The sequence below is a fragment of the Thamnophis sirtalis genome, unplaced genomic scaffold, assembly GCF_051295495.1.
Source record: "Thamnophis sirtalis isolate CommonGarterSnake01/CBP01778 unplaced genomic scaffold, rThaSir2_p1.2 scaffold_9, whole genome shotgun sequence".
In the NCBI taxonomy this organism is placed as follows: domain Eukaryota; kingdom Metazoa; phylum Chordata; class Lepidosauria; order Squamata; family Natricidae; genus Thamnophis; species Thamnophis sirtalis.
Genome location: NW_028261389.1, coordinates 22,934,643 through 23,052,810, shown reverse-complemented (window position 1 = coordinate 23,052,810; position 118,168 = coordinate 22,934,643). Strand labels below are relative to the sequence as shown.

General features: G+C 38.3%; 1 protein-coding gene across 2 annotated transcripts; it reads right to left on the bottom strand.

Moving 5' to 3' along the window:
• Nucleotides 1–3,712: 3,712 nt before the first annotated feature.
• On the bottom strand, nucleotides 3,713–108,887 carry MYBPC1 (myosin binding protein C1). Of its 2 annotated transcripts, XM_087723031.1 has the most exons (32): nucleotides 108,745–108,887; nucleotides 82,183–82,215; nucleotides 80,665–80,697; nucleotides 79,998–80,030; nucleotides 78,985–79,026; nucleotides 70,749–70,838; nucleotides 67,505–67,653; nucleotides 66,342–66,459; nucleotides 60,828–60,876; nucleotides 54,969–55,025; nucleotides 48,960–49,126; nucleotides 47,345–47,477; nucleotides 45,461–45,585; nucleotides 44,516–44,621; nucleotides 42,770–42,936; nucleotides 41,354–41,516; nucleotides 39,516–39,622; nucleotides 37,758–37,891; nucleotides 35,342–35,501; nucleotides 33,208–33,312; nucleotides 32,334–32,522; nucleotides 29,919–30,053; nucleotides 26,443–26,529; nucleotides 23,843–24,010; nucleotides 22,813–22,901; nucleotides 21,178–21,373; nucleotides 19,512–19,651; nucleotides 16,251–16,410; nucleotides 14,188–14,324; nucleotides 11,263–11,449; nucleotides 6,845–6,884; nucleotides 3,713–4,363 (listed from the first exon to the last, which is right to left on the bottom strand). In XM_087723031.1, the coding sequence occupies exons 1-31, from the start codon at nucleotides 108,767–108,769 to the stop codon at nucleotides 6,874–6,876; spliced, it is 3,495 nt and encodes a 1,164-aa protein (XP_087579157.1). In that variant the 5' UTR covers nucleotides 108,770–108,887; the 3' UTR covers nucleotides 3,713–4,363; nucleotides 6,845–6,873. The 2 variants fall into 2 exon arrangements, with proteins under 2 accessions (XP_087579157.1, XP_087579158.1); XM_087723032.1 differs by lacking the exon at nucleotides 82,183–82,215 and having other exon boundaries at nucleotides 108,745–108,869.
• Between the last annotated feature and the right edge of the window lie 9,281 nt (nucleotides 108,888–118,168).

The following is a 118,168-nucleotide window of genomic DNA, read 5'->3' as shown; positions in this document are numbered from 1 at the left end:
CACCAGCTCTAATCCATCTGTCACCATTTTTTCCTTCCCAAAAATCTTTACTTTAGTTTCCTTTGCTTGTTTTCATGACTGATTTTTAAATACTGTACAGAATATAGAAGCTACCTGTATTACTTGTGAAATGCTACTGTACTGGGGGATGGTGCACAGCATCACTGATGCATAAAAAATTGAAGCTAGTGAGGTGTAACCAATGAATTATCTGTCCAGACAAAACAATATGTAAACATTGAACAGATGTTTACAACTGAGAGTTTTGGCTGGGGGATAAAAAGACCAGAAGGCCATTGATTCAAAGACACCTAGAATTTAAACACTGGAACATACAGTATATATTAGGAAACTTGATTTCTGTGCTCTGGGCAGCGCATAATTTTTATGCATGTGGCCTTTTTCTTATATTCAATAAAGCCACTTTTCATCTGTCACTTTTCATTCATGTTTATGTCTATGAAGCTCCTGCAGTAAACAAGTCACTGAACAAAAAGTTGGGTGTTCTGTATGTTATTGCTGTCGCATGTAAAGTATAACAATCTAGTGCCATGATGGTGAACCTAGGGCACCTGTGCCCGAAGTGGCATGTGAAGCCATGCTGCCTGCGCGGTGTTGCCCATTACTTTTCTGGGTTTCTGGCGTGAGCATGCATGCTGGCCATCTGATCAGTGCATGCGCATGTGAGCCAGAAACCAGAAGAGCTGTTGGCTGCGCGCATGCCCCCTGTGCAGCTCCTCTTCCTGCTCGCGGCCCAGATGAGTGTGTGCAAAGTGCTCCCTTTTCGGCACTTGGTGCCAAAAAGGTTCACCATCACTGATCTAGTGTGTCTTTGGATGTATTTTTGCAGAAAATATCAGCTTTTCCTGAAGAAGAGGGACTTTTATAACTTTGAACAATGCATATAAATTGTGGGGCATTCAGTCTTTGAGATACAAAATGTATTTCAGACAATACTTGTAGAGCATTATCTGAAGTCTAAATCAGCTACACAAACTAAGGTTATCCAATCCAGGCAGCAAAAATTCACACAACCATTACATGGTAGTCATAATACCAAAAAACTCGAATACATTTTGAGCTGCTTGGGTTTAGTAGCCTTGCATGTGCCCATCCTCTGCCTCAGCCTGTTTGACAGAAATAAGGATAGATCAGCATAACTTACTTCAAAATATGGCATTCGAGTCTGTACTGTATGAGCTATATTTCAATTGCAGTAGCTGTTCATAAATTGAAGAATTAAAGTTGAGTTTGTATCCATTGACCTAGAGGGTTGTAATGGGTCTTTCCTATATTATTTTCAATTCCAGATGAAGTTATTAATACATTAAAACAAGTACTGTGCATACAACCTTAAACTTTGAAATCAAGTAATTCCACTGAGTTTAATTCCACTGGCATTTTTGTATAAAACATGCTTGGAATTATGTGAATAGGTGATCGCTCTACATGAAATGCTTCAGAAGAAGTCATTGTTAGTAACACTATTAATATGTCTATGTTGCTGTCCTAGAAATTTGTCAATATATGTTCAACATATACTGTATCTGTCGAAGATTCTCAATCATCCAGGTAGAGTTGTCTAGAAATTGAGTCATGGCAAATGGACTTATCTGTTTAGTTTGAAATGTTTTACTGCTTACCCAAATGGCTGCTTCAGTCTGAGCAAGTTGGTTAGGGGAAACCCCATATTTGGGGTTTAATTTACTGGTTTAATTTTGCATCTAATCTGAATAGGCTTGTTAGGTGAGTAAGCAGAGTCTTGTTAAGAATATTGCTCCTAAATTCTTTCTCCTATGTGGGTCATTTAAGTGTGGTCTTGTTCTAACCTAGGCTTCACAAAATCACGAAGCAGACTCCCTGTCTCGACAAAACCTCTTTTTATTTAAGCTAATGTGAATTCCTCTCATTCATATCCAGCAAAGTCCCAGAAACACAGTCTTTCAAGGGTGAATTTACAACCACAGACCTTATCAGGCTTGGAGAACTGCCAGTCCGATATCTTCCAAATGCAATGCTGTACAAGAAAATACTTAGCAAGGAGTTTCTGATAGTCACAAACAAATCTTCTCATTAATTAAGAGAACTAATTGCCTCCTGCAAACTCCACTCCCCTTTCGCTCCTTTTAATTTTCTATGGGAGGGGCCATTCACTGTCCACCTGTGCCTTTACTCCCGAGTCGGCCCTTGTTCCTTAACTGTTCCCTTCTCCTGACAGCTCTGTGCATGTGCACATCGGGAACAGGCTCCAGCTGTTCTTCTGCCTCACTGATCTCCGACTCTGAAGGCAGCTGGTAACTGTCAGATGGCCCTGGCTCTTTCTCTGCCTCCGACTCAGAGCACTCGTCAGAGCCTTCCCCAGATTCCAGGACTGGCCCATGTTCCTCCCTAACCTCCTCACTGTCTGAGTCTGTCACCAGCTCCACTGGCTGCTGGAGGGCCACAATAGGCCTCCCTGATGAACCTGTAGTCTTGATCTTCCTGAGGATTGATGCAAGAGAAGTATAACAAAGGGGGGACAGGTTGTGTCTGAGGCCTCCACCAAGCCTCAGACTCCAGATAGCTATGTGTTCCAATACATTCTGAAATACATTGCGATGTAGACACTGCATATACCTACTAGTTGGCGGGATAGAGGAAACAATCCTAGCTTGGAAAGTTGTCCCCATATTAGAGACTCTGCCTTGCATAGAATAATGTGAATATGCTTGGGATAAAACTGGGTTATGACCAAAATATGCCTAAACTGACCAGTACTGTCAGTTATTATTAGCAAGTTGGTGTAAAGAATTGGAATTGCCCATAGTGAACTTCGCTACACTTCATTATATAAAAATGAGAGTTTGCCATGATATAAAAACACAAAAGTTTAATGCAGGGGGTACTTAAGAAGTGTGTGTAGTAAACAAGAAAAGATAGGGTCAAGAAAGAATAAGTGCTGAATAAATGATACAAACATTTGTGGCCAGGGAGATGAGGAAGTGTGTTCATAGAGAGAGTGAGAACTGACTCACCAAACAAGTGTATGAGGAAAGGCTGAGAGGAGAAGATTGAGAAAGTTGTGTTTGGATAAAGTTTGCAAGATGTACGAAGTGATAAATGGTCATGATGAAAGCCCAGAAGATTTGCAGGACAAAAAAGTATGGAGAAGCATAATGAATGGAGTTGGTGCAAACTAGGCTCACTTATATGATACTTCTTTTTGTAATACGATGCCTTTAATTTTCCTTTCTTATGTGCTTTATACAATAGTGCTTACCCCTAAATGGATAGGAATAGACAGGGGTGAAATTCAATTTTTTTACTACTGGTTCTGTAGGTGTGGCTTGATGGGCGTGGTGTGGCTTGGTGGGTATGGCAGGGAAAGATACTGCAAAATCTCCATTCCCACCCCACTCTGGGGCCAGCCACAGGTGGCATTTGCCGGTTCTCCAAACTACTCAAAATTTCCACCACTGGTTCTCCGAACTACTCAAAATTTCTGCTACTGGTTCTCCAGAACCTGTCAGAACCTGCTGGATTTTACCCCTGGGAATAGATATATGAGCGTATCTGTATCCCAGCCCACAATTCAGTGTTTGTAATTGCAAACCGAAAGCCAAGACATTATGAAAACAAAATAACACAAAATAACATAAAATAAGCATAAGAATTCCAAATACGTGGCTAGGTCATAAACACTTCAGCTTTATTGTACATCACCCCCAAAAAAAATCCCCTATAGTAGCTCAAAGAAATGGATTTCACAAATTAACAACAGGGAAAAACCTTTTTAACTTGAGATTCATTCAGCTTAATTAATGGTTAAATGCTGTAAATCATGTGTACACAGGAGACATGTCAACCTATAATTTGTTATTTGGTTTTCAAAAGAGGTATGTTCTGATTCCATCGTTATTGGGTGTCGCAGCATCTGCTTTTCCCAAAAATTAAAACATAAATTAGAAACTAAAAATGAGCTTTCATGCATATATGTTTAGCTTTGTCTTCTTTTCTGCATTAAAAAAGAGAGGGGAAAGAGAAGGAAACAGAAATACACAACGGTACAAAATGCAGGTAAGCATCGGCTTATTTCGTTAAACTTCAAAAAGAAAAAAAAATAAGCAATCCATGCGTGAGTTTTTTTTCCCCACCAGCAACAGGGTGGGGGAAGACGGAAGGTGCGATATATATATGATTTAGGAGGATCACGGTAGAAATGAGAGGCTGCAGAGTGGCTAGCAGTTTCTGGTGCAGAAGCAGAGAAGCACTGGGGCCAGAATTTATTTTTTTCCATACTTGCTTGCTTCCATTTCTTTCATATACGACTGGGCAATATGTGGAGGTACCCCTTGCAGTAGTAGCCGGAAAAACGAAAGACCACCTGAGGACAAAACAATTATGAAAACAACCGAAAGGGTAGCTTTGATCTTTATACTTGCACACACTTGTGCAATTACAAAAGGAGAAATATACATTTTAGCAGGGCTTCCTTTAATGTAAATAGGTTTAGGGTTTTTAGACGGGGTTGCTCTCATTGCTATTTTTTTTTCTTTGAGTGTGAATGAAATAGATTCTTCCAAGAATGATAGGTCAGGAATTTTATGTTCCGTTGACCATTTTCCCTATCCATTGGATGGGAACATGATGAATCCAGCATGAAGTTGCTGCCAATAATGTCAAGTTATTCTTCTTGTGGCTGTCAAATTGTCAGGTACTCATCAAAGACTCATAGTGTGAGTCTTCATAAATTCTCCAAGCCAAACATGGTGAAGAAGCTTTGAAGTGAAGTTGTTTAGCTGTATTCTAATTATTGGAATAAGGGAATGGGAGAAGGAGAAGGAGAAAGGAGACTCAATAGGATGCTGGTGGATCCAGCATAGTGAAAGTCATCCAAAGTAAAACCTGTTATAGTATCAAGAATATTCAAAAGGCGAATACCAAGGGCAACCCAACACCTTTCTTCTGTAAACAGTAATGATATCCAGTCTATATTACATTTTAACCGTGTGACTGTTTTTGCTTCCGTGTTTCTTCTTTACAATTCCCAGTAAATCTGTTACACTAAGCCAGTGGTTCCCAAACTTGGCAACTTTAAGACTTGTGGACTTCAACTCCCAGAATTCACTAAGCTATAACTAGGGGAGGGTCAACACCCCCAAAATGGCGGGTGCAACTGGGCAGTCAAAGCCTCAGTCCTTTTTAACATGCATCACATGCACCCTATACACATAAAAAGGGGGATGGGATTTGGGTTGCCCATCTGTGCCAGCCATTTTGAAGCTGATGATCACCACCTCAATGTATGCTATTACTGCATTCGGTGACCTCCCTATCAATACTTTCACCACACTTGTCAGCTATCGAAACCAGGGGTGGGCTTCAAAAATTTCAGCAATGAGTTCTTCACACCCAGTTGCTGGGTGTGTGTTGCCAGGGTGGGCGTGGCCTAGTCGGCCTCATGCACCATGGCAGGTAGGGGAGGTTTTTTTGGCCTTCCCCAGGCTCTGGAGCTTTCCTTGAGCTTCTGGGAGGACGAAAACTGTCTCCTCCAGGCTCTAGAAGCCTTCCAGGAGGCCGCCCCCTGAGCCTCCATGTGGGGTCTGCACTTACCTCACATCCAAAATGGGCTGCGTGGAGACTCCTGGGAGGGAAGGGGTGGGCAGGGCAGGGTGGACGGGATTGGGCAAGGGTGAGACTTGGAGGTTCTATGAATCAACCATAATGTTAGCTACAGGTTCTCCCAAACCTGGGTGAACCCATAGCAGCCCACCCCTGATTGAAACCATCCTATCTAGTGCGAATGGTTGATATTATAAAGTTGCAGTGGGACTTAATAAAATCTACCAGACCAGTAATGTAAGAATATGCATAAGCTGCCAACCCATGAAATATAGTAACTTCATGCTCATTTTCTTGAATTGTTTAGCAACGTTGGTATCATGAGAATTCTGTTCTAGGCCAGATTAATAGTCTAAATTCCAAGAAGAGTTACCTTAGCTTGTTGACATTCAGTGAAGTAACAATAGTTAAAAAACAAACAAACATTGAAATGCTTTGTTTTAAGACAGCTTTGGCTAGAGAGATAGAGAGAGAAAAAAACCATGCCCTTTTATAAAGAACTTACCTTTGAATGTTTGCACCATTAATCTCAAATGCAAGACTCTTTCAAAGCTCTATGGATTATATTTTACGATTTACTGTCACAGAGATACATATATTGCACATTCAAGCAAATAAAAATGCAAATGACAATTGTGCGCACAACCCAGCTAAAATGAAACTACTTGAGTTAACTTAGAGCAATTAAATGTTGTCAAAGATCTTTTTCTTTCTTTCTTTCTTTCTTTCTTTCTTTCTTTCTTTCTTTCTTTCTTTCTTTCTTTCTTTCACCTTTTATATCTGTGACACACAAAATCTGGCATGCTTTTAAACTAGTTCCTTAAAGTTGCTGTGATGTACAGTTTCAAGAAAAGGAGGTAAGAATTGGGTATAATTAAACAGTATTACTTCCTAGCTGCCTGAACCTTGGAGCAAATAACTGGCATTAGACGGTTCAAGTGCTGTGATGTATGCTTATTTATGTATAGTAAGCTGTTATCTTGGTTCATGCTTTATCACTCCCTCTATAGCTTGTTAGTATGTGTTGGCATTACAGCGGGAACTGCTATCACAAGCATTTATTCAGCAGATTCAGCGAGAGTTGTTAATTAACACAGTACAAATAATCAGTCCATTGCTACATTGGTTTTACTACCCCATTTTCATTAAATGACATAATGAAAATTATGCCATACTTTGGTAGGTTTTGTATGACATGACAACAGAAATAAGCTTCATATGCAGAGACCATATGAAAGCTTACCTTAGATGACACTATACATTCAAAAATCCTTACTGTGTAACTACAGGAGAGAGAGAGAGAAAGAAGTTGTAAGCACTTTACTTCCTAAACATAAACATACAGACTTTATTGAGTGAAAGTATGTCCACAGGGATGAAAAGATGATGATTTAATTCCTTAGTCATGTAAAACATGAAAGAGAGAGAGAGGAGAGAGAGGAGGGAGAGAGAGAGAGAGAGAGAGAAAGAGAATGAGAATGAGAATGAGAATGGAAAGACAATGGAAAGTCAAAAGATGAAGGGGTCTAGCACACTTTCAGCATTATCATTAATGTAGGAAGCTTAATTAATTATGCACAACACAAATGATTGGCTGCCACACTAATGTAAGAGATATAAAGGAGCCAATCTAATTGTGTCACTAATCTAAGACTAAAACAAAAATTAGGTTAAACTAAATTAAAATATTTTAATTAAAATTGGAGATATAGATATATGTACACGCACACACACACAAGTGTATCCAGAGTGTTTCTCAGTATAGGAAAAAGCCATATGCATAGCATTGAACCATCTATATCTGTATCTATTTTATTTGAATAACTACTAGGCAAACTTATCAAGCATTGCTACATAAAGATAACATTCCAGTATATACTTTTGCACAACAAAGCTGTATGTACTCTAAATTAGCCTTTTAAACTATGCCTTTTTGTAGGGGGAAATATTTTCTTAAAAATACAGTATAGTTAGCTACTAAATCATTATGTTACAGGTTATAATTCACTTTATACAATTTACTGCACATTCCTGTATTTCCTCAATAGTAAATTTCATGGTGTCTGTCAGAGCTTATTCTCAAGCGTGTAGACCTTCTTAATATACCACTAAATCATATGTTATCATTTCTATTCTTGACAATTTAAACACTGATGATGTGATTCTGCTGAGAGATTGTTTATTACTTATTCAGCTCCATTCTTCATAATTCTGTCCTTCTGAATATAAACTATTTAGAAATTATTTGTCAAACATGTTACATTTGTCATTGAAAAAACTATTTGATGTTGATTAAGATTTTTTTTAAAAAAACGAACTAAGATTATATTGATTTATAAATGAAAATTTAAACTTAGTTACTATTATCTAGACATTAATTACTATAGTCTGGATTAATTTGATCTTCTTTGTCCATGCCATAGAAGTATGCCATGGGGCAAAGATGAAGAACATGTATGAAATACACACTTATCATGCAAACACGTTTTATGTAAAAGGCAAGGGATAAAAGTTGAATATGATTTTAAACACCAGTTTCTGCTCCTCCAAGAAGATTGTTTTTTTTCTGGCAAAATTTCTTCATAATATATCATTGCAGATTTATTGAGCAATATTTAATTTCCTTTTACATTCAGTTGCACCACTGTTTTAACAATATTAAGCTTCTTCTTCTTTTCTTTCAGCACTACAACACCAGCTGTAATTCTTTTAAGCTTCCTTGCAACACATAGAAAGAAAAAAACATTCTGACCAATATTAAGCTGCAATGAGTGATATTAAAGCATCTATATATCTTAGGGCACCATAATTAGAATACGCAATCTAGGGTAGTTCTATTGACACGGGTAGAATTTCTTGGAAATAATTAATTGTAACTTTGAGAGTGATCTAAAATGACTTGCTCAGTTGAAAATACTTGAGTCAGCCTGATTTAATTGCAGTGAGCCTTATCTTTTCTTTCATCTGCCAGGCCTTTGAAAAAGAAAAAAAAAGAAACTACCGTAGTCATCTCACTCTTTTTTTAATTATAAAGAATCAATACGTTTAGAACCACTCATCTTCTTTATTGGATGAATACCATGGAGAACTAGTTTCTTGGAGCTTATTCTGTTCGGCATCTAAGATGATGAATATCTCAGTGTCAGTTTAGGCAGAGGCAAGGACAGAGACTAAACAATGGGCAAAATTTAACAGTAAACCAATATCATTTCTCCCACAACTCCAAACAGTTATTGTAAGTTGACTTTGACTTTTCCAAGCGTTGCCATTCTGGCTAAAAACCTGGAAGGTGTTATCCAGGGGTGAAATCAACTTACCTTCGCTACTGGTTCGCAAATATGAGCCCGTGCGCGCTCACTTCACATGCACATGCCATCTCCGCGCATGTGAGGACCTTCTGCACATGCCCAGAGCATCAAAAATGGGACATGATGATGTCCGGGCAGGTGGGTGGAGCCTCCCACCGCCACCACTACCGGTTTACCCGAACCGGATAGAACCGGCTCAATAGCACCACTGGTGTTGTCCCTACACATCCAGAAGGTGCCTGGATGGAAAAAAGATATTCCTTGTTTTTCAGCAGGAGAGGAGAAGAAATATTGATTGCCTCAGAAGCAGTCTTCACCCAGGAAAAATGCAGGGGAAGGAGTTAAACCTTTCCTTGTAGTATCTACAGGAATTTGTCTAAGGGGCTTAGACAAATTCAAAGCCCTTATACATCAGATTTCTTGGATTCCATTTAAAGATGACTAGAGTGGATGCCTGAGAACTTCTAACTTTCAGAGGGCCCCATGTACAAGTAATTATGAATCAAAGTGCAAATAGAAAAACAAAATTGGGGCCTAGTTATGATTATCACAAAAGCACCATACATGATTGTTCTTCTGCATTAAAGTCCTTGACTGATTTTCCTTACTCCTACAGTGTTTGACATATTTACCCCATCCCCTCTTAAAATGAATTAAACAAAAGAAGGTACTTAGTTTGTGTGAAGCCATATGATTTTGAATATCTGGAAATGTGTCTTCATATGAAAGCCTTATAGGTAAATTCATAGGTTTACCGAGGATCGCTGAGTACACTAACTCTTGCTAGGTGTATATTTGTTCAGAAATAAATAGCAATCGTAATAGCAGTTAGACTTATATACCGCTTCATAGGGCTTTCAGCCCTCTCTAAGCGGTTTACAGAGTCAGCATATTGCCCCCAACAACAATCCGGTTTATGGAAATAAATCCCACTGACATCAACGGGGCTAACTCTGAAGTCATTGAAAATGTAACTGATGACCTGGAAGGCTATTTAATTAAATGTCCAACCACTTCAGCAGACTGAACTGCCCTAATGATAGATGATCATTCAGGCAATGAATAAAATGTATTGGATTTCAGATAATAAATATTAAGCAGAAAAGGAAGAATGAAGAAAGAGATCAAAACTAAAACAAAAAACCCAGCACAACTGCAGTGAAATGTTTAGTAGACATCTCTTTATGACTGCAAGAAATTGGCAACCGTGCTTTCAGTATGGAGCCTTTTTAGTCTTTCCTTCTCTAGGTAATGAGGAGGAAAAATAAATAAAGAAAACTGGAATGTGAAGAAGAAATTTGGTTATATTTGACTAGGACTGATCAGCCTTCAGTAGCTTCTTTCCAAGGAAACTGGATCAACTCTTGCACTTCTAAAATGTCTCAATGCTCATAAATGGAGTAAGTCATGGTTACTAGTGCCATAGACACTAGACACTATGAATGTCCCACGGTGGCATTCTTTGCTAGATTGAAATGAAACAACCACATATAGAATTTGCGGAAAGCATACATTTAGATGTTTATGAATGAGTTGTCGTTCTACTATCATGTGACGTGGAAGAGTGAACTCCTTGAAATGATGGCATGCCTTCTGTGCAGAAAAGTAAATAATAGAGAAACTGGGACAATCAGGAAATGTAAATACTACATTGCCAAAGACAGCTCACTTCTATCTTGCTTGAGTCATTGGGCAAGATAAAGAAAGTACACAAATTCCAAAGCAAGTAAAATAATAAGCTAATAATACATTAACTAAATCAGTTAATGCTTCATTGGATTTTCAATGTCATAACAGTATAATTATGGAACTAATTAAGATTGAAAAGTAAGAAACAAAAGCTAGACAGTCCCAAAAGGCAGAAACTAGTGAGTCTAGAACCTATATAGATTCTACAGAGAATGTGCATTATAGAGTATTTGTACGAGCTCAGTGAAAGAAAGTAATACTTAAACTGTTCCTTAGATTAGATCAGTTTGTAACTAGATTATTTTACAGTTAAAAATGGAACATCCTAATCCAGTTTCTAATCTTCTTTATGTATTACCTTACTATGGAAACATCCCCAAGAGGTATTTATGATGGAGGTGCAGATATATTTACGATATTCAAAAAGCCATGTTGCATAGTCTCCGTATGGCATAAATATTTGATCCAAATATTGCTATTACTTTCCATGGAATTAATCTGCCAATTGCTCTTTTCATATTCTTCTCTTAACATTTTATTTATGTAAATGTGTTTTCCCGCAAAGCAAAAGAGGCAAAAATTGTCATCATAAGGAAGGCATCTTCCTCCAAGCTATTTTTTTTATACCAAAGAAAATTACCCCACCCAACAGAGACCCTCTTACCTCTGACTTCCAATTTGCATTCAACTTCAGCCTCACCAAGACTGTTGACTGCCCTGCAAGTATATGTGCCACCATCATAGGGGCTGGGTTTCCGAATCTCCAGTGTACAAACACCCTGGTTACTAAACATTCTGTAACGTGGGTCATTCATAATGACCATTTTATTTTTCATCCATGTTATCTTGGGCTGCAGTTAGAATATATGGACAAAGAAGATAGGAAATTAAACATCAAATTCCTTTTTTGTAGCATAATGCTAATATCCAGTGGTGGGATTCAAATAACTTAACAACCAGTTCTCTGCCCTAATGACCAGCTGGGTAGGCGTGGCTCGGTGGTCATGTGACCGTGTGGGCGTGGCCAACTCAACATCACTCAGGTCGATGGGCCTTAGCTGTTACAATGTAATAAGGGTTAACCGGAGATGCAGTTTCTGTAAGCAGGGCAATAAAGATTAGGCTAGAAACAACACCAGAATGTTTCCTTCCTGCCTTCCTTACAGGATTAGCCCTGTAAACTGGGGAAAAAACAAAATAAGATTTCTTTCAACAGTTAGTTCTCCGAACTGCTTAGAAAGTTAACAACTGGTTCTCCTGAATAGGTGCAAATTGTTTGAATCCCACCATTGCTAATATCTGATGTTAATAAAGTGGATGGTCTATTTTCTGTTTAAGGACATCTTAAAATAGGGGCAGCTATCTTGAATGGTACAACAGCACTGCAATATATTTCAATTTCTACAGCTAGATTGTGGGACACCCTTCTCAAGCATGATTTTTTAAATACAACATTTTACATGCATTTTTACTAAACATATGGTTTTCATATTGCACCAGGGGGGAAATGTTATGGGTTCAGGCCGGTTCGCCCAAACCAGTAGTAAAAAAATGCTTTAAAAAGTTTTTTTTTAAAATTCCAACCATCAGCTGTGCGACAATCAGCTGTGCTGCACGATCGTTGGAACTTTTGTTAAAAAAAACTTTTAAAGGCATTTTTAACTATCAGTTTGGGAGAACCGGTAGTAAAAAAAATGGTTTAAAAAGTTTAAAAACTGTTCTGACAATCGCACGGCACTGCGGATTGTCACAGATGATTGTCGGAACTTTTTTTCTTACTTTGTTAAAGCATTTTTAAACTACCAGTTCTCCCAAACCGGTAGTAAAAAATGCTAAAAAAAGTTTTTAAAAAAGTTTGGTGCACATGCACATGGGTAGCAGACTTCAGAGCATTTCACCCCTGCATTGCACCATTAAAAGTATTAAACAAAGGTGGTTATTTTAATATTTCCAATAAAAGCAAAATCCCAAAACTGCAGAACCGGAAGAATAGCTAATATAAATTCTTTCATCACAGCAAGATTTTCAAAAATCTATCTGTCTTCCCAATATAAATATATTTTCTTTGGGAATAATATACAGGAAATATTACTAAACAGTTTTTTCCTCATTTTAATTAGCAGGAAATAGGTTTCATTGCCAAATGTCAGGTTCCTTGCACAGAAATAGAAACAAGTCTGAGCAAAATCATAAATCTGACATGTGGTTTAAATAAAGATATCACATGCAATTTATGAAGTTTCGTGGTAGGTATTATAAATTTTCCCCCTGATAAATTGCATTCATGCTAGCTTCCAATTCTAAGAAAAACCAAGATAAGTACCAGGTTAAGGAAAAGAGGTGAAACACAATGGGTAGAAATGGGGAAATAAAGGTTTGTATTGGGGCAAATTTTATATTTTGATGAAATTATCTATTTTGACGAAATTATCTATTTTGTGGAGAGTGATGTAGCAGAAGAATAAACAGTTTACCTGGTAACCAGTATATTTGAGTGGTCAGTTTTGCATTTACAGCTATGGATTTTCTAGGTGCCATTACAATTCGGAACAGGGGAGATTACATGAGTTACAACATCATTTGTTATCTCACAGGAACACCTTTCTCTCTTTTTCCCCAAAATTCAAATTTCAAAATATTTCAAAATATTTATTACAGTCAACAACCAGTACATTTCCCTATATTAAGTACAAAAAAAACCAAGTAGTGCACAGAAAGTTCTAGATGATGCAGAACCCTAACAGTTGAAAAATAATTAAGGAGAAAAATGGAAGGTATGTCCTCAACATGCACCAGGTAGGTAACCTTTCCCCTAAAAACCTCCTCAGCTGCAGAAACTGAACATCACTTATAAATGTTCCGCACCTATGCAGAGCCCCATTAGAACCTATATGTATAATGTTCAAGAAGTGAGATGAAGAAATAACAGTCTTATACATCAGTGTTTCTCAATCTTGGCAATTTGAACACGTGGCCGCCAACTCCCAGAATTCTGGGAGTTGAAGTCCACACATATATGTACCACAGCAGCCCACTACTGAGCGGTGGCCTATTTGGAATTGGGCTGCAGGAGCGGGTGGCCGGAGTGCTCATGTGCAGCTCAACTCGTGTTCACGACATGCTGGTAGGCACTTGCATGGGCATGTGCCAGCCCACAACTTGCACAAGGCCTGCGTGAATGCACAGGGCTGTATGCTCATGCTGGCCCACCATTCGCGCAAGGCTACATAAATGCGCACTTATGCGGTCCAGTTCCTCTCTTCTCCCTACAGCCGGGCCGCCAAGCAACAAAGGTTGAGGACCGCTATTCTACATTACACATATAGGTTCTCCAATGGGGTTCTGTACATTTGTGGAACTTTTATATGTGGTGTTCAGTTTCTGCAGCTGAGGTGGCTTTTAGGAGGAAAGGTTACTTTGCCCGGTGCATGTTGAGGATCTAGTTGGCTGGGAAATTCTGCGAGTTGAAGTTCCATACTTCTTCACACTGCGAAGGTTGAGAAATACTGTTGTACGCAATTTGCCTTATCCACATCTTTTTAAATTCTCTTGTGTATTCGTTGTGATTCTTAATAGATGTGTATCTTACCTTTGGATTTCCTCGGACACTGCAGTTCAAAGTTGCATTATAACCAGATATGGCATATGTATTAACTAAAGGCTGAGTAAACATTGGTGGTTCAGTGAAATTGAAGTCCTCATAAACTGGATTTTTGTATACTTTACCTGCAAAAGAAAGTTCAAGAATTGCTAAAAGAATGTTGTAAAATGTTCACTTCCTCAGTTGCTACCTACCTAAGAACAAAGTTTATCAGTAAATCGTGCAACTGTGTAATACTTCAGATCTGGCTTGTGAAAGCACTGACATGCAAATGTAGTGTGTGCTTCTAATTCTTAAAAGCAGCAACTTTATTTCCTGGGTCATGAAGCTAACCTCTGTAGCTGTCCTATAATCCTGGGAAGAGATACTGCACAGTACATCCTGTTCATTTGTCTGCAGCCTACTTTATAACCGATCCACAATAAAAGATACATCATCAAAGATTTCTTCCTTCAAGAGTTCTAAAATGCGAGTTCAACCTTTTTTCCATCACATTTATAGATGGCACTAAATATAAAGAAATTGAACAAGGAACTTTGAAAATTCTGTGTTTTGTGGACTCATAATCTAACTATCTATAATTTATACAGATTTTCTTCGTTTCTTTTTTTTAAAAAAAACTTCTTCATCTTTCTTGCCCATTGATTTTGTGGGGAGGGATTAAAAAGGAAGAAGTTTGTCATCTAGAACCTCAAAGAATATAAATGAGATTAGAGGAAGGAAATGTTTTTGATTAGTTGGACATTCTGATTGGCTAGTAGCTGTTTTCCACCATTGCATCCCTTCCCTGATGGATTGCAGATTATCTTTCAAGAAAATGATGAAAATGCACTATCGTTGCCTAAAACATGAACTAACCACCACCCCTTCTCCCTCCAAGGTAGCAAAACACCGTGATCAGTGAATACTGGTGTTCTGAGTGGATGCAAGGCTGAAATTTTCTCTTGTACAGGCAGTCTGAATTAAATGTCCATAAGATCCTTAAATCTTCCTTAAAGTACAGTGGTAGTGCACTTAAATAGTTTTGGATAAAGTGCTGTTATTGGAAAAATTTAAGTCACTTTCCTGACCATGTTTCTCTATGCAAAAGAGGTCAGTGGTCACAAATGATTTTTGTTTGATATTGATAATTATGGTACATTCAGAATTAAGGAAGTGAACACAGATTAACACTTAACGCAAGGTAGAGTGACGAAGGAAAAACCTGGAGTGCTGGTAATTTTCAACTTACAACCATTTGTGTAAGTTGACAAGTTGACCATTCAAAGATACAATGGCACCGGAGAAAGTGGTTTCTAGTTAGCCCTTGCACTTATGACAGTTGCAGTATGTCCATAGTTCCCAAGATCAAAATTCAGACACTATGCAACAACAGTTGCATCATCCTGGGATCATATGGTGACATTCCCAGCTTGTGTTCCAACAAGCAAAGCTAATGGGGGCAAGCCAGATTCACCCAATGACAGTCAGAGTCACTTAACAACGACAATGGTTCATTTAGCGACTATGGCCCCAAAAGGGCAGAAAATCAGGCACTTACCAACTGTTACTGTGAGTAGGTGGTTAGATAAATATTTCAAAATAAATAAATAAACCACCAATTCTATTTTACTAAGAACCTACAGGACAATGTTATGCAAAATCCACATGAGATACCTTGCTTCCAATCAGTATTTTTGAAAATTAGATATACCGTAATACCTATACTTTTTAGCAGATGGTATGCATGAAAACAAATCCAAATAATGTTAACATTTTTTTTCTCTTCCAAATGTAGATGTGTTTATGTTACAGGTCAAACAAGAACAGAGTCTCCATTATTTTATCCTTTCCCTCCAAACTGTAGCATATTTTTTTTCTTAAAAAAAGAATAAGGTATTTTCAATGTTTACTATTAATATGATTGGCTATCCTACATAATGGTGTGGTTGCTAAAACTATGCAGCTTAATATAATTAATAGATTAATATAAGCCTCCCATATCCCTTTTAACTGATTTCCATTGCCATATTTGTGTCTGATAGTTCAGGAATTTCAGAGTTTTAGCTAACCATCCTTAGCAATCACAGCACTTTCTGTTGTTCTTGTGGCATCCTCACTGAGGCCACACATATTTTCAGAGAAAATGCGGAAGAAATACTCATTTCCGATTACAAGTTCAGTAATAGTAGCTGCAGTCCGGTGATAATGTTCAATGACGGTGTACCATTCCTGAAAGATAGAACAAATTAAGCTGAGCTTGTAACGCCATAAAAGTTAGCCACTCAGGGGTAGCCTGGCTAAGACATCATCCTAGGAGTATCTATCTGTATCTGTGTGTGTGTATATATATATATGTATGTATGTGTATGTGTATGTGTATGTGTATGTGTATGTGTATGTGTATGTGTATGTGTATGTGTATGTGTATGTGTATGTATGTATGTATGTATGTATGTATGTATGTATGTGTATATATATATATATATATATATATATATATATATATATATATATATATATATATATATATATATATATATATACACACACACACACATACATATACACACACACACACACACACACACACACACACACACACACGACTTTGTGCATGTATGTTCCAGCATAATTCTGGGACACCTCAAGCAATTTCAATCAAACTTGGCACACAGACGACTTATTCTCTGGAGAAAAAATAATGTGGAGATAGCCCTAACACCTTTTGGGGTGTGTGTTCTGTTAAGATGCAGCTTGTTGTGCCCTTAAATGGCTTTTACTGTACTGCAGTAAAAGAGATTCTACTGTACAGTGCAGTGGAGTTGCCATGGTAACGGCTTCACAGTACTTCACAAGGGGGCTCCCTCTGATAAGGGAGAAAATCCAACATTAAAAATTAAATTTGGTCCGGACATTTTCCTCCTATAAATAAATACCTGGACACACCAAAATAGAGGGGAAATGAAAATAAACAAGCTATTTTTTAAAACACATATCAAATTGAACAGAGAATGCCAGTGAGCTATATGGATTAAAGCACTACGCTAGACACCAAGAAGCTGTGAGTTCTAGTACTTCATCTAAACATAAACCCTATTGGGAAATTGGGCCAGTAGTTCTCTCTCAGCTGTTTGAGGGAGATCAGATCAAACCACTTCTGAAATCTTGCCAAAAATACTGCCAAGACTTGTGCAGGAAGTGGCCAGGAATCAAGACTGATTTGAAGGCACCAAAGTCAACAAATTGAGGAGACTATAAAAGACTGGCATTCTCTCTTCAATTTGATATGTGTTTAAAAAAAATAGCTTGTTTATTTTCAATTCCCCTCTATTTTGGTGTGTCTATGATTCTGTTTCTCAAGATTTCATGGTGTGAAAGGAAATCTTTTGACCTGCTAGCTATTCAGTTGGACAAGTTATGAATTCCCACAGTGCCTAAAGTATACAGAAAAGGGATATCTCTCAGCGGCCCTTTTTTGCCAATTTTTTTTTCATCTAAACATACATATTTTGTGTATAGTGCATTGACTGGGTCAAGTCTTTTTTAAACAACACTAACAATAATAATACAAATCAGTATGTAGTCCTAATCTTCCAATAACATTCTCTTTTCATAATCCTTTATCATTTTCCAATTCATTTAAACATAAATAACATTTCTTTACACCATATATTTATTATCCTCTACTAAATACTATTATATAATATTTTAAGAATTACTCATTATTCCACCATAACTTCAATATTCCAAATGTGTAGGATTACTAATAACGCCAAATATTAACAATATTTAATCAATCCCAGGAGTATATCTCAAGATCCGCACAATTTCCAATCCTTAATATTTTGAATTCACAATCTACTTTAACACACTGTAAATGTTAAAAATACAATTAAATTTCCTAATCCTAAATTTCCATCTACTAGTCTTAAATTATTTTATATATATACTACTATTTCCCTGTTGGTATTTCCCCATTTTATTAATATATTTTCTCATTATCTCTTAACCTTTTAAAAATCCCATAATTTATTGACCTATTAGACAGCCTTTTATATATCTCTCTTGGAATCTTATAGCTCTTTTTGATATTTTTGTGCCTACTCAGCTGGCCTTTCTGATGTGTGTTATGGAATCCCCTCTGGTCTGCATTGGAATGGTCCATTTTGGAGGATTCTTAATCAGGGGTGGATTGCTGCTGGCATTGCTGCTTATTCGGTGCCTCAAAATATTTTGCTACGCATGCGTGCGCATTTGCAAATAAAAAGGTCAACACAGGCGCAAAACCTTAAAAAATGAAAACAAATTCATCTGAAAATTGTTCTGCGCATGCGCGCCAAACAAGATAGTGGCCCCATAGGAGAACCGGTTCAGGGGCGTGGCAGACATGGGTCGCTGCCAGTTTCAGCAACCCAGGTTGCCAAGTTGCTACTGGTTCATTTGAACTGGTCCGAACTGGTAGGAACCCACCTCTGTTCTCAATGCCACCAGACATGCTTCGGGCTGATTACGACCCCCCCCCCTCAGTGCCACTCAGTCTGTTTCATGCTCTTTTATGAGGCAGGAATGAGGTCTCTGCAGCCTGCTCCAGGGCTACCCCCCAAAAAAAAATTCTCTTGGCTTTTTGGGTTGGCAAAAAGACAGGTTTTTCTCAGCCTTCTCCAATCATGTGAGCTCTGAGGGGAAAATGTTAAGAGGGGCTCTGAACTACTACAAAGCATAGAAATCTCACTCCTGCCTTACAAGCATAGGAATAATTGTGAAGCACATTTAAGTGATGCTTTGTTGACAGCTTCATCAAAGCAAAACACCCCTTCAAAGATCCCTAATAAATAATTTTATTTTCCCCCTTTATTTTCAGCTATTTTCAATTAGCCACTAACTAACTTAGAAGTCTTATATGACCTCCTTTAACACTGTGTGTCTCTGGGCAGCTAACAAGAATTTATAAGAATAGCAACAACACCTATGAGTAAATTATATACCCGCAGCCAATATAATGCAATAGCTTAAAGTCTGACTCAACCCCCATCCCCCAGAACATGCAAATTATTATATATAAAGAAGATACACAGAAACAAATATGTGAGGCTGTAGTGAATCATTTGAAGGTAACAATACTAGGAACAAAGACAACCTGCCAAAAATACTTGTCATGTTTGCACAAGGTATTTTATAACAGTGCCAGTTTAAGAGGCATTTAAATGGCAGATATTCCAGTTTTCAAAAGTAATTTAGATTCACAAATAATAGCAGTGTTTTGAGGCAGCCTTCTATGTGAAGACCAGGTGACTTATCCTGAGATTCACCATGTTAGAAAGTCTACCTACCATACTCTTTTTGTCTGCTTTTTGAATTGTGTAGCCAATAATGTTGGCATTGCCATCATCTTTTGGTGGTGTCCATTCCAAAGCAACATTTTCTCCCCAGACATCTGCAATTTTTACTACTTGGGGTGGACCTGGACGATCTGCAGCAGTAAAGAGGAAATATTAACAGTATAGGTAAAAGTCATTTTTCCAGCTTGTCTCCATTTGGCAGGTTTTAATGTTCTTTTAAAGTGTGTATCAAGTTTATAATTTTTAGGTGGCCAAAAGTTTTGTAAGGTGGCATTTCCTGCTCCTGATTCCTTCATGTGACTTCTCCCTCTACTTCTGAGTGACAGCTCAACTTTTCACACTGCTCTAAGTGCATCTGAAGCAGGGATGGGTTTCAAAATTTTTTGGACCCTACTCTGTGGGTGTGACCTCCTTTGTGGGAGTGGCTTGCCAGCCATGTGACCTGGTGGGAGTAGCTTGCCGGCCATGTGTTCTCTCTCTCTCTCTCTCTCTCTCTCCTTCCTTTTGTCTCTCTGTCTCTTTTTTCTTTCATCTCTCACTCTTTTTCTTTCTTTTTTCTTTTTTTCTTCCTTTCTTTCTCTTTCTCTCTCTCTCTCTGAGTCTGTCTGTCTATCTGTCTGTCTGTGTGTGTGTGTATGTGTGTGTGTGGCAGTGGTGGGTTTCAAAAATTTTTGGAACCTCTTCTGTAGCTGTGGCCTGCTTTCCGGGTCCACTGGTGGAACCTCTTCTAACCGGTTCGGTAGATTTGACGAACCGGTTCTACCAAATAGGTGCGAACTGGTAGGAACCCACCTCTGATCTGAAGATAATTAATGTTTTCCAGCTCAAAAAAATTCACTCATATTTCACTACTTTTAACTCCTTCAGTCACATCCTAGGCGACATGGCTTTCCTTTTTAAAATTTACTTTACTTTATCAAACGATTTTCAGCCCACCTTGTGTAAATAGCAGCAAGATACAAACAAATTATTTACTAATCTTTTGATGCTGGGATGGCCAAGAATTGAAGATTAGGGTAGTCAAGGTATTGCTACTATGATATTGTCAGCTTCGCACTGAAATATCATAACCTGGTATATGATTATGGTGTCCTGCCTGAGCAGGGGGTTGGACTAGAAGACCTCCAAGGTCCTTTCCATATTCTGATATTCTGTTAACCCTTTTCCAGTGACATCTGTAACAACTCATGATGATGTCAAAAGAACATCCTGTGTCATCGCATTATCACGTAAATGATACCAAGACATCTTGATTTAGGGATGTTTGTATGTAAATTGCACCATTTGTGTGATACCTCATGTGTCAAAATTTGTTCTTCTGTGAAGAAGACATCTTTGGCTTCTCTTCTCAGAAACTATATTTGTTACAGGCAACAGTTTTAACTGTTAGATTGTAGGCTTCTCCTATCCAGACGAAAGGTAGCTTTGGTCTTAGCTCTGGTTTGTAGGGGCCATAGATAAGAAAGATATAGTACTAAGGATCATAATATAGCTTATTTCAAAGACTCCAGACTATGGACTTAATCCAGCCCTCCACAATTTTTATCTTGCTCCCTATATAAAATACCCTCCATTTTTGTTATGTTAAGTCAAAAGTGTTGTCAAAGTATTATAGCTAACAGGTCATATTCTACTCAGGTAGAATTTCAATACATACCAACTATTTGAATATCTATTGTGGCTTTGTCCACGAGGTTATCTACTTTGACCTTCATGTCATATTTCCCAGAATGGCTCCTCTCTGCTTTTCGGATGAAGATGATGGAATCATTTTCACTGTTGCGGATATTAATTTGGTTCTTGTCTACGTGGGTACCATTTTTCTTCCAAGATACTTTTGGTCTTGGCCTTCCCTGTGTAAGGAAAAAAACAACCTGACATGTATCCGTTGAGATATTTGATTATTATTTCCTTTTAAAGATATTCTTTAAATATGTTTGAATAGCAGAGAGCTGCAAATTAAAGCCAGTGAGCTGCTGATTGAATTAAGCAGATGGAATATAGCAATAGCAATAGCATATTAGACTTATATGTCATGTAACAGTGCTTTTACAGCCCTCTCTAAGTGGTTTACAGAGTCAGCATATTGCCCCCAACAATCTGGCTTCTCATTTTACTGACTTCGGAAGGATGGAAGGCTGATTCAACCTTGAGCCGGTGAGATTTGAACTGCTGAACTGAAGCTAGCAGTCAGCTGAAGAAGTCTGCAGTTAACCACTGCGCCACCTTGGCTCTTGTATGTTTATAATGTTTAGCTAGCAGTCTTTTCTAAACTGGCTCCCTTCAGTTTGTGCCACTGTTATAGCATTTCTCAACCTTGCAAGCTGTGTGGACTTCAATACCCAGAATTTTCGAGCCAGCACAGCTGGAGGGTCCAGGAAGAAGACCTCCCCTGCTATTTCTTCTGCCCTGTGGAATATCCTCTCCCAGGAGGAGAGGTGAGTCCCCACTCTTTTAGCCTGCCCACAAGAGTTTGTCCCAAATCTTGCATGGGGGTCTCAGAGCAGCACACAACCCTGGGAGTGATTGAAGCCTTAAAGCTTCCTCCTGCCTTTTAACTTTTAACTTATTTCAATTTTGTTTCTACTTATTTTTAACTTTTATTTAACTTTTAACTTATTTATAATTTTGTTTCTACCTGGCTCCTTCTTCTAATATACTGCATTTTTATATGATTGTTATCAGAGGTGGGTTAGTCCCGGTTCGGCGAACTGGTAGTAGTGGCGGTGGGAGGCTCTGCCCACCTGCCTGGATGCTTTTGTGCATGCGCAGAAGCATCACATGCGCATGTGAGCATGGCCGAACTGCTAGTAAAAAAAATGGCAACACACCACTGATTGTTAAGCTTTTAACTGTACACCACCCACTCTGAGAGTGAGATGGGCACCTAATTCCTAATTTTGGTAAATAAACTAAAAATAAATCAATGATCTTGTCAAATGTACCCTTTGGGAGACTATTAGAATTAATGTATACTTTAAAAATGGGCCCTTCATGTATAGAGTTGAAGTATTCTATGACATCAAGTGAGAATTAAAGGCATTTGAAGTTACTCTGATTACAGTTGAATATCTTTGTAAATGTATTGCAATATTGCACCCATATTTTGAACACGGATTCTTTTAAAGATTTTTAAAACACATTTGCTGCCATTTAGCAAATAGTGAAACTTCTTACAACTTCTTCAAATGTAGATGTTATCAGTGTGATTGTATTAGTTACACACACGGCACTTAGTATTAGATGTAGACCCATATGCATATAGACACACAAACACTCGTGCATTCCTTACGTGGAAAGGAATAACAAGATTCACAGCTTCTCCAACCCTTCGAATATAAGTTTGCTTTAAGTGTCTTGGCAGACGAATCTTCGGAGGTTCTTAATTTAAAGAAAGGAATTTGTGTCTTAATTCATAAGATCAGAATGTGGCAATTGAAGGCCGAATATGGCTTTTTCAGGCTCATGCCTCGGCATGCATAATTTCCAGTGAGACAAATCGAGAGAGTAAGATTATTTTATTACAATTAATCAGAATTTTCAGACAAAAGGGATTCCTCATTCAAAGAGGAGACCCAGATCTTTAACTTACATCCCCTTTTATAGTTAACATAACAAAGAAATCTGAAAGAGAAAAGTTGATTGGACAGGATTTATTAAAATGAGGTCTGACGTCTGAAGCAGAGGTGGTATTCAGCAGTTCTGGAGAACCGGTAGCAGAAATTTTGAGAGAGAACTGGCAAATACCACCTCTGACTGGCCCTGCCCCCATCTATTCTCTGCCTCCTGAGTCCCAGCTGATTGGGAAGAAATGGGGATTTTGCAGTAAACTTCACCTGGAGTGGGGAGGGAATGGAGATTTTACAAGTATCCTTTCCCTGCCACACCCACCAAACCATGCCTACCAAGCCATGCCACGCCCATAGAAACAGTAGTAAAAAAAAATTGAATCCCACAACTGGTCTGAAGGGGCATAAATTGTAAGAAGAAAGGTTGTTTAGAGCTCACAAAAGACATAAGCCAGACCCCAATTTGTACCAACAAACTTTTTTTTTACCTGGAGCTAGTCTTTACCTAGTTTATCAGTTTAGGAATGTTAAAAGCTAATAAACCTGAACATCATTGTAAAAAAAGAGAATCAGATTAAAATATAGATTAACTATGCTAGTTAACAAATTACAAAACCCATGTCATTGGTCCCTCACTAGGCATAGAATTTTTTTTTCCATTGGAAATCAAAACAATGGGCAAAGAAAGATTAGGCAAGGAAAAATAACTTTTAACAATGCTTATATAAGTTACAAATAAATGATGAGCCTCACCTATAACTTCTTTAACTAAAATAGGTTGTGGATGCATCCGGGGGTCACTGGGGCCTGCAGCATTTATTGCTTTTACTCGGACAAATATTTTTGATCCAGTTGGAAGATCAGGGATGGTGAATTTTGTTTTATCTGTTGGATCTTTATTGGCCACAATCCATTCTTCCGCTAAAGTGGAATAAAAACACAAAGAAAAAGAGAAAGAACTTTCAGAATTACATAGAAAGACAGATGAAATATGGTTCATTTTTTTAAAAAAAATTGCTTTTTACGTATATACTAGATATAGCATGGAATTTTGCACTTTTGTGGTCAGGTATATTAACTCCTATTATGGGGCAACTAGAAGAAACGAACGTTACTAGCCTCTAAAGAAGAATCAATAGACAGAGACAGACAAGCACACAGACAGACAGATGGTCAAGAAATAAGAATTATAATCCTGATGGCCAGGGCATCAATATTATTGTACTGTCTTTTTAAGAGAAATGTTAATAGGCAAGCAACATAATAATTGTCAATTGGAAAAATGCATTTCCACATGGAATCTATCCAAATTCTGGATCTTAATGATTTCCTGATTTTTTTTTAAAAAGAAGAGGTTTCCATATCAATAATTTTGCACTCTGCATCATATTTTGTTATAGTTGCAAAGAAAGCTTTGTTGATTGGTCAGCAATCCTCCCACCTCCCCTGTTTTGACAGCATTTTCTTTCAACGAAATGCCAAAATATCCTGCAAATCTTTGAGTACTCTGAGAAAGCAGAATGATCTAATTTAATCCTAGTATAAATAAGTTGTGTGATAATGTAACCCCTGCAGAAAATGCTCCTGTATATCTGAGGAATTTCCAGCAAGCAAATATTCCTCAATTTTCAAATGTTCTTTTGCTATTATCAGCAGTTTTAAGTTTAGAAAACTGCCTGAAAACTGAATTAATTCATCAGGACTTTGCATAAATAGCTTATTTTTACGTGATGCAAACTGATTTTATTATAACTTTATTAAAAATTTAAATGAAATATAAAAGCTAATAGAAACTAACATTTAGAACAAAGAAAGAAAAAGAAAGAAAATCTAAAGAAGAAACTTGCTATTTTCTTTTTAGCAAATATAAGTGTAAATCTCTTATTCTATCATTACAACATAATTTTTATTTGTCTCTGTAATCATTTTTTTTATTATCATCTAAACCATGGCTTTTATCTAAATACAGACAATTTTACTGACAACAGTAAACTGACACAGACACCAGAAATATAAAGGCAACATAAATCTCTTATACAGACAAAAACGCTTTTGAAGGTCTCAACAAGCAATGTTATTTAAAAAGTTATTTTGATACCAAAAGTACATTTTATGGTAAATAAAAAAGAAGTAGCATTCAATGCTGTTTAAATAATACCTTCTTGCAGAAAAAAGACTCATGCTATAAAAGACCTTTTGTGCTTTAGTACATGAGCCATTGATAAGAAGGTAAAGATAAAGGTTCCCCTTGCACATATGTGCTAGTCATTCCCGACTTTGGGGTGTGTGTGTGCTCATCTCCGTTTCAAAGCCAAAGAGACAGCGCTGTCCGAAGATGTCTCCATGGTCATGTGGCCGGCATGACTAAACGCCAAAGGTGCACAGAACACTGTTACCTTCCCACCAAAGGTGGTCCCTATTCTACTTGCATTTTACATGCTTTTGAACTGCTAGGTTAGCTGGGACAAGTAATGGGAGCTCACTCCGTTACGTGGCGCTAGAGATTCGAACCGCCAAACTTTCTGATAGATAAGCTCAGCGTCTTAGCCACTGAGCCAACGTGTACCTGGATCCGAACCTCTAAATCAGGGTTTCTCAACCTTAGATGTGTGGAACTCAATTTTTTAGTATTTGCCAGCCAATTTCTGGATAGGTTCTGTCCACGTTCAAATTTTATCCAATCTTTCTTACTTTTCATTTTCCACTTTCAAAATAATAACAGCAGCCTTGCGGAGGACGCAATAGGGATGTCAGATCCAGTCTAACTATCTGGCTGACTGTGTGACCAACCATAAGAATAGAGATACTATAAAGGTATGAGCTGAAAACCAGTTAGATGTATTAAAGTAGAAATTCAGCTCCTTGATCATTTCCCAGGTTTTCCAAATTACGTTGATTTTATTGGAATCTACTTGCCTATCCATCTATCTCTGTTGCTCTTTTCAATAAGAATATTTAAATATCTTACATACATTACCCTCCGGATAGTGGCTTGCCTCCAGAAAGTCAGCCTTACATACTTCCGTGTTGGTAAACCTTATTTGGATCCATTTTTATTATTAATTCAGAGACATCAATTTTCAGACAAGCATAACATAGTTAGTTAGTACTCTATATTAGTAAGTACCCAGACACAGTACTGCACCTTAAAGAGGAGCTTGTGATGATCATTGAGTTGATAAGACAGTAAAACCAAGTATGCATTTATGTGGAGCACCCGCAACTCCTTTAGGATAAAACATTGGTTGCATTTCCCCCCCAGTGTTTCAGCTCCAACCACTGAGCAAAGGAAAATGGTACAATGAAAAGAGGCGAGAAAGAAGGAAAGAAAAAACTTGATGCTGAACACTCACAGGGTTTGGATGTCTTCTCTTCCGTCTGCCCCGGGCCCCCGGCTGTGTCCTCACTAATATTTTGCTCTGAACCAGAGTCAGAGGAACCTAAATGATTTGGAAAGCACAGATGGGGATTTACAGTCATAGGCAGAAGTGCCATTGGGACTGGTACAGCCGAGCATCCACAGAATCAGAATCAGAAACCAAGACAGTTGTGAAATGTGAAAAAAGGAGAGATAGGCAAGAGGCATCCATTCAGAAAAAGAGAATTTAAGAAGAAGAGAAAATTAAAGCATACTCCAGGATAAGCAAGAAAAAACTGAAAGAAGAAGAAGAAAGATATACATGGAGGGATATATAGGTTTAAGATGGTTGGGAAGACTACTGGCATGGCTATCGTTGAAATCCATTGGTTATTACAAACTCAGCATCTGCCAATACTTCTTGCTGGACAACTGGCTTCTGTAGCTCCCTGCCTTTTGTATCCTGTATCTTGCACTGAATGTATGGAGGACAGGTGTGCCTTGAACCTTCATATGCAGGATCTGGATAATTAGCTCTGAAACATGTAATGAATCTGTCAGCCACAGAATTGGTATAGTGATCTCAACAGAATCCACGTTTCTGTTAGTGATTCCTTGTAGCAGATAAAAAACAATACTTTACCATATAATAATGTTTGGATCGAATCAGACGATTGTGTGCCAGTTTTTCCACCGAGTGATAGGTTTAGAGGAAGTATGAGAGCCTATGCCATTTCTGACAAATGGCAGTCCAATCACTTCTTGAAAACCTCCCATGATGAAGCTCCCACAATTTCCGAAGGCAAGCTGTTCCATTGGTTGATTGTTTTCACTGTCAGAAAATTTCTCCTTATTTCTAGATTGAATCTCTCCTTGATCAGTTTCCATCTATTATTCATTGTCTGGCCTTCAGATGCCTTGGAAAATAGCTTGACCCCCTCCTCTCTAGGGCAGCCCCTAAATATTGGAAGACTGTCATCATGTCTCCCCTAGTCCTTCTCTTCACTAGACTAGCCATGCCCAGTTCCTGCAACCGTTCATCGTATGTTTTAGCCTCCAGTCCCCTAATCATCCTGGTTGCTCTTCTCTGCACTTTTCTAGAGTCTCAACATCAACTTTATCTTGCACTGAATGTATGGAGGACAGGTGTGTCTTGAACCTTCATATGCAGGATCTGGATAATTAGCTCTGAAGCATGTAATGAATCTGTCAGCCACACAATTGGTACAGTGATCTCAACAGAATCCATGTTTCTGTTAGTGATTCCTTGTAGTAGATAAGAAAGCAATACTTTACCATATAATAATGTTTGGATCGAATCAGATGATTGTGTGCCAGTTTTTCCACCGAGTGATAGGTTTAGAGGAAGTATCATATAGATAAATTTGAAAAATAAATGCAAGACAAATATGGGGATCTCTTCATGATAATGTTTTTCACTAGCTGAAGAACACTTCTGAGTAATGTCTATCTCTAAATTTAGAAAAATTATTTTTACTTCATCTATTTTCCATTGTTGATAATCTGTGTCAAAACATGAGAAAGTGGTAAGTCTGCTCTTTTATTTTCAGTTCTTAAAAACTTTTCACTCCATTCTTGTGATGTAAATACTGTTGTTTGATCCTTTGAAGCTATTTACATAGGTCTATTTAGAATATAGTACTGTTTCCAATGAAAGAGTATATTCTATTAATTTTTAAACAATCATTTCTAAGGTTGGTTTTGTATATTTGAAAAGTTTTTTTTAAAATAAAATTTGCCTTTGATTAAAGTGATTCTACTAATACCCCATTCGAGGGGAACAGGCAAGCAAGAGAGAAAAGCAGAGAAAAGAGAGATTGGTTGATAGAATAAATAAGTATAAGCAAGAAAAGATAGAACTGAAGAAATGGAGTTGAAAGATTGACAGTTAAAGAAAAAGATTGCTGAAGATCCAAGTAAGAGATTAAGTTTTACAGAGACATTAGTGGAAAGAAAAGTTCTGCAGGAAAGAAGATGAAGAATACAGAAATCCAGATACTAAAAAAGACAAACAAAAGAAACAATGCATAACAAGAGATATAACAAAGTAAACAAAAAGTTTAACCCTTTAGATTGTTCTGTTCTAAAACATTACAATACATACATGAGTAACATAATTTTTGGGTCTGTGTATTTGCATGCATAGATATACACAGATAGTATATATGTAACATGTATAATTTATAACTAGATATGCAAAGGTAAATAGAATTTATAGGCTGTATACCACATTTGTTTGTAAAAATATATCATTATTATATTTTATACAAGGTAGGTCATGTCAAAATGGCAGATACAATTTACATTTGAGATATGTTCAAGCTCTTTTGTTTCTTGATGCACCTTGCAGCTTATTAAAATGTTACTTACTCACTTTTTAAAGATGTAATTTCTATTTTTGAAAATCAGTTCCATATAAGTATGGCTAGCAATATGGGAAGAAATTTAAAATCCAGTAAGAGAGAAATCTTTTGCCTAGCCAATGAACCTAAATTATACTTTCTCTTTTTCAAGGCCAGGTCTGGAAAAACCATTTCTGCTTAGCTATAATAATTAGCAAAACAAGATTTCTTACTTTTATAGCATAAAATATTTTACATCTCTGCTCTAAAGCAGACACATTCCAAATAAGTGGCTTAAAATTGCCTAAAATACTTTGTTCAGCAGATCCATGTTGACAGGAAAAAACAAAAGATAGAGATCAAAGCTGCTTACTTTTAAATACTTGCTAGGAAGAAATGATAAATCATTTGTTAAGGAGAGTAAAATATAAATTGGAAGCTATTAGCTATGTTCCAGCTGTGTTTTCCATTTTTCTGCAGTTTGCTGAATATTCTACTTTGGGAAAATTTCCCAAACCATCTGCTAGATTTTTATGAATCAGGAATTGTACATGCTAACAATCCTCATAAAGTTAACAGATTTATGGAGCCTGAGATTTATGAATTATTATTGAGCTGTTCCATAAAAGTAGAAGCAACAGAAGCAGCAGCAGCAGTAATAATAATAATCAAATACAACATGTTTGTATTCCATTCCATTTTTGCCCTATTCTTTAAAATTTCTAGCTGATTGTTGATTTTTACTTCAGATCAATATCTTTTCTACTTAGACTAAAAGTTTGGGAGACATTTGAGAACAATTTGGAAGTACAGTCTAGTTAACATTCATAAAAATCCAACATAGTTGTCTTTAGTATAATCAGTGGCACAAATCATCCACAGAAAGATGTTTTCACTGATTCAACAGTTGAGAAGATGTATAGAACAATACATAGCTTACTAGTTACTTAAGAACTTCTTTTATGGTGAATTCAACACAAATTTTGAAAGGGTCTTTTTAGTTTATTTTGGAGAATCTTTATATTTTACATGCATTGACCAAAGCTGTTGTTGAATAGAAAAAAATGGGTATATTTTATCTTTTGCATGAAATATGATTGGGACTTACTTCCTTCAAAGCAATACTCTATAATATAACCATCTAAACCTGCTGCTCCAATCTGATCTGGTGGTCGCCACTTCATGGTAACTGTAGTATCAGTGACAGAGTCAACTGCCAGACAGGTAGGAGGACTTGTGACAGCTAAAAGCAACAAAAGAGAGTATTGACATTAGTTTAACAGATTTAACAGATTAACAGAGTTGGAAGGGACCTTGTAGATCATCTAGTCCAACCCTCCACCCAAGCAGGAGAGCCTACATCATTTCTGTCAAATGGCAGTCCAATCTCTTCTTGAAAACCTCCTGTGATGAAGCTCCCACAACTTCCAAAGGCAAGCTGTTCCATTGGTTGATCGTTTTCACTGTCAGAAAATTATTTCTAGGTTGAATCTCTCCTTATTTCTAGGTTGAATCTCTCCTTGATCAGTTTCCATCCATTATTTCTTGTCTGGCCTTCAAATGCCTTGGAAAATAGCTTGACCCCCCTCCTCACTAGGGCAGCCCCTTAAATATTGGAAGACTGTCATCATGTCTCCCCTAGTCCTTCTCTTCACTAGGCTAGCCATTCCCAGTTCCTGCAACCGTTCATCGTATGTTTTAGCCTCCAGTCCCCTAATCATTGTGGTTGCTCTTCTCTGCACTTTTTCTAGAGTCTCAACATCAACTTTTATGACCAAAACTGGATGCAGTATTCTAAATGTGGTTTTACTAAGGCTTTATAGAGTGGTATTAGTACTTAGTTAACTTTATCTTGATTGCATCCCTCTGTTAATGCAATTTAGGATCGCATTGGCTTTTTTGGCTGCCACCACATGTTTCTGGCTCATATTGAACTGGTTGTCCACTAAGACTTCAAGATCTCTTTCACAGTTACTGCTATTAAGCCCGGTTTCACCCAGTTTATATGTGTACTTTTGGTTTTTCTTGCCTAAGTGTAAGACTTTGCTTTTCTTAACAAAATTTTTATTTAACAAAATATAGATAAACTCTTGTAGGTTACTAAACAATTTTCATGCTCGTTATATTAGTTAACAAAGAATCTTACAGCACCTTAAAAATTAGCAAGCACATGAAAGATTTGCAGTGTCTCATTACTAATGTAAATAATTTTTGCATTAGGAAAATACAAAGGATAATACCAGCTTGTTATCTGTACACTTCTCTTGTTTTCATTAGAATAGGTGATATTTAAACCACTGAGCTCATCTTCTGCAGTCCCTAACATAAACAATTGAAAAATCTGATTTTTCAAAAGAAATATCATCTTAAAATTATCAAAACATAGATAAGGGGAATGAAACGGCAGTGTGAATGGAATAAGGCTTAGAATGGGGATGACTATTAAAATAAAGATGAGGGATTTAGACAAAAGTTAGCACAGGAACAACAATTAACCTTAGACATGGTAAATTGGGTGCTATTGAGAAGGATCCAGGAGTCTAGATCACTGTTTTTAAACCATGGTGACTTTAAGATGTGTGGACTTCAAGCAGTGGCTGGTTGCAGGCGGTACACCCTGGTATTGGCGTACCGGAGCCTGCCTGGAGCACTGGGTACCATTCCCGTACGGTGCTCCGGATGGTCCACCTGTCCGCCCAAGTTCCTTACCTGTCCTTTAAGCCTTTGGCGCTTCTGCGCACGCTCATGGCACGTACGGCGCCTGCGTAACTCTCCACTGAGCAGTTGGAGCCTCACGGAGACTTGCGGAGGCGTCGCAGGCAGGTATGACACATGCGCGTGCCATGCACATCCCTGTGGGCGACGCCGGGCCCATTCCAACCGTACCAGTTGGAACGGGATCTGGAACCCACCACTGATTTCAAGTCCCCAAATTGGCTCTCAGCCAGCAATTCCGGGAAATGAAGTCCATGCACCTTAAAGGTTCTGAGGTTGAGTAAGAGCGAACATATGCAGATTAGTCAGATTAACAGAGTTGGAAGGGACCTTGTAGGTCATCTAGTCCAGTCCCTTGCCCAAGGAGAACACCTATACCATTTTGATCCTACACAGGTCTGTAATATCTTCTGATGAAAAATATGTGTTAATTTAAAGAATAATAATGAAGCGGCAGCCAATATTGAATCGTCAATAATAATTATGTATAACATTGATCAACTTTATTGGTAATGGGATTTCTTTCTGATGGTATTCCAGTAGGTCAGACCAGACCAAAACAAAACAAAGCTTCATGACTGCAACTTCAAGTGAGAAAGATTAATTTGTTTTCCTGCTTCTTATTTCTACAGAATTCTGAAGTCTTCTCTGAAACTGAATTAAATCAACTATCTTTCTTCCTGGATTTTATGTGAATGAATATCTACTGTATTTTTAATTAATTTTCAGGGCGCTACAGTACCGTATTGCAATAAACCCATTTAATAAAAGTAATGCATAATTAAATACATGGTTATGATTTACTTACCTAGAGGCACAAAAGGTTTTGACGGCATGCTTGGCTTGGAAGTCCCGATGGCATTGACTGCGAACACACGCACCTCATAAGCAACTCCCTCAATCATCTTTTTGGGCTCAAAAGTTGTTTCTTTAATAAGATCAAAATTTAATCTCATCCATCTGGAGCTTTGCTTCTTTTTCCTTTCAATATAGTATCCTAAATAAAATATATGCATACATTTAAAACCTATTAGTTGAGGTTAGGGTTAGGGTTAGAATTTCCAAAAATGCAATTGTTATGGTAAAGGTAAAGGTTCCCCTTACACATATGTGCTAGTCATTCCTGACTCTAGGGGGCGGTGTTCATCTCCATTTCAAAGCCAAAGAGCCAGCACTGTCCAAAGAAGTCTCTGTGGTCATGTGACCAGTATGACTAAACAGCGAAGAGGCAAAGAACGCTGTTACTTTCCCACCAAAGGTGGCTCCTATTTTTCTACTTGCATTTTTACATGCTTTCGAACTGCTAGGTTGGCAGAAGCTGGACAAGTAAAGGGAGCTCACTTCATTACATGGTGCTAGGGATTCGAACCGTTGAACTGCTGGCCTTACTAATCGACAAGCTCAGTGTCTTAGCCACTGAGCCAACATGTGTTATGGACAGGACTTATTTCAGGATCTAATCAGGGTCCATTACCAGGACAAGAGGTTTAGTCTTCTCAGTTTTCAGAAGACCTATTTCACTTGGTCACCTCCAACATCTAAATAATAATAATATAGCTTACACATTTCCTTGAGCAAAAACTCTCAATTGAAACCCTTCTGCTTATGAATAGTGTATACTTCCATTTCAAAGAGCCACCCAATAATTCTACAAAATCATTAAAATACCAGTTTCTACATACCTAACAGAGGAGATCCGCCATCATAGGCTGGAGGTTCCCAGGTCATAATACACCAGTCTTCTCCTATCTCAATCACATTGGGTGCCTCTGGGGGATCAGGAATATCTGTTGCAATTAGAAATTTTAAGTTGTTAAAAGTTTTACTGGAAAATAAAAGAGTTTTACTTTTCTTCATCTCAGACCAAATTATTTATAGCTATATTGGAGCAAATATCCAGGCTCACTTTAAAAAAATCCAAAGTCACTTACATTATGGAATTTAAATTAACCACAAATAAGCTAAATCCCATTGATTTCAATAGATTGGATCGAAGACATATTTACTTGGGATTTCACATTAGGTTTTCATTAAATAGATAACATTTAACAAAATGTTTCAAATGTTATAATCTAAATCAGTGTTTCTCAACTCAGCAACTTAAAAATGTATGGATCCTCAGCCAGAAATTATGGGTGTTGAAGTCCACACAATTTACGGTAAATTTGCTGAGGGTTTCCAAGATGAAATCTTTACTGAATTAGTAAGAAATTCATTTGGGGGGAAAAATCATTTTGAATCCTATTTTTAACTCAGAGCTATTGAAAAGCAACACTCTTTAAAATGACTGAAAACATACTCAGAATTCTAAGTCATTAGGCCAATTTTCATGCTGGTTGGGAATTATAGGAGTTTAACAGATTAACAGAGTTGGAAGAGACCTTGTCCAACCCCCTGCCCAAGCAGGAGACCCTACACCATTTCTGACAAATGGCAGTCCAATCTCTTCTTGAATCATCATCACCAATCATCACCAATCTCCAGTGATGAAGTTCCCACAATTTCCGAAGGCAAGCTGTTCTATTGGTTGATTGTTCTCAGAAAATTTCTCCTTATTTCTTGGTTGAATCTCTCCTTGATCAATTTCCTTCCCTTATTCCTTGTCTGGCCTTCGGATGCCTTGGAAAATAACTTGACCCCTTCCTCTCTGTGGCTGCTGCTCAAATATTGGAATACTGCTATCATGTGTCCCCTGGTCCTTCTCTTCACTAGACTAGCCATACCCAGTTCCTGTAACTGTGCTTCATATGTTTTAGTCAGTGGTGGGATTCAAATAATTTAGCAACCGATTCTCAGCCCTAATGACCAACTGTGTGGATGTGACTCGGTGGTCATGTTACTGGGTGGGCATGGGCAACTCAACATCACTCACTTTGTGGGCGCTTCGCCTTAGCTGTTACAATGCAATGAGGGCTTCTGTAAACAGGGCAATAAAGATTAGGCTAAAAACAACACCAGAATGTTTCCTTCATGCCTTCCTTACAGGATTAGTCCTGTAAAGTGGGGAAAAAACAAAAGGAGATTTCTTCCAACAACAGGTTCTCTGAACTGCTTAGAAAGTTAACAACTGGTTCTCCCGGATAGGTGCAGACTGGCTGAATCCCACCACTGGTTTTAGCCTCCAGTCCCCTAATCATCCTGGTTGCTCTTCTCTGCACTTTTTCTAGAGTCTCAACATCAACTTTTATGACCAAAACTGGATGCAGTATTCTAAATGTGGTTTTACTAAGAGCCAAGGTGGCGCAGTGGTTAAATGCAGCACTGCAGGCTACTGCTAGATCAGCAGTTCAGCGGTTCAAATCTCACCGGCTCAGGGTTGACTCAGCCTTCCATCCTTCCGAGGTGGGTAAAATGAGGACCCAGATTGTTGGGGGCAATATGCTGACTCTCTGTAAACCGCTTAGAGAGGGCTGAAAGCCCTATGAAGCGGTATATAAGTCTACTATTGCTATTGCTATTGCTTTATAGAGTGGTATTAGTACTTAGTTAACTTGACCTTGATTGCATCCCTCTGTTAATGCAATTTAGGATTGCATTGGCTTTTTTGGCTGCCACCGCACACTGCTGACTCATATTTAACTGGTTGTCCACTAAGACTCTAAGATCCCTCTCACAGTTACTGCTGTCCTGGTTTCACCTGATCTGTATGTGTACTTTTGGTTTTCCTTGCCTAAGTGTAAGACTTTACTTTTCTCTACATTGAATTTCATTTTGTTAGATAGTTTGCAGACACAACCCTCATGGAGGGCATCAGTTTGGAAAAGGCTGAAATAGGAAGAGCATTGGTGCTACTTTAGTATAAAAGCATTGACTTACCAACTACTTTTATATTGATGTGTGCGGAGTCTTCTCCAGCTTCATTTTTCAGCATTATTCTGTAAGAACCCGAGTCATCTTTTTCAGCTGAATCAATCACCAAACAACTGCTGTCTGGATAATTCTCTGCCCGTATTCTGGATGCAGAATCCATAATCCACTGCCAATCATTTTGCAAAAGGGAATAGGGTAGGGGGAGAAAAATAGTTTAAAAAGGGGGGGAAATTAGAAATCACCAGAGGATCGACAATCAGAATTGAATTAGGATATGTTATATGGAAATTGCACAAATGTAGCAAGGAATTTGTCAAATACTCCATGGACACATTCTTGATACTTCAGCCTTTGTGCTTACTTTAACAATGCTTTCCGTTTTTAAAATTGCTTAAATCAAAATGATGCGTTGGCGTGCCATAAAGCAAAGCACCATGCCACCAAAACATCTTTATGTTTAAAGAGTAGCTGTGACTTAACATGTGCCTTCAGGGCTTTCTTAGAACAATTAAAAATACATGATTGCCACTTAGTCTGTATTTGGAAGCATATCTATTTATTGAGAAAGTGAAGAAAAAAAATCACTTGAGCTAATAAAGGGAAAAGGGGGGGGGTGGAGCAGCAATCTTCCCAGTTGATCTTTTGATAAATGGTTATTTTACAAGACATATTCCACTGTGCCCAATAAACCAGATATTATTGAATTCCCTCTGGAAAAATACTTAAAATTTATCTCCCTACGCTTGCATTAAGGTGGCACAGTGGTTAGAGTGCAGTACTGCAAGGTACTTCTGCTGACTGCCAGCTGCATGCAATTTGGCAGGTCAAATCTCATCAGGCTCAAGGTTGACTCAGCCTTCCATCCTTCCGAGGTGAGTAAAATGAGGAGCCAGATTGTTGGGGGCAATAGGCAGACTCTGTAAAGCACTGTAAAGTGGTATATAAGTCTAAGTGCTATTGCTATTGCTAAGCTCTAATACTGCATGCTAATGTTTAGCAATATTTCTCAGTTGTATATTCAGCCCTTATCCAGTGACCACAACTGAACTGGCAATTCAGTCATTAAATGAAGTGGTCACTAATTGAAACCGCACTGTGCTTGGGATCCGGCTTCAGCATTATTTGGCTTTACAGGCCTGTGAACATTATAAATGCCAGTCTTGGTTGCAAGATTACTTTTGCGCCACAGTTATAACTGTGAAGATTTGCTAAATGAGGCAGTTCCTAACCGAGGACTACCTGCATTTTCTCATGACTGTTTTCAAAGCATTCAGACAATGGTCTAACAACTAAGAGGGATAGCAGGAAGTTTTATCCACTGGGTATGGTTAAAAAAAACCAGCACGCTAGTGAGGATGGTGCGGCTGAAGCTTTTTCTATTTTTTAAGGCATCACACATAAAAAAAGAGATGCGAAGCGTGAATTTTTGATCACCCTATCACAGTGTCCCTCTTGGCTTTTTGGACTATTGCCTGTGGACATTCTTGGTAGTTGACTTAAATTCACAGAGAGAATTTAAAGAATGTTGATCTATTCTTAACGCTTTCCTAATTTTACTGGTTGTCCTTGACTTAATGATCCTAGTGCAGCTGCCCATCATGGTTGTAAAGTGATTCGCTGTGGGACTGACCTGATTTTATGATCTTTCTGCAATGATCGTTAAGCGGATCAATTGTTTGCTATGGGGCAGTTTTGCTGAAGTAAAAATGTTGTGACATGTGATCATGTGTCCACGCACTGGAAACGGCTGTAAATGCAGGCTGCTTGGCAAGTACCCATCATGTACTCACATGATTACGGAGGTGTGTGTGTCCATTGGAAGTTCAGGACCAGATCATAAGTGCCCATTGGGAGGTCCATTTTAATTTCAAGTAACTAACCAATTGGTTGTAACTTGAGGAGTACCTATTTATCATCTCCCAAAGATACCAATTATGCCTTTCAATCTGTATCTTTTCTGGATACCTGCGATATTTTATGAAGGATTGCTAATATACCTAATTATCTGACAGTAGATTGTTAAAGGTGATTGCAACTCCAGCAGCTTACAACCCCTCCTGAGTTTAGTTCAGATATATGGTACTTATTGGTTAAAGAGATTCTGAGTACTTTAGCAATAGCACTTAGACTTGTATATCACTTCACAGTGCTTTACAATCCTTTCTAAGCAGTTTACCGAGTCAACATATTGCCCCCAACAATCTGGGTCCTCATTTTACCCACCTTGGAAGGATGGAAGGCTGAATCAACCTTGAGCCTGGTGAGGTTCAAACTGCCAAATTTGGCAGCCGGCAGTCAGCAGAATTAGCCTGCAGTACTGCATTCTAGCCACTTTGCCATGCCTTTCATGCCACTGCACATTTTATTACAACTTATTTAACAGATTGGGTTTAAGATGTATTTGTTTAAATTGAAATTTTACCTTATCTCCCCTGCTCCACAAAACCTTTGGTGGAGGCTCCCCAGAAACAGGGATCTCAAGACGTAATTTTGTTCCTGCGACAACTGTTACTGTGTTATCATCACCAAGGCCATCAAGGTGAAGCTTAGGAGGATCTGCAAAACCAAGGCGTTTAGGAAAACATCTCAAAATTTGAATGTGTGATAGAAGAGACCTTTCCATCTCAGACTGGAAAAACATCTTCATGCATACAAGGCCAAAGTTAATGTAATATGCTGAAGAAGAGTTTTCGGAGTCAAACTAAATGTCCCTAAACTTGCTAGAAAAGCGTAGCACTAGCTCAACTATATAGCATGAAATTTAGCAGTCACCCTCTGTCCAAAACCACTTTCCCAGGGAACCTGAATTGTCAACTCAGCCAAAAAACATTTAGAAGGTAAGCAGTGATGACAGTCTCTGGGATATGTTACCAGAGAGCAAACATAGATGCTGAGAAGTAGGAACCCTGTAACATTAACCCCTCAAAAAAGAAACTATGTACATGAATTACGGCTTTTTTGGTCTTTCAATCCCCATTGTCTTTTAAAGTTCTTCTCTCTTATCTCATAGTTACACCCTAATCCTAACATTGATTTACAGATTAACAGAGTTGAAAGGGACCTTGCAGGTCATCTAGTCCAATCCCCTGCTCAAACAGGAGACCCTACATCTGCCTCTACTTAGGATCGAACTCACAACCTCCTGATTGTGAGGCTAGAGCTCCACCTCTAGGCCACTTAACCCCTTCATTAGATCATGTATCATTAGATACATGATGTGCTACAGCCACATCACGCTGCTATTTCTAGTCATGTGTACACCCTGATTTGCATATAATCCTACACCTTTTTGTGTTTATCTCCAGCACTGCCAATAAGCTAATTTATGCTTCGACATACAATAATTGTGTCCTAGTCTCCGGTTCAAACATACCTCTGGAAAAACATACCTCATACAATATAGAGGATAGCAGAGAAATAATTTCTACATTTTAAAACATTTAACATATTTCTTATTATTTTTAAATAATACTTATTAGCAAACTGATTTGTTCAGAAGCAATAATAAAAAAGCATCAATATTTTTAGTTCTTTAGTGTGCTATAATCAGGACTCCCATTCTATTCCATTCCATTCATTTTCTACTCCATTCCACTTCACTCCACTCCATTCCATTCATTTTCTATTCCATTCCACTCCACTCTCCTCTCCTCTACCCTACCCCACCCCACCCCACCCCATCCCATCCCATCCCATCCTATTCATTTTCTATCCATTCCACTCCATTTCACTCTACTCCACTGCACCCTCATCTCCACTCTCCATTCTTCACTCCACTCTACCCCACCATGTTCCATTCCAGCTGGCCAGTGCACATGCTCATGACGGAACCTGAAAGAGCAGCTGACGATGGCATGTGTGCCCACAGAGAAGGCTCTGCCATCATGGTAATAGGCCATTTCTTACAATATTTAAAACACTATATTACTGGCCAACACAATCACTGAAAATTATGTAGAATTCTATATTTCCATAAGATTGAAATGCAGGAAACAGGCTTGAAACTCTGGCTATTGCCTGGAAATTTTGTAGTTGCAGTCCTAACACGGCAAGAGAGTTCCATGGTCAGTTGGCTTTAAGAACATTCGACAATCAGTCCATTTTAGGAACATGACATCACTTCTGTCCACTTATTATATAAATACATGACAATCAAAAAAGAGAGAAACATAGGAGTTACCTATAATATGAACTTTACAAGGGATGTTGACATTGTAGGCATCTGGAACAAACATGTATTCACCGTCATCCTCCACAAGTGAGTTAGCAATAATTAACCGATGGATTCTATTAAAAAAGTCAAGATAGGAAACCAAAATAAATATTCTTATTCCTGCATGGCCAGATAACTACATGGGGCAGAGGGCCCCACCCTGGAGAAACTCGGTGAAGGTAAGTGCAAAAGCACAGCTAAACTGGAAAGATCATCTGAGCTTGGTTGTTAATCCAGAACATAATAATGGAGGCGACTGTGTTGCACTAGCATTTACACAATTGTCTTTCTTCTATTACACCTTCACACAAGCCTATTATTATTTTGTGTAGAACCTGCAATAGGATTTATTGTTGTGAAAAGGTAAGGCAATTGAAAAGGTCAGCTTTTCAAAAGCATTTTTTTAACTTTGGTAAATTCAGCATATCAGGCATTTATTTTCTGTGCACATTGGGGGGAAAAAGAGCTTGAAATGTATACTGCTAGTTCTCGACTTACAACAGTTCATTTAGTGACTGTTCAAAGTTACAAGGGAACTGAAAGATGTGACCTATGAACCAAATGTGCTTTTTCAAGAAGCAACTGGATTTTCTGTTTTTTCTTTGAAGACTTCTTGGATGAGAAGCTAAATTTTCAAGAGTTGCCTCTTGAAAAAGCACTTTTGTAACAACCATGACCTGGATAACTGAGAATCTCCATAGACATTTAGCTGTGACTTAGGAATGTTTTCACAGTTATAATCTGCCAGAGTTTGTTGCATAAATTCAAGTCCAGAAAGCACACACACAAATAACTGATTCAGCTGGATTCATTAACTTCTTTATATACATAAGAATAGATGAATAAATGTACAATACCAACAGGTGGTTCTTCCAAGTAAACACAAGGCAGGAGAGTTACAGGCACTTTTGTATGTTGTTTTATGAATATATGCACTTTTATACAGTACTTTCTTACCTTAGGATTGTTTTTAATGAAGAAGATGGTGATTAAAATAGTTTTAAATTATGGTTGAGCTAATCTCAAAATCTGGATAACTGTAAGGAAGTTAATTCATGTATTGGTCCAACACTCAATTAAAATATGAACTAAATGAATTTCTTTCCCATCTTTAGCTCCAGTGCATTTATTTTATGAAAGCTGCAGTAATAATGATAAATAGATAAAAGGGCCAATTTACATGGGAATTTGTACTATTAAACTCACTGAACTTTATTTCTAATTAAATATATCTAGGACAATGTTATTAAACTCTTCACCACCATCCTTTTACTGAAAAATATTATATAGTTCCTTCTTGAACACAAGATTCAATTTTCAAATAAAGTTTCTATGCAGATTTTTGTAATACCTCCTTTAAAAAAAAAATGTATACAGGTAGTCCTGTATACAGAATAGAATCTTCTGATTTTCTCTCAGCTGTTTTGGAGATTGTTCAACATGTTCTGGTACTGATTATTCTGAAATGGTTCCAGGTATACTTCAGCCCAACACAGTTCCCCAGATGTGAAGAACATCCATCCAGAAAACAAGGGACTCTTCCGAGAATGACCAGGTTGGCACATAGCAGGTGAAAGCCAGAATATCATGGTCATTCAAGAACATTTTGTTACCGGAACACAGATTTTTGCACACAAGTAGATTATTGCCAACTTTATCTGAAGTATAAATTGAATGATTTGGAAGAATAATCGTTAGACCAAAATGAGTTTTTTCTGAAACCCTGGTTCAATTTCACAAATATCTTTGAGAAAGTCCATTGCTCTTACTATCATTATTTTTCCTGGTCTAAATTACAAGCTTACCTTCCTTTGTGATATAATTTGATGCGATCACTGGGCGGAAGCAGCGTGCCATTTTTGTACCACTTTCCTTCTACATTCTCAGAAATCTCACACTTCAAAGAGATCTCTTTGCCGAGCCTGACGGTCTGATCTTCCAGTGGATGCAATATCTTCAGTGGCCTCACTTAAGAAATAAGGAATGAAAGACCACTAGTTTTGTTTTATTACGGGATATTTATTCAGTGACACTAGACTAGATCATGTACTCACATGCCTAGACTATGGACTTGGTGTGTCTGTGTGGTGCCCTGCAGGCCACCTCATTTTAAACCTTGTAAATGTGCACAAAAAGGAGTGCATGGGCAATGGACTCTTGCATAGATTTGGAAATTCTAATATTTATAGATCAAATTTTGAAATCATCCATCTTTCTCACAGAGGAGTAGTGTACAAATAAAACTTTAGAACACACACACACACACACACACACACACACACACACACACACACACACACACACACACAACCTCTCTGTGTGTATATATGTTCCAGCATAACTCTGGCACGCCTTGAGCAATTTCAACCAAACTTGGTACACAGATGATTTACTGTCTGGAAACAAATAATGTGGGAGTAAGACACCCCTAACACCTCTCAGTGTGTGTCTGTCCATGTGTTTGTGTGTTCTAACATAACTCCAGAACGCTTGGGCCACTGAAATGAAAAGGAATGAATTATCTCTATAGTGTCAAGTCACAGTACTTTTGACAGTGATACTGTGCATTTTGGATTCAAGTTCTGTTAAGATACAGCCAGTTGTGCCTTAAGATGGCTTCTACTGTACAGCACAATGGAGTTGCCATGGTAACAGCTTCGCAGTATTCTGCAAGGGGGCTTCCTCTAATACAAGATTGGGCTAAATACATACGGGGTACGCTGGGTTATCAGCTAGTGGTATATAAACTTTAAAAACAGGCAATCATAATTAAAAGTTAATTAAAAGGCAGAGGAAGGACTTTCAGGGTGCTTTCACCTGCCTCATGGCTGCGTTCCTTAGACAGGGCTGCAACACTTTTCCAAATGGCCAGGAGGTTTGGGGCCCATCTCACTTAGGGGAGGGAGAATGAGGAAGAGAGCAATGGCAGAGAAAGCTCTCTTCCCGGACCTTGCCAGCCAGAATTCTTTAGCTAATATGCATCTACAACTTACCAACTTTTTAATAGGTTGATATCAGGGATGGGTTCCTGCTGGCATTACTACCGGTTTGGCGCCCGGAAAAATTTGTAGACAGGCCATCACATTTTGGATCACCGAAAGGCACCAACTTAACTTCAAAGCAGTCAAAGCCTATCCATGAGGTGATAAGGACATGCTAATAGTGTGTGTGTGTGTGTAAAGGATTCCTGCTAATAAATTAGAAATACAGTGTTCACTCACAACCAACGCTGAGCTTGGCAGCTGATTGTCCTCCAGTTGTCATGACTGAGTAAGTTGCCTTGTCTGCTTTCGTTGCTTCTTCAATAATCAAAGTGTGCTTTTTACCTTCAATTTTAACCTTATATCTTGATTTACTATCAAGGGGCAACTCCACACCATTCTTAAACCTGAGGAACAATAACAACAGCCCAAAATGGTATAATTAATTTGAAAGTACTTTTACTTTAAAAAAGCATCCAAATCTTCATTTGATTGGAAAAAAGCCATCTTTTAAATGAAACGAAACAAAAAGAAAAAGAAAAGAAAGAAAAGAAAAGCATGGTATATGAGATAAATGAAGGAGGGATAGGGGAAAATCTTGATCAGGTAGGATCAAGTTGCAGAGTTTAGCTTAGTTTGGTTTTTTAACAACTAGCACACCAGCATCTGTGACGGTGATAGCAATAACTTATATACTGCTTCACAGTACTTTTACAGCCCTCTCTAAACAGTTTACAGAGTCAGCATATTGCCCCCAACAATCTGGGTCCTCATTTTACCGACCTTGGAAGGATAGAAGGCTGAGTCAACCTTGACCCTGGTGAGATTCGATCTGTCAAACTGCTGTCACCTGGTGATTAGCAGAAGTAGCCTGTAGTACTGCACTCTAACCACTGCGCCACTGCGGCTCAAAGAAAATGATCAAAGTGATCAAAGAAAAACAAGCTTGTAACTGGATGCATATACAAAGATTCATGGTTTTTACCTATCTTGCACCATCTTGCTTTTTATTTATTTATCAGAAACCAGAGAATAAGTGCGACATTTATCTTTGGTTTTCACTTTCAGAAAAATCATAGTTCTATTTAGTTAGATGGGTTATTTCGGTCATAAGACCCAATCTCCTATCTAGTGCAAGGGTTCTACCATCATTTCCACACCGTTATTACATTTCACCATAACCAAGTTTTATGCTGTAGCTGAATAAAACAAATTGGCAATCAGAAGGGATCTCATATATTCCAGGAGAGTCCTGGTGGTTCAGTGGTTAGAATGTAGTATTTAGACAAACTCTGCCCACACCCTGGAGTTTGATCCTGACAGAGTTTAAGGTTGACTCATCCTTCCATCCTTCCAAGGTTGGCAAAATAAAGATCCAGATCGTTGAGGGCAATATGCAAATAACGCTTGCATTGTAAGCCACTTAGAGTGTGCTATAAAGTGTTACAGGGTGATATTTAAACCTAAATGCCATTGTTATTGCTATCCATCTATTTGTAATCCAGCTGCCTAGATTACTAATAATATATGTGCAAATTGAAGCCTTCATTTGGTATGAACTATGGAAGTTCCGTCATCATAATTCCTGGGAAATATTCTACATAGAAACATACAAAAGCCTTATTGTTGCATAATTCCATGTGCATTTTGGCTCTCTTTTGTTTTAGTTTAGAAAAAAGTGATGAAAAAGGGAGTTTCAGGAGAGTTTCCATTTGTCTTCATTCTGTACTGTATGCTTTTGTAAAAGGTTATCAAGGCTTGTATTGTTTGTCATCTTTAGTGACTTCCGTTTAGCAAGTCTTAAAAAAACCTTTCTATTTTTAAATAAATGTGTTTGGTTCATAAGGATCAATTCAGCTAAAGAGTCATAATCAAAGTCAGGTAAAAATGGGAGTGAAATTAGGTGTGACTGTCTTGATGAGTTACTACTGGCCTTAGTGAATTCAGGTTTAAAATATTTATGAAAAAAAGTGGTAAATGACCTACCATTTCACGTTTGCATCCTCTTCAGACACTTCAACTGATAATTCTATTCTGTCGCCAATATAACCACTGGTATCTTCCAGGTTTTTTGTCACTATTACTGGAGGCTCTGAAAGAAGAAAAAGAAAACATATCATAAACAAAAGATCACAAAGAAAGGTATGTGTGTGAAGTTCCCTGAAGATGGGCTCCAGCATGAGTCTGAAACTTGGAAAGCAAAACCTCTAGTCCGGTAACCAAACCAGATGGGATTCTGCAACATTATCCTCAGATAAGCCATCTCTGATGCTAGGTGATTTCTCATGCTATAGCTTCCTTTGAATTAGAGACCAAGTTTCTACATACCAGAGTTGGGTTGTTCCTGGTTTGTCCTAATTTGACTGAACTGGTAGTGGTGATTTGGCCTGGGTTGCAGAACAGGCAGTGACCCAGACTGGCCATGCCCCAGAACTGGTTCCCCAGTCTCTTCTCCCATTGCCGGCATGTTGCTGCGCATGCGCAGAACAATTTACAGTCAACCGTGCATGTGCGAGCAATGCACAGCGCATGTGTGTGTGAAGTGAACTGGTACCAACCGGTACAGGAACTCACCCCTGCTACATACCATTTGGAAAAATGAAGTTCTCAGGGATTTCAGAGGCTGGTCAGGTATTAAATTTTAGCAAAATTTGGATCCATTTTGCATTGGATTCCAAGATCTCTCCCCCACCCACCCATTCAACCAACAATAACCAACAAGAACTCTGCAGAGATATATTGATATTATTGAAATTTCCCCATTTGTCTGCAAAATGAAGACGACTGTCTGTTAAATGGGGATAAACTTCAGTTTAAATTGTCTATGTTTAATCTGAAATCTAATGTATTGTCATTTATTGAATTGAGGTTTGACTCTATTACAGAAATGGACCGAAGCTTTAAACTAACAATTATGATTCATTACTGTACCTCTAACGAACAATTCAGTAGAACATTTCTCATCTCCAGCTGTGACATGATAACGGGCATCATCTGTCATCTGGCAGTTGTTGATAAATAGGATTCGCTCATTACCTTTGTGTTCAAATATGTATCTATGGGGAAATGGCAGATTAAGAAAGTTCGAATTATTAGAAGATGTAATTATTCTTCAACCTTCAGATCCTAAGTGGGTACTTCACTGTAAAGTGATTGATGCAACAGGAGGTATTCAAAAACACTTATCTAATTAGGTCACTGTGTCTGGCATGCAGGTTCCTTTTTTAAACTGTAGATAGATAGGCTGTGTGAAGTTAGGGATCATAGTAGCAATTTGGAGGTGGATATATTTAGCCCTTTCCTTCTTGCTGTAGTCTTGATAACAATGAGAGATTTTCCTCCAAAGAAAAATGATTCCCTTGTCTCTTCTCCGGCGGATATTTTTTGTACCCAATTCCTCCACTTCCACTTGTCCAGTGCTTTTGGGTCCAAGACTGATGCAAGGACAGATCTAACATTTGGCCTTAAAATTTCATGGGGAAACATGCAGTGCAAACTTCAAGAGTTCTGAACACAACAGTGGTTGAAACCTTAGCTCGGGGAAGATGGAAATAACCGTAACAGGAGCCTAGTTCCATTGCTGCACTCTTGACATATTTCCAAAAGTACAATAATAGCTGGGGCAAAGCAGCCAACATTTCTGGTAGGCCATATGGCTCAAGGGGTATGTAATGGGATATGGTGCCTTTCACCTTAAGGTCATTGGTTCACATTTGTTTCAGGTCAATAATGACCAAAGCTTATTGCCATCCTGCAGCTGTTCAATAGTCTGGACTTGATGTATTCAGGCCAGTTAGTTCTTAAGAGAAGTCCTTGGAGAAGAAAGCATTGAAAGAGACACAGACTGTATTTTGGAAGTCGAAATTATTTCACACTTGGCTCAGAAAGTTAACTTAAAAGACCCAGTGGAAGGCTATATTGCACCTTATGCCACGTTTAATCCAATATTAAACACTGAACTAAAGGGGTTCTAGTCACTCAAACTAATTTCTCAGAGGTCCTGTTAACTAACTCATCTTACTTCCTTGCTCCTTCTAGATTTCTTTGCTAATGAACCGTGATGGAGAAAGCTTCCACAAAAACAAGGAACTACTGCAGTAATCTTCACTGAATTTTTAAAGGCAGAGCTAAACATATTGGTTTAGCAGAATTCACCCCGCCTCAATACTTATGCTGAAAACTACCAACATACCACAGAATATGGTGCAAATGTTACAGTTCTCTAAAAACATTTGTCATGGAGAGGGAAGAATACAACATGTAGATTTAATCTCAAGATGAATGAGGCTTCACATGTTTGTGGGGCCCAGTTTCTGGCATATCAGAAACCGTGCCATATCGTGGACTGGTGCCAGTCCACAGACTGGGGGTTGGGGACCTCTGGTATATTGGAAAAGGTGAAAACTATGAGTAAGGAGACACAAGGTGACTAGGAGTAAAGGGGACCCTTAAGAATGGAAGTCAGCTGAGTAACTTTGGACCAGTCACTCTCTCCAATTCTTAGTCTGGGAAGTTGACAAAACATGCCAAAAGCAGACAACAGCAAACCACCTCCATGATATTGCAAAACAAAAAACCAACACAGTGGACCTGTCCAGACAATCACCAAGAGTCAAAACTGATTCTAAACCAAACCAAACAGATGAATAAAACTTAAAACTGCATAGCAAATAAATAAAGCCATGGTGGCTTGTCCCTAGGCCCATATACTCCTGAATATCTTTTCACTAATGCCTAACATGCAACCATGATTACATCACCAATAGAATAGGAATAAGAAATATTCTTTATACTTAAGTCAATGCAAATACTTACTTTCCACTTGGCCGTATTTCTTGGCCATTTTTATACCACTTCAGTTCAACTGTTGGATCAGCCAGCTCCACCGCAAACCTTACTTTACCTCCTTTGTCCACTTGATAAGCAGGGTCCAGAATCTTAGAAAAGGCTGTTGAGTGAAAAAAGAGAATGGCCACTGGCAGTAAAAAACAATGCCAATCGAAGTGAAATATTCTAGCTGACTTAAAATTTTTTTTTATTATTATAGTAGGGTTTCCCGATCTGAACTGCAAATCTGAAGGTGAATATTACATGATAGCAAAGAGAAGCAAACAACCTCACTAATATCTTGTTCTCATCTGTATTTTTGCAGCCAGTACATGCAGAGTAGAAATACAGATGAGATAAAAATGAACTTTATCTATACTCTAGATAAATATGAACTTCTTCATGAATTAACATTTTCTCCCCAAAACTCACTTTGGACAGGGACAGGAAAGGAAGAATCCTGATTTCCCCAAGTTATTGTAATTGTGTATTTTGGCATTTCAGTGCCTCTTTCTACATAATCAGAACCATTTCAAACATGTGGAGCTCTGGAGATCCAGTCTTAACTGCATTGTGTGTAGTGTGAAATGGTTTGAAAATAAAGAGAAAGAGCCAGAAGGCAGATTTGGGAAGCATACTAAGATAATGGTATAGACCTGGCCTGTACTTCCCTTTTATTCTTTCATATTCAGAGAAATATGTGAAGGAGAAACTGTTGAGTTGTCATTGATAATGGAGCTGGATACTTAAACTGATAATGTACATCAGGGATGTCAAACTCAATTTCATTGAGGGCCGCATCAGGGTTGTGTTTGACCTCGGGAGGGTGGCAGTGCGATCAGGGGGGCATGGCCAGCTCAACATCACTCGCGTCAGGTGCACCTGTGGAGGCCCAAGTGCTCTGCCAGCAAAAATGGAGCTCGGGAGGACCACAGAGGCACCACGGGCCAGTCCTTCAGTCAAGATTCTAAATAGCATCCAAAATTAAATCAGAGTCTGAGGCAAAGGATTCCTCAAAGTTCCAATTTATTAAGAGAGCCATGTTGGCACATCTGAAAAATCCCGAATCTGAAAGCTTCCTGGTTTTCCCCACCCAGTTGAAAGTTCAACCCCACACCCACAAGCCCATCACATGATCCAATCTTCCACTGCCATGCTGGCAGTTCAACCCATCCAGTTCCGATCAGATGCAGAGACAAAGGATGACCTTGGCTTTATAGAAGGAATTTTGTTTTGGCTACATAGCATCTAACTCCGTACAATCCCCCCTCCCATTTTCCCACACTAGAAAAGGCATAATAGGATAATAGAATACCCCTCAGGTCAAAGATCCAAGAGGAATATGGCTGCAGGCCTGACACCTTCTCTATTTCCAGGGCAGCCCCACGGGTCAGATCTAAGCACCTCATGGGCTGGATCCGGCCCTCAAGCCTTGAGTTTATCTTGATGTACATGACGACCAATTTTGTTTTATTCAGTAAAAAGAAATTGAGTTGCTTAATTAAAACCAATTCTTTTCTGAACTTTTTAAAAGAAGATTTTTTTGTGGGGAGAAGAGAATTCCTGGGGGAAGAAAGGTACAACTTTCCCAAGCAATTAATACCTGCACTCTTCTTCTCTTCCCTCCGAGTGCGCTTCAGACGTTTCAGCATACCCCTCAGGTCAGTAATTCCATACTGAAATGCAATCTTCTCATAGTCATTGGGATTTGCATTCTTCAAGAGTTCCCACACATCTATATCTGGCTCTTCTGGTTCCTGTTTAAATTCCCTAATCAGGAACAAAGATTTAAACAAAAACAAAAGAAAGAAGAAAAGGGATGTGGCCCAGATTAATGAGATCTCATACATTATGAACGTGGCAACTGGAAATCAAATCCAAGGAAGACTAAAGACTGAAATGCTTTAGCTAGGCTTAGTTAGGCTTAGGAATGGGTTTGAGCTAAAATGTTCGGTTATATAGTTAAAGATCTTAATAGCAGAAAGGAAGAGAATAGCAGGATACACACTTACCCCATGTCTTCAGTGGGCAGTATATTACAGATCTTGGATTAGCCCTTTGAATGGAAACTATGCATTTTCAGAAGAATGAAACTAGAAGTCTGTGTTGTGCATTGTCTCAAAACTGTGAGATATACTAGAAATAGGAAATGTCAAAGGGTCTGGGATGAACCACAAATGGATTAGTTGGGTCAGGAATTAAGTTTTTAAAACATCTATTAATATTTTAGTCTGAAACTTAATGAGATGTCATTTACTGACATACAAAAAGCATGTTAGTTAATGATGCCCTTCATTCTAAGGATATCACTATCATGATTAGATTGCTATACCCTGCCATATTAAGATTTTTGCAAGGATGGACTGGTGAACTCAACATGGAAGGCAGACACGTTCAGAAGAATTTGGTCTACTAGCTGTAGTTTTTGAGTATCATCACAAGTGTAATACTGAAGTTCAAGATTATTTTTACCACGGACCTTTACTGAAATTAAAATGGAGTAAAAAATAAAAAGTGGCCAGTCAAATTTGCTTTGAAATTAGTCTTCTATAACCTGATTTTTTTCCCCCAGAAGTTTTTCTGGGTGTTCCAGAATTCCCTATTGTCATGGAGATCAAAGTCCAACACATCTGGATTACACCAGGTTAACAAAAGATGGATTTTATACTCTTCTTAATTTTTAGTGTGGTGTGATCCTGATGTAATTGAAGAAAACTGTTTCTTAAATAAACTATTCTCAGGTACAATACTTAGAAAAATTAACTTTCACAACTTTCATGATAAGAAAGTGTTATCCAGCCTCTTCATTTAATTAAAGATGGTGATTTTATCAGGATTTGTTCATTAGTTCAACAAAGAACATCTTGGTGAGACCACAATTTTATTTCATAGATGAAAAGACTGGTTGGGTATATAATAGAGCAGATCTTTCATTTGTTTTAGACAAATTTCTAACAAGTGATGCAGTTTTTTTCTGTCTTCCGGAAAATACTTTGTTAATCATAGTCTGATTTTTTTTAAAAAAACAACAACAAATCATTAAAATATGTGTAAAACTATTTTAGTCGTTTAGATTAAAAACAAACAAACCTCAAATCAGTAAAGTCCTGTCATTAACTACTACTGATACATTCCTTACAACTAAATTTCTAAACCTACTTAGCTTCTAATATCTATTTTTTTCTCCAGAGAGTGATATACAGTATTTTTCACACTATAAGACACACCTGACCATAAGACACACCTACGTTTAGAGGAGGAAAACAAGAAAAAATATGAATGTGGAGCGCCATCTCACTGTGAATATGGAGCAGCAGTGTGGTGAGGGCAGGAGGCGGAGCCTGAGAGGGCCACAGATAGGTGTCCTCTCATGTGCCAGCTCTGCCTATTGACTCCTGCACTGTGGAAAAAAGACTGACGAGGCGGGCAATGACAAAGATAGAAGTGGTGGGGTTCAGCACTGTAAAAGGACCCCACTGCCGCGACCCATATTTTTTGCTCCATAAGATGAACAGAAATTTCCACCCACTTTTTGTGTGGGGAATGTGTCTTATGGTATATACTTAGATACATAACTGGCTGCCCTTGAAATTTAGTTGATTACATCACCACTGATAGTTTAATCTAGAATTTAACCGCTATCTGATGCAAGGCAAGGCTCAGATTTCATAAATGCAATTATGCATTTGTCTAATGAACAAGTTATGGATTGTTGATTACATACAATGTAATCTGACATCATGACAGGTCCGAAAGATCAGGTCCACATGTTAAGATCTAGTTAAGCCAGGGTTGTCAAACTCATGGCCCGCAGGTCACATGGTGGCCATGTCCATGTCTGGTTTAGCAAAGGGGGAAAAGGTCATGATACATCATGTGATGATGCCATGACGACATTAGTTTGACACCCCTGAGTTAAGCTGATTGGTTGTTACTCATGCCTATGCACAGGAATGTTCTCAACTAATGGTTAGCACCCGCTAGGCGTTAGATATGGAACAACTGAATTCAACGGAGATTGGACTTAGTTCGCTTGTGGCTATGTAGGGATTCTACTCCCAGTTTCTGCCACTCCTTCTCCTACATAATCCATAAATAGATAGTCCTCAAGTTATGTTTAGCATAAATTTGAAAAAAGCGACTTATGACGAGGTTTACTTACAACTATTATAGCATTTCCATTATCACATGATCCAAATTCAGGTGTTAGGAAAACAGCAGCACTGGAGTCATGCAATCAATAGTCAATAGTGGAACCTGGATTCAATTAAAAACCATGTGATTTGTGAATAATTGAGTGATTTGCTTAAGAACCATGACAAAAAAGGTTGTAAAATTGGATGCAATTCACTTAACAACGAACCTGCTTAACAATGGCAATTCTGGTTCCAATTTTGGTTACAAGTTGAGAACTACCTGTAACCTGGTTTCTGTTCTATTGAAATCAGCAGCACTGAATTTTAAAATTTAAATTGACCCTGATATTCCACCTCTACTGGCTTAAAATACGCAGAATGTATTGAGTGAACATTCAGAATTTTTAAACCTCTAAAAATACCGTTTTAGAAGCCCGGTAAAATAAGTTAGGAAAATTATGCGTATCTTTGGCATAAAACACTGAAGGCATAAATTGAAAAGAAGGTTGCAAGTAGGGTATTGACTGATAAATCAATAAAAAAAATCAGGCCATGTTTAACAAAAATATTTTAGGAAGTGAGAATAACTGCATCATTTGTTGGAGATCTGTTTTAAAAAAATAATTAGGTTAATTAAGCAAAATTCAGTTATGCTTACACAGGAAGTAGATGCCTATTTCAATGCTCTTCTTGATTGTCAGTATCCTATCCTTGGTGATGGAAGTTTCATTTTGAAGTCCTCAGACTCACTTCAAAGAATGACTACTCTAACAACATCACAATACATTTCTCTACATCAATACAGAGACATTTATATTCATATGCAACAAAATTAATATTATCCAAAGTCATCATTTCACACTATCACAAACTCTAATGTTCTCCATGCATCTTAGTAGAAAACTACAAAAGTAAAGCCAAGCATGTGAAATATATAAATGGGAAGAGAAAGAAAGAATGAAGACCTGGCAGGAATAAATGAAAAAAAGGTTGGTTTAACTTTTTAAGTAATTTATTGGAGAACAGTATCTGCTGTAATTTGGAATCATATGCTGCCTATTCCACATGTGTGTTTTTATTTAATTTTATTTAACAGGCAGTGTTGGGACCAGTTTAGGTATTCAGGAATTTGTTGATTTACAGTAGTTTGTTTAGTGACCATTCAAAGTTACAACGGCACTGAAAAAAGTGACTTATGACCATTTTTCACACTTACGACCATTGCATCATCCATGTGGTCATGTGATCACAATTCAGACGTTTGGCAACTGGCTCATATTTATGATGGTTGCAGTATCCCTGGGTCATGTGATCACCTTTTGCGACTTTCTGACAAGGAAAGTCAATGGGGAAGCCAGACTCACTTAACAACTGTGTTACTAACTTAACAACTTCAGTGATTCCCTTGACAACTGTGGCAAGGGAGATCGTAAAATGGAGGAAAGCTCACTTAACAATTGCCTCATTTAGCAGTAAAAATGTCAGGCTCAATTGTAGTCATAACTCAAGACTACCTGTAAAGTTAAGGCACTAGAATAGAAACCAGTAGGCTGTGAATTCTAGTTTTGCTTTAGGTGCAAAGCCGGCTGGGTAACCTTGGGCCTGTCACTTTCTCTCAGCCCTAGGAAGGAGGCAATGGGGCAAGCGATTCCTGAAATCTTGTCAAGAAAACTTCAGGGACTTATCCAGCCAGTCAACATGAACGTAAAGCACAAAAGAAAAGAATTCGATTTATCCACCATCCTTCTCCGAGTAACCCCCAATGGCTCACAATACAATAAAAACCATGGTGGCGCAGTGGTTAGGATGTGGTATTGCAGGCTAACTCTGCTCATTGCTAGGAGTTTGATTCCTTCGATCCTGACTGGCTCAAGGTTGACTCAGCCTTACATCCTTCCGAGCTCAGTAAAATGAGGATCCAGATTGTTGGGGGCAATAGGCTGACTCTGTAAACTAAAGAGTCCTATAAAGCACTATGAAGCAGTATAAACATCAGAGTGCTCCTTCTATTACTAATCCCATTAGAAAGAAAATAAAAGAAATGAAAGATCGTTGGGGCCTCTAAGCTTGGTGGTTTCCTTGAAGACTTTCATTATCCAAATTAGGTAACATCATCAATGCTAGTAAGGAGTAGAGTTTGTTCTCAGTTTGTTTTCTAATGGTTTGCCCTGTCAATGTTGGTAAAAATTGTCTTGGAGGTTCTTTGTTTCGTCTGTTAACTTGATTTTTGGTATGATCTTAATGTCACAAGTGTTCTCTTTTATTAATAAGATAAATGTTGTAGGAAACTATATGTGCCTCCTTCACTACGCCGATGGGTAAATTTGAAATGGGAAATAGTTAAGTTTCAGTCTTGAACCTTAACTATTATTGTTCTTGTAGCCTATTGAGCAGAACAGGGTGTGAAAAACCAAAACCATCTAGAACTATAAAAATACAAACAAGTGTCTTCTTCATATTGTTATTCATATCTCAGAGTTTTAAGTACAGCTGACAGCTTCTATTTTTTTTTACAAATGTATCCTGCCTTATAATACCTTCCCAAATTCCAGAGAGATGCTTATGTTTATAGTCATACCATAAAAACATGTACAGTTGGAATATAGTAAATCATTTGGTAGTAGAAAGCAGGATAAGAAAAGGTTTCATCTGTATGTTTAGAAAATGAATTCTGAAGATCAGTTTAACACACACACACATACACACACACACACACACACGTGTGTGTGTGTGTGTGTGTGTGTGTTCCAACATAACTCTGGAATGCTTCAAACAGTTTCAACCAAACTTGGTACACAGATGACTTACTTTCTGGAAACAACTAGTGTGGGGGTAACTAACACCCCTCAGGGTGTGTGTTTTGTTAAGATACAGCCTGTTGTGCCTTAAAATGGCTTCTACTATACTGCCGTAAATTGGCTTCTACTGTGGAGTTGCCATGGTAACGGCTTCACAGTATTCCACAAGGGGGATCCTTCTGATAAGGGAAAAAAAATCTAACATTAGAAATTATGTTTGGTTCGGATATTTCCCCCCTACAAATAAATACCAATTCTGGGTTCTGCTTATACTAGTTTTCTTTAAAATAAAAATTCCATACCAGGATCATTTGTTTGAATTTCTCATCCCCATACGGTGTGTGTGTGTGCGCGTGTGTGTGTAAGCATGCAAACAAAACACAAAAAACCCTCATCCAATGTTATACTTTAACTTATCTGAGATACTTCAATGTTATTATTAAAGCATAATATGGTATCAACTGTAAGAAATAGCATTATATACTAGGATTTAACTCATTTCTTGTCAATGTGGTGACTTAAATTTAAGCATGCGTTGTTCTTTTGAGAACTCAGCTTTTGTAAAATAAGCAAAAAAGCTATAACATTTTTCTGAATGTATTAACTCTACCCCTGACATTTTCTGTGCACGAACTTAAACCATTTTGAATAAACATTGCTCCATTGTTTGGTTCTCACCTACGTTTCAGGAGACCACTAAAGTCAAGTTCTCCTGCATCCTCTTGTCCTTCACCACTGTTATTAATAAACAAACAAACAAACAAAAACAAACAAACAAAAAAAGATCAAGTCTTCATTTAATAGGCAGAGAGTCAAACAACACATATTGCATATATCCTAGCTGCCCTACCAATGCAATATATATGCAGACACACAAGGAAAAGCTATTATGTCAACACAAACTTGTATTCTTTTTCACAGGATTTACAATTTCTGTAACAAGCACTTGTGAAACATGAACACAAAGATTTGCATTGCTCCAGGTTATACCTGTTCAGGCAAATTCTTGCAAATAGAATCATACATTTGCCCCAATTTGTGTTATGTATTTGTGTAACACAAACGTGTTTTTAAGGTGGGTTAGCACACAGGGCTTTGTTTTAAACAGCTTCCAGTGTGCGTACCTAAAAATGCATCAATAAATTAAAGTAAAGGGCTTATGCTGAACTCAGCTTTAAGTGTAAATCAGATACTTGCATTGTTATTTGTGCTGTACAAAACAATGCAAAACTGTATGAAAGAAGTTAAGTTTCTTTTTAGACTAGTTAGCAAGGAGAATCTGAAAATCTCAGATCCTACCCTGCATGCATAACGTGTTGCATGATTGTAAAGATGGGAAGCCATAGGGAAATATAGTTAAAAATAGACAAATGCATGTTTAGAACATATTGAGCATTAACACTATCACTGAAATATTTATAAATAGAGTTTAATGTGTTTTGCTTCTCTAAGGATTGCCTTGGCACTGAATTCAACAGCTTGAAAACAGGATTTCCTGCTTAGGCAATGACTGGGAAAATATGTAAACCAGTGTATACTGGTAATTTAAAAAAAAGGTGGGGGAGAGCTAAGTTGCTTTTTTTGTCTGTGTGTGAATAGGGAATTATCTCTTCCTATTGCATGGCTACAGGAGGAGAAATACCTTATGCTCTCCTCCCTTAAATGACCGTGCCACCTGAGGCCAGACCTAAGCATAGTACACAAAATTGTCTGCTGCAACGTCCTACCTGTCAATGACTACTTCAGCTTCAACCGCAATAATACATGGGCAAACAATAGATACAAACTTAAACTGCTCCAAACTCGATTGCAGAAAATAAGATTTCAGCAACAGAGGGGTCAATGCCTGGAATGCACTACCTGACTCCGTTGTTACATCCTCAAACCCCCCACAGCTTCAACCTTAAACTGTCTACCATGGACCTCACCCCATTCCTAAGAGGTCAGTAAAGGGGGCGTGCATAAGCGCACCAGCATGCCCACCATCCCTATCCTACTGTCCCCATTTATTTGTATTCATTTTCTTTATTCATGTCCATGTCCATACTTATACCTGCCATCCTGTACATGTTTGACAAAGTACCAATAAAAATAAATAAAAATAAAAATATTTTTTTCAACCTATACATTGAATGAATATATATATATATTTTCAATGTATAGGTTGAAAAAAATATTTTTATCAAGCTGGATTGGAAAAAGTTGAGTGTGGTTTTAAAACTGGAGGAAGAAACATCAATAATCTGCATTTTACTAATGACACGAGTCAGATAGCTGAAAATGCAAAGGATTGGCAAACTCTAGCAATAAAAATCACTGTGAAAACATACTAATTACATTTAAAGAAAATCCAACTAATGACACCATGTACAACAGCCATTCTTAGAATTGACAGAGAAGATGTTGAAGTGGGAGATAGCTTCAACTTTTTGGATCAAACATCAACAGGGAAAGAATAAGTAGTCAAGAAATAAACACAGGCTGGTACTGGAATAATGCAGGCAGTGGTATTCGCAGTGACCTTCTATGGAAATTGAAGTTGAACTTTGAAGAAGGGGCATAGAAAAAGTGTTGACACTTTTGAATACCATGGACAATCCAAAAACAAACAAACAAATAGATCAACCCAAAGTTCTCACTTCAGACACAAATGATCAGGCTATTCTACTTCATATGAAGACTTAGCTCTCTGGACACAGCTGTAATGTTGGGAATGTGAAAGGAAAAGGAAAACCAATGATAAAGTGGGTGGGCTCAATAGCAGCAGCAATGGGGACATCATTGGAAGATCTGAAAGACCAGGTTAGTGACAAATTGTCAAGGAGAAAATGTATTTATGTGGTTGCTAAAAGTAAACACTGATTTGATGGCATATAATCAATCAGTCAATCAATCAATCACACAGCTAAAACTTTCTATTCCTTTGCACTAATGTACATGCAACCTGCATTTATCTGTTTATTTCTTTTCCACCCCATCAATTCCAACATCAAACCTCAAAGTCACCAGAAATAATACTAGATGGAGAACAAATGAAATTGAATAGGCATGTCTTTTTTTAAAAAAAAATTGACATCACAATTTGTACTTTCCTGAAACAGAATTTTATATTTCTGCTTAATTAAAAAAATATTAGGAAAAGTTAATATGGTGTTGAGGATGCCATTAATCATTTTTTTTTGGCTGGGTATAAAAGCTCTTTTTAATTCTTTTGCAATTGTATTGCCCTGTTAAAAATTTAATTCTATAAAAGCTCTTTTTAATTCTTTTGCAATTGTATTGCCCTGTTAAAAATGAATGCCAATCAGTCCTTTGAGATTGTCTAGATCAGAAAACAGTTCCCACAAGAGAACTAGAACTATGCTTTCTTGAGACAGGCTGTGTTCAAAGAATGTATACAAGTCTGATTGTGTTTTCACTTCCCTCCCTCTTATATCACAAGGGGTCAGGGGGGAGCTAGGCTGAGTCTCTTCTTGATACATAACTTTCTCTTTCTAGGCCTGCATCTAAACTTTTTGTTTTTGAAATGGCTTCAGAATATTTTCCCCAAAGTCATCTTATCAGATCTTTACGATTCTTGTCTTAGAATCTGAATATTGGCCAGAAGAGCAGCTTCAAGTTCATGCAGAATCAAATGCTTGAATATCTGAAGATGTATGAGTCAAGAGGTGGAATTCTGCCAGTTCGCGACAGTTTGGGTGAACTGGCAGCGGCAGCGGGAGGCTCCGCCCACCCACTCAGACGTCATGCTCATGTGCAGAAGGTCCACGTGTGAGCGAAGCAAGAGTGCGCACACTCCCAATTCTGAACCGGTAGCGAAGGTAAGGGAAAACCATTACTGGTTTCCTTCTGGTTGAGTGGAGAAGCTGGGAGTTGGACAGAATGTAGTTGTAGTCAACAAAGGATTCAGCTGCTCAGATGTATTTAATAACAAGAGACTCATAGTCGAATACCTGAGAGCCAGTATGGAATAGTGGTAAAGTCATGAGGCTAGAAACCAGAAGGTTGTGAGTTCTAGCCTGCCTTAGGCACAAAGCCAACTGGATGACCTTGGGCCAGCAACTTTCTCTCAGCCCCAAGAAAGAGGCAAGGGCAAATAACTTGTGAAAAACCTGCCTATGAAAAGTGCAGGGATTCAGTTTCCAAGAATCAGACATGACTGAACGGAAGGGGGAAAAGGGTCCAAAAGTAACAATATTTTGAAAAATTGTAAAATAGTATATAAAAAATGTAATCAGGAGTTTTAAAGAAAGATTAATTTGTTCAAATATTCCTAGTATTTAGTTCTCCCTTTCTCCCCATTTCTGCTCTATTCCTCCTCATCTGTAGTTATATGTTGTGTTTAATGTGAGTTTATATATAAAAATAATAAATAAAAATGTCTTCTTTATGACAACTGATTTTTAAAAAGCTATTAAGTCTGAATAATTCTGAGACATGTGGTGCCCTATATGTGGTGCATCTAAGTGGTCTTAAACCATAAAAGGTCATTTCACAAATCACAGCTTTAATTGGTTTTTTTTTTTACTTTACATTTAGTTAAGCTGTCTGTAAGGTTAAATCTCCCAGTCTGTTCTAACTGGTAACAGCTGGTCGGGATCTGAAGCAAAATCACTTCTCACAACTGCTTCTTAAGTGAAGGTGTAAGGAAATGTAAGCCCCACAACTGATTTACACTTTTGTTGCCAGTTCCTTTTCATTTAATATGTCAAAGTGATCAGTCCATGTAGGTAAGACTGGTCAAAGGAGACCATATCAAATTAGTTGGCAGAAAGAATTAGTTCTCCTTGCCTTCTTGACTTAGTAGCAATCTGTGTAAATATCTGGCCTCATGGGAGGCCACTGAATGAAGTGAAATACATCAAAGGAAAGGGGATTACAGGGCTTTTCTATATCTGGAGCAGATCCCCTAAATTTCTCACCCTAAATTGATAAATGTTGTGGAACTCACAATCAGATAATTACAGAAGGTACTAGTAACATTTGAACCTTTGACATATTACCACACATGCTGTTTGATCTGATCTTACAAAAGTAAAGATTCCCCTCACACGTAGGTGCTAGTTGTTCCTGACTCTAGAGGGTGGTGCCCATATCCGCTTCAAAGCTGAAGAGCCAGCGCTCTGTCAGAAGACATCTCCGTGATCATATGCTGGCATGACTCAACGCCGATGGCGCATGGAACGCTGTTACCATCCCACCAAATGTGATTCCTATTTTCCTACTTGCATTTTACATACTTTCGAACTGCTAGATTGGCAGAAGTTGAGATAAGTAACAGGAGCTCCCTCCGTTACACGGCGCTAGGGATTCGAACCGCTGAACTGCCAAACTTTCTGATTGACAAGTGTCTGATCTTATAGTTTATGTTTTTTCAATTGCTTCGTGAAGACCTGGAAGTTGCTTAGGATGTTGGAGCCTTTCCCATTTCTCAGACAAAAAGCAAATCTCCAGACAAACACACATGCCCATAGTTACAAACTTCTTCCTCATCTTCCTTCCTCACAGCAGCATTCCTGCTGCAAAATTGCAACAGAGGATTTGTGCAGAGTTCCTGGAGGTTGTAGAGAAGGGGACTTTAATTCTTCTTTCCACTTTTCCTGCTCCAGATGGTGTCTGGAGGAGAGCCTTCTCGGTGGTAGCCCCGACCCAATGGAACGATCTCCCCGTGGAGCTTCGTACCCTCACCACCCTCCAGACCTTCCGCACAGCCCTTAGAATCTGGCTATCCTGTCAGGCCTGGGGCTAAAGATTGTAACCCGCCCGAATGGTATGAATGTTGCGTTTTAATCATGTACTGTCTTATATGTAAAAGTCTGTTTTCCACCCCTTCCTTTGGATTGTGAGCCGCCCTGAGTCCCCTCAGGGAAAAGGGCGGCATACAAATAAACAATCTAATCTAATCTAATCTCTGCTAGCATTAGCAACAGAGAAGGAGTGTTTTCTACCTACAGCTAAGGTGACCAATTTTGGAACAAAAAGGTCAGGTAAAGGCAGGGGTGGGATTCAGGCAGTTTGGATTGGTTCAGGCGAACCATATGCTAATTTTGCATCTGGTTTGCCGAACCGGTAGTTGGAAGGACTGGCTGACCCGCCCACCCTGCCCCTCCCAGGAGTCTCTATGCAGCCTGTTCATCATGCCAGGTAAGTGCAGGAAGTTCCGGAAGTCCGGAAGGGGCCTGTTTTGAGCCTCCGGAGGGCCTCTGGAGCCCAGGGGAGGCTGTTTTTGCCCTCCCGGAGGCTTGAGGAAAGCCTCCAGAGCCTGGGGAATGTGAAAGCCACCCCCCACTGTGGTGCAGGAGGCTAAGTAGGCTATGCCCCCATGGCCACACCCACCCAGCAACCGGGCAGAGAACCAGTTGCTAATTTTTTTCAATCCCACCCCTGGAAAGGGTTTGTAGGGGACAATCAGAGTAGCCCCTCATTTTAGCCTTGTTTTGAATCTACTTCCAGCAAAGGGTGTTCAAAAATAATGTAACTTGTGCGATGTTTCCAATACCTATTACTAAAGAAGTTTCCAAGATCACTTAAAATTACCTTCTTTTGAATGCCGACCGGATATCTATTGATTGCGTAGTTTCTGTTTCTAAAAAATAAAAATAAAAATTAAAGTTTTAACTTTTGAAGTTTCTCAAGGGTTAAACCTGGGCAGAGAGTGTCTGTGTGATAGATGACATTTATTTGATTTAGAATAGGATTCGTTCAATCCTGTGTACAGCTCAAGTAATCCGTTTATACACAGGTGAACAGAATCCTATTGGCAAGTGACAAAAGGATCCAACTCTCTGCAGTATTATAAACTTCTTTGCAGCGTAATTCATTATCCATTAACCATTGATAAATGATAAACACTAAAAATAATAAAAGAGATCCTTTATAAAATGAAAGCAATTTTGCGAGCCTGAATCCGCAATATATATGATCAAATATAATAATCAAGGAAATTATGTATGGAAGGGTGGGGAAGGGAGAGCAAGTCAGAGAAAGAGAGGATAAATAAGAATGAGTATCAGTGTGGTCCACTGATTAAAGTGGGAGACTAAGAGTAGATATTTATCTATGCTTATATATCTAATCTATATCTAATCTATATCTATATCTAATCTATATCTATATCTATATCTATATCTATATCTATATCTATATCTATATCTATATCTATATCTATATCTATATCTATATCTATATCTATATCTATATCTATATCTATATCTATATCTATATCTATATCTATATCTATATCTATATCTATATCTATATCTATATCTATATCTATATCTATAATTTATATCTATAATTTATATCTGTAATTTATGTATGCATGCATGCATGCATGTATGTATGTATGTATGTATGTATGTATGTATGTGGTCCTTGACTTATGACCACAATTGAGCCCAAAATATCTGTTGTTAAGTGAGAAATTTGTTAAGTGAGTCTTGCTTCATCTTACGGTTTTTCTTGCCACAGTTGTTAAGTGAATTACTGCAGTTGATAAGTAAGCAACCCAGTTGTTAGTTGAATCTGGCTTCCCCATTGACTTTGCTTGTCAGAAGGTCGCAAAAGGGGATCACATGACCTTGGGACACAGCAACGGTCATAAATATGAACCAGTTGTCAAGTATCTGAGTTTGATCACATCACAGGGAGGGCCACAAAGGCTGTACCTGTGAAAAATGATCGTAAGTTCCCTTTTTCAGTGGTGTTGTAACTTTGAATGGTCACTAAATGAACTGTTGTAAGTTGAGGACTATTTATACATGCAATCTTCAACTTACAATAGTCCATTTAGTAACTATTCATAGTTACAACAGCATTGAAAAAAGGGACTTACGACAGTTTTTGACATGTACAACCATTGCAGAATCCCCATGGTCAGATGGCTGGCAACTGACTCATATTTATGACCATTGCAGTGTTCCAGGGTTATGTGCTCACCTTTTGCAACCTTCTGACAAGCAAAGTCATTGAGGAAGCCAGATTCAACCATGTTACTGACTTAACTGCAGTGATTCACTTAACAACACTGGCAAGAATGGTTGTAAAATGGAGCAAAATTTGCTCAACAATTGTTTCACTTAGCAACAGAAATTTTGGGCCCAATTGTGGTCATAGGTCAAGGACTACCTGTATATTTTACGAACAATTGCAGTTGTTTTCTAAAAGATGATGATTTTTTAGATAACCAGAAACAAAGTAAAATGATAAAAAAGTAGAAGGGATAAGGTAAGGTAAAAGTTCCCAGTCGTTCCTGACTCTAGAGGGCAGTGCTCATCTCCGTTTCAAAGTTGAAGAGCCAAGGCTGTTCGAAGATGTCTCCATGGTGATGTGGCCGGCATGACTAAATGCCGAAGGCGCACGGAACGCTGTTACCTTCCCACCAAAGTGATCCCTGTTTTTCTACTTGCACTTTTACATGCTTTCGAACTGCTAGGTTGGCAGAAGCTGGGACAAGTAACAGGAGCTCACTCCATTATGCAGCACTAGGGATTCGAACCACTGAACTGCCGGCCTTCTGATTGTTAAGCTCAGTGTCTCAGCCACTGAGCCAGTGTGTCCCTGGTAGAAGGGACAGAATTGTACAAACAGACTTTCATGAACATTTTCTCTCTTCATCTCCCCTCATCTGGAGGCCCTTTTAAATATGCTCTGGAGGACAGGAATATCCCTTGGAAAACATTCCAAAAAGTGCCCAGAGAATTATGGGAGAAATGGATATTTATTTCCCATTCTACTCTCCAACGAAAATGGGTTCTGCAAATAAAAGCATATCATGGATTCCATCTCCGTTATAATGATCTTATTTAATTAATGAAATATATTACAGCTAAAAAAACCAACAGTGGGCTATAAAATAGAGGATGAGCTTATGCAATCAGAAAATCTAAAATAAATCATAAGTGTTCCTATAAACTGGGCATCCCTTAAATTCTTCATACTCACTGAAAAAATGACTTTAGAAGTCAGGAACGTATCTGACTAAATTGGTAAACACAGAGGTCAGTTTAACCTTGGGTTTGATTAGACACATAATTAGACAAAGCAATTTACCTCCGCAGAAAGCTTACATCTGCCAAGAGGTTGGCTACTTGCCAGTCTCCTTCTGAATTGAACCAGAGGTTGTGATTTGTCCAGTTAGCTGTCTGTCAGCTGCTGGACATTCTATTAATGTGCCCTGATGCCTTGGCAGATTAATGAAGATGCTGACCTTGGTAATTTGGTAGACTTGTGTTGCTAGAGTGAATATCTCTGTGGCTTTGCTGCTAAACTACTGGAAGTCTTGCCTAGATGTTATTGACAGCCATATGCTCAGCAAAAATCCAGGAGGTGTGGTATTATGAGGATCTAAATCCTTTGATCTTGGATGGACTCAATTTAATCCATAAATAAATTATATGCTGCAAATTTCCATAGGACATTTTTTTTTGCCCCTTCAAATCAGTGTTGGCTCCTGGTAACTGCCTGGAAAAGTCCCTGCAGTTTTCTTGGCAAGATTTCAGAAGAGGTTTGCCTTCTTCTGAGAGCTGAGAGAGAGAATGTAATTGGCCCAAAGTCACCCAGTTGGCTTCATATCAAAAGTGTCCCGATTTCTAACCTTATGCCTTAACTACTACACCAGGAGTCACCAGGAGAATTCTAGGAGTTGAAGTCCACAAGTCTTAAAAGTTGCCACGTTTGGAGACTTCTATACTACACCAAATTGGCTCTCTTACAGGGCCACTAAGACAGATTTAAACATGCTAGACAAGTATTAGGCTCTGATCTTCATTCTAGGCTTAATCTTAAAGCTGGGAGTTGAGGCTTAAAAGTATACCCTAAAGAGGTTTTCATCATTGTTTGTAAACTTCATTGAACTGGGATGCCAAACTGATGGTGAGGCTGCTGCTCTGCTCCTTGACTGCCATCAAATAATTCTGAGCGACAGAGACCACGTAAGATAGTTTACTGCCTGAGGGAATTCAAAGGTGTCTCTTTCTCCAACTCTCATTTCATTTCTAAAAGATAGAACTGACACTCTCTTTGGACAGGGAGTTTCACCAAATGTTTTCGACCAAGACAGTTCTATCATCCAACACCTGTTATCCCACTTTAAAACATCTGCTGCAGGGGTGGGTTTCAGCCAGTATTATTGCTGGTTCGCATGCCCGCACGCTTTGGGCACGTTCTGGATGCGTGCTGTGCATGCATGCGCACTTCAGTGGAAATTGTTCTGCGCATGCACAGAACTAACAAAAAAAGATGGTGACAGCAACGGCAGCAACTGGGGAACAGGTTCGGGGACATGGCCAGCCTGGATCGCTGCTGGTTCTGTGACCCAGGGTGGCATACCACTACCGGTTCCGCTGAACCAGGCTGAACTGGTAGGAACCCGCCTCTGATCTGCTATTTGGGAAAAACAGTTCACCCTCCTAGAAAAATGTAGAATAGGATGTGTTAATATAGACACCTCTGAGGGGTTCTGATGGTTTCTAATTCACCATAATTTCATCCTGCAATAATGAGGAGAATTCTGCTTACATGCCTGTGTAAGCTCTTCCTTTTTGCAAACAAATCTGTACCTATGCTAAAATAATTAAAAATCTGATAGCCTTTTATTTCATCCTTTTGCCTACAAACATAGGAAAAGTTTGGTTGCGACAGAGTTTAAGACTTAATGTCCTTTCTTTTGGGGTTTCATGATGATCTACTAATGGGAAAAGCTTTTGCTCAAGTCGAGATGAAAGCTGTTTTTGACATTCCCAAAGGATAAATTTATAGTCTTGAGCTGTCATCCCTGGTATCCGCCATGCACTTTGTCCAAATATAAACTGAATACTTCAGCAAGCTTCAGAAATAATTGCTTCAAGGATATAGCATGAGCTCACCAGCTCAAAGATATTCTGAATCCTTTCTCCCGCCAACTGTGAATTAAAGTGAGTGTTTTAAAAGATGAGGGAGATAGATAGATCTTTCCATGGCTATTAGCCAAAATATTACATGAAACTTTCACATTCAGGAGCAGTTAGCTACTCAGTCCCAGTTGTTGGGGTGTAGTAGTAGTAGTAGTAGAGGAGGGCAATGGATTCTGTCCAAGTCTGTCCTGTAGACTTTCAGAAGTTCCTCCTTGTGAGTTTCCTGGATGTTTCAGTTAGACCCATGGACAAATTAATGGGTCTTGTTTACTGACAATTCTTTGTCAGAAATATTCTATATCCTAGGTCTAGGTTATGAGCTAAATGCCAAATTGTCATAATACACTGATACCATTCTTATTTCCAGATATGACTGACATTTCTTTGAAATGGGATGTAGTACTCTGGGTCTAACAAATGACATTCTGTCTCATTCTTGATGCTTTTAACTCTTACCGTGTTTCCCCGAAAATAAGACAGTGTCTTATTTTCTTCTGACCCCCCAAATAAGCACTTGGCCTTATTTTTGGGGAGGTCTTATTATTTTTGAGTTGCAGGAGGTGGCAAGCATGGTCACCTCTAGGCTGCTGCTGTATTGCAATATTTTCAGGGAGAGCTTATTTTGGGAGAGGGCTTATTTTAGCGTTTGCACTCAAAAGCCCGATTGGGCTTATTATCTGGGGAGGTCTTATTTTCAGGGAAACAGGGTATTAGTTTTTTATCTCTTCTTTTTCTTTCTTTCTGAGTTTAGTTTCCACAACCCCACTTCATAGTGCCAAATCAAAAAACCCTTTTAAAGTAGATTTCAATTCCAGCTCTAAAAAGTTGTTCAGGATGGCACACTCCTGTTCATTATCTCTGAATAATGCTAAAAATAGAGAAGGATAATTTTCAAATATGGAAGAAAATGCTTAGCCTGGAGGCCATTTAAATTTTAAGAAAATATAAAGTGGCCTTTCCAAACCTGGGATAGATTTCATTTTCTATAACCCCACTTGCCCACAGAGTTAATTTATTTTGTCTGTGGAATTACAGGAGCTGAAATCTAACATGGCATAGAGAAATAAATTCAGGGTTAGTTTTGGGGACAGAAGTTTTTATCTTAATATATGACACATATTTACCATTTAAAAAAAAATATATAACAAAAGATTCTTACCGTGAACTTCCAAATCAAAAGAACAGCTATCAACTTTATCCTTATATGTTACTTCACATCTATAATTTCCTGCATAATTGTCCTTAGCTTTGATTATTTGCATCTCAAATGTATACATCTGAAACCCAAAGGTATAATGCAATCATTCATATAAAATCGCAAGAATAATTGGAAACTAAACACATCTACTTATGAGCATCTTGTACTTCGACACAATGAAACAGATTGGTTTTTTGCTTGTTTTTCACATTTTTTAGTTGTCTTAATTTGCCATACTAATCTGTTAATAATTGATTCCCAAAACCACATCTTGACCTTCTCACCACCCAGAAGATGACAATTTTGAGTCTTCCAAACTGGATTGCAATTATTCTGACTCCAGGTCTGTTATAACGTCTCCTTTTGATCACAGCAATTTCCAATTTCCCAGCTTTATGAGCTCACAATTTGCCTGGGACCTGTGTCCTATGGATTGAGTCTAAAACAAGAGTATCAAACTCGATTTCATTGAGGGCCGCATCAGGGTTGTTTGACCTTAAGAGAGCATGGCCAGTATAGGCATGGCCAGAATGACATCACTCATGTTAGGGGGTGTGTGCCTATAGTAGTCCAAGCACTCTGCCAGTGAAAATGGGCTCCCAAGCTCAATTTTCGGCTCTGACACCCTCCTGCCACCCTCCACAAGTGAAAATGGAGCTCGGGGGTGCTGAACAAGGTCCTCCTGAGCTCCATTTTTGCTGGCAGAGGCACCACGGGTTGATTCTTCACTGTTCTTCTTCTTCACTGTCCAGGGCAGCCTCATGGGCCAGATCCTAGCACCCCATGGGATGGATCTAAGCACCCATGGGGCCAGATTTGGCCCCTGGGCCTTGAGTTTGCCATTCCCTGGTCTAAGACAATCCATAACTGTATAATCACAAAAACCACTTTGATCAATAAATCCTATATCATCTTTCTATTTTTCCAAGCATGTGATTTTAGACAAAGGCTCCTACCCACCACCATTGAATTGTTTTCTTTAGGGATATGTTTGTTGTGGTGCTAACATTTGTAGATTAGTAGAATTACAAATGACAATTTGGTGCAAAACTTGAGGATATTTTTTTTTAAGCGAATATATTTTGAATCGTATACTTTGAAAAAGGTCATCTTTCTATATATACCTTGGTTAGTCGCTCAAATGTTTCTTTTAACTGAAGATGCTTTCCAACTTTGCTTGCCAAGTCCATCCATTTTCCTTTAAACCACTTAACAGTGGGTTTCCGAAGAAGATCCTGAGCTTCTACTTTGGCTGTGAATGTGATATTTTGCCCTGAAAACAAGCAAGACAACCAACAAAAATCAAAATAGAATTAACCAATAGGGAATATCTGACACATGTAAATGAGATTTAAATACCCATTTCTAAAGCTAGAAAGACTGAAAAGCACACAATGGAAAAATGATAGTTAAAAAATTTGCAGAAAAGGCAAAATTAGACTTGTTTAATTAGGGAATAACAAATTCCCTAACAATAAAAATCTTAGACAATAACATTGGTCAGTGGCTGAAACCCCTTATGAACTTTTTGCCATAGCTGGAAAAAAATAAACGTGTTCTTTATGAGATTGATGATTTGGAAAGAGCAGAATATGGAATGAAATGAGTTTCTCTATAACTATATATAGGGAGAATAAAATAGAAATGTGTTTGTTCTAAAGAAAACCAGAAGCTACTTCTTTATATCTCGTTTCTCTTTTTTCTTTCTTTCCTTATTCATCTCTTGTCAAGATTGGATTGTTTTGCTTCTTTCAAACCTTAATGGTTTTCAACTTGCCAATGAACTGGGGGGGGGGGGAATGGAATGTGGAGAATGTATGCAGAGATTGTGAGAAGCCATCAAGGTGATCACTGCAGATGCCTGAAAAAGAGATGGCCTATTCCCATAACAAAAGAACATCTCATTATTGGACAATGTAATCATCCAGGGTTAGGGAGAAGGAGAAAGTATTGTTTAACTGGGCAAGTATTTAGGCAGGAAACCAGATGTGGTTTTGTTTCTTCAATACCAAAATGATGTATCCAATAAAGTTTTACTTTTGGGAATTCAGTTTTCCAGAGAGTGTTTCTTTGTTGTGGGTTCGCTAATTGGACAGTTTTCTTTTGGAAATTTCTTTTCTTTTTACTTCACTTTCTTTCTTTTTGTTAAAACTTTTATTGTTTTTACTTTGTAAAAAAAACATCCTCTTTTAATAATTAAAGAGACTCAAAAAGCAAATTATTTGTTTCATTATTTTTTTGTATATAGAGTTAATCCAACAGAAGAAAACCAGAGCATGTTATTAAACTATGATTGATTTGTTTCATGAGATATGGGGGAGGGGAATGATATCCAGCTCCTATCTACGGATCAGATCATTGCTAGAGAACAGGAAAAGATTTACATGTATAATTTCAATCTTGCATTTACTTCAATGGTGGGTTCCGGATCCCGTAGCAAACAGTACGGTGCAACGGGGCCGGGCGTCCACCACATGCATGGACGCAGCACGTGTGCAGCACGCGCATGCACACTTACTGCCCGCGATACTCTGCGATGGCTCCGTGATGCTCCAGATGCTCGGTGGAACGTCGCACAGGCGCCATATGCTCTGTGTGCATGCGTGTAAGCCCCAATCGGCTCAAACACAGGTAAGGAGGGTGGTTGTGCCTTCTGGAGGACCGTACCAGAATGGTATGCCCGTATTCGCCGTACCGATTGTATCCCACCACTGGTTTACTTCCAATAACTGGGATGATGGAGGGATTTTTTAAGCTTCTTAAAAGTAACAGATTCACCTTCTTTTAAAAAGCTAAATGAAGCTGCTGCAACACTTTACAAGTTGTTTAGGGGTTTTCTTTAAGATTTCACTTATATTGCTTTCCCCTGCTGCAGAGGTAGTAGAGGAGGCCCCCAGAACAACACTGAAGTGCCACAATTAGGCAAACTGCAGCATTGCTATACCTCTATGACATGAAATATAGTGTACAAATATACTGAAAATGGAAGGATATGGAAAGAAGAAAAGACATCAAAGGAAAAGTACAGGTAGATAGTCCAAATGTCAGAAAAACAATTGGCAAAAAGAAAATGATCAGCAAGTAACATGAACTTCAGTAGGGACCAATGTAAAGTTCTTCCCTTAACACACACACACACACACACACACACAAACACATGCACTAATATAGGATGGGATAACTGTACTAGTCAGAGGTGGTATTCAGCCAGTTCGAACTGGTTTGCCTGAACCAGTAGCAGAAATGCCCGCCCACCTGCCCCGGCTTTATGCCGTCCTACTTAGGCACCTTTTTGAGGCTGGGCACATGCACGGAAGGCACGCACATGAGCAAAGCGCATGCACGGAAAGCCGGGTGCATGTGTGCAAGGTGCCCACATGCCAGCTTCATGTGTTCATGCATGTGAAGTGGGCACGCAGGGTGAACCAGTAGTAACAAAATGTGCAACCCATGGTTGTTACTAGTGTATAGTTAACCGTATAGGATGGGATAACTGTACTGGTGTAAAATAGCTTAGAGAAATAGGAGATTGCAAATTGAACATGGACTAGCAGAGAGATGAGAATGCAATTTGAGGTTGGATCATCAGGAAAATTCTGGACACCAGACTTTAAGGACTGAGAGAAATTGATATAGGTTCAGAGAAGGACAATGAAAATGATCAAGGGATTAAATGATAAATCCTATGAAAAGAGATTTAAAGTGGTGGTAAATTTAGCCTTGAGAAAATATGCCTGAGAGGAAACATGATAGTCCTCTTACAATGCTGAAAAGGATGTCACCCTGATGAAGGTCAAGACATGTTCTTCTCATTCTGGGTGTAGGACATGGAAGAATAGCTTCAATTCATGGACAAGAGATTCTGATTGAATGTTGGCGGTGGTTGGTTGGTGATAGAATATGATTCTATCAGTGCATTATATCCACATTCAGTGACTAGAGGTGCCTGAGCAATGCTAATTCATAATCACAGTGAGCTTTATCATGAACCATATCATGAATACACATGCAACCTAACCAGGGGTGGGTTGCTGCCAGTGTTGCTGCCAGCATTGTTGCTGGTTCACTGCGTGTGTGTGTGTGCAGTTGACGGTAAATTATTCTGTGCGTGCCCAGAACATGAAAAAATTACTAAAAAACATGATGGCAGTGGCGACCAGGGAACCAGTTCAGGGGCGTGGCCAGCCTGGGGCACTGCCGGTTCTGCGACCAAGGCCAAAATACCACTACCGGTTCACCTGAACTGGTGCAAATCGGTAGCAACCCACCTCTGAACCTAATCCTATAAATGTTTACAGAGAAGTAAGTCCTTTTTTGAAATATAGATATGAACAGGGTTGCAGGTGCAATTGTTCTTTTTACACTTACCTACACTAATTGAGCCACCTTTTGGTTTTTCAACAAATAAAACAGATTTCTGGGAATCTTGTTTTTCTCCTTCTTCTCCTGCAGAGAATACTAGTATAGAAAACAAGGGAAAATAGCCATTATCAGAATGAACCTATTAAGTAAGCAATGCTTACCTAGGATTCTGTTTAGCACTAATGTAACTTCTTAAAAATAGACATGCACTCCCTATAACTGTATTTCAAGTAAGATAAGGTTACTGAGATAAGGAAAGTGTTATACAGAGCACACATTTATGAATGGAGTAGAGTTTTGTACTAGTGATATGAGTTTTAACTGTATGTTACAGTCTTTACAGTAGTCTTTACAATTTGAATGGCTTCATTGTTTCAGTAATGAACACAGAATACTTCCTTGTGTTTCAAGTCTTAAGACACATAGCATGGTGATACCGTCTCAGTTCTAAGTTGCACCCAACTGTGGAATGAAAGTGGAGTCTTGGGAACATCCATGCTAGGCTTCAAAGTAGACAGTTAAACAAAATTCTATCTGTTGAGCTAAAACAGGGGATGACAATCTTAAACACTCAAAGAGCCATTTGGACCCATCTCCCACAGATAAGAAAACATTGGGAGCCACAAACTCTTCCCAAGCCTGACTATTTTCTGAGCAGCCACAAAACTAGCATATGTAGTTGAATTAAACATTCTGTTTTATTTTCTTGGATCTATACATGGTTGGCCAAGAGGGATTGAAAAGCTCAATAAATTGCATGCCACACATTGGCGGTTGTGACACATATTTTGAGCGACAGGGAGCCACAGCAGATGCAGGAAAAGGCCACATGCGGCTCCAGAGCAGTGGGTTGCTGACCCCTGAGCTAAAAGAAGTGGAGAACCTAGTGCTGAATGATGGCCAGGTCCCTATTGGTATAATATTGAGCAACAGTAAATAAGTCTTTCAATTTCTAATCAACTTTGTCTGAGTAGAAAAATTAAGGTAGGTTTTTTTTTTTTTTTTGCATAATAAAATCATCCATATTAATTGCTACAAGAGTTATCCTGCTGGGAAAAGCTGTCTTCCATTCTTTCAGTAGAAGACAAATTGATTACATTTTTTTGCATGCATAGATATATGTTTGCTCTGTACAAGATATGAATTTCTGGATTAGAGTCTAGGTAGATGTATGCTACTGGAATCTAATGTAGAACATAGTCCTATAGAAAGTTTCATGTTAATGTATATCCTATGGTCATAGTTTTATGGTCTTCTAACCAACTTGGTGGGGTTGTGAATATTAAAGTCTGAGTCATCCTATGAGGGGAAAAAAGTAAGCTGGAATAGCCATTTTAATTTTTAAAAAATCTGCAGAGGAATTTCAAGAACCGGTAAAGAATTCTCTTATGCCACACTTTTCATTTCATTCTGCAACAGATTTTCTTTCCAACTTTTGTCTCTCTATATAGATCATGGACAATTGATTTTGATTGTTGCTTATAACAAGTATACAAGTATATCCCCAAAGAATGATGACTAGATGGATGAATGTACCAAACCTTATCATATTTCTATCTATATCAAACGCATGATATACTACACTATATGGCAAAAATTTCATATGCACTTTTTATTGTCAAGTGTTGCTACTATATGTCTTAATCCATCAACAACCAGGCTGCTCTATGCGTTTCTCTGTGAAAGGAACTCATCTTTAGAGATAAATTCCTTCTTTCAGCTATATACTTCAGGAATTATATAATTCTATACAGTAATTATATATAGAAAATAGCTCGAGTACATAACTTCTATGTGGAATATAATGCATTTGATAACCAATTTAAAAGTATAATTTTAAATGTTTTAGCATTCTGATAAACAAATCAATAAGAAATAGCTCCCCAATTATGAAATATTTAAAAAAAGATTTTGTTTTAATATTTCCACTGCAAAAATGAATTACAGTGGTATATGAATAAAGGTCCATCTTTAGTTTTTCCAAATCCATTTCTTATATCACAGCTAATTTGTTACACCACTGTGCACTAATCTACTCCAAAGCTTCATATGATTGGAGGTTTCTAACTTCACATCAGAAACAAAGGCGAAGAGTCCTCGATCATAAGAAGCTATCTTGGACATTAGGACTTCAGGAACCTTTGAAACAGGCTTTTTATCTAGAGCTGTTAAAAAAAAAAAAACCAAGAAGAAAAAGTTATAATAAGCATAAATCACTTGCAACTGAAAATGGACGCTACAAAAAAAAACCTGTTAATAATAAATATTGGAATGTTTTGAGTTTTGTCTTCTTCTTTTCAGATTTAGCATATCTCACCTGAGTCCTTTCTCTCTCCAGGTTTATTTGTACCATCTGAAAAGTAAGCATAAACTGGATAATATCAACATTCAAAAGTTATTGTCCTGATTGCTTAATTGTCTATGCAGAACAGTGGACCTTTCATATTTTAAAAGAAAGGAGGAAAATTATAGGTTGTAATGAATTGTTTAAGAGGACAGTGGGAGGTACATCATTTGGTTGAAGCTGAGCAGATGGGGCCTTTGAGCAGCACTTGGGGGTGGGGCATTACGGTTCCACCACAAAACTGCGGATGACAAAATCGCGCTCGACGAAAGCGTGTACGTGACGTCATCACAGCGCGACGAAAACATCGCGCTGTGATCGATAAATGTAAAAATAAAGCGAAAACCTTACCCTAACCCCCCAAACCTAACCCTAAACCTAACCCTAAACCTAACCCTTAACCTAACCCTAAATCTAACCCTAAACCTAACCCTTAACCTAACCCTAAACCTAACGCTAACCCTTAACCTAACGCTAAACGTAACCCTAACGCTCTAAACCTAACCCTAACCCTTAACCTAACCCTAACCCTAACCCTAACCCTAAACCTAACCCTTACCTTTATGTGAATCGGCTTGCTTTAATTTTATTTTTATTTCAATTTTTAATTTTTTTCGTCGCGCTGTGATGACGTCAAATGCGCGCTTTCGTCGAGCGCGCTTTTGTGGACCGCGGTTTTGACGGGTCACGGGCATTACGATAAGACAAGAGAGAAGGGGTGGTTAGATAATTCTAAACCCCTGTGTTACTCTCATTACAGGAAACGATCTTCTGCTGAGTGGGGACAGCCTGTCAGGCCTGAAAGCCATCTTTTACATTAGGTCTTCAGGCCTGCCATATTTTCTACTGTGAGAAAATGGGAAGGGAAATTATATGGAGTATGGCAGATATATAGTCTAAATCACATGCCTGGAGTGGCATGACTGGGTGGTATCTCCCAGTCCTGCCACCTGGTATGATAATGGGTTGAGCAAGCTTACCTGTAGAAAAGATTTCTATTGGTGGCGGTATTATTTATTGTAATTTTATTATGGCCACTCATTCCAAAACACTTTGGATGCCCCAGATGGTATTCCCAAATATTCCTAATCTCAACAGAGTAGAAGTAATGAAGACAGATAGTAGCATCATCTGTTTTGTTTTCTTCTTAAATTTAAAGTATGGTCTCTTCAAAGTGGATGAATGTTTTTCTCATTCCAGGGGCATAGAAGTATGAGGATTTTCTCTCCTAGCAATTTCAGAGAATGTCCCCTGCTTGCATTTGGGTCAGCATAGTTGTCAACCTCATGACATTAAAATGATGACACAGCGTTCATGACATCATTGCACCAATAGTGCAATTATTCATGTCATGATATTTGACACAAGCATACAACTTGCATTATGTGCGATGATACCATGAACCTGGGTGATCATTTACCCCTTTTCTTGCTTCTACGCTGGATGTTTATGGCTACAATAATCTGACAGTAAAATAATAAATTAATTATTTAACAACTAATAAATAATTGTTAGGCTACTTTTAAAAATCTTCCTCAATGTATTTTGAGATACATTTCTTCATGAAAGATAGCAGATTTTTAAAATATAGTCTTTCAAAGTCTCTTATTGGGAAGTTCCAGTGAAATCAACTGGGGGGGGGAGGGTTGTTGGAAAATAAATAAATTTACAAAGGTATCTGGTTTAATTTAGATGAAATTATCCCTGGTTGGGAACATAAAAATTCAATCTTAATAAGTCTTCATATTTTATCCTAATATCATGGTGCCGCAGTAGTTAGAATGCAGCACTGCAGGCTAACTCACTGCTCACTGACAGCAGTTCGATTCTGAGTGGTTCAAGGTTGACTCAGCTTTCCATCCTTCTGAGGACCCAGATTGTTAGGGGCAATATACTGACTCTGTAAACCGCTTATTGAGGGCTGTAGAGCAAAAGTGGCATATAGGTCTATGTGCTATCATTACCATATAACATTAAATGCAATAGTCTTCCTAACCTGTTGCTGAAGAATCCTCTTCATCTGTAAAAAGAAATACATAAAAGGTAAAATAGAGAATTGTGACAAGAAAAAGCAACAATGAAGTTTAGTAAAAATGGAGGAAAACAAAAAACCTGTAATAGAAGGAAGGGAAAAACCATGATAGCTGGGGAGCTGGTAATGACAAAGGTAAACTTGTGGAGAAAGCTTTATGGGATTGAGCAATGATTCAATGCTTCACGCAAAAACAAAAATGGGATAGATGATGTGTAATCCATTATTAAAACATGGGTTTGAATGGGAGCTTTCAACATGGCTGTGTTTGTTAGACACAAAATATAAAAACTGAGTGGGGAAATGGAATACAAAAAAGTTAAAATGAAAATCAAGGTCAACCATAGATCTGACCTGACGAAGATGTTGTTTCAGTGACGTTTCCGTCTGCAAGTAAAACGTGTACCAACAGATACATTCATCACCATGATCTTTTGGGTTTATTTTTTTAAGAGGTAAAAATAATATAATTAATAATTTTTTTAAAAGAAAAAAAAGTGCTGCAATCAAACGATTATTTTTCTTCATTCATATTAAGATACCTATGTAAAAATAATATGAATGACATGCCTATTATTTCTGTCAAAATTAAGACACAGGGTTGGGTTTGCATAACATGTTACACAGAATGAAAAGGGGTTGGGAAGATCACAGTTTGAATGAATGGAAAGGAAAATAGAAGGATAATATATTTAGCCTGTTGTGGAAGCGTAATAATTGTCTTAGCATATTATGGCAAAAAGGCCATCGTATTTACCCACAATATGGGTTTATGTTTTTGGACATAATATGCTACATGGACTCAGATATTGTACTTGGCTAACCTATACTGTACAGTGTCCGGTATATTGTGTGAACCCAGCCTTATACAATGTTGTATGCATTGTATTACGTTTAAAAGGCTTTTCTTCCAAGTAGAAAATTGAATTTTGACAGAACATTAATTCGGTGTTCCGTTCCTTTCAAAGGAAGAATTAAGCATTAAGATTACTCATCATAAATTAATGGGCCCTAAAACTGAAATCAATTAAAGACAATAATGAGGACTTCATCCAATAATAATTACTTATACAGTGATATTAAAAAACATTACGATTACACTATTAAGAAACGGACTAGGGCTGACATGATAGCAGTGTTCCAATATCTCAAATAGGAGGGAGCAAAGCTATTCTCTAAAGCACTTGAAGGTAGGACAAGAAGCAATGGATGGAAACTCATCAATAAGAGAAGCAATCTAGAACTAAGGAGAAATTTCCTGAAAGTTAGAACAATTAATCAGTGAAATGACTTGCCTCCAGAAATTGTAGGTGCTCCAACACTGGAGTTTTTAAAGAAGAGATTGGACTATAACTATCTGGGAATATCTATGTGTGTGTATTTTAAAAAGTAAATATGGCACCCACAAACATGTGATTGAAGTCCTCCTCTTTTTAAAAATTGTGTTGCACTGAGACATACATTTAAAAGAGGCAGGGCTTCAATCACATGGTCAGAGCTCCCATTTTGATGTCTCATGCACTGCACACTGATACCCTTGCAGGGGTGGGCTGCTGGGGGTTCGCAGGGGTTCGGGAGAACCTCTAATTAAGATTCTGTGCGGTTCAGAGAACCCTGAAATCCCACACCTGACCGGCCCCGCCCACCCCACTCCGCTCCTTCCATGAGTCCCCATGCCAGAGGTGGGTTCCTTGGACCAGTTCGGCCAAGTAGGTAGTAACTCGATAGTAACCGCTTCTACCGGTGCTGCTGTAGGCACCACCAACTTGTTTTTTGCTTCTGCGCATAAGCAGAAGCATTTTTTCCCACTACTGGGCATGTGTGCATCAAGCGTGCGCATGCCCAAAGCACGCCTGGCTTCTTTTACTGAGCGGCAGTAAAAGAAGCTGGAATCTACCCCTGCCCCACACGGCCCATTTTGGGTGCAGGTAAGTGCAGGTACGCACGGAGGCTCGGGGAGGGTGAAAAACAGGCCTATTGGAAGTTCGGGGAAGCCGGAAACAGGCCCATTTCTGGCCTCCAGAGGGCCTCCGAAGCAGTTTTCGCCCTCTCTGAGGCTCAAGGAAAGCCTCCAAAGCCATGGAGCCTGGGGAGGGCAAAAACACCCCCCCCGTGGTGCAAGAGGTCAACTAGGCCACACCCACAATGGCCATGCCCACCAGCAACTGGGCAGAGGACCCCTTGCTAAAACTTTTGAAGCCCACCCCTGTCTTTAAGTTCCCACACTCAGGCAGAAATAAATAAAGCATTTCTTCCTCCCAATGTTTCAAAATTGTTCTTTCCAGCTCTCAGCTGTTGCTTCTCATTACAAAAGAAGGAAGCCTGAAGCACACTTTAGCTGAGGAACAGGCCCAGAAAATAGTGTTCCTAGTGGTACTAATCTTAACCAACTGCCTGTCAATCAAAAGCATGGGGGAAAAAAAGCAAGAAGACGACAGCTGATATGTCAGAAATCTTCATCACTTTCAATACAGAGCTGAAAATGGAGAAATCTAATTGTCAGGTTTTGGAGTATTGATATTTCTTAGAAATAATAGGAAAGAGAGAGAGAGAGAGAGAGATGTTGATACAATTCAAATCCAGTCAATCAAGGATGATACCATATGGCTACAATATTTTGTAGGACTCGTTACTATTTTGTTGAGAGAACTGAGAAACTGGACAATCTGAATCCAAATTATTACTGAGGCTCAAACATTATTCTTCAGAAATATATTTGGCTTTAATCACATCTCAATTTCTTTCAAAATTATGGATTATTTGACTTTTAAAATCCTTTCCTTTAACTGCACATCTGATCAGTATTTTCTTCAGCATGTGTTGTCATAACATGTATGCTACATGTATAAAAAGTGGATTAAAACATTAAAAAAATGAATAAAGAAATTAAAAATGTAGAAATACACCCAGTGATTCCACTATTTGTCCTGATGATCTGTGGAGATCCACCTTTAATGGAATGACTATTGAAAGAATATAGTATGAAAGAAGGAAAAGGATAACTTGTTTAGCATTACAAAATGTAAGGCAGTTAAAAACTGGGATGAATTTTTTTTCTGTGTTTCCTTTCCAGATCTGCCATGGTTGGTCCAACTTTTAAAATGGTAAAAATATTATAGAAATCAAGAGAGATATTGGAGATTTCATAGAAACTGCAATCACACACTCCATGTGTTGACAAAGTAGAACCAGGGTAGAATACGTTAAAATGAAATAACAGAGTGTTAATTAGATAGCTGGATACCTGATGGGATTTAGAGAATATTAATAAATTAATGTTAGTATTCCAGGTTATGGGCATATTGTAGTTGCTATGTTTTCTGGAAAAAAGGATGTTAATAAATGCATATTAGGGAACAAAATATATGATAAACATTTATACATTATGCATACATATTGCATATTTGTACAAACAATTGCTCTGTGTGTGGGTGTTTGTACCCAAATCTTGACTAATGCTGGAATTACATCTTTTAATGATTTTATTCTAGACAAGTGGTTACGTTTTATGTCACTGAAGCTTTTACAGATATAATGTATACTACAATAATCCAGTATTTAAATGTTAAATCATAAACGTCTACAGATAGCTTTACCCTACACAGAAACGTGAGATGTATTCTTTCTAAAATAAAAAAATGCACACAATGGACCAAATCAACTAATAAAGGAAAAGGGAGAAAAGACAGTGAGTAAACTTTGACTCTGAGACATGCACAAAAATAATCCAGGAAGGTATATAGTTAATTATATTTTTAAAAGAATTGAAGTTCAAATCCAGTAGGGGACTGGACTAAACAAGAAAGAACAGAAATCTACCTGAACTGTAGAATCTTGTCTAGCTTTTGAAGAATACTTGTACTCACCTTTTTCTGGGGGATTCCCATCTTCCTGAGCCTTAGTTTCTACTATATAGGAAACATAAGCATATTTTTAAAAGAAACACCCTGATCATAAATATTGTGTATGTTTCAGCTACTAGTGTTAACATCATATTAACGTTTTAAATGTGTAAACTAAACTATTGGGATATTCCATAGCAATATTACAAATAACTTGGATACCTTTACATAGTATAAAGCTGGATCTTTACATTTATTGTATTTTAAATAAAAATTAAAAAACCCACTTGTTAGCATGCAGTGTCCTAAGGACTGTAATGGCATCTATTTACATATGGTGAATTAAAGTTTCCATCAGTCTGCATTTAAAACATGGGTACTTGTGCAGGAAATGAAATAATGCAGCGGCATCTGCTAACAATAGTTACGAGAAAAACTTCTATTTAGAATATGATCAGAGTAATCAATAGAGATGAAGAAAAATGTGAAAGACTGCATTTGCTTCATGTACTAAAATAGAACTATGATGGTATCAGGGTTCCAAATAGCATCAAAAAGGTTATAAATAGACCTCTGTAATTTTCCCAAGGACACCACAGCAATTGTTTGGTATCCCTCATTGATCTTGAAAAAACTAAGCAAGCCCCATATAGATTACTATTTGAATGGAGGACTATCAGCAAATCCATGGATTGTAGGTTAACCTCAATAAATACAGATTTACATCTCAGAAGATGCTGCTGAAAAACAGTATTGATGTGTCCTTGTAGTCAACAGAAACTAAAATTCTCAGAAACTCAAAAACACAAAACAAAATATTAATGTGTGGTAGAACAAGTTTGAAGTTCTAATCACTTCTTTATGTTCCTAATGAGACCTTTACAATATTCTGCTATTTTAACAAATTTATGATAGATAGATAAATAGATAGATAGCTAAATAGATAGATAGATGATAGATAGATAGATAGATAGATAGCTAGACAGACAGACAGACAGAGACAGACAGACAGACAGACAGACAAACATTTTACTAACCTGGAGGAGGTGCACTTTCTTTTACTGGTGTCTCTGAAAAAGGTTAAAAGAAAGATATTTATAACATTCTGAAAGAAAAGAAATATACCCAATGATACTTCTGTTTTACTGCATAGTAATATACTAAAAAGATTTTAGTAATAATTTATGTCTGGAACTCTACACTTTGATATTGCCCAAGGGCTAATCAATAAAGCAAAGTGAATAACTGTGTAGTAATACACATTCTTCGTTGAACTTGAAAAAACTAAGCAAACCTCGTATAGGTTACTATTTGAATGGAGGACTATCAGTAAATCCATGGATTGTAGGCTAACCTCAGTAGACACAGATTTACATCTCAGAAGAGGCTGCTGAAGAACAGTATTGATGTGTCCTTGCAGTCAACAGAAAGTAAGATTCTCAGAAACTCCACAACACGCAAAAAATATTAATGTGTGGTAAAACAAGTTTGAAGTTCTAATCTCTTCTTTATGTTCCTAATGAGACCTTCACAATATTCCGCTATTTAACAACGATAGATAGATGATAGATAGATAGATAGATAGATAGATAGATAGATAGATAGATAGATAGATAGATAGATAGAGACAGACAGGCAGGCAGGCAGGCAGGCAGGCAGGCAGGCAGACAGACAGACAGACAGACAGACAGACATTTTACTAACCTGGAGGAGGTGCACTTTCTTTTACTGGTGTCTCTGAAAACATTAAAAGAAAGATATTTATAACATTGTGAAAGAAAAGAAATATACCCAATGATACTTCTGTTTTACTGCATAGTAATATATTAAAAAGATTTTAGTAATAATTTATGTCTGGAACTCTACACTTTGATATTGCCCAAGGGCTAATCAATAAAGCAAAGTGAATAACTGTGTAGTAATACACATTCTGCATTGAACTTGAAAAAACTAAGCAAGCCTCGTATAGGTTACTATTTGAATGGAGGACTATCAGTAAATCCATGGATTGTAGGCTAACCTCAGTAGACACAGATTTACATCTCGGAAGAGGCTGCTGAAGAACAGTACTGATGTGTCCTTGCAGTCAACAGAAAGTAAGATTCTCAGAAACTCACCAATAATGTTGGACACATGGGAAAAGATTTGGGTAAGAAATATAAAATTTACACAAGCCCAAAATTTGAGAGAAAACTTTTATAAGATGTTTTACAGATGGCATTTAGATCCTAAAAAACTGGCTTCCATGTATCCGAATTTACAATCTAAATGCTGGAGATGTGATTGTGCTGATGCTACTTACTTTCATATATGGTGGACTTGCAAAAAGGTTAAAGCATTTTGGATAAAAATATGGTGGATTATGCAAAATGTTCTTTAAAAAAGGATAAATTTTTGTTATGTATAATTACTGATTGTACAGTTGTAGAGATTAACCTGATTTTGCATTTAATAACCGCAGCTAGACTGTTGGTGGTGCAATACTGGAAGAAGGAAGATTTGCCTACTATTCAAGAATGGACATTGAAAGTAACAAACCTACCTGAGATGGCTAAAATATCTGCATATCTTAAGGATCATTCAAACGAGAGATATTAACTGGACTGGAAAAGATGGATTGATTATACTCAAAATATATACGGGACTAAGAAATTTCAGATAGCTTATGACTAAAGAAACCAGGAATGATATGAATTGTTTAGAGTTAGCCTAGCAAGGCGGAGTTAAAGCTCAAATGAAAGATGTTATTAACTTTTTTTCTGTTTAAGCTTACTTTAGAATGTTTTTGATAAAGATTTATACCTTGTATTGGTTCTGGGAAGTCGGGGGGGGGAGGTTGTGGGGGTTTTTTGTGGGGGGAGGGTGTGGGAAGGGAAGTAAATATTTGTAAAAGTTTGTTTTTTAAAATTTTCATTAAAAAAAATAAAAGTTGACAAAAAAGAAACTCAACAACACACAAAAATATTAATGTGTGGTAAAACAAGTTTGAAGTTCTAATGACTTCTTTATGTTCCTAATGAGACCTTTACAATATTCTGCTATTTTAACAATAGATAGATAGATAGATAGATGATAGATAGATAGATAGATAGATAGATAGATAGATAGATGATTGATAGATAGATAGATAGATAGATAGATAGATAGATAGATAGATAGATAGATAGAGACAGACAGACAGACAGACAGACAGACAGACAGACAGACAGACATTTTACTAACCTGGAGGAGGTGCACTTTCTTTTACTGGTGTCTCTGAAAAGATTAAAAGAAAGATATTTATAACATTCTGAAAGAAAAGGAATATACCCAATTATACTTCTGTTTTACTGCATAGTAATATATTTAAAAGATTTTAGTAATAATTTATGTCTGGAACTCTACACTTTGATATGGCCCAAGGGCTAATCAATAAAGTAAAGTGATTAACTGTACAGTAATACACATTCTGCATTATGACAGTTTAAAAAATCACAATGTCATGCTGTTCTTATTATAAATATGTACACAACTGGGCTCTATTTGCATCTAGTAGCCCATTACATTATAGTGCATTATTTCAGGAGGTTTTTTTTAAAGCAAATAACTAGAAAGTTTTCCCCTTCTTTTCTGTAATAAACAGATATTATTATTACGAGGCAAATGTTAATGCACAATATTATGCAAATATTTAAGATTATCCCCAAAATGTTGACAATCCATATTGCCACCAAGTCTTGAAAAATTGGTCTCATTTCACGCAACTTCAGTCTAATTTCCAATCTGCTATGAAGGAAGCCTCTGTGTGTGTGTGTGTATGTACAAAAGTCTGACTTTTGTTCTTCCCATGCAGCCCATAGTTTGGGAGAGAGAGGAAATGTTGTCAAAAAGAGAATAGGAGAGGGAATTTTAGAGAATAAATATCCCCTCCTCTTTTAACTGTGAATTTGAGGAAACTCTACTGACAGTGCATTGTCCAAGATATTACCCCAACAGAGAAAAAAAGGATGCTAACCCCTCATTTATAAAACTAATTTCTATTAATCATTGGTTTCATCAATGTATCATTGAACAGCTGGCTTTGGGACTGCGGTGCTCGCACACATGACTTTGTCATTGTATTAGAACATTTAATCCTACCTAGACAACTTTAGCTCCTGAGCGTCTGCAATAGATTTTTAGGTGGGGGACAACAGGGATGGTTGGTATGAGGGCCTTGTCTTACATAGCATCCTAAGAATTCCCGCAGGCTCAACTGAACGTGGAATACAACTCAACTGCCTAGAGGTTTAATTTTGGTTTACCCGCATGGAAGGGTATTTCATGCATGTCAGTGTGTTTTAAATAGGACCCTTCTTGAATGCATTGCATTGTCCTACTGCAATTTGCCATTTTAGATGAGGCTGCCATGTAATGCCCGGTATCCTATTATCTTTGCTGTCGGTTTGGTAGTCGGAGCGCACACATCTGGGCATGCGCAGAAACTCTGTGATGACATATGGGTGGGTGGGCGGAGCTTCGCACCACTGCCATGACGAACGGCAGCATACCACCTCTACCCAGAAGGCAGCATTTATAAGAGCCCACTGACATTTAATGGTAGTAATGCAGTTTCGTCACATGCCGTTTGAGTGACAAAAATTAGCGAAGCTCCAAAGGGACTTCAATTATCCTCACATATCATATTTTTCGGAGTATAAGATGCACCTTTTTTCCTCAAAAAAGAGGCTGAAAATCTGGGTGCATCTTATACACCGAATACAGCATTTTTTGCCTCCCGAAGCCCCGCCCCTTCACCAAAATGGCCATGCATACCCTTATGGAGGTTTTCAGAGCATTCCTGGGGGTTGTGGAGGGCAGAAATGAGCAAAAAACAGGCCATTTTTTGCCCCCCAGCCCCCAGCAGCACTCTATAAGCCTCCATAAGGCTATGCATGCAATTTCTTGGATGAAAAACGGACCCGTTTTTGTGAAAAACTGGCTGTTTTTTGCTCGGTTTTAGGGGGGGGGGGTTCACGAAAACGTCTACCTATCTACTGTATTCCTCTCCCTCTCTCTCTATTTCTCTTTCTCTATCCCTCTATCTACCTACCTACCTAAACACACTCTCTCTCTCGCTCCCTCCCTACTGTATTTCTCTATTTCTCTTTCTCTCTCTCTCTCTCCCCTTACCTACCTACCTACCTACTGTATTTCTCTCTCTTTCTCTCCCTCTCTATCCCTCTATCTACCTACCTACTTTTTAAAAAATTTGCCTCTTCAAAACCTTGGTGTGTCTTATACTCCGGTGCGTCTTATACTCCGAAAAAATACAGTAAATTGTATACAGGTAGTCCTCAACCTACAACATTTGTTTAGTGACTGCTTGAAGGTACATTGAAAAAAGTGACTTATGACCGGTTGTTCTGACCTGGCTCCCAAACACAACAAGCACTCTGTATTTAACTAAACGTTCCTTTTATTAGGAGCGCCAGCAGCCCCGGCAAAAAGTCTCTCTCTCACACACACAGCAGGCTAACAAGTGGCTGACTGGCAGGGAGATGAATAGTTGTCTACCACACCTATTCATCTCCACCCCTTGCCTTTTATCTCCAGTGCCAGGGTGGGGTGTAGCTAGCAGTGTGGCTCTTCCATCCCAAGGACCGGCCTGTGGATTCCTGCTGTTCTCCTCTTCTTTGCCTTCTGCACATCTGTGCATCAGGCACTGGACCCAGTTGTTCCTCCTCTTCCTCATCAGCCACTTCCAGACCTAGGGTGCGTTGACTCTCCATCAGAGGGCTGATGGATGGCCCAGACTCCACCTCTGTATCTCTGACATCTCCATTCCCTCTTCTCCCTCGGAGCTCGCAGATTGCCCTGACTCCCATGCTGCCTCTTGATCTGATTTGGTTGCTGGAGGGGCCGGCGGCCGAAAGACCACAACAGTGGTACTCACACATCTGTTGCAGTTTCCCCACAATCACGGGATCAGAATTTAGGTCCTTGGCAGCTGGAATGTATTTGCAATGGTTGCAGGATCATTATGGTCCTGATTTGTAATTTGTGAACTTCCCAGCCAGCTTCTGACATGAGAAATCAATGGGGGGAAGCTGGAATTTGTTTAATGACTTCATGATTCCATTAGCAATCACAGTGATTCACTTAACAACCATCTTGCTTAGCAACCAAAATTCTGATTGTAAGTTACAGACTATCTGAACATGGCTGTAGCCATGACAAAGAAAACAAACGTCTAGGTGCTTTAAATAGCTGTTTCTTAGAACTCATTATAGTACTTCTACCCCAGAAGTGGGTTCCTACTGGTTCGCACCAGTTCAGCTGAACTGGTAGTGATTTAGCGGCCTAGGTAACCAGAACTGGCAGCAATCCAGGCCTGCGACGCCCCCGAACCAGTTCTCCGCAATCTTGTTTTTTGCTTCTGCGCATGCGCAGAGCAAATTTTATTGCAATGCACATGCGTGTACATCACGCATCAAGCACGTGAAGCGTGTGCATGCACATGAAGCGTGTGCATGCATGTGTGCATGCATATGAAGCATGTGCATGCATGCCATGAGCAAACCAGCAGTAATGACTGCTGGAACCCACCCCTGTTCTAGCCAGAATACAGGTAATCTGTGATTTACAAACATTCATTTAGTGACAATTCGAAGTTACATGACCACTGAAAAAAGTGACTAATGACCATTTTTCACACTGAACAACGATTGCAGCATCCCTATGGTCATGTGAGCAGACCACAAGTGGTTCATATTTATAGCAGTTGTCCTGGGCTCATATGATCCCAGGTTAATAGGGAAGCCAGATTCCCTTAACAACCATGTTACTAACTTAACAATTGTGGAAAGGAAGGTCATAAGATGAGACAAAACTCATTCAACCACTGTTTCATTCAGCAGCAGAAATTTTGGGCTCAATTATGGTTGCAAGTCAAGGACTACCTGTAAAGACAACCTTAATATAAATCTAGGTGATAACCATGGTCCGAAGCACTGGTGTGAAACTGATAGAAAACAATGACCTTAATGCTATTACCTTTAACTGGCATGCAAGTGGGAAACTGCCATAGTTCCTGTTTACTAAAAAATGAGAATGTTCTGAAAAATGTCAGGACTGGTTAAAAAGAGACAGAAGGATGAAATTTCTTTGTAATGCTTAGAGATGATTTTAAATCACAACAATTGAGGTCCGAGTGGAATGAATCACGCAATTTAAGAAAATGTCATCCAAGTCCAGGAAGAGGATCACAGGATTCCTCCTAGAACTCTAATGAAGGAGATTTCCTTCAGAAATTGAAAAACCCACCAAGAGCAAAAAGGAATATAAACTGGAAAAGGTGTAGGGTGATCATAAGGAAGAAGACGTTGAGGAGCAGAGGTATACCCATATTTTTCAGAGTATAAGATGCTCCGAAGTATAAGACGCACCTAGATTTTGGGGAGGAAAACAAGGGGAAAATATCTGCCTCTGCCTCTCAGCAATTTGCCTCGTTGCAACAAACAGTACAGACAATATACACAATTTGTAGTGTTATATTTCAGACTATACTTGTACAGATGCTGTTAAAAGTGATGTGCTTTCTGGAAGTATAGTTATTTTCTGCTATTTAAAAGAATAGCACTTTTTAAAACAATAGCACTGAGCCTCTTCAAATCAAGCATTTATTTTAAAAAGCTTCTTCATTTTGTTAAGTTGTCTAGAATAATAATAAAGCAGTCTTTAAAAAACAAGTCTAATAATTTGAACACTCTATAGGCATTTATAGTTGTTAACTTATCTCCTTAGGGCAAACAGCCTGATTAGCACAAGGAAAAAAACACTGACTCCCAGCAATTTGCCACATGGAACAGTTTCACTTTCAATTTCTCCCCATCATCAGCTGTTAGAGGCTGCAGGGATTGCTATAGCTTATTGAACCCTCCCCCTCTTTGCTGCAAAGAGATAAATTGCTGGGAGGCAGTGAGCAAAGGAAATGTGGGTGGGTGGGGCTACATTCAGAGTATAAGACCCACCCAAATTTTCACCCTCTTTTAGGGAGGGGAAGTGCGTTCTTATATGCCGAAAAATGGTTCACTACCCATACAAACTGTGAGTGTGCATGCAATTTCTGCACATGTGCGCAGCCTCCCACGCATGTGCTTTGTTGCACAGCTTTCACACATGTGCGCGGCTTAGAAAACATGGCTAAATAGGTCGGCATAGAGCCGGGGTGGGTCGATGTCAGGGCGGGGGTGGGCCCATCCGCAGGTTGCCACTACTGGTTCACCCGAACCAGTCCGAACCCGCTGAATACCACCACTGTTGAGGAGGGTATGATAATCATCAGAACTTTTTTTTTTCATTCTATGCATTGCAAAAAAAAAAAAAAAACCAGGTGATTTGTTAGATGGCAAAAGAGGACTAAGGATACTGAAGAATTGATGAAAAACTGAATGCGTTCGTGACCTCTGTGTTTCCTACAGAAGGTATAGAAAAAGATCACTATGTCTCCAATTGAGAGAAGCCACTTGAGGTAACAAGAGAAGATATTCTGGGATCTCTTGAGAGACTATTCAGTAATAAATTGCTGAACTCTGATGACATCCACCCAAGAATTTTTAAAGGCCTCAGTTGTGAAATTGCTGACCCCTTTACAAAATACGTAATTTATCCCTTACATTGGGCTCACTAGGAGAGAACTGGAAGGTAGCCAGTGTGACACCCGTTTTTAAAAATGGACCCAAAGAAGAGGTAGGGAATTATAGATCAGTCAGTTTAATGTCTGCTCTATGATTGGTCCTATGGTAATCAAAGGAAAATTACTAAATACAGAGAGGGAGAAATCTGCATGGATTCTCCACAGCTAAATCCCATCTCCCCAATAGTTTTTTTGAGGATATCTGCTGCTACATGGATCATGGAAGAAAAAGGCACAGTCGATGCTAGGAATCATTTGGAAAGAGGTTGAAAATAAAATGCTAAACTTAATAATACTCTCAGAGAACCTCTTATGCATGTCTATCTGAAAAACTGCATACAGTCCTGGTTTGAAAAGGAAAGGATTTAACTGAGCTTGAAATAATTTCATCTAAAATGATCAGGCAACTCAATCACGTTCCTATGAGGAAAAGCAAGAATGTTTGTCTTTAGCTTCAAAAAAAAAAACCCAAACAAACCCCTGACACAGGTGGGGACTTGATCCAGATCTCTAAAATTAGGCAAAGTATGGGGAAATCAAGACCAATGAATCTTACCAAGGCAGAGCAGTCAAAATACAGCATAATTAATCTGTGGGAATATACCAGGGGTGGGTTCTGGCTTCTTCTACTGCCGGTTCACTCAGGGGCATGCTTTGGGTGTGCGCAGTTGATGCGCTACGCGCGGCTGCGCAGTAGTAAAAATAGCTTCTGCGCATGTGCAGGAGAAAAACAAGATGGCGGCACCTACGATGCCACCAATAGAACTGGTTTGAGGGCGTGGCTGGCCAAGTTACTACCTACTCAGCCAAACTGGTCTGAACTGGTAGGAACCCACCTCTGGAATATACCAAGGGAAAGCAATGGTCACACTGATTTAGATGGCTTAGAAAGGAATGGAATACTTTTGTGCAAAGGGCCTATTAACAGCAATTAAGATTGAATGTGTTTCTAGATTGGGGTCAGCATGCCCCCCTAAAGGTCTAAAACTGCAAGGTCTGAAGGATACTAATATTCTGTGCTTGCATTCATGATCTTTGTGATGGATTCTGAATTTCAGAGCAGAAGAAAAAAGCAAATTGGAATTGCCTGATGATCCTGGAGGGCAAGGAATTCAACAACAAAAATTGGATTATTGTCTTTTCCTTGGTGTGAAATAACATTATTTATAATAGAAGGTGCTAATGTCAGCAGAAAGGGCAGGTTTGAAGCTTCCATAGAAATATAGAGGTTCTAGGTTAGGTTCCAGTAAGGCAACTCTATAATTAATGTTGCCTTTGTGAGTCTTGTGTAATATATCTAGGGATGTATATACTGCTGCTGAAACCAGGTTTTTGTGTGTGTTTGTGTGTGTTTTGGCCAAGAGACCAGTGATCATTGCCAATAAAATATACTTCATTGAATCGGTCTTAAAATGCTCTAACTCCTTATTTAGTTGGGCATTTTTCTGGCCACAAAGGAGCTAAAGATGGAAGGGTGAAATACCACAATCTTCTGTTTTACAGGCATCTGAATAGCCAATATAAGAAACAAACTAGTGGGCTAAGATAAACCATGACCCAATCTGGTAGCAGCATTCTTAAGTTCACACACATTAGTGAGACTGGTTTTCTATTCCAATAACAATCCTGATCCATAGGTAGCACTTGACTTATGACCATCTGTTTAGTGACAGTTTGACACTTTCATGGCACTGAAAATAAGTTACAATTGGTCCTCGCAGTTATGATATTGCAGCGCTCTTGGGGTCATGTGATTTGCATGCTTGGCAACTGGCATGTACTAACCACAGTTACAGTGACATGTGGCATTTGCAACCTTCCCAACTGGCTTCCAACAAGCAAAATCAAGGGGGGAAATTCACGCAATGATCATGGCAAAAAAGAGCATATCAGAGGTGGGTTCCTACCCGTTCAGCCCAATTCAGTTGAACAGGTAGTGGTATGCCGGCCTGAGTCGCAGAACTGGCAGGGACCCAGGCTGGAGACGACCCTGAACTGGTTCCCAGGTCGCTGCCATCACCATCATTCTTGGGAGTTCTGTGCATGCGCAGAACAATTTCCATTGAACTGTGCATCCAGCGCGCACAAGAGCCTCACCCATGAGCAAACTGGCAGTAACGCCAGCTGAAACCCTCCCCTGGATCATACCATCAGGTGCCCTCATGTAACATGACATCATTTATTATCATAAGTCCCAACTGTGGTCATAAACCGAGGACTACCTATATATTTTCCTCTGAGTTAGCTTAGTACACTGTATTTGTATAACATTCTTGTTATTGTTTTATGAAGACACATTTCAGAAAGGAAGTCTTTATAATCATTTTATTACAAAGAGGTGCCTGCTGCTCCACCTACTGTAATTTAGCATCCTTTCCCCCACCAAATGCCTCCAGAAACTGGAAGGACTGAGATAGAGCAACTGGCTTAAAGTCACCTACTGATCTCTGCAGTTGAATACAGATTTAAACTTGCCCTCCCCACTCTAAATGAAAACATGAACCATAACACTTTGAACACTTCTTGATGTTTGCGCTGCTTTTTCTAATCTTAGCTGTTTGGAAGCAAAATATAAAGGGCAACTTATGTACGAAAGGTGACAGAGGTCCATTTCTAAATAAATAACTAAAGTTCCGTACCCAGCTCAACTCACCAGTAAAACCAGTTTGTATACTTAACACTGCCTAAGTCTAAACATTGTCTGCCAGCAGTAAAATACACAAAATGGAAATTCCTTTGAACTTTCTTAACAAAGTTAAGTTTCAATACAACACTCAGTTATCGTCCCCTATAAGCTTTTAAAAACATGTCATGTTTCAATAGCATTTCTCAAGAGTTCTCATAGTTTCATGTTAATTTATTTTGTCACTCTTGAATCTACTGCTAGTTACTGAGTTTTTCAAATTCTTGTATAGCGAGATGGATTGTTGGAAGGAAGGACCAGTTTAGGGACAAATTATCATGGGGGGGGGAATTATGTTGCTGCTGAATCTACATCAACTTTATGGCATATAATCAATCAATTAATAATAATTTTTATTTTTGTCACCTTCTTAGGTTTTTTTCTGCAATCCTGAATTTATTACACTTTCTTTCCACATTGATTTTTAGACCATTCATTTAAAATATCCACCGTCCACATTTTCCCCCTTATATGATTTTTCTACACTACTTCACATGGAAAAGTCATATTTAACTTCAGCCACCATCCCTTCTCCTTATCTCCTGCTGCATTTCATGGCTTTTTCTTGGGACTTTGGTGGATGACAAAGGGGAAGCAAGGGAAGATCATCTGGATGCTCAATAGGGGAAGAGAAAAATGTGTGCTTTGGCAAGCACCTTATCCTTTATTCTACTCAATTCCACACTGCAATTTCTTTCAGGGTGACCATGTGGAGGTGCTGTCAAACCACTATGGAAACTACAAAATAATCAGCCTGACATCAATACCTAAGAAGATCCTGGAAAAGATGATCAAGCAACAGATCTGCAAACACCTAAAAGCAAGCAAAGTTATAACCAGAAGCCAACACGGGTTTGTCAAAAACAGATCATGCCAAACAAATCTTATTTCATTCTTTGACAAGGTGACTAAATTAGTGGATCAGAGAAAAGCTGTGGGCATAGTATACTTGGATTTCAGTAAGGCATTTGACAAAATAGACCACAACCTACTTCTTAGTAAGTTAGGAAAATGTGGGATAGACAGCACCACTAGAGGTGGATCCATAACCAGGTGATAAATTGCACTCAATATGTAGTTCTTAATGAAACTATATCTATATTACACGGAGAGAAGTAGAAGTCGGGTAACCCAAGGTTCTGTCTTAGGCCCAGTAATTTTCAATAGCTTCATAACGATTTAGATGAAGGAATAGAAAGGGAATTCATCAAATTTGCAGATGACATCGAGCTGGCCGGAATAGCCAACACCCCAGAAGATAGGTTCAAGATCCAGAAGGATCTTACAGACTTGAACACTGGGCTCTATATAATAAAATGAAATTAAACTGTACGAAAAGAAAGGCTTTACACTTAGGCAAAAAATAGAAAATGTATAGTATAGAATAGGTGGAACCTGGCTAAATAGCAGTGTTCTGACCTATATTTAATAGAATCACGAAACAGACTTCTTATTCCACAAAACCCCCTTTTTATTTGGTTAATGTGATTTCCTACCATTTGCATCCAGAAAAGTCCCAGCAATAAGTCTTTCAAGGTTTAATTGCAACAACAGACCTTATCAGTCCTTGGATGGTTGCCAAGCCGAAAGCTTCTAGTTGCAATGCTGTGCAATGGAATACCTGGCAAAGAGTCTCTGTGAGGCACAGACTCAGATAAGCACATCTTCACAATAATAAACGAACTAATTGTCTCCTGAAAACATCTCTTCCTGTTTTTTCTCATTTATTCTTTATGGGAGGGACCATACAGGATCCACTTGTGCTTTTACTCCTGAAGTGACTCCTATTCCTTAATTGTTCCCTTCTCCTGACAGCTCTGCACATGCGCACATCGGGAACAGGCTCCAGCTGCCCCACTTATCTCTGACTCCTAAAGTAGCTGATAAATGTCAGACGGCCCTGGCCCCATCTTTGCCTCTGATGCAGAGCCCTCATCAGAGCCTTCCCCAGATTCCAGGACTGGCCCATGTTCCTCCCCAACCTTCTCACTGTCTGAGTTTGTTAACACTCTGCTGGCTGCTCTGGGCCACAACAAGCAGTAACTGTGAGATGGATCTTGGAGTCCTAGTGGACAATCACTTAAATATGAGTTAGCAGTGTGTGGCAGCCACCAAAAAAGCCAATACAATCCTAGGTTTTAATATTAACAGAGGGATAGAATCAAGATCAAATGATGTGTTGTTATCACTTTATAATGCCCTGGCAAATTATATTTGGAATATTGCATCCAGTTTTTGTTGCCAAGATATTGAGATTCTGGAAAGAGCACAGAGAAGAGCAACAAAGAAGATCAGGAGGCTGGAGGCTAAAACATATGAAGAACAGTTGCCGGAATTGTGTATGTCTAATCCAGTGAAAAGAAAAGACTACTATCAAAAGACTTGATAGTAATGTTCCAATATTTGAGGGGCTCAAATATTCCAAAATATTCCAAAGAAGAGGAGGTCAAAGTATTCACTAAAGCACCAGAAGGCAGGATTAATTGAAGCAATGGATGGAAACTACTTAAAGACAGAACCAACCTAGAACTAAGGAGAAATTTCCTGATAGTGAGAATAATTAACCAGTGGAACGGCTTGCTTTAAGAAGTTGTAAGTGCTACATCCCTGGAGGTTTTTAAGAAGTCATTGGACATCCATTTGTCCATAATGGTATAAGTATAATGGTATAATGTTGCCATTATGTGATGTTTTCCCCATTTGCAAAGCTGGGTGGGCATGGCCTGTGCGTGATACATCCAGCCCTCAAGCTGCCAGTTTGACACGCCTGGTATAGGGTCTCCTGTTCGTGCAGGAGAAGACATCTAAGGTCCCTTCCAATTCTGTTATTCTGCCCCCTGGACACAGAAGACAGGGCATCCTGATGCTTTGATCTCAGGTGGGATGGGGAAATGCCAGGAACCAAGAAGACTTCAAGACAGAAGCTTCTAAGAGTGGGAAGTTCAAAATAAATATTACAAATTTTCTGTCCTAGAAGTTGACCTTAAGATTAATCAGCTCAGCTCTTTAAACTCTTCAGAAGCCCTAGAGATTTTTGGAGATACAGAGGTAGACATTGATAAATGGCAGAGGGGCCTGCATTTGTAATTATCAAATTTACATTCTGCCCTGGCTTTGTCTTACCCACTTTTTGGTCCTAGTTACATTCATATTTTCCAACATGTCACTCAAAAGACCAAGAACAGCCCTTAACCTGGGAAGCATCCTGAATCCTGATACATGTCAGGTACATATAGAGAAAGGCAATAGTAGCCTACTTGAAGATAAGAGCAAGATTAGATCTAAAAAGGAAGGCAAGAATTGGCACTTGGTATCAACTGCTGAACTTAGATCTGTTGTAGATTCTCTCTTTCACTTGGCACTGCATGGTTCAGTTATCTATCAACAATAAGATGTCCTTGGCTGCCACTTTCAGTCTGAAGGAAGCCATCAGAAAACATATCACAGCGTCCAGTAGCAAAGGTTAACCAGACTATTAGCTTTCAGGATAGACTTTTCTGCCAAGAAAGGAAGAACAATAAAAAAAAAACATGACATGTTACCTCTGTAGCTGTTGAGCCTTTCTGATCCAGCATGCTCACTGGAGTCCCTAGATGTCATTCTTTACCATCCAGTTGCCTTACAAGGTTCTCTGGTTAGGTGTTGTGGAGGCTTATAGTATGGATCGGTTCCTCACACTGAATGCCTGACAAAGCATTTCATCCCCTGAGGGAGAAGTTTTCCTCATTAAATCATGAGGACCCTCTTCAGCTGCCAAGGCTGGGGAAATGTCAATACAGTTTTAGCCAGGAAAGCTCAAGGTACTCCAGGCTAAACATAGAACATGACCAAAAAGATTATAAATGCCTGTAATAGAATTGCAGAATAAGAGAAGACTTAAGGGCCTGGAAGTGTAAATCTTATTTTTAAAAAAGTAACAACATTTGTTTCCATGTATTTTTAAAAGATTCAGTAGGAAGAAAGTCAAGTTAAATTCAGTTTCTGAGGACAACAGAGATACATTTGTGAAATTTTCTCAGTAAGCACATTGTAGTTCTATGTCACGGCTATCTTCCAGGTAGTTTCCTCTGCCTTCTCTACAGCTCAGCTATTCTCTGGAGGTTACTTGCTCAAGTAATAACTAGTGCTAAACCAACTTAATTTACAAGATTAACCAGATATGGCCACCTTCTCAGATTGTCCCAACTAACGTACAACCCGATAGCTCTGAGCTGAAAAATTGCAAGACTATGTTTAAGAACAAATGGTCAGTCAAAATGGCCATTCAACAGAATCAATGGAGACATACAAGATTTAAATTTATTTATCTATCTATCTATCTATCTATCTATCTATCTATCTATCTATCTATCTATCTATCTATCTATCTATCATCTATCTATCATCTATCTATCTATCTATCTATCTATCTATCTATCTATCTATCTATCTATCTATCTATCTATCTATCTATCTATCTATCTATCATCTATTGCATTTTATTCTAAGGAGTCCCGGGACTATGTCGTAAAAGTATAATACAATTTTATATTCTATAAAATAGAATAAAATTGAGATAAAAATAATTTGGTGCAAAAATACAGCAGATGGACATAAGCATGACAGTCACCATTCTCATCCTTCAAATTCTTCATGGTAATTTGGTTTGGAAAAAATTCTGGAAGTTGATCTGCTCCAAGAAGGGCCCCATTCCATGGTGAGCATTATAATGAGAAAGCATTGGCTATCTCTTTACCTTACGGGTGTCGAATTCACCTCATCACGTTGCCGTCATGTGACATTTTGTGACATTTTTCCCATTCACTGGGAGCTGGGGTGGGCGTGGCCTGTGCGTGACACATCTGGCCTGCGAACCATCAGTTTGACACCCCTGCTTTACCTCATCAGCTTAATAGAAGATCATAAATTGTAACATATATTATGTTCTGAATAGGTCAGATGGACTACTTCTACATCAAGGAAGCTGACGTATCGTACCTAGTGGTGACTCCTCGTGGGTATTATAAGCTAAAAGTAGCACTGCAAGTTGCACTTGAACTCTTATTAGTAGCCAATGCTGTGACTGAGAAACTGATGTTAGATGATTGCGATGACTCTGATTTGCTTGCAATTTGGCCCAATAAGACCACTTACAATTTCCAAATGTTCTTCAAAGGCAGAACTACCTCGAGTGACTAAAATAATCTAGTTGAGTGTTGATGGGTGCCCGAGTCATCCTTGGCAGGAAATCTCACTCCAGGAAGGACCACAACCATGCATCAGCCAAAGCTGAGTAAAAATACCCCACCCCCAACAAGTTCCACCAGCTTATCTAACAGTAACTGGAACTCCTAGGTCCTCCTGCTCTTTAAAAGGGAATATCAACCCATTCATGGCAGACAGAGATCCCTTCTGTACGAAACATACCTCTTGCTTTGGGTTTAGCTAGTTTTGTTTCATTCATACTTCCAGACTCTTGCTTGAGACATTTTTTCTCCAATATTTTATGGCTGTCTGGTTGGCGGGATTGCTCATGTTCATTCTTTCATTCGCATGCTTGTATGCTGTTTCCCATTTAGAACTCTTAAGGGCATTTATAATGGAGTATTTAATGATGAATTTAACTGTCAAACATAGAACATGATTAGCATTTAGCAAGATAACCTACTCCGCAGAGATTTGGCTATGATGAAGAATTTGAAGGAGAGAATGCCATGCACCTTGCCTTGAGTTCCCAATTGAAAAGTAGGGTCTGAATCATCTAATCAGACAAATAAATAATGAATAGATTAATGGAGAGCTTTTTCCAAAGAAGTGCTAAAAAGACAAATGAGTATGCTTTGGGTGTATTTTATTGTGTTGAGACAGCATTCTAACGTTGTAAGAGTACTCTAACATTTAAAAGGCATTTAAATAGACAGTATTGTCCAGGAGAACATGGAAGAAATTTGAGAAAAAAAATCCATTATTTTCCCAATTTCTTTTAAAAATTAGAAATAGAATATGAAAATTAAATAAAGAGCTCAGTCTTCCTCTAGGACTCTGATCAATTACCTTGTCCTCCAACAGAGTATATACCAACTTAAATGCAATCATCAAGTTTGAAGGTGACACATTTCTTTTCTGAGCCAAGTGCCTCATTTAGCCTTTGATTGACAACCCAGGGTCCACAATCAGAAAGTGGCTAGAGCCAAATTAAATGTGATTTTCTTTCCTTACATTGATATATTCGCCAGTCACACATTTAACCATTTCTCATTCCTATTAGGAATTACATTTGGATAACTTTTGGAGGTTCTAAGAGCCACAGCCATTTGTTTCACTGGAAGAACAAATGTTTATTTTATGTTGTCATGTATGCAATTTTAAAACATTACTATGCACACAATATATGATACAATACACGAGCATACAATATAACACAAACTGAAGGTAAACCGCTCCGAATTCGAATGCAGAAAATATGACGTCAGCAACAGAGTGGTCAATGCCTGGAATGGTTTCTTCCCCAAACCCCCAAAACTTTAACCTTAGACTGTCTACTGTTGACCTCACCCCATTCCTAAGAGGTCTGTAAGGGGCGTGCATAAGGGCACCAGTGTGCCTACCGTCTCTGTCCTAATGTTTCTTTTTATTCCTATCCATTTCATGTATTCATAATCATGTTTATACTTATATCTATTATCTTACACATGCTTGATGAAATAATAAAATAAAATAATAAAATAAAATAAAATAATAAAATAAAATGATAAAATGATAAAATGATAAAATGATAAAATGATAAAAAGATAAATAATAGATAATAGATAATAGATAATAGATAATAGATAATAGATAATAGATAATAGATAATAGATAATAGATAATAGATAATAGATAATAGATAATAGATAATAGATAATAGATAATAGATAATAGATAATAGATAATAGATAATAGATAATAGATAATAGATAATAGATAATAATAAAATAATAAAATAATAAAATAATAAAATAATAAAATAATAAAATAATAAAATAATAAAATAATAAAATAATAAAATAATAGAATACAGTACAGTACAGTACAGTACAGTACAGTACAATACAATACAATACAATACAATACAATACAATACAATACAATACAATACAATACAATACAATACAATACAAATATGTGGTTGTATGACCACATCTAGGCATCCCATTATGAGGTCAAATAAGATCCTTTGAAAAAGTTTTAATATAAATGCTTTTATATTTAGCAGTTAATCTATATATATTAGTGGTGTTAAATTCACAGTTCTGAATATTTACTGCAATTCTGGGTACACTAATGAATGCCATGGAATGCAACTCTGAGAAATAAAGAGTGAACCCATGGGAAAAATTTTCAGGCTTGTTGCAGCACCAAGTACTACATCCTGCATTTCCAAAATTTATCTATTGCAGAAGAATTTCTGGAGTCACATCAAGGGAAGTTTACTGGAAGGTCTCCTGGGGACAAGGTCCATGGACATCCCTTTCTTTATATCCCTCCCACTCTATAGTAGAGAGTCAGGCCTCATCTCTATGTCTGGCAAAGACATTATTTCTGCACCTCGTTTGTTTTTTTAAAAATAGGTTTTAATATATTTTAAAACTCAAAATCTATGCCTTCTTTGCATTTTGAACACCCAGATTTGCCAAATCTCTTTCTAAGGGTTAAGCTAGAAAACTAAGTTTTAAAACAGGGGAAATATTTGTTACAAAATCCATTTTTCTTCTTCTCAAAGAGTATCATCCTTGGCTACTAGGTCTCACTGGTAATGGGGGGGGGGATCAAGTTCTAATCCTAAGGCAGGCCTAAATCTCATGGGCAAGGATACCACCTCTCCAGCTTTGAACTGGAGCCTCTGGGTATTAGCTTCTTGTGTGCAGACTGAACAGCTGACGAGAGACAAGAGGTTGTCTGAGGCTGTGGGAGGGAGACTCCCACTGCATTGTGAAAGCCATTGCATTAACTGAGGTGGATAAAAAAGGCTGCAGGAGGCAGAGTCCCGGGGCTCCAGAATCTCTCTCCTACTGCACTGCACAGCCTTCGTTCTGTATTCTTGCCAGCTGTGACTCAACAATCAACAGATCTATGCTGCACACTGGGGCAGAACCAATATTCCTGCTGTATCACACAATCTTTATAGATAACCTGGCAGGCTATCTTCAAGCACAGATTACTGCTTAGATGATGGTGGGATAGCCAGGTGACAGTGTGAAGCAGAACTCACTTTCCTACTGTACTAGGTAGCCCTTATATCTACTCCCTAACAAATGCAACACACAACATCTAAAGCAGATCTCCTCAAGCAATTTCACTTGTACTGGGAACCTGTATCCGATAAGGTGGGCAATACATTTCAGTCTAAATTTGTGTCACTGTCTCCATTGACCTGAAGTTTCAAAGGCAGCCTTGTTGAAGAAGGCTAAATGCTATAAGGTTGGAAATGTAACCCATCTCTGCTTTATACACTACTAGAAGAACATGCCTAGAATATCAAGATGCGACATCTAATTAAGAGAGCAAAAGGACAGCTGTTACTTTGGTTTGCACAGAGAAATGCTTTCATGGTTTAGCCATCCAAGAAGAGGATTATGGATCCTGATTTACACCAATAGCCAAGCTCACCAAGGAGCCTGATTCTTGCTAGAGCATTTGTTGACGGATGAAAATAGGGTAGCTACTTATGCATTGCCATCACTCTTATTTTTAGACAGAACTGTATTGCTATTTAAAAAAGAAAAGAAAAAAAAGACTAAAGAGGAACAGATCTGAAGAAAATGTGCCACTCACTAATCATGCATATTTAAGAGATGATACAGATGTGGATACAGATGCAAATATGGATTTAGATATCAGGCTGCTGATAAACATCAGGGCAACCTTGGGATATCCAAGAAGCGCTTTAGAAAAACAAGTTGACATTGCAAACTTTAGGAAAACTGGATGAGAGTTCATCTGCCTTGCCTTGCATATGATATTGTACACGATTTAGACAATCTCACACAAAATATGAGATCAGATCTTTGACTGCTGAATCTCATGTTGTGATATGGCAAATGTTTTGCAATTTTGAACATGGGTTGATTGGACAAACACAGAAGATTAAATAGTTCTTATGTGGTGGTGCAGTGGTTAGAATGCAGGATCGCAGGCTAACTCTGCCCACAGTCAGGAGTTCAATTCTGACAGGCTCAAAGTTGACTCAACCTTCCATCCTTACCAAAGTTGGTAAAATAAGAACCCAGATAGTTTGGGGGCAATATGCTGACATTTATAACCATTCAGAGAATGCTGTAAAGCACTGTGAAATGGTATATACAGTAAGTCTAAGTGCTATTGCTATCCCTGCATCTCTGTAATGAAGGAATGGGCAACTAAAGTCCCTTTATGATCAGTGGGCTTCAACTCCCCGAATGCCTGAGCCAGCCATGCTAGATGTTGGATTCCACAGGTGGTAAAGAGATCGAACCACCCCTGCTGGTAATGGGTGGAGTTGCTGACCAAATGACTCTATGTCTCTTCAAATTATTGTTTGATGAAGGTCATGGGAAACTTCATTTCCTTTTTATGATTCCTTATTTGTCAGATTTGGATTGGCAGCCACTGAAATAGAAGCAGACATATGAAAGAGAACATATGCCCACATTCTTTCTGTATTTGCATTATACTGTGATTTAATATTTAAAAATAAATTATTTAGCAATGTTATTCTGTTATTCTATTACTGTATTTTTTGGTTCCAGGTGTTTGCTGAACTTTGTTTTAATTCCTCTGGGTTTTTTGTTCTTCTATCCCATTGTGAAACACCCAGAGTAACTTTGACAAGTTGGTTGTCTATATCAATCAAATCAATGAATACATACATACCCACATTGAAACATTTCTATTTGAATTTTTGATTCTCATCTATCACATTTTTACCTATCTAATCCAAATAAGAAATAGTACTCTCTTTCAGCCTAAATGGTTTTTATTCTTGGATAATCAAATTGGGGCAAATTATGATATATACAGGAAAATATATATTGATGTAGAATTATGATACCAATATCATGCCAGTTTTGCAAACATCTATGAAACACACCTCTTCACTATCCAATCTAAAATATCTTATGTCTACTATACTCAGTTGTATCTACAAACAAGAACCAGATTGCCCATATGGATTGAATGCAAGATCAGATTAATTGGAAAGGATTTACATAGTGTATGATAGATTGCTTTGTTTATGGCACTTAAATAAAATGTGGCCCCAAAGTGTTAGCAAAGGAAACCATTGCTATTCCATCAGATATATGAATGGCAGAGAAAGAGAGAATGGGGTGATGGAGATAATAATTGCTTATTAATGAAAATTGTAAAGTAGTGGACTCTTAAAACATCTGTCAATAAATTTTCAGGATACAAACATTTACACAAAATTAAAGCACGGAACTGATATATTTCTTCCAATTATACAACTTGTACAAAGGCTTTTAAATTCCCACGAAGAGAACAATCCCCCACAAAGCATGCTAGTTGCCATCCATCCATTCTTCCATTTACATTTAACTAAAACAAAGCATCTTCATGATTATATAGTGGGAATAAAATTGAATTTGCTTCTGCTGCCTTGAATGTATAATATTTGCTTAGGGCAGTATTTTTCTAATTTTCTACAAACATAGATAATTAAATGAACATTTACAAAATGTGCAACCACTCAATTAAAGAAAGACATTAATTGTTCTCCTCTTTAAGAGCACGACAGTTTCCCATTTTGTAGGAAAATAAAATCATGATTGTGTTTGCATTTGTGTTTGTCCTCCTCGCTTTTTCAAAAGCCTTTTAAAACTACATTTTGTACCAAAAAGTAATCTAAAAGTAAATGCACATTTAGAATAGAATAACAGAGTTGGAAGGGACCTTGGAGGTCTTCTAGTCCAACCTACACCATTTCAGACAAATGGTTATCCATCCTCTTAAAAACTTCCAGTGTTGGAGCTGTCAGCAGAAGTAGCCTGCAGTACTGCATTCTAACCACTGTGCCACTGCAGCTCAATGTAGGTTAGTTGAGGACTAGGATTGAATAAATTGACAACTATGCTTTGTCTGGTACTTTTCAGACTCCTTCCCAAATGGGAAATTTCAAAAATAGTTTGTGATATTGTAATATGTGCTTGTGTGGGAAGGGATCTGATGTACAGTGAATAATCATCAAATGTATCCCAGAGGTGATGAACTCTTGGCAGAGCTTAAAGTAGCACTAGGTGATAGTGAGCTAAATGTCTTATAATTTGTGTTCAAACATTGACTGATATAGTTTCCAGTGTTTACCAATTTAGCAACAACCTACTTGAATTGTCTTTAACTGAGATGCATATAGTCAGTTATCTTGATTCAAACATGATGAGTGGGAGTTTTGAAGGTCAACATTAATTTAATATCATAGGAGGAAGTGTGGGAGATGAACATGAAAACATACTTATGAGGTAACAATAAACCTAACTCTAACCTCTCTGCAGAAGGTCCTCTTTCTATTGCAGGGTCTATTATATATGGACAGGGGTCTCCAAAATCAACAATTTGCCTGACAAACTTCCCCTGGCTGGGGAATTCTGGGAGTTGAAGTCCACAAGTCTTAAACTTGCCAAGTTTGGAGACCTCTTCATAAGGAAATGGCCAATTAGAAATCAACATACAATCTGAGACTGTGGTCTTTTCTTAAGAAATAAGATATGAATGCAATGGTCAAAGAAAGTTAAAATATCCTAAAATGATGAGCAAGGAGGATAAAAATGTGAATAATCTCTGAAGAATTGCAGGCAATATAGACTGTTAATTGCTCTTGCTGGAGATAAAATAGAATTATTTTCCATATTAGATTAGACAGACTTAAAAGTTACCTGAGTATAAATGCATAGCTGAAAGGACCATTAAAGGACAAATAAATGGAATTGCCCTGAAATGAAATAAATTCTTGCTCTCCCAATTTTTTCCTGAAATACAAAGAGTATTACTAAAATTACTCCAATCATTTTCCATCTAGGCCAGAATTTACTTTAACAGCAGCTATCCATCACGTCCAGCTGGGACTTTTCCAAATATTTGCAATCTGATTCTTTTAAACTAATATGCCAGGCACTGAACCTGAGATCTTCTTCATGCAAACCTTATAATTTATCAGCATGTCTAGGTTAACTACACAAGTGCATTCTCCCTCATCCTTAAAAAGTAGCAGTTTACTAAATCTGTTGTAACAGTGCTTCTGATTGACTCCATCAGAACCTAAAAGGCCTGGATAATAAATATGGAGGCATGAAGTCTTCGTGATTATTCTTTAGCACGATCTAGAATTTCGCTTAGTATTTTCCACCTTGTGGTAGATGGTCCTGTTCCATAATAGATCTCCAAGCTCTAGTAAAAAGAATATTTGGGCTATATTTAAACTGTTGCACACAACTGACAGAACTGACTTGAGAACAATCTGAACTACAGGTGAATAAGTACTTTTAAAAAACTACAGGTAGTAAACCAGCACTCTTTCTTTATTTTAAAGTAAGAACAATATCCAAGTATAATGTAGAGAAATAACGTGAAAGATTCTGTCAATTCTATCAGTCTGTGAGCCATAAGACAGGACAGCTTTTATTTTTTTCCCTTTACTTCAACTGAACACCACAACTTTTATTCATAAAATCTCTTTTCTTTTGCCTTTACCATTGATTTCTGCTTTCCCTGTTGACAGTGCATAGAAAGAAGTGGGAAAATCATAGTAATTATTAAGGTAAAATGTCTGCTCCATACCCATCCAATAGTTGGCTGTCCTGTCTCTTTTAGAAACATCCTGTAAGAGAAAAACTTTCCATGTCCTGCAAACGCTTGTATTGTCAGAGTGAGACTGTTTTTGTAGTCATGCACATTGGCCTGAAAGTCAACTAAAATCTTCTGGAAGATTTCCAAAAACCCAACATCTTGTACTAGCATTGGATTCTAGATTAAGTCTGGCTAGTGCAGAATAGTGCAGTTTTTCCCCCGAATGCCATCACTCTGCTAAAGAACTAATTCCCACAACACTGTCAAACTATTTACTAAGACTGTATTACTATTCTTCTCATCCTTCCTATTACCTATATCCTCCCACTTATGACTATAACCTTGTTGCTTATATCTCTATGATTTATATTGTTTTATTTGTTTCCTAGTATGATTTGATTGCTTATTTAGTAACCTATGACTACCACTAAGTGTTGTATCTTATGATTCTTGATGAATGTATTTTTTTATGTACACTGAAAGCGTATGCACCAAAGATAAATTGACCAATAAAGAATTCTATTTTATTCTATTCTATTCTATTCTGTTCTGCTCTGCTCTGCTCTGCTCTGCTCTGCTCTATTCTATTCTATTCCTACTCCTACTCCTACTCCTATTCTATAAAATTCCTCTAGCATGAAAGCTCTTGAAAAAAAGGAACATCCTCAGAGCTTACAAAAAATGTCAAAATGACGCCTGAGACTGAAGCCCTATCCCTTTTTTATATGGGCCAGACACCCCTGACAAGGGAGAAGGAGTGACGTCTGTAGTATAGCTCTTAGTGCTTAATGTTAAAGGGTCAAAGTCCTCAGAACGTTCCTCATGATATCTGTATTTTTGTGGGAAAAATACATAAAAACCCCCAGATAATCCTTTTTAAATGCTCCATTTATCTGTCAATTAGAAACTGATTTTTTTCAGTTTCAGAAAAACTTCTTCCAAAGATTGACTGTCTATTAGCAAATATTTAATTAGTCACTCATTCTATTATGATGTTCCAATGAGCCATTATATAGCAATTCATTAGCAGTTAACAATGTATAGCCAATAACTATTTCTGAAGAATGGTATCTTAATATTGTTTTCCATTTGTTCCATTAGTCTTTGCATGAATCTTTATAGCTCAAAAGGGAAATGTGATTTTTCTAAATGTCATACATTTGCTAAAGTCAATCATCTCCTGATCATTAAATCCAATTCTGTTAGAATACATTTAGTTGAAATGCCAAAAAAACCCCAAAATAACTATATCCTTGCACTTTTGCAGTCACAAAAACAGTTCTAACCCTAGAAAATGCTCCACAAGGGAGCCTTGTGTGTGTGTGTGTGTGTGTGTGTGTGTTAAAAACAAGTTACACAAGCAAAAAAACTCATTTGATGTATCATATTCAGTTTTGCTTATTTGGAGCATAATTTCAGAATCCCTAAACTATTGAACAATAAAAATAGAGGCATAAATTTATTGCAGACTAAAGATAATAAACTGAATTGATTTAGCAATCTTGGAAACTTGACAGCTTACTACTGAAAGTTAAAAGCCAATCAATGACTCCAGCACATTATTAATTGAACAACATTGATTTATATTTTACATTACAAGAGAGATAATAGAATTCTAGTCCAAAAATTCTTGCATGCAAGTCGTTCTGTGTATTGAGAGCTGATGGTAAGAATTTAATGTGTATAACTTCCACCTCAGAAAGTGAAAATGTACTTGAATATTGTAGTATGTTTCTATTCATAAGTTTAATGTTGTTAATATTTCATCTGTCTTTGTAGGGCATTTGGAGAACTGCTATTCTGTATCCATGTGAATAATTCTGACTCTAGTAGTCTCCCATTTGTGACTGTGTGCAACAGATTAAACATTCTGAATATGCAGCATTACATGAAATATTGTGAACACACAATGGCACCACTACACATAGCAAGAGATTGATGGGTGCTGATATATGTCATTTCCAGACTCTTTTCATGCTAACCTATTATTAAGGTCGATTACGTTGAGTAATATCAATGATACTTCTACCCAAAGAACTATAGATCAATGGAGTTTTTTCTTAATTGATGCTCAGTTTTATCCGCTATCATTTTCTGGCTTAATAACCATAGAACAGATGAATCATAAGATTGGCACAATTTAGTATTTCAGCTATAGATACAGTTTTAACTGCATCTCTATTGCAATCCACAAATCAACTCATCAAAATAAAGCCCGATAATGGAGACCTTACAGCTAATTTAACCCTATCCTCAAGATAAATTATGAAGACTTACTGTATATATTCCCATTTGCATTACAAATAGAATACCTTAAAAGGAAGGACTGGATAGAGCTTGGGCTTTCAAATTTGCACACATATTTTATCTGCTATTTTGGGGAAGGTACCTCATACATTGTCCTCCTGCATTACAGAGCTCTGGCACCAAGAAAATAAATCCTTTCAGTCTGTCAACACTAGGTGCCTTGGACTCAGCCCTGTATGATGCTGAGTCCCATTTTGAGGTGCTAAAATCTTTATAGCTTCCAGAGATCTTAACCTCTTATTTCTATCGAGAACAGAAAACTTTATAACTACACAGCTTGGCAAGCAAGCCACTCTGTGTCACCTCATACCACCTATGAGCATATGCTCATGCATAAGAGTGGCGTATAAATTTGATATACCAACCAACAAAGTATATAACAAAGTTCTCAATTAAACCACGGACCCATGAATTTAAAATAGCTAATATTTTAAATGTCTGTAAAGAAGTAATTTGCTTCTCCCCACCCCCTCCAGTGCTGCAGAAAATCAGCTGTCCTGAACCTAGAGCCTTTATAGTACTGGACTATAATTTCCACGTGTTGGAGAAGGTCATCTTAATCATTGATCTTTCCTGTTACTACCCCAGTCCGAAGACGCCTAATTGCTATGGTTTGACAGAAAGGAGACAAAAGGCCCACAACACAATTAGATCTTAATCCTGGAAAGTGATGGATATTTAACAAAATGTACTAATCGTAATTGGTTAACATGAGATTCTACTCCTTATTTGTTTTTTTAAATATCACTCTGGCTTAAATGTCATTCTTCATGTAAATTTAAATTCATTTAAATGTCACTCTGACCCTGAAGAGTCACCAAATGTTGTCTTTAGGTTTCTACGAGAGCTACAGTTTAAAATGGTCTGACCATATAAGAATCTTAGAAATTATTAGTAATTAACTGTTGTATATTGAGAGAGAGAATGAGAGAGACAAAGAGAGAGAGAGAGAGAATATACCCTTTCTTTATGAATGTAACAGAATAAAATAACAATAAAAATCCCAAACTTAAAATTCGCCAGCTAGGAACTTTGTAGTGTTTACTACTCCAGATTATACAGACAATACAAAATCAGCAGATTGTATCACAAAGCCAACGTCCATGATAATCAGGTAGCTTCAACCACATTCAGAAAGTTAACTATAAATGCTCAAAACAAATAGCTCAAACCTCATGGCCCTCCATTAAATCAGAGACCACATGATAGATTCTAGCTTGTCACAACTGAAATCACAACTAAAAAGATTTTGGAAAAAAGTACACATTCAATCCACCACTCCAATCAAAGTAGGTCATCAAATGCATACCTCCCCTCATAAATTAACTCATATTATCAGCATAGAATGCAAAGAGAGAGAGGGGGGGAGGGAGAGATGAAATACAAGATGGTGAGGTGTCAATCACACTAGCTGTATAAGGACGTCATTTAAAGCACACTTCATAAAACACTTAGAAGATCCCTGTCACAGACTCACAGACAAGGTGTAATCCCCACTGTGGCACTATCTAATATGTCCAGAGAGTATTTCCACATCCCTAGAATGGAAGGGAATTATGTTCACAGTATGAAGCAAAACAAAACAGAATAACCTGAAACACATCAGAGGGGTGTGAATTTGCTAGGATAACATCTTTTTTCAGATGTTCTCTCAATCCAGAGAGCAATAATGATGGTGCTTTCACACATGGAAATTACCCATGAAAATATCATTTTCATCTTCCTAGATTAAAAAGGGTGTATTTGTCACACAGGAGGTATTTTTGAATAACACCTATATTAAGTCTTACATAAAGGATTGTGGATTTTTCTTCTTCATATTTCTCCTAAGAGCATGGCACTAAGGCTGATGTACAGTGTAAATCTATGGTAGTGGAAAGGAAGTAAGTAGGCTGGTTTTGTTCAGGGAGAATTGAAGTTTCCAATCTTTCCCATCCAATTTGACAGTAATCCCACTCAATTGAATAGTTTCATAATCAACTTTGCTCCCAGAAAGAATATACACAACATTGGAAAGCATTAGAGGACCTGTGGGTACATTGTACTTGCAGTCACCCTTGGCAACCTATCCTACTTCTGACTCCAAACTTTTATTATTTTACCTTTGGAAAAAAGTAATGGGACATGTGACAAAGCAAGGTGCCAACAATCAGGCTCATCTTTACTTCTAAGAATACCTCTGCACACTGGCTTCTGAGGCATTGTTTAAAAATGGAATGGTGGGTGGCCAGTAGGTAGTCCTTTATTTGACCTGCATGTAAAAAGAAGCCAAAGGTCGTACAGGGCATTCAAGTGGTGGGGGTGAACAGCAATGTCAGTACTTCACAACCTTGTAAAGAGATGCTTTGTGAATGACTAAACCCTTTTTGTCAGCCATTTTGTAAATGCCGTGCAACCATTTTTCCAGAGCGCCGATAGCAGCCCCTCAAAATTCCAAATAAGTCTATGGTGGTTCCAATTTTTTTCTAATCCTGCACAGAACTAGCCTGTATGTGATCTTCTAAGTAGTCCTAAAAGAATAGTACAAAGCAAAGGAGTCTTGGTCTGGAGCTATAGAAGGTTGAAGAAGCACTGTGTAAGAGGAAAGACTCAGTAGTTGGGCTGTTGGGAACTTCTGACATTGAAAGTTGAGGAACCTCAAGAGCTACCTGTTAAGAAACAACTAGACAATCTGCCCAGTCTCTGTGAAGTGCTTGACTAAATGTTCATAAATGTGTTCTGTAAGTCTTTGTAAAGGTTTTGTTGTAAAGAAATAAGGTGCTTTTCCAAATCTCAGGCAAGGAGCAAAAGTAACACCCTTGAAATTTAATGCATAACTTACAAAGACTGTGCTTTTGTTCATTATCTCTATATCATCTATGCTATAAACATAAACTATGATTTATTTATTTTTTATTTTATTTATTTATTTGTTTATTTATTTATTTAGATAAAAATCAATGGAGTTTGTAAAGATAATACAAACAAATTATCCTCTTAAATTTCCAGATCTGCATGTTAGGATAGTATGCTTTCATAAAAATTAAGTACAATCATAAAAATAGTAATAATAGAATAATAATTCAACTGCACACAACCCAAATCATAATTTTCCAGTTAGACGGAGCTTTCTAATCTTTATTTACAAAGCTGTTCAAATGTGGTTAAATAATCATGTAAGTTGTTTTAGTTTCACGCTAATGGCGTACATTAGCAGATGTCCATGAACAGAAATTCGATATAGCACCAATACAGTTTGCCTTCTCTGATTTCTCTTCATTTGCAAGCTGGTTTGAAAATGTGCATTTCTGAATTTCAATGTGATATATGCATGTATTTAAAAAAAAACAGTTAAACTTACCAGCTGTTTTAGTGGGTTCTGGCATTGTTTCAGGTTGTCTTTATTCCCAGTATGTGCAAATACAACAGCAAGGAATCATTGAGCCCCCAGATACAAATGCAGGCTAGTACGACAAGCAGAGAGCAAGAAGAATTTTTCCATTTTATATACAGCCTTAAAATATCAATCAGAGAAGCACCTCCTCTCCTATCAATGTAAACCCTCTGAAAATTGACAGTTATGGGAGCTCAGCTTACATCTGTTGTTTGAAGCCACTGCCCCCCTCGGCTTTAGGAAGGAATCTCCGCTGCATTTCATGTGGCTGAGGAGATCAGTTATAACTTTCTAATTTCAGACCATGTAGATCCACATACAACATGGGGAATCAAACATCTTGCCAAGCTATCAAAGGGCTTTTAGAGATGAGAGATCAGTCAATAGAGAATTGCCATTGCACCCCCACCCCTGTGGCACTATAGTCCAGACAGACAGCCTGATCAGGAATACGCAATGCTACTTGACTTATTTTTAGTGCTTTGATGGATAGATAGTTCAAACCTCGGAATGCTTCCCTTAACTTGAGGAACGTAGAGTGCTCATCTTCTGGGACAGGGGATTATGGGTGGCTTCAATGACACTGCTCGCAACAAAGAACTCAACGGAAGTGATACTTATTTTCTTCTTCAGTCAAAAATGATGGACAATTCTTATCTGTGAATAAGAAGGCAAAAGGATGGTACATTAATGAAGGGGACTCAAAAACCAATTTTTTACAAAAATTAAGAAGCACGGCAGTAAAGCAGCACAGCATTTGTGTACTTTCAGATGATTGTCCATCCATACATTCTTTAGAAACATGGCATAGAGGCAGTTGTCACACAGGTGTCACAACGTTTTCCAGATCTGAATTGGATTGGTACTTTTCATGCAGAGTAATAAGACTAATCAGTCCAAGTACGTGTTTATGTGAGTTAATATGCTCAGTTTCCCACATACCCCAAATTACTGTGTAATAAACATCAACTGTTCTTTAGAAGAATAGAATAGAATAGAATAGAATAACAGAGTTGGAAGGGACTTTGAAGATCTTCTAGTCCAACCCCCTGCTTAGGCAAGAAACCCTACACCACTCAAGACAAATGGATATCCAACATCTTCTTAAAAATGTCCAGTGTTGGAGCATTCACAACTTCTGGAGGCAAGTTGTTCCACTGAGTAATTGTTGTAACTGTCAGGAAAGTTCTCCTTAGTTCTAAGTTGCTTCTCTCCTTGATTAGTTTCCACCCATTGCTTCTTGCCCTCAGGTGCTTTGGAGCATAGCTTGACTCCTTTTTCTTTGTGGCAAACCCTGAGATATTGGAACACTGCTATCCTTTCTCCCCTAGTCCTTCTTTTCATTAAACTAGACATACCCAGTTCCTGCAACCGTTCTTCCTATGTTTTAGCCTCCAGTCCTCTAATCATCTTTGTTGCTCTTCTCTGCATTCTTTCTAGAGTCTCAACATCTTTGTTGAGAAAGGGGAATGTAGTTTGATTAAATAATTGTTCCTGTTTTCCTATTATATCTTCTAGTCACATTAACTCAATGTTCTTTTTTACTTGCCATGCTTTGCAATCTTTTTAAGGGGAGCAGAGGAGAAAAAAAACAAAAGGCTGTCTCAGAATCAACAATAATTCTATGGTACCACTTTAAATTTTTTGCATAGGTTTAGTGAATCATATCATGATGATTCCAGGGATGGCCCAAATATTATTAGGCAATCACATTCCCCAATAATCCTAGCCCCTGGTATTGGTCACCTAGAACAGCATACTGACTCGCGAATTCTGGGAACTGAAGTCCACACATTTTAAAGTTGCCAAGGTTGAGAAACATTGATCTAGAGTAGGGGTGTCAAATATGTGTCCCATGGGCCAGATGCATCACACGCTGGCCACGCCCACCCCCGTTTTAGCTAAGGGGGGAAGTGGCAATATGTCATGTGATGACAATTTGTCATCTTGAGTTTGACACCCCTGATCTAGAATACTTTCTAGGAATACAGTTTTTTGGGTGATTTTTGCTCCAAAACAGGTAGTAACTACTGGTTTTTGCTCATTCACTGGTTGTAGATGATAGGAAAACTCACAATAAGGATTCCCTTATCTGAATATCTATAGTTAACCATAAAAATTACTGTGTACCGGGAGAAGTCAATCTGTGCAGCAAAGGCAATGACTGGACTAGCAGCTTCCAGCTGCAAGATTCCAGATGTCATTGGGCTTCAGTTCCTCACAATCCAAAGACTAGAATAGTTGGGGGATGATAGGATTTCCAACCTATCGAGGACCCCAAGGGTGGAAAAGGATGGACTGAAGAAATTAATCGCATGGCTTAAATAGAGGTTATTGTTGATAGGTCACTTGTCCTCTGGAAAGACATGGATTGTTTATAACACTCTCTCAGAATGTTAAAGGGCAAGAATGCAGATCACAGCAGTTCCTGTAGCAGTACTCAGTAATAATATGAGCTTTGTTTATCTCATTCTTGCAGTAAAATAGGGCTGGGCAGTTTGAAATACGCAGATCCATTTCTAGTGACCATTGGAATTACTTCTGTCTAGACTAGCTGAAAACTGGTGGCAAAGTTTCCTGTCATTTTGTGGTGGGAATCAATTAAAAACAAACCTGTAGTGGACACTTAAGAAATGGAAAGGACTGCCACCCTCCAAAAATCCACAAACCCATCAGGTTTCCATGATCTTGCCTTCCACGTAGCCCCCAATCACCCAGGCTGGAGAATATTTAATAGGGAAATATTGCGGTAAAACATAAATGTGTCTAGCTTTTTATTAATATACTTACATTTCTTCTTCCTCTGTTTAATCATGTCCAATTCTTGGCAGCTGCCTGGACAACTCACTGCAGTTTTCTCCGCAAAGCTTTTCAGAAGTAGTTTGCCAATACTTCCTTCCCAGGACTGAGAAAAAGAGACTCGCCCAAGGTCACCCATTAGCTTTGTGCTGACAAGGAAAATAAGAGCCAGATGACAAGGGAAATAACCATAAAGTTATGAACGTAATAATTTTGCAAGGAGATCTTTATATACAAACCACAATTAACACTAGGTCTTGTTTTTTCTGACTAAGTAGAAGTTTTCCAACTTGGGCTTGATTCCTGGGTTGTCCATTTGGTGATCTCCACGTATAACGTAATCTTTTAGGATGTTGGAAGAAGGTGAATATTTTAAATGATAAGAATTGGGCTTTCTTGGCACAACTTTTCATTAGTCTCTTTCCCATTTTGTTTCTACAACAAGGCCAAATTTCCCCATAATCTACATACCACTTTACCTCCAAATTCAGCATTCCTATAACTAGTATGAGGTTTTTTTTAAGGGAGGGTATTCATAGAATAGTGCAAAGTCTATTTTTTTCCATTTGTGGTTGGAATAAAGACATGGATTCTTTTAATGCTTATTGATTTGTTTTGGATTCAGCTAGAGGTCAAACTGCAGTATCATTTTGGGGTGGTGTGCAAACACTGACTTTGGCATCCGTTCATCAATAAGTATGGCTATTCTACCTATAATAGATCTGATGCTTCTCTAATGTCAAGCGCCACATTTTAATGCATCTTATTTCATTATTTCTCAGAATTTCAGTATTCATGGCAGTGCAACTATCATTAATATGCTTTAATTCTACAAATACTTTGTTGTTTTGCTCAGGCAGATCGGTGTTTTCTGCTGTACCTTTTGGGGATTAAAGGAAGCCTTCTAGTATCAATTGTTATAGTGTCCCTTCTCTAATTTAATGCATGACCCTGTGTTTTAACCTTGTAATTAAGGGGGAACATTTATAAACAAATCCTTCTTTAACTTCATTGGAGTTTTGTATTGTTTGTTTGTCTGTCTGTCTGTCTGTTTGTTTTTGGGTTTTTTGTCAAACATGTACAAGATAACAAGTATAGGTATGAACATAAACATGAACAAAGGAAGTAAATAGAGATAAATGGGAACAGTAAGACAGGGACAGTAGGCACACTGGTGCGCTTATGCACGCCCCCTTTACGGACCTCTTAGGAATGGAGTGAAGTCCATGGTAGACAGTTTGAGGTTGAAGCTATGGGGGTTTAAGGATGTAATGTTTGAGGAGTCAGGTAGCGCATTCCAGGCATTGACCGCTCTGTTGCTGAAATTGTATTTTCTGCAATTGAGTTTGGAGCGGTTTACCTTGACTTTGTATCCATTGTTTTCCCATGTATTATTGTGGTTGAAGCTGAAGAAGTTGTTGACAGGCAAGACATTGTAGCAGACAATTGTGTGTACTATGCTTAGATCGAACTGCAGGTGGCACAGTTCCAGATTGGCCAAACCCAAAATTTATAGGCGCTATTTCTCAGGCATCCCATTGGCAGAACAGCTTCTGTCCCTAGCCTGGTCTCCCAATAGTGCACTCAGTGTCCCTATGACTGTGTCCATCTATAATGTTGTTAGTTGTCTTCTTCTTCCCTTTCTTTTACCCTGCCCTGCATTATATCCTTCTCCAAAGAGCTGAGTCTTCGTAGAAGATGTGAGAAGTAGGATAACAAGGGGGTTAAAAAGCCTTTCCCTCCCCCAGTTCCCTGTACATATAGAATTACATTTTAAATATTGTATTTCTTGCTCAATGAAAGTCATGGTGCCTCTTTCAAAATTGATCATAGTAAATTGAAAGTAAAGTATTCCTTGCTTTTTGTTTTTACAATAATTACATTTGCTTGCCAAACAAAGCAGAGTTCAGGAAACCCATGTATGATACAAATAAGGGCCGGTGGCAGGAAAAAGATCCTCATTGAAGTCTTTAAATAAATTATTTATAACTAGTCGATAACCCGGCATTGCCAGGGATTTATTTATAGGGGGAAAATGTCCAAACCAAATGTAATTTCTAATGTTGGATTTTCTCCCTTATCAGCGGGAGCCCCCTTGTGGAGTACTGTGAAGCTGTTACCATGGCAACTCCACTGCACTGCACAGTAGAAGCCATTTTACAGCAGTACAGTAGAAGCCACTTTAAGGTACAAGAGGCTGTATTTTAACAGAACACACACTCCAAGGGGTTTCAGGGGTGTCTTATCCCCACAGTATTTGTTTCCAGATATTAAGTCATCTGTGCACCAAGTTTGGTTGAAATTCCTCGAGGCGTTCCAGAGTTATGCTGGAACATACACACACACAACTGCTTTTATATATATAGATGAGGACATTCTATGGAGATTCTCAGTCATGGTTGTCCCAAAGGTCCTTTTTTCAAGAGGCAACTGAAATTTCTTGTTTTTCTTTGAAGACATTTCACTTCTCATCCAAGAAGCTTCTTCAGTCCACATAAATTATCTCAAGTAATGCAATGCACTTGTCTGATAGATGAGCGCCGTTCAGTGGGTTCTACATTTTGCTTTATAACTGGAATCTGGGTGTGCTTTTGCTGTAGTTACATTATTCAAAAACAGCTTTTTCAGAGTACTGAGTCATAGCAACAATGGTCTTTTTTAGATCAAACAATGCAGCACACTGTATCTGGTTTTTTTTTAAAAAAAGGACATTTGTTGGAATTATTGGAACTCATTCACAGGAAAGATTCTTCTTCCAAAAATAAAGTCTTCCTGAGAGCCTAAAGCTTAAGGGTATTAGTAGTCTGGAACCATCACAAAACAAGCTCATGATAAGTCCAAATGTGGCTGAATGGCATTTGTACTTAGTGTGGTCATTGCTTTGTTATGATAACATCAACAATCCATTGGGGATTGCTGTAACAGTATTATTTTAAGAATGTCATCTGGATAAGTAGAGAGACTGATTGCCATTTACCTGCAACCACATAAAGGTTTTACTAACATTTTTTTGTTCAGTTGATATAACCACACGCCTCTCCTGGATGGATGGTTTCATGATAGATGCTCTAAGATTGTGCAAGACTTGAAGCTTGTCAGTTCTCCATATGTAGACCCTTCATCATTCCAGACTGGGAATCACATATTTGACCCACTTCTAATATTTTGTAATTCTAGTGTTGCTAGATGTCCAAATTTAGTTCCAGAAGTTCACATAGAAAAATCTCTGTGTTAAATATGCATAAAGATTTGAGCAAAAAAAAAGTATGTTAAGTAATAGCATTGCCATCTGGTATAAGTTCCAGTTGAAGGAATGGAAATTCCCATTTACCGGTAACTGGGCTTAAACAGGTTTTTTAAAAGAGGCTGTTGCCTAGGACATCAGTATATATGAATTTTTCAATTCAATCATGTCAAGTATCTGCAGTTTTCTTGGCAAAGTTTTTCAGAAGTATTTAGACATTGCCTCCTTAAACAGATTAACAGAGTTGGAAAGGGACCTTGCAGGTCATCTAGTCCAAGCACCTGCCCAAACAGGGGGCCCTACATCTGCCTCTACCTAGGATTGAACTCACAACCTCCTGATTGTGAGGCGAGAACTCCACCTCTAGGTCACAGCAACAGGTGCCTTTTCCTGGCTTGGGCTGAGAGAAAGTGACTGGCTCAGAATCACCCTGCTGACTTCGTGTCTAATACAGGATTAGAACTCATTGTCTCCTGGGCTCTAGCCTGATGCTTTAACCACCGCACCAAAATTCCTTTATTCTATTTAATATATAGAATATTTCATTTTTAAAAAAAACTACTTTGTTTCAAAACATTTTCCCCCAAAAGTGAATAAATTATTCTGTAAAGTTATAAATCTATAAAGCAGATTTTTCAAAATAGGATTGTGACATGATTAAATGCAAGTGCCCTCTTCTTCCTTGGTTACTTTCAGAAAACTAAAATGCCAAGATAGAAAAAAAATGAAATTGCAGGCTCCGGGCCATGTCTTCTGGAAAGTATTCATCAGGGACATTCCCCTAAATTATGTGCTTTTTGCTAAAATTATCTTTTCTTTCTGAAGTTCAGCGCCAAGCCAGTCTTGAGGAAAGTGATAGTGGTGTCCAGAACTTCACGGAGTGCTTGGCTTGACATTGTAGAAATTTGATACACACTTTAAAAGTCCCTCTCTCTATTTCTGTTGAACTTTACAAGGCTATTCTTGGCTAAAAGCACATGTCCCCACAGTATTCCTAGGATGCTAACAAAAGAAGCCACAGAACGGAGGGAAAGAAAACATTTGCCCGGAGAATTCAAACCTTCTCAAACTTTGCCCAACCGAGACTGACTCTCCAGAAACACCAACAAAGAAAAACACTGTGGGCTGGGAAAATATCTGAGATCAACACACGTGACTTTGCACAACTATTTTGAGCGCAGTATTATTTTGAGGAAAAGTTGTGCACCTTGACTTGCTGCCCGAGCTAAGCTGATCACACAAAGGGAAAATATCTTTCCATGGCAAAGAGCATATAGAAGATTCCAGGAGGAGTCTCTCTGACATTTCCTGGTTAAAAATATCAACAGCAGCACAGCAGGGGAAAAATAGCACTGTCTACCGGACAGAGAATAAATCCAGGCGATGTGCATTAACCATGGGTGCAGAGTTAAGAGCATTCAGTCTCATGCCAGGTCTAGTGGAGCAGTCTAATGGTGCTATCCTTTCCTTGGAGTGCCTGGCTACAGGCCAGCTGCTCAAAATCAGTATCAGCTTGGAACGGCATGAAATTGTGGCAAAATATACAAACAAGTAACAATTTCTTTCAAAATCCATCCATGACAGGGGAGCCCTGGGAGATAGCCTGAAACTTAATTCCTGAGAAGCTGAGGCTTGACCTTGAAGGCAGACAAAGTGTATGCTCTTCATGAGGCTACAGCAACTTTAGTTGCTCAGAATGGACCCACATATTTTATCCAATGGAGCAACTGTGTAGAAGAAGATATTTTGCGGCCTAGGTGCTTGATATTTTTAATCTCCATTATGTTTTGCCTCTTTTTAGTGCAAGCTTCCTGCTGATAGGTTCCAGGCTGCCAAACCACTACCGGTTCAGCCAAACTGGTCCGAATCAGTAGAAACCCACCTCTGCTATACAATAATATCCATGAGCCAATCAAAACCTTCAGGGTGTGTGGTAGAGTGCTGTCATGCAAGCCCTGCCCCTTTGCAGGGGTGGGTTCCTGCCAGTTCTAACCTCTTCTATAGAAGAGGTTCCACAAATCTACAGTGCCCTTTAGAACCAGTTCCAGCTCCCTCCCCCTGCCCATCCGCACATCATCAAGATGAAGAGCGAGAGGAGGAATTCTGGGAGTTGAAGTCCACAAGTCTTCTTCTAAAAGCTGTCAAGTTTGAACACCCCTGGGCCTTTTTTTCTAAAGGGTTAGGGGCGCAAGGGTCTTGTAACTTGACAGCTTTAAGACATGCATGCTTCAAATGCCCGAGTTTCTGAGCCAACATTTTGGTTGCTAAGCAAGGTCACCTGGCTGGCAAGCCACTCCCACTTGGTCACCTGGCCAGCAAGCCACTCCCACCCAGTCACATGGTTGGCTAGTCACTCCCACAAGCTGGCAAGCTACACCTACAGAAAAGGTTCTAAAAAAATTTGAAACCCACTATTGCCCCTTTGGGACATGTGTGCCATGTTGATTCATGTACAAAAGGGGTGGGGCTTGCATTGAGGTACTCCTTCCACCACTGTACCAATTTTGATGCTCACAAGAGCATCATGAATACCCTGAGGATGCTACTATTGTAGAAGCCTTTTCATTTCTCATTTTGAATTGACAACGAAGCTTTTCAAGGCACAGAAAGATCTTATTCCTTTTCATTCTCAAATCCCAATTCTGAATCTCAGTAGGATTCATACAAGTCTTCTATCTTGTGCCTGGACAACTCTCTTTCCCCCTTACCATAAAAAAGCATTCAGGTTTCCCTGTTTTCAAAGGAGTGATCTTTCTGCTTTGTAGACCAGGTCTGGGGTTTGGGGCGGGGGCAAAATTGTTAGGGCATGTATATAGTGCAGGATGCGATGGCTCAGTGCTAAGACGCAGAGCTTGTTGATCAGAAAGGTTGGCAGTTCAGGGGTTTGAATCCCTAGCGTTGTGTAACGGAGTGAGTTCCTGTTACTTGTCCCAGCTTCTGCCAACCTAGCAGTTCTAGCATGTAAAAATGCAAGAACCTTTGGTGGGAATATAACTGCGTTCTGTGTGCCTTTGGTGTTTAGTGATGCTGGCCGCATGATCACGGAGATGTCTTCAGACAGCGCTGGCTCTTCGGCTTTGAAACGGAGATGAGCACCGCCCCCTAAAGTAAGGAACAACTAGCACATGTGCGAGGGGAACCTTTACCTTTGCCTTTATCTATATTGCACTTTCATTGGTTGGAGTATCTGCCTGCATCTTCCTCCCTCCCCCGCCCCTTCGCAGCCAGTTCTCAGCTTTCTTGACCGGAGATAATATTTTTAGCCAGTTCAAATCTTGTGGTTTAGATATACCCTTTAGCATTCCTAGCCACTTAAGAGGATTTTGGAGGTCATTTGTCTGACAGCCT

What these genes read in the sequence shown, in the direction of transcription:
- MYBPC1 (XM_087723031.1), bottom strand. Translation starts at nt 108,769, where the DNA reads ATGCCAGAACCCACTAAAACAGCTG. An exon ending in AGTGGTCTCCTGAAACGTAG is followed by an intron (nt 49,127 to 54,968) that starts GTGAGAACCAAA and finishes GTTCCTGATTAG; the next exon opens with GGAATTTAAACAGGAACCAG. An exon ending in CATCAATATAAAAGTAGTTG is followed by an intron (nt 33,313 to 35,341) that starts GTAAGTCAATGC and finishes TAATTGCAACAG; the next exon opens with ATATTCCTGATCCCCCAGAG.